Source organism: Trachurus trachurus (assembly GCF_905171665.1).
Source record: "Trachurus trachurus genome assembly, chromosome: 5".
Taxonomy (NCBI): domain Eukaryota; kingdom Metazoa; phylum Chordata; class Actinopteri; order Carangiformes; family Carangidae; genus Trachurus; species Trachurus trachurus.
The window spans coordinates 20,503,989-20,648,167 of record NC_139896.1 but is presented as its reverse complement, the minus strand read 5'-3'; the positions used below and the strand labels follow the sequence as shown (position 1 = coordinate 20,648,167).

The 144,179-nt window shown below is 41.6% G+C and overlaps 7 protein-coding genes and 1 long non-coding RNA gene across 10 annotated transcripts in view; 6 read left to right on the top strand and 2 right to left on the bottom strand.

Annotated features, from left to right (window-relative positions):
- Positions 1–24,070, bottom strand: part of angpt4 (angiopoietin 4) — a gene marked incomplete at both ends in the record, with an annotated part of 39,255 nt that extends 15,185 nt beyond the window's left edge. The window contains one exon of the mRNA XM_083971577.1: positions 23,663–24,070. Coding sequence (XP_083827703.1) covers positions 23,663–24,070 — 408 coding nt within the window. The remainder of the gene's footprint in view (positions 1–23,662) is intronic.
- Positions 24,071–76,584: 52,514 nt separating this feature from the next.
- Positions 76,585–77,170, top strand: LOC310985908. The gene is made up of 3 exons (XR_014595383.1): positions 76,585–76,629; positions 76,729–76,812; positions 77,126–77,170. It is a non-coding gene; the product is annotated as an uncharacterized lncRNA (long non-coding RNA).
- A 5,259-nt stretch (positions 77,171–82,429) lies between these two features.
- LOC310985901 (uncharacterized protein) lies at positions 82,430–96,437 on the top strand. 3 transcript variants are annotated; one of them, XM_083971574.1, is made up of 9 exons: positions 82,430–82,728; positions 89,052–89,318; positions 92,463–92,768; positions 92,874–93,188; positions 93,538–93,621; positions 93,830–93,883; positions 93,992–94,069; positions 94,398–94,450; positions 94,895–96,437. In XM_083971574.1, exons 1-9 carry the CDS (start codon positions 82,608–82,610, stop codon positions 95,207–95,209), a joined length of 1,593 nt encoding a protein of 530 aa, XP_083827700.1. In that variant the 5' UTR covers positions 82,430–82,607; the 3' UTR covers positions 95,210–96,437. The 3 variants fall into 3 exon arrangements, with proteins under 3 accessions (XP_083827700.1, XP_083827701.1, XP_083827702.1); XM_083971575.1 differs by lacking the exon at positions 89,052–89,318 and having other exon boundaries at positions 92,682–92,768; XM_083971576.1 differs by lacking the exons at positions 82,430–82,728; positions 92,463–92,768 and having other exon boundaries at positions 89,268–89,318.
- Positions 96,438–98,849: 2,412 nt separating this feature from the next.
- cand2 (cullin-associated and neddylation-dissociated 2 (putative)) lies at positions 98,850–111,383 on the bottom strand. Its single transcript, XM_083971565.1, has 24 exons — positions 111,164–111,383; positions 110,546–110,689; positions 110,276–110,430; positions 109,647–109,770; positions 109,248–109,305; positions 108,718–108,916; positions 108,533–108,638; positions 108,309–108,448; positions 106,817–107,124; positions 106,593–106,734; positions 106,125–106,243; positions 105,884–106,033; positions 105,526–105,747; positions 105,210–105,416; positions 104,074–104,261; positions 103,828–103,993; positions 103,614–103,754; positions 102,956–103,095; positions 102,538–102,713; positions 102,231–102,326; positions 101,668–101,837; positions 101,426–101,590; positions 101,128–101,235; positions 98,850–99,664 (listed from the first exon to the last, which is right to left on the bottom strand). The coding sequence occupies exons 1-24, from the start codon at positions 111,229–111,231 to the stop codon at positions 99,434–99,436; spliced, it is 3,723 nt and encodes a 1,240-aa protein (XP_083827691.1). The 5' UTR covers positions 111,232–111,383; the 3' UTR covers positions 98,850–99,433.
- A 513-nt stretch (positions 111,384–111,896) lies between these two features.
- On the top strand, positions 111,897–116,558 carry sec13 (SEC13 homolog, nuclear pore and COPII coat complex component). The gene is made up of 9 exons (XM_083971580.1): positions 111,897–112,031; positions 112,233–112,277; positions 113,197–113,312; positions 113,436–113,587; positions 113,750–113,883; positions 114,057–114,190; positions 114,426–114,546; positions 115,479–115,625; positions 115,765–116,558. The coding sequence occupies exons 1-9, from the start codon at positions 112,029–112,031 to the stop codon at positions 115,873–115,875; spliced, it is 963 nt and encodes a 320-aa protein (XP_083827706.1). The 5' UTR covers positions 111,897–112,028; the 3' UTR covers positions 115,876–116,558.
- A 9,740-nt stretch (positions 116,559–126,298) lies between these two features.
- On the top strand, positions 126,299–129,712 carry LOC310985681 (deoxyribonuclease-1-like; the record flags this gene model as incomplete). Its single annotated transcript, XM_083971299.1, has 8 exons — positions 126,299–126,379; positions 127,534–127,628; positions 127,773–127,859; positions 128,092–128,195; positions 128,421–128,533; positions 128,988–129,142; positions 129,439–129,535; positions 129,645–129,712. 8 exons carry the CDS (start codon positions 126,299–126,301, stop codon positions 129,690–129,692), a joined length of 780 nt encoding a protein of 259 aa, XP_083827425.1. The 3' UTR covers positions 129,693–129,712.
- A 1,057-nt stretch (positions 129,713–130,769) lies between these two features.
- LOC310985680 (deoxyribonuclease-1-like) lies at positions 130,770–134,847 on the top strand (the record flags this gene model as incomplete). The annotated part of the gene is made up of 11 exons (XM_083971298.1): positions 130,770–130,811; positions 131,753–131,838; positions 131,949–132,043; positions 132,198–132,275; positions 132,405–132,517; positions 132,597–132,709; positions 133,255–133,409; positions 133,740–133,836; positions 134,139–134,274; positions 134,376–134,624; positions 134,822–134,847. The coding sequence occupies exons 2-11, from the start codon at positions 131,758–131,760 to the stop codon at positions 134,845–134,847; spliced, it is 1,143 nt and encodes a 380-aa protein (XP_083827424.1). The 5' UTR covers positions 130,770–130,811; positions 131,753–131,757.
- Positions 134,848–136,108: 1,261 nt separating this feature from the next.
- Positions 136,109–143,144, top strand: LOC310985904 (intermediate filament protein ON3; the record flags this gene model as incomplete). The annotated part of the gene is made up of 10 exons (XM_083971579.1): positions 136,109–136,420; positions 139,042–139,250; positions 139,364–139,424; positions 140,148–140,243; positions 140,571–140,735; positions 141,503–141,628; positions 141,742–141,885; positions 141,970–142,046; positions 142,127–142,173; positions 143,038–143,144. 10 exons carry the CDS (start codon positions 136,109–136,111, stop codon positions 143,142–143,144), a joined length of 1,344 nt encoding a protein of 447 aa, XP_083827705.1.
- Between the last annotated feature and the right edge of the window lie 1,035 nt (positions 143,145–144,179).

Here is a 144,179-nt window from a genome sequence, read left to right as displayed (position 1 = left end):
TGTGTGTCAGTACATGCATCTATAACGTGTGTGTGTGTGTTTATGTGTATGTGTGACGGGTCCCTATTACGCCCCCGCAAACGAGCCACGACAAATATCTCAATCATCTCACCACAATCAGGACCAGATGGGCTGAATCAACAGTGTGTGTGTGTGTGTGTGTGTGTGTGTGAGTGAACTTGTGTATGCACATTAAAGCATACAATGAAAAGCAGGACTTACATTGTTGTTTTTGTGCTGCACAGTGTGGGTATCTGTGTGTGTGTGTGTGTGTGTGAGTGTTCCTATTTATCAAACTCGTCAGAATCTCCCTGAGATACATTAATTAAATGACTTCATCTGACTCTCAGCCAAAAGTCACATGACCGGTCCGATCACATGATCAATCAGAGCAGTCATGGCAGGTTGATAAAGTCTGTGAATAAGTGAAGTATTTCTATATTTTTGTGTTTCCAGCTGTGGGAATGATTAAAAAAAAAAAAAACTTTTATCCATTTCATTCTCGTGTTTTATAATACAATTTGAAAATCTTAAACTTGAGATGATGAAGTTGAATTAATGGTCAATTATTTAGTCATGTGTCACATGTTTTTATCCAAAGTGAGTTACAAGTGCATCAGTGGTTTCAGAGCCAAGGGAACTTCAGTTTACGTAAATACTAAAAGTAAGAGTTCGACATCTGTTTAATAATTTCATATATTGCAATGATGCCGTTTCTCTCAGCCTGATCCCACTGGACTCCATTGAGGGTTAAAGTTGTAAAGGTAATGTGGTTTCTCTTTCTTTTTGAAGAACAAAACAAAAAACAGACAAACTGATCCAGGGACAAAAACCCAGAGGAGTAAGAAATGAGGTTTTAGTGCTGCTACAGTTCTGGGCTATAAACTGTCCTGCTGAGTGACGTCTGTTTCAGCGAACATGTGTGAAAACGACCCACAGCAGGTTCATGGTCCTCTGTTTTAAAAGGTTTGGTCGGACTAGAACATAATATAATATAATGGAGCTTGGTAAACCGCTGGCTCCTCCTGATCCCTCCTCCCACAAGGACTCATTAAACCTCACAGACACTGACAGATTAATCCATAACATCACCTGGATCCTAATCTATTGACTGTGACAACAAATAAAGCTGGTGTTTCATATTAATGGCCACTGTTGTCATAACGCTGTTTGAACAGATGGTGCTGGAAGGACGCCACTTGATGACGGAGTCACGATCTGGATGATGGACAGCGGCAGAAATTAGTTTGGTAAAACATGAAGAACTAGAGTTACCGCCACGTGGTTGGATAACTCCACGGACCAATTACGTTGCAGGAAACATGGTCACAGTCTCTCCCTGTGTGCCTGAGCTACAGCGTAAAAATTATTAATTCCTGAGTCCAGCCCAAAACACACACAGTCACCTTCGACCTCCAAATACTTATCTCATAAAGATGTTTCAGCTTTTTCAGTGTTGAAGTGAACTTGTGACTCCAAACATCAACCTGTGAGGCTGAAACATGAAGCTGCAGCTCCTCTCCTGACCACTAGAGTGAGTCTGCAACAGTGAGTCAGTCCCCATAGATTTGCATGTTTACAGCCTGGTACAAACAGTTTTGGTCTCTACAACTAATTTCCTCCTTCATGACGACCGTTGAACTCACCACTAAAGTTATTGTTTTTTTGTTTCCAGTTCTTACTATTAAATGTTTTGTCTTTATGTAGCTAAAGCACACTGAGTTGCCCTTTTGTTATGAAATGCGTTGGCCTATATAAATAAAGATGCCTATCTTTGCGTTGCCTCTTTGACTAACAGGTGGGTGAACATGCGTTTGCCACAAACCAGCATGAACCAAAGTCTCGGCTCCACACAGGCTCCTCCTCTTTGTCAGATTAACTCAGAGTTAGAGGTGGATTCGGACGCTGCCAAGATGGTGATGGTGGATCAGCTCACTCTGAGCTTTAGAAACCTGTGGGTGGAGTCACAGAGGTGACGTCCAATCTTTATTTACAACGTGTGAGTGACACACTGATAATAATATATCCCATAGTTCATTGCACAGGAACAAGAACTGTTACAGTAATAATTTTTTTTTTTTTTTATAATTCTTTTTTATTTCTTTCTACAGTAATAATTTGTACATCATACTTTTAATTAATCAACTGTCAGACTTAATAACATTCAAATTGGTCCTGTTAAACAACCAACATCAATCTCTGGCAAACAGCACATTTGTACGTCTGTGTTTCAAAATAGTGTTAACTGTAAACTACAATGTCATGGGTTTGAGTCCAGCACTCCCATTACTCCTTATTTTCTTCATGGACTATTCAAAATTAAATAAAAAAAAAAACATCTCCCCGACAGCTCTTAAGGAGAACACATTCATATGTGTGATATTGATCAGAGTTTTGGTTTTGACTACCTGCTGTCCCCAAAGAACTGGACGGACGGAGCAGAGCGGAGAGAGAGTCTGAGTTCACTCGTTTTAGGGCTGATAAAAAGGGAATGTTTGAGCCCCTTTAGAGCCTGTGGTGCTTGGCCCGAGGCCAGCGTGTGTGTGTGTGTGTGTGTGTGTGTGTGTGTGTGTGTGTGTGTGTGTGTGTGTGTGTGTGTGTGTGTGTGTGTGTGTGTGTGTGTGTGTGTGTGTGTGTGTGTGTCAGAGAGAAGAATGAGAAAGAACAAGAAGAGATTTTCCAAGAAGCCCTGCGTGGTTGTGGTCAGCCTGGCACTTGGCCACAAGTCACTGGGAACCTCTCCCTCTCTTCCTCCCCTTCTTCCTCTACATCACCCGCTCTACCGCTCACACCTCCTCACTTTCATCTGTTATTCATCTGATATCTCACCCACCATCTTCCTTCACACATCCACCAACCTTCATCTCCATCCGTCTTTCTTCAGATTTCTCCCCTTTCCGTTCCCCTCCAAACTCTCTCCACCTCTCAACAATGTTTTGGCCTCCCTCCCTTTTCTCTCCTCTCCACCTCCTCTCCCTTCTCCTTCATCTTTTCAGTCCGTCCTCCCTTTGCCCTCCACTTGTCAACGTCCATGGCAACTGAAATCTCCCACAGTGCCACCTCACAGCTGCAGAGTGATAAACGACTCTTTAAACAGGGGATTAGAAAACAAAATGAACCACCAGTCACTCTCAGCCTGACACACACACACACACACACACACACACACACACACACACACACACACACACACACACACACACACACACACACACACACACACACACACACACACACACACACACACTGAGGAGGAGTATTTGATCCCCATCCAGCTGATAGCAGCCTGTCTGCTTGGCTAACATATCTGGTGGCCTTTAGGACAGGAGATACAGTAAATCTCACTTGCAGTCCGTCTCTCTGTTTCCTCCTCTGGATCATCTGTCATGTGTCTATTCATCATGTTGAGGTAACAACATGACATTATGAGGTGAATTCAGATTCCAGTGTCCTGTTCCACCGTCAGCTCTGTGATTGGTTCTCTGTAAGCCTCAGTTTTTTACTGTGCACGTCTGATTGATTGATGCCACAGAGGAAAAACCCAAACAGCCAGAAAAGAGCCCTTGTTTTCCCAGTAGCTAACGATAGCTGCACCCAGGAAGGGAAATGGCCTCCAGTGGATCAACAGGAGCGAAGAATAAAGAATCTCGTTGCCATAAGAGGCAAAGAGGGAGAGAGACAGAGACCAAGGAGGGCGCAAGGTCAAACTGGGACAGATATTCAGCCCTGGACTTTTCCTCTGGGACAAGATTCATAGATGTTTTTCCTGAAATGGTATTTGAACCAGTAGTTCAAAACTAATATTAATCAATTAAGACCAGACCAGATGTGATCGTTTTTAAAACGCGTGACTGATAAAACGTGTTGTGATTCTCTGAAATTCACACTAACAGGACTGGACATTTATTCTCTGTGACACTAGCACCCTGAGTAAAAGGAGAGATACTGAAGAGGGTTCAGTCACCTGGAGTAAAAACAGAAAACAATAACGACTTAGAAGATTAAGATTTCAACCTGCGAACATGCCAATCAGCTAGTCGAGACTCAGGGTTAGAGACATGTCAGAGGAGGAGGAGGAGCCAGTGTTACAACTAGCCACAGGTAAAGAATCACCTGAGGAAACACTGTAATAAGATCAGTAACAGATTTGATTCTTGGCCTCCGGATCTGACGCTGTACGTCAGGTTTTAGGAGACTGTTCTCAAATGATGCTTGGGTTTTAGAGGCGACCTGAGATTTTAAATGGGATGAAGAAATGTACTCTGAAATGAAAATTGTCAAAACACATAGCTGAAGGTCAGAGTGACCTCTTTAGTGTCCTTTTAAGAGTGATGGTTTTATCATATGTGAAACACCCACTGTGCCAGACGACCTACACAGACCTGAGAAAACACAAGAATCAGGTGGGAGCCAAACACGAGATGAGTTCTCGTTCACATGTTCTCTGTGTGCTGTGGTGTTTCAAACTAAATCTTTCTTATCTTGTCAATGTCTGTGCTCATATTCACGTGTGGTCCAGATCCAGGATCCACAGAGCTGTGTGTGTGTGTTACTGTAAATGTAAACTGAAGGCTGTAAACCTCCATCAAACTGTCCAGGAAACGTTTTTAAAGAAAAGCAGCAGCTGCCAAACTGTGTCTGAATCTGCTGCTTTTACAGTAAATGCTTAGATTCAGGTCTGGACATATGTTGATCCACTTTGGATGTAAAGCAGAAACCATGTACCCACGATGCACAGCGTGAAGAGGGTCTCTGCAGGATAGATCAAGTGAGGCTGTGACGAGTCTGAAGCTGCCTCTGTAGGAGCTGAACTGTGAGTTTGTGTCCGCTCTGGATTTTTATCAGCGGCAAAGAAAATCTGAGCAGAGTCACTGAAGGATATAGGGATGGGAATCGAGTGGATCAGTTCTTTGGGACTGTTTGCGCGCCTGTTTAATGATCCTGCTTATCGGTTCAGCTTTCTTTGCAAATGCGCATACTTCTGAACCAAACAACTCACACTCACTCACTGCCTCGTTTGGCTCAGAACAAAGCAAACACAGCATCGAGGCAGAAGCGCTCTACAGTGTAGGGGTAGATTGAGTGATGGGACTGCACAGCCTGTCCCACCCACGGCACACAGGCACCTGTACCATCGACACACATCTGCATCTGGACACGTGTGCTGCTGCTCTCACGTTAAAGGGATAGTTCACCCAAAATTCAAATTTCACCCATTTTTGAAGCCCCAACATGAGAAATTGTTCCGAAAAAAATTAAATAAGTCTATATTTTAAGCTTGTTTGTAGCGGAAGCTCCCAGTGTCTCAGTTCACTGCTCTTCCTGTGTCAGATTTGCACTGACCGGGGGAACAATTTCTCATGTTGGGGCTTCAATACAAGAGGGACATTGCAGACGAGCAGTATGGAGGTATTTGGATGTTTTTTGGTGTGTCTTTTTGGACGAAGAAAAGTGAGCACCATTCACGACCATTATATGGACAAATACTGCTGCACGGAGGACTCTGAAAATTCTCACAACTCTTAGTCGACATGAGGGTGAGTAGATAATGAGTGAAATTTGAATTTTGGGTGAACTATCCCTTTAAGAGTCGATGTGGCTGTTTACTGGATTGTTATTTTTGCTAGACTTAAGTTTATCACCTCCAGGTCGTTTACAGTTGTTCTACCTGCCTACACACCCACAGACACCAGCGATTGTACCGGGCTGGACAGAAGCAGAGAGATTTATTAGGTTATAATTTAATAATCATTATAAACAAGGATTAGTATATGGTGTTTAGTGTTTATATCCAACATGTCACTGTTTACAAATTCAACATCTAGTTTGTCCTTAGAAAATAAAGTTTGTGAAGTGTCTGCGCGGAGCGGGCCTGCTGACAGATGTGCAGTAGTTTGGGTGAAGTCAGGTGCTGCCAAGATGGCGACAGTGGAGCAGCTCATTCTATATGCATATTTTTGGGGGGGTTTTTCACCTTTAATGGATAGGAGAGTTTCTGAGCTTCAGAAACCTGTGGGTGGAGTCACAAAGGTGATGTCCATCTTTATGAACAGCCTATAATCATAATATGCAAATGTTTGGAATCACAAAAGATTAAAAATCCTGCAGCCAATGTAATGAAACTATGGGATGTAACTGTCAATACAACTTTCAGATGAAAAATCCTATATTTGATGTGATAAGGGAGGTTTGAGTTCAAGCTTTCCAAGACCACTGACCAATCAGCGCAGAGTAAACTGAGGTTGAGTGTCGATTGCGCTGCTCGAAGAGATCCAGACAGCTAAATAATCATGCGTCCCTGTGAAACTATTATCACTGCTGTGATCCCACACACTCGTTTACTCTGAGGCATCTTGTTTACGGCTTGTTTCCCCCTCAGATGTTGGTGGTCTGCTGGTCAGAGACCACTCTGTTTTCACTGTGTCTCTCCGAGTGCTCACCTGCTCAGAGGAAACACAGATACCATCAAACAACAAATGAGTGCTGAGATGTGGGCGCTTCACTTCATTAAATCGGCAGGAAGGAAGTTTTTCTTTGGGGAAATTGCACCTGTCAGATTGAAGCTGACCTGGAGCGAATGACTCACCTCAGACTTTCATCTTCGTTCCAACCATTTCAGACTTAAATCATGAATTTAAACTTTCCTGAGCAGAACAGCTGGACTCATTGTTTTCCTTTGGCATAAAGCAGCATTAGAAACTGGCCAAGTCAGTTTACATGAGTAGTGTTTGCAGGTTAGTTTATTGAATAACAAAGGAGGGAATCACTAGAGGCCTCATGTTATGATATTATCACGATACTTTGGTCATGATACAATATTACTGGGATTTTAAACATTTTGTAATATCCTGAGTTTTGCAATAACATACTGTGGTTCAGTTTGGTTTATTCCCTTTTTGCAACTGCAAGTTATTGAAAACATCTGTTTATTTTATTTTAAGTTCTCAGTTTATTCATCTCACATGAAACATTTTTTATTCTTCTTAAAAAACTACTCTAGTCCTAAACACTTCAATTTGTGTTTTCAATGTACATAATAAAAGATCAATACTTGTCATCCCTGTATTGATTTATTATTGCCAAACAAAAGATCACAGTACTATGCTCAATTGATTATTTCCACCACCCCAACTGAAAACTGTTTTCAGCTGAATCAGGTCTTCAGCTCTCACTCACACATGGAGCCGGAGGAGAAACTGACAATTTTGCTTGTGCAGTTCCTTTATATATGATGACGCCAGTACAATTTTTGAAAAATATTTTGAATCAGTGAAAACCTTGGGTAACCTTCACAAAACTTTTGTTCACTAAATAAACAGTCCTTATGAAAACTGGAACAATGAGATCTGATTTGATGAAATCCCGAATAAGAGGGATAATGTTTCTTCACAATAACAAACCCTGGAGGCTCATTTATGTTCTGACTGTTAGTCACACTAACACGAGTGACTGAAGTTTTGAAACCTTTAGTTTCAACTGAGTCTGAGTGGCCTCAATAAAGAGCAGGAGGCCGAGGATAAAAAATACCATAACTGTCCTTTAATCTCTTTTCATTACTTCATAAAAAACAAGCATGTACTGTCTTTAGTTTTTATTTACATGCAATTTAGTTTTTTATTTACAGAAATCCTTGTGGTTTGGGTGAGTTGTGCCTTTAAGGCTTCACTCGAGGCTCCAGGTTCAACATCCACTTGATACTGACACTTACTGTCATGACTCAACCTCCCTGAGCCGCTCAGAGAGAAACACAGGCACCAAACCTCTCGGCCGTGTTTGTTTCCCCTCAACAGAAACACAAAGTGCCACGAGCAGATCAATAAACTGAGCATCCTGCAATACGCACAGAAACTCAGCGTACACAACATCACTCAGCAGTCTCTGCCCAGACGAGCTGTAAACACTTCCTCTCACTTGTTTGTTCATGTGGAGCAACTCGGACTGAAACACCCCCCCTCACACACAACCCCCACCCCCCACAACACGCTTCAATATTCTGTGTCCCTAACTCGTAATTACACAGAGATGCAGGGTTAAGGCCACATTTGATTGCGCCAGCAGATTCCAGCCGATTAATTACGTGTTATCTTAAAGTTAAGACTGGGCCTGAAGTGGATTTTCTGTTTTCTTTGCAATTCAGATGGTGCTGGCTTCCCCCAAACTGGGCCTGAGTGCTTTGACCCGGCTGCTCAGAGGGAAAGAGCAGCACTGGGCCAAGAGGAGAGATTCCTCTCTCAGGCTCACATAAACAAACACACAGAGCTGAAGCACTGAAAATACTCAACAGTAACAAGTAATGTAAAGTCTGAGTATCAGAGCTCATCCAAAAATACTGACATCGATACAACAACTTCATAAAGCCCCTCACAAACCTTCCATCTAAATGTTTTCACATATTTTCTCACAGAAGTGAAGATACGGATCGACTGTAAAACAGAGTGAAATTTAATTTTAAAAATATTTTTAAAGAATAAAACGTTTTCAGGAAAATGTGCCATTTCTTAGAAACAGAATTAGGAAAAATGTTGAATTAAATTAAAAACTGCTTTCAGCAGAGAAATAACTATCAGTTTCTCAGCAGCACTTCTATGCGGTCTGTTGAGTTTCACTACTCTGCTGCTCTTTACACGCATGATGAGTTCATGAGTGATGAGTTCATGAGTTTGTGAAAATTCACTATCAGTGGAGAGCTGATGTTAAAAATTGAATTTTCCTCAGCTAGCCTCAGCTAAAACAGACTCAGGTGTGTCTGACTTGGATGGCGTTGATATTGAGGTGAATCTGTTAAAGCCATGTGTGTTTCAATGTTGTTAAGTGACAAATACTGTAACTAAATAAATATCAGCCGAGACCAGATTTTCAATGAGCTGGATAAAGCGACGTCTCTGTTTCCTTTTGGTTCCATGTGAGACGTGTGAATCAGCTGTGTGATTCATCCTCCGGCCTGAATCCCGCTCACGCTGCTTATTTTTGATGCTGTAAAGGTCTCGGTGTGTTAAACTGTAAAAACAAACATGGGTGAGCTGACGATGTGCAGACTCAGATCCTGGTACAGTGAACTGACCGAACAGATGGTGTCAGGATCTTTCTAACTGTGGCTTCAGGTAATACCTGTAGCTGTGGTCCAAACAAGCAGCAGATAACCCAGTGGCGGCTGCAATGTGTTGCATGGTGATACATGTGTGACTGTTCCTGGATGTCTCTGCTGGATTCCTGCTAAATTTAGTCAGCTGGAGCAGGACAACTGCAGACGTTGCTGTGTAGGAGGACGTTTGGCTTGTCTGACTTGAATTTCCTTCTCAACACGAGCCAAAGTGACGATTTGGCTCGTTGGACCTCGATAGTGAAAGTGTCCAACACGTTTAATGAGAGCCGAGTCCAGCCAGATAAGTTCAGGAACAAGAGTCCAACCTGACCCTGCCAACACATGTGAAGGGAGAGAGCTGAAGAGGAGATGAAAACACTCAGCCTGTCCAGAGAGGGAAGAGCTGCAGAGTCTCACAGCTCTGATTGATCACTTCAGGTCCTAACGCTGATCAACAGTTACAAACTGGAACCTGGACTGAGAATTAAAGACAGACACGTAATGCTGATACAACGCGTGTTCACACCTTCTGTGTGAACACCGGGGCACACCTTCTGTGTGAACAGAGAGGTGACCTCGTCATTGTCTGACCTACCGAGACACATAAGTGACTAGGTGCTGCTCTGCAGACGTGTTCAAACCTTTTGTGTCATACAACAAAGATTGAAGCTGTTGACAACACCAGCAAGTAAATATCTGTTATGCTAATAACGTTACGTAGCTCTGTAGCAGTAGAAAAACTCCTTCAAATACTGAATATGTTCAATATCAGACCGACAATCTGTGATTTTGAACAGAAGCGATAGAACAGTCTGTGATAAATGTCTCTTTGAAACCTAAACCTTTGGGATTTGCTTTCATATAAATATACTGTTCAATGTAAACCAGTGTTGGTCGACTGAATCACATGTAGCAGTGAAACGCTGCACTGAAACAACATGGACATGGTGGGGTGGGGTGGGGGCACATCAAAGTAGAGGATGGTAAAGTGTCTGTATGGAGTTTGGAGTAAACACACGCCCATGTAAAGTGTCTGTGATTAAACTGATTAGAGTCACACGTGTTAGTAAAGACACGTCTGTTCCTGGAAGAATTACACACGTACAGTAAATAGTGTTTGATCCGCTAAAGAAACAACCAGCACCTGATACTCAGTAGTTTGACCATCCACCTAACAAACCTCATGCGTCTCACACTCGGTGCTGAAACCTCGGCTCCAACATATTTACGTGTTGCTGTTCACCTTCTGCACAACGTCAACCTAACACAACATTTTCTTTGGATCAGAGCATTGAGGACATTTTGAAAGCGGCGAATGTTTATCACAGGACCCCCAGAGGAAACCAAAGTAATGGCAAAATAATGGTTTCCAATCCCGCCCCAGTGTGTGTGCGTGGTTCTGTGTTTATGGGTGTGTAGCAGGCTGTGCATGTATTATGTCAAAGTGTTGCTGTGTGTGTTCAGTCATCTCAACTGGACATGTGTTCACACTGCAGGCAGCAGGTTTCAACCAGACTCAAGCATGGACCAGACCGCCTGATTATCAAATGCACTGGTGGCATGGAGTCCTCTCTGTTGTATTGTATTGTATTGTATTCTATTTGTACTGAGTTTAGCAGCAGTCCTAAGATAAAGTGTGTCCAAGCAAATCTCTGTCAGTACAATTAATAGTAAATAAATACTGATGTTGTGAGAGTTTGTATTAAGTTAAATCCAACCTTTATTCCCACATTGTACAGCCTACCCATGACACAATACATAAGTTTAGTGATGGGGCCATTCAACAATATTTTGTATTCTTCTGTTAAATATATCGTGAAATTCTAATGACGAAATTTGCTTTGACACACTTTAGCAAAATCAATATTCATACTGCCATATAGCTATAGACGCTCCTGAGTGTAAAAGTGCATTCACACCAACAAGTGTGATCATCACAACAGTAGTTTTTGATCTGAGACAACACTACAACATGATGTTGTGACTGCAATGACTGAAGAATCCACTTTGAAAACCAAATATCTTTGTTATTCCACTCAATCTTTCTGGTCAAAAACCTGGTGCGTACCCACAATGCAACTCTACCCCTATCAGTTGAGTCAGCCACGGGGCTGTATTGACTCTGTGGCAGCTGGTGAATCCTGGAGCCTGTTGCCAGTGTGTGTGTTATTAAGCTGCACACCATTACGTGATCACAGACACACAGACACCAGGTCTAAACCTAATTAAACACCTGGGAGATCTGTGGCTTCAACTCACACCTGTGACACCTACGCACTGATGTTTACTACATCTGTTCCCCTCCTGACACTGTGGTCCTTTTACTGTGTGGTTTCTGTAAGTAGGCCAGGATGATATTCAGTATCCCACTATATCACTTTGAATATTAAGTGTAAATCAACCCCAGGCTGCATTAGGTACCATTTCAGATAAAAAAAAAACATAGATGGGTAAAAACATGCCAGACTAGGATAATAAATCGTAATGACAGATTAGAAAAATGAAACAAGTTCATATGTACATTATCAACAATCAGTATTATTGACAGTAATAGAGTGCCCCAAAATAAAAATTTTGCTAAGGGCCCCATGGAGGCTTTGGCCGGCCCTCGATCTGACTCTAACTTCCTGTCCTTACAAAGTTTACTGAGAAAATAGTATCTTCACTAACTTTTACTCTTTATCCACAAGCCACCACTTCTGTTCTAATCTTTCAGGTCGTCTCTTTGGGGAATCAATAAAATTAGTTTTATCTTTTTTTTACATCATTATCTGCTATTTTCATAATTGGAGCTAATGAAAGTGGAATAAAATCACAGCTCGCTGCTCCTGGCATTGTCACACGGCACGTAGCTCTAAGTGGGCTGAATTAATGGCGGTAGCCTAAGCACTCGATGACAGGTTGAATAATCATTACAAACACAGACGGCACGTACTGTATTACTCCAAGAACACAAACACTGCGCACAGACGTCAGTGATGAAATATCAGTATCCATCTTGGGAGTTGGCAAGCGGCGTGTGTTTGTGTACGTACATGTGTGTATGTGTCGTTGATGGGCTTTTGTTTGTATACTATTACGAGTGGTGATTGATTTTCCCTGGTTTACGCACGTATTTGGCCAGAGGCAAATAAAAGCACTGTCGCCCTTCGTCCCACTCTTAACCATGATTAAATATCATAATCTCCATGTTTGACTTGGCCACCTGTCTTGGCAGCAGGGAGAGGTTTCGTCAAACATTTTCTTTATCCAGTTTAAAATGAAAATGATCAATTAAACGCTGACATCAGATCAGCCCAAAAGACTCAGAGATAAACGCTGAGGGGTTACAGCACGTCCACCTGAAGAAGCACAGACTTTTATAATATTCTGATGATGATCTTTGATCAATCTTTATTTGAAAAAGTGAAATAAACAATTAGGAATAAATAATAATAAATATAAAACCTTCAGTGAGTGTTTTGTACAGAGAAGTCTAAAGCATCATATCAGTTGTCTGGTGAAAGACGGTTTTAAGAGCCAATGGACTGTGCATTTGTTGTGTATGTATGTGTGTCTTTGCGAGTGAGTGAGTAAGAGAGAGAGAGAGAGAGAGAGAGACTGACAACACCAGAAACCCTATGTTATTTTGTTTCCCGCCATCCTTACATTCATAAGCTGAGAGTCTCTGTGTCAAACACAGCCCAAAATAAACTGAGTGTCTGAGCTGCTTCAACACAGAGGAAACGTTCTGTCTGTTCACGTCTGCTTTCTGCTTTTCCAGATGAGACTTAATCTCACAGCAAAGAATGAGCTTAATTAACCGCTAATCTGAGATCTGATGCACAAACACACTGTCCCTCCCTTTCTCTTTCAAACACACACACACACACACACTGATTCTTCATCAAGACTTCTCCTCATGTACACAAACACACACACACACAGTGCTCTGTCTCACAGGGCAGCAATGGGAAAGTTGCTGACTGTGGGTTTGTTTCTGCTCCAGCTGTTGAGCTGACAGCAGCATTTCTCTGGGAAAAACTAACTGACGAATGAACACAGTAAATACGGAGTTCCAAAGGGAACCACCACAGCTGATTAGAAAGGGACGCTGAGTGTGTGTGTGTGCGTTTTACTGGCCTAAATTCACAACGCAATGCAACACACTGGCGTTTGTTAGAGCACATACTGTGAATCCATCATGAGAGAGAGAGAGAGGCTGTATGAAAGTGTGCTTCACTTTGTTTTCGTACATGCATGTACAGTAATCATGGTCGTTCAATGCGCAATAGATCAGCTGATTAGAAGAAAAGTGTGTGTTTGTGTAACGTATCTCAGTATCTGGGTTTATTTAAACACTGTTACAGTAAAAAGTCTGAAAGATTTTAGGAAAATCAGTGCGACAAAAAGCAGCTGCAGAAATAACACCAACAATTATCTGAAATTATGTTATGGATTTCATCATGAGCAAGCCCACACACACATACACACACACACATTCACACACATACATGTGCACACACATGATGCACACAAACTGACTTTGTTCAGGAGAAATATGGTAAAATTTAACTTAACAAACATAAATTATAATACTTCTGGTCTGAGTTGGTCTCTGAGCCAACAAACCCCCTGTATCATCTTTTTCAACTGTGTGTGTGTCACAGTTGACATGTTAAACAGAGATTATGAGACTGTGGTCCATGTGATGTTCTGCAGGGCCCCCCTTCTTCCTCTGACAGTAACCCCACCCCCTTAATGGCCATAAATATGCAGACGACTGAACGTGACTGTGATCGCTGAACGTCCTCAGGTACCAAAGCTTCTCCTGGTTTCAGTTTCATCACCAGATGTTGAACCTGCTGCAGGGATTTGCTCCCACTCAGCCACAGGAGCATTAGTGAAGTCCAGCGCTGATGATGTTTGATAAGGTCTGGCTCGCGGTCGGCGTTCCAGTTCATCCCTGAGGTGCTGACTGGGGCTGAGGTCAGGGGCTCTGTACGCACCAAAATGGGGAAATCATTTCTTCTCGGGACCTGGCTCTGCGCACGGGGCACTGTCATGTTGAAAACTGTTGACACGAAGTTGGAAGAGCCCTGATGTCTGAGACCCGAGCATGTGGTGTATAGGTGTAACGGAGTTCAGTTTGCACCTGAACACACCGCTGCTGAGAAGTAGGTGATTCAAGTTGTCGGTTGATAAAGGACAAGTGTCACAAGTGTTTATGAAAGGAATAATATTTTAAGATAAGAAAAAACTTACGGAGTCTATTATGAAAAACTACATCTTCATACTGTATTAGATCCAGTCACTTCCTGTTTATCCACGGTCAGGGAAAATATGAAATATTCCTGTCAAATCTTTTGCGTAACTGCTGTGTGAAATCTTGAGTAAATGGCAGAAAAAAGTGCTTTGAGAGGTCACACTGACCTTTGACCTCCAGAATCTAATCAGTTCGTTCTCGAGTCCAAGCGAATGTTTGTGCTGCCAAATGTGAAGAGGTTCTGTTGAGGCGAAAATGAGACATCATGTTCACGAGAACGAGACAAATTGAAAGAAACAAGCCAATCAGCTCTGGCTTTCAGCAAAGTGCAGCAACAAAATGATAAATAATGCCCAGTTTCATTTCTCATTCATCCCCCTTGACTCACACCTCGCTCCGTGCAACAGGGGATCAAGGGTGCAGAGGTAGATTTAAACCGTAACATGTCCTCAGCATAAAAAAAAAGTTCAACTGCTTCTCCGCTGCTGGACCTCAGTTCATTTTGGATCAACTGCTGCATCAGACATGAAAATATGTAAAAAATGTTGGACTGTTGTCAAATCAGCAACAACAATGTAACACTAGTGAAAGTAACAAACAGCATACTAGATTTTTTTTTAAAAACTTAACTTTGAAGAATGGGTTCGTAATATATAGACACAAGATTAATGTGATATAAAATGATTGTTGTAATTTGATTTGGTGAAATATATCAATTTATGTGTCTCCTTGGTTGTTTGTGCAACCATTACACCAGTGTATTATGGGAAACACACAAAGTTGCAGCTTCATTTCTTCACGCCACTGGCTGTCTCTTCTCTGTCCCTGTCTTGTATTTCCTCTCACCTCCCTTTCCTCCTTTTATCTGAGTTGACTCGACCTCTCAGCCTCTTTGTTCCTCTATGATTTATGAGTTAACGGGCGACTTGTCTGATGTGTTGAACTGTGTCTTCCTCCGTTTCATCCTTTCATCTTCCTCCCTCTGTCCCTCACGGTGACTGACCTCCTCACACTGAGACACATTTTAATATTAATAGCTCAAACACTTTCTCCTCCGACTCCTCTATCTCCACCATCATCATCATCCTTATAGTAAACGCTGTTTTATCCCTCTCTGTAAATTACCACATGAATGTTGTGCCTTATTGTAAAAAGACGTTTCCAAATGTCTGAAAAATACATCTTCATTGAAAACCTCCGACCAGGAAATTCACTGATGTTTGAACACTTACATTTTGTTTACTGTTAACAGATTATTTTCTTTTTCAAATCCTGATCGTCAAGATGTTTCAAATGAAAAAAAGGTACAAAGGTAGACTGGGTTCAGCTTTTTTCTGGTTTCTTCAACGTAGAGATCCACCTTCAGAAGAGGCAAACCAGGCACATGATTAGTGGGCCCCTGGTGGCCCCTAACACTGTGCAGTCACTGCTGTTGCATCAAAACTTCCGCTCCGTAAATCTGTTTTAACATCAGGTGTTTGGTTTGAAGAAGATTGTTAAAGGTGTGAAGTTGCAGGAAACAGATTTTTCATCTGTTATGTGAAAATCAGTTTCTCTGCTGTTTTACTGAACTCTGGATTTTGTCTCTTTCTTTCTGTCCCTCTGTGTCTCCGTCAGCTCGTCTGAAGTGTGTCTCCAGCAGTCAGTCTGATTCAGGGTGTTGATAAAAAGTTCAGTAATCAGCTGCAGAGATACAGGAGGTCGACCTGGCTCCCACTAAAAAGAAAGTCCAGTAAAGCCGCAGTGTTTCCTCTTTATGGGGCAGTTTAAGTGTCCAGTAACCGGCCTGAAAAAGAGCCACATGTGGGCAGAGAGCAGCTGCAGAGATGAGAGACGCTGCTGCCCGAGATAACACGACAGGAGGCAAACGCACACACATACAATGTGAAATCATTTGCTAAGTTGCATGTCCGTAGCTCTATTTCCTATTAATGACTTCAGTTTCCTGAAAAAGAGCTAATTAGTTTATTTACTTTAGTATGAATCATCATGATATGCCCATTTTAGTGAATGATGCCTGTCTTAGTCACATTCAGAGAAATATACAGCACCCCCCCCCCCCCCCCCACACACACACACACACACACACACTCTCCCACTCATGACCACAGCCACTTCCCCTGCGACTGCACTTCCTGCATAAGTGTGTTTTTGATTTCCACTGTTCTAGCTTTCACATAATTTCATAGATGTTGTTTGATTATGTTGTGAAATGATTTTCTTTTTTTTCTCTATAATGCAATAAAATCAAACCTTAAAAGTCACTTTTGAGGTTTGCAGTGTGACCTTGTGACATCACAGCAGCAGATTCAGCCTCTGCAGATTCAGCAGCAGCACTTGCCTGTGAGACTCTGCTCTTTACATTATCAGATCATAAACCACGGCTGCTTAGCCTGCACACGCCAGTCAAACCTTTTTATGATCCTGTTTAAAACACCGCAACATACTCCCACCTCTCCACTCCAGCTCCTCATGAAACACAATAAAAAAGCCAAACATTCCCACCACTGGATCCAGTCCTCAGTCATCAGTCCCACCAGACTCCAGAGGGAATAAACTCAGAGAGAATCCCAGAAACTAAAACATATAAACTGCTCATGTCGACAAGCTCTAACATGAACATCAGAAGAAATGATTCAAAAATGCACAAGTAGAGATGACTGAGGTTTTATATCCCTCAAATTTATATGGTGACATGGCTGGAAAAGTGCTTAGTCATGAATGTGTGAAGAAAACAGACAAAGACCAGCAAATATATCAGTGACTATTAACCTTACTGCAGATATGTTGGTGCGTGCGTGTGTGTCGGCCAATAAGTTGCGAATAAACATGGAACAAAACTCCCAAATGAGGTTTGAGCTCTTTCAGATACTTCCAAGAAAAAAAAAACCCTCCAGTAAACTCCACTCTTCTGCCTCTTGTAAAATATTTCAGCTTCCTCCTCTGACCTCCAGGCCTTTTTCTGGTGGAGGTTCCTGAGGAATCATTCTGAAGCTTTTTGTTGCAGCTTATTGTTATGTGGTGCAAAACTTTTACAACATCTTTGGCCTTTTTTTTCAGCCGTCACTGTCGTCATGTTGCCGTGATAACAGCCTCTCACCTGTCCCTTCACAGCTGAGTTATCATGAACTAAAAATAAGAGAAGGGGATTAAAGCTACCCATGAAACCTCTGATAATCCAGCAGCAGGCCTTTTACTTTCACTGATGCATTCGACTCTGTCGTAAACTTCGCCTCTCTGTCCATTTTTCACCCAGCAGTTCACCTTTAATGATGCTTTCAAAGGCGGCATGCTGCAGCACACAGTCTGCAGCATGTTTAGACTGAAGCAGGCTGAGCAGCAGATAATGGCCGTCATTAGGCTGTTATTAGTGCTGTCAGTGGGCTCAGCTCACAGCTGTTTGATGTGTGGCTGTGGAGGATGATGGAGCACAGAGCGGCCCGACAGACCAGTTGTTCCTCCACGCTGAGGACGAGGTTTAACACTCCTCACTACAGTTTGTTATTCATCGACACACATCTGGGAATCTCTCACAAGCTTCTTGTCTTTTGCTCCTAAGACTTCCTGCACCTTCATCCCTCATCATCACCAGTGTCTTAGCTCCTCTGACACACCTTACTCCTGCAGATCCACTTCCTTTCCAGGTCTAAATCAGTTCCCTCTGTTCACAATCAATTCCATTAGACTCTTATTAGTTTCATTGGTCTAATTGTTAGATTTTCATTGGCTCCATTTGATTTTAATCTTGGGGTTTTTCCTCTGCTTCATTTTTTTAATTCCCATGCATCTCTTTAAATCTTTTCGTGTATTTTTCTCTTAGAGAGAAAAAAAACCTGCAACATGCAAGTTTTTGTGTTTTTTATTCTGCTCTATGTCTGAAAACACAGCAGTTAAGTTATAATGAAACAGTCACCAGCTACAGAGATTTTTGTGCCATGAACATGCTCATAAACATTAATGAGGCACATACAAACTCTTGAATTTATATTTCCTCAATATGAAAATTTATATTTCCAATAAAATGCAGGACGTTCTGTTCTCGGCTGATTTGTGACATGTGAGTTTTATTTCACGCTCCAGGACAAATCTAAAGCTGCTCAGCTTGAATTAAAGCGCGAGTCCTGTGTTGTCTCTCTCTCGCTCTCTCTCTTTAAAATCCACTTTTCTTCATCTTATCCTTTCAGGATTTTCTGAGTTGCCTATGTTTTTCTTTCTCTTTGTCTCTCTGCAGAGGGTAATAGTTGAAACAACCTCTGACCACATCAAAGCGCCGTATCGTTGCAGCAGGGGTCGATAGCCGCAGATGATGTGATCCGACCACAGTAGCTTTCCTGTCTCTCTCTGTCTCAGTCTCTAAGGCACAGGTCCATTTGAAGTCAGTCATTTGGCAGAAAGCTAAACAAGCCCCCTGTTAACGACCTCACTTACTGCTGTTTACAGACCCACTCTCTCAGAAACCACCAAACCGCTGCGGAGACCGCTCTGCCCCAGGAAACCAGAGCCCGACTGAGGCAGAGGTGAAACTTTCTCCTGTGTCACTGGCAGAGAAACAGACTGTGTAGTAATGTGCATATGGATATGATTGTACTGATATTGCAGCTGCAGAACGGCCACAAACATCAGCTCTTAAAAACCCCAACAGATAAAAACTCACTGTTGTACAGTCTGAGAGTCTGGACTTAATAAATAAAGAATAAAGTAGTTGATAAACTAAATTCAATATCACGGGAGAAATAATTATACAAGTTTTGTGCACAGATCCTGGGCCGTGAGGTCGATAAGACAAAGTTTCTTTTCCTAGGACTCTCCAGATGTAGATACACAATCATAATGCTGATAACAATGCTCAACAATTTTGTGCTGCATTTAATCTTCATTAAAAAAAATACTGTGATTTAAATTATGTTTCGATAAATTGTGCAAGAGGTTATTATACGTCATCTAAGCAGCATTTTGTCTTAAGGGGAGATTGCACACTGCAGTGACTCACCGACTCAGTGACGATGGTCCAGCTGGACTGAGACAAGCTGGTTTGCTGCACAGTTAATAACAGTGTTATCAAAATTGCACTTTCTGCCAAGTGCAACATACAAATCGCAGGAGCTGCAATTTTTTTCATGAAGGCAAAATGTGTCACAACATGGTTGTGCATTGTCAGCAACATCAGTGTTGTGTTGCTACAGAGACGCCCTGGACAACAAATTATATTCTCAAACATCACATCATCAGTTTAATATTTTCCAAATCACAATATTTTCCCATAATAGTTGCAAATAATATATTTTTTGCTTATTGTGCAGCCGTATTGTTTTATTTCAATAGAAGAAAAGAAGTGATTAGATGCAATGTTCACAACGTTTGTATGTATGTCTTAATCCTTGAAGTTAATTTCCATTCATTGTTTGGAGATGATATATTGTTATTACAACAGTTTGGATGGTGGCGTTCACCTGACGGGTCGGGTCAGTGTTCTGGTGCTGACGGACAGCGCCCGGGTCAGATCGCAGCTGCTTGGTTCACACTGTGGCTCAGTCCAAACACAGAGAGGTGAAGTTGAAGCTCCATCATCCCGACCAAAGTGAAGGACCCCGGCTTCAGCGTCTGATTTGTGACTTCCTGAGCTCTCAGAGAAAACATTTGCCACCATGTGACCAGATGAGAAACGCAAATATTGAGAAGAATTTGAACAAATAGAGTGAATCTACTGTGTGTGAGTCAAAGGGCTGAGGAGCGGGAGGCGTTACAGTAGCCTGACCTCGGACAGGAGACAGCTGTGGCTCCTCATCTCTCTGTAGTTACAACACTCATGTTGTGCTGTGCACAGCCTCCGCTCAAGTTACATCTAGATATCTCTGTTTATACATGTAGTATTGGTTTTCAACAAATTATAAATGAAACTTCATTGGTTCGCCTATCTACAGGATATGAATCTGCAACTTTTTGATAATCAAATGAATGTTTTTCTTTTGTTTTTTCATTTTTTGATTTCTGGCTGTTGTTCATAAGTGTAACATGTAGAGATGCTTGTTGGAAGTAATCAGCAGATTATTGTTGGATATGATTTTTTATATTGTTTGTGATGTGATTTATTGTTTATCTATTGTACTGTTGTTTTGATGCTACAGCTGTGGCTTTTACCTGCTTTAATGAAAGACAACAGCTTTGATTAGTCTGTGGTTTATGCCAGACTAACAAATACAATGTTACCCACACAGATTGGTTTATTGGGGATTTAATCCACTTTAACACAGAAAACACCTTAAAATGCTTTGCTGTGCCTGGGAGGGGGAGGTGAAAGAGGAGGAGGGAGGTGACATACTGAGATACTGAGACAAGAAAAAAAGGAGACACCGTTATCTTTTATCTGAATTAAATTAAAGCTCTGATGAGACGACGCTGACGTGGACGTAGTCTGAGGTTTTGGTGTCAGACAGATTAGATATTAATGGCTAACCCTGGGGGTGAAAGGTTAAAGGTCAGCTCCTCTCCTGCTGGGATGCTGCAGACTGCAGTGTGGGTGGTAACACATCAGCACACACACCTTTTGCCTTTCCACACTTTGGAGATTTTTTTTTGTCGCATGAACATTCAGTTGTGCTGTTTGTGGCCTTTGAATTACATGAACAAATTAATACGTTTCTCCTTTTTTTATTTTGATATTATCTGTTCCCACATGGAGCTGCAAGGAAAGCTTGTTCAATAAATCACTGAGATCATAAAATAAAACTGTCGCTACCATCTACTGTGTGATGTCATGGTGTTTTAATGTTTTTATGATGAAGAAAGAGTTTTCATTTTGAATTAACTTCTTTCTTCCTTGCTGCATCATCACCTCCCAAAGTGAAACTTTCACCGTGGCCTTTTTCAACACCACAGTAGCTAATATGTTCACTTAACTAATGGATCTTCAGGGTTTAGCACATATTAAACAGCCCAGTGAAATTATTTTGTCAGAGTCAAAGTTTGAGGTCGTCCAGTTACAGAACTTAATTTAATATAATTTACACACAACTTCCTGAAGCCAAGGCGGATTTACACCATGTTTAGAGAGCTGAATGAATGGGCTGTGAAGTCAGCATTCCTCCTGTAAGAGTTATGATTCATACGAGCTCCCACTTCTCAAACAGAAGCAATATTCTCACTCTTCTGTAACGTTTACATGATGCTAATGATGACGAATGGTGTCTCCCCCCCCCGACACACTCTCACTGACTCCTTTCAAAAATGTTTTCTTTCACTAATGTGATTTCATGGATCATCATCACCTGCTGCACAGAGACCACTTCAGTCTGCACATCAGCAGGAGCCTGAAGGTCCAACTACCAGGAGACGACAGAGGAAGTGCGCTGTGTGGACCAGAGACTACTGTGGTCCAACAACACTGACCACTGCTGTGGCATAGTGTGTTTGCTACATCATGGTATGAGAGACGACCCCACCCCCACCCCCACCCCCCGCTTCACAGGACCCCGACTGATGCCCGCAGCAAATCAACATGTTATTGTTTCTGAACAAAAACCAGGAGACAAACTGTCCTGAGATTGATTTTGAGGTCTGAAAAATGCAACTACAAGTTTACATTTAACTTGTCGACGGATTTTGATCATTACCTGACTGAGAGCAGAGGAGGAGTAGGAGGAGGAGGAGGAGGAGGATGTATGGTTGTTGTTTTGTTAGACTTTCTAATGTATAAGCAGTTGATTTACTATTTATCTTAAGTTATAAAATATTTACCAACACAGGAGATCGAGGCTGATGCCTGTTCTGCACATGTTTTTAAATAAACCCGTTCTTCCCTTTACATCTTGGGAGTATGATTTGTTGTCCAGGGTGTCTCTGTGGCAACACAACACAACACAGCACAGCACTTGGCTATATTGCAATTTCAATTACATTTTGAAAGATTGTGCCATCTTAAGTCAAACTTGTCCGTCCTAAATCACACATTTTAATCGTGGCAGTTAACGGTTAATGGTCTGTTTATAAGCTTTGGCTGTTGGTTGGAGAAAAAAATTCAAAGCAGCATCCCTACTGTGAATCTTCTTTCACAATGTGAGTCCAGTATGACTAAACCTTAAATCACAGTACTAATAACAGGATCACAGCCACAGAGCTGCCTCTCTGCTCATTAGCTCAACTCATGAAATGTTGGTGTTTTGTCTTCACAGCTTTCATGATCTGCAGAGGATGAATCCAACTGACTTTGGTGATTTGATTCCTATTGTCATGGGGAGAAGAGAGATTATATTACTCCTATTAGGAATGATGTATCGCTCCATCCGTTAGAAAATGACACTCCTGGCCGTCATCAGACATCAGTTTCAGTTTAAATTTGCTTAAAACTCATGAATGATACTGCACTCCTATACAACTTGTTCAACTGATGACTTTATGCAGCAAGAATTTTCTGGAGGACATGGATCAACAGGGTTTTTCAGCCGTGTGTGTTCTGCAGTGTTAAGTCGGAGCTGCAGCGAAACAGATGGAAGAATTATAGTTTGTTAGGAGGAAACACTCACTGCTTTTCTCCTGATTGAAACCAGCTGCCACTCATCCAGTCAGAGCTCAACACTTTGATCTCCCACACATCAACAAGCGCACACACAAAAGCACACGCACACACACACATCACCTTTAAAGACGCAGACTTGCATTCATTTCCTGGAAACCCACTCTAACCATAACCACTACTTGCAGAACCTTAACCTTTACCCATAACATCAACAACTGACCCATGAACCAGTGTTTTCCCAGTTGAGGACACGGCTTTTGCCTCCAGTTGGACGAACTATTTCTGATTATCTGGTCTCTACACTGACATTTGTCCCCAAAAGAAGCACAAACGCACACATACGTACTGTGCAGACATCTGAAGCTGCAGCTAATGGAGTCTGTGTTGAAAGAATCCTGAGTCACGGCTCTCATCTGTGTCCTGGGCAGAGCATCCATCTACAGCATGTTGCAACACACACATGTAAGTCATATCAATACTCCAACACACTCTCTCCAGTTCAGCCATTAATCAGTGCCTGTCCCCCCCCACACACACACTTCCTCCACATCTAACTGCTGCAGCCTGAGGCTTGTTCTGCTGGTGTCGTATGAAACGCACAAGTAGAAAAGTCGACACTGTCTGTACTGAATTTTACCATGTTGGTCTGAAAACAGGTTCTTGGCACCAAAACATTCACAAGTGCTTCCCTTTACCCTCAACGCAGACACAAAAAGCTGGTTGGGCAGAGAGTGTGCGTTGTTTTTCCTTTGACTAGTGTCGACCTGCTCCTATGATCTACGGTCTCCGTAGACAGGAAATAAGAAGCGTGTTGGTGTCTTACCTTCTGCAGCCACTGCGTGTTGTTCTCCATCGTGTTCTCCAGGCGCTGCAGCTTCAGAGTCGACCAGTCGCTGTCCGTTGGCGGCGAGTCTCTTTGCACGACACTCGTCCGGCCGCGGGAGCCACCGTACTGTTCGGTCTGCGGCTGCGATCCTCCGGCCTGGCATGCGTCCAGCTCAGGGAGGATGAAGGTGTAGCTGCACTGGCCATGTTGGATGCGGTGGTACCTCTTTTTCTTCTCTGCACCACCTCCTCCTCCTCCTCCTCCTCCTCCTCCTCCTCCTCTCCTCTGGCTTCTTCCAGCTCCTCCTCGTTCCGTGGTTGTGACACCGGCTGACTCAGCGACAGCCGACAGGGTCCAGAGCAGCAGGAGGATGAGTGACCACCGGCTGAGGTTTCTTCCCTGCATGACGCTTCTTTTATATCAAAGTGTTTTCTCTCAAGTGTGAAGAGGGTCAAGAGAAGCTCGCTCACGCTTTGACCCCAATTCTCTTATGAAAACATGTGTGTGCGCAGGCTGCGTGCACAAGCCTTTGCAACTTCCACTCAGTCCATCAGGTCTGATGCTGCACTGTCTCTTTGGCTTCTTCTCTTCAATTTCAGGAGATCACACACACACAGGCAGACAACAACACCTGAGGTGCTCAATGCTTTGGATCCATCTTCTTTCTTCTTTCTTCTCCTTCTCACCTCTGTGGGTCTACGTTTGGTTTTCTGTGGTCGTGGTCGTCTTACTGATGATGGTTCATCAGGTTGGATCTATTGGCTTGACCCTGGAGGTCTTTTATGGTTTTCTTGAAACTCAGTCCTGTCCTCAGTGAACCAGGTGCAGGTCCAGACCCCCTCGGGAGAACAGGGATGGAGGGAAAGCTGAGAAGAAGAGATTTAAAAGAGATGTTAAAAGGCCAAGCTGGGACATGAGATTTAAAGCATGTAAAATGAAAGATGGCTCTCAATCCTCAAATGTCCTGGAATAAAAAAACAGAGAAGAGAGGAAAAATAGAATATTTTTTTTCTTCCCATCCTCTCCTGGTGGCTCTAGTTTCAGAAGTGGCCGTAGAGAAATACTTCTGCCCCCTTCTTATCTGGGGCTGGCTGAGAAAAGGAGGAATGAGTGAGGGAGGGAAGAGGGGGAGGAGGAGAGATGGAGAAGAAGAGGGAGGAGTGGAGGGACAGGAGACCTGAGGGAGGTCTATTAGCGTACCCTCTCTATTTGTGGGCTAGGAGAAGGAAAAGAAAGGCAGCAGCGAGGAAGGAAGGAAGGAAGGAATGAGAAGCAGCCAGAGAAAGTAGAAAGGGCTTGATTAAGAGTGAAAAGATAGATGAGGGGGAGGCAAAAAAGATAAGAGAAAAAAGACAAACGGCAAGAGAGGGTAGAAAAAGAAAGTTAAATGTTGACAGACGGATAAAAGACAAAGAAACGGGCAGACAGAAGAAGAAAGAGAGGACTAAATTGGGGTTTGGTAGCAGCTGTAATCTTCCTGGCTGACTGAAGTAAATCCCAGAGCCTTGTATGGTCATTCATACTGACTCAGCAACTGGAAGCTGGACATTTTACTTTGTCCTCTAAACACAACCATGCCCTGGGGCATCGTGGGAGATCAGGGGGCCGAGGTCGACCACAGAGTCCCCGTGCATTTGGTTTAAACAGCGTCAGACTCTGTGTGTCGCAGGGGGTACCTCTCTTCTCTGCCTCACATCTGCACTCGACATGGAAATACATACAGAGATTAGTTCCAGACAGATGGCCTGGTCCCAGGCTTATGAAACACGAGCTCTACATGTGGTGGGACAATGTGAGATGTCAATTATTAAGTTTATTTGCATAGTGATAAACTGTTCTGCAGAAGCTAATTAGTATAAATACAGATGAAATACTTTTACAGAGAGATAAGAGAGACACACTTTAGATTTTAAAGTGACATCTCAACTTAAAACTGAGAGATTGTGTTACCGCACCATCCTCCGCTGATCAAAGAGGACACCAATCATCATCTTACCACCGCCCACATATTTACACAGACATAATAGAGTAGGGTTTTCAGCACAGCCTGACCTCGGTCTACTGTTACTGCTCTGCTGCAGTGATACATCTTAGTTCTGGCGGAGCTGGGCTGCTCGCTTCATGTTGGGCCAATTGGTCCTTTGGGGGAAAGCAGAGGGGTTACACAGTGAATGGCTTCTGCCCCCAACCAGAGATCATTCTCATGGGAACAGGAGTGGACGGAGAGGCCGGTGCACAGAGCTGCGACAGTTAGAGCTGCTCTTCCTCTCCCTGCATCAGTTTCTATTTCTGCACTGAAACTCTCCCTCCGTGGCTTTAATTACGTCCTCACTGCGTGCGTTAGACATGACGTCCAAACCAGCAACGGTCCTGACGGTGACACACAAACTGCTGACTGTGTAAGAAACTACAAGAACAGCTAATAAAAAAACATTAATTACATATAAAATGAGTGAAGACTAATCAAATCCATTAGGGAGAAATAAATCGGAGCTACAAATTGATGATAATGAGATCCAACCCTGTTTCTGTATGACTGAACAGCAGATGAGTTTAATGAGGAAATGTTGTTAATTTATTGCAAATCCAGCATCATTAAACTGTTGTTCTGTTCAACTCACAAACATGAGGAACCAATCCAGTCGACGTGTGGGGGCGGGGAGCAGGGCTGAACAAACCTGAAACCTTGTCAGCAGAGAGAATTGAGGGAGTTAGCATTAGCACACCCACTGACACTGTGGCAGCCACCGCAAACTAAACAACAAACACCATAAACAAATAAAATATGATAACTTTTCTAAACGATGACAACTGTGCTGTCTGTTGTAAAAGATGCTGACTGGGTCAAACGTGTGGCTGAGTGTCTCTGATCTGATCTTGATGCTCTCTGCTCTCTTGCCTGGAGCACCTGAAGGCTGCAGGTGGTGGGCGGGGCTAAAGGCCTGATCCTTTTTTCCACACTTTTTATGCAGGAGAATATGTGAAACTAAATATGAGCCATGAAGGAGGATTTTGTCCGTTTTAAATACATCTGGAGGAAGTTGATCAGAATGATTAAACTCAGGTCGCTGAATTAGTTGATCATTAGTTGATGAAACTCAGATGATGAACTTTAACATGTACCTCCATGTTGGTTCTACCCATGGTGGGAAGGAGACATGGTTTCACATCAACCACAAAGTCTGTCTCTACGAGTTTCCAGAAAACAGACAAAACTTGTGTCTTTTCTAATTTTGTAGAGTTTTGATGAAGCTATTGAAATGCTTCTGTTGCAGTGGAAGTGTCGTTCCACCAGTTTCCACTGTGGCCGCCTCTGATGCTGGGGAGGATTTGCATGATGTGCTGTGAGATATTTCTATCCTGTTCAGCTCTGTGTGCTGGTTGTATCTGTGCTGTTGTCTATTCAGGCCGATATCAGGGATAACAGAGGGCACATGAGTTGTGCACCAGCCCTTTCACCTTCCCTCTGTGGGAACGGATAGATGGATGAGGATGTGTTTTTGTTTTGTTTTTTATTGCAGGATTTGATTTCAGCAACGTCTTTTTTTTTTGTCTCTTTCTAAATTTGTCTTTTGTGTCCAGGATCAGGCTTCTGCTCCTTTACTGTTGAACACTTTTACCACATCAGGGGTGGTACAGTAGTTGGTCATTTGGTGACAGTTTTCTCACTGTTTAAGTGTCTTAATGTCTGAGATAGAAATGGAGATTTAATTTCTGTTTGGTCGTTGCTTATATTCCATGATGACTTCTCACATATTCACAGTGTTTCAATATCATCTAACGCATCATTTACTCGCTTTCAGATAAGCAATTAAAATATTTTATTCCAACTGTAAAAATGTCCATAGTTTTATTAATTACAAATAAATCAATTAAATTAAATTCAAAATGAATTTTGAATGTACTCCAGTGATAACTTGTTTCAGATCAACAGTACTGCAAATAACCTCGGTTTGTCAACATAGACAGGACTTTGTAGCTTAAAGCAGAAGTAAGCGGAATATTTGTGTTAATATAAGTCTTAAGTAGTTCTATCTTCCAATGGCAATCACTTATATACAGTAGAGTGTTTGGTCCGAAACACTGGTTTGTCAGTCACTCTGCTCTGCTGTAAGCCGAGGAGAAAACTTTTGTTATATCCTACAACCTTTATCCAATGAGGAGAGAGAATGGCATAAAGGGGCGGTCCTCTCTGTGTGTGCAGCCAAGGGATGCGCGTGAATGTGGTGACGTAGGGACGAGGGCGGGGACTGCTAACTCCATCGGCTGACAAGAAGTTAGCCAAAACGACCGGATTGCTTACTTCTGCTTTAACTTGCCTTCAGATGATTTTTTTCATTATGCAGAAACTGTTTAGTTTAAAGGAGGCATATTATGCCCCTTTTCCACAAATTAAAATAGTTCCCAGGTGTCTTAAAGACATGTCTGTGACATGCTTCGGTCAAAATATCCCAAGGATCAAACATCACAGCACATTTTTCATCCGCTCAAAACAGCCCTGTTCAGAACAGCTGGTTTCCATTTAAATGCAAATGAACCACTGCTTGCACCGCCCCGCCCCTTCTACCAGTTCACAGGTAGGGGTATACGCAAATAAATTGAAAACTAATTGTATCATTGTCAGACAACTCAGGGAACAGCTCGGAAAATGACATGGATTTCAACTGAGGGAGCCTGTAAATTACAGACTTTTTTTTGTCAATTATCACATTTTGGGGATCACAAGGCAAGCCTAACACCCAAGAGTCTTCAAAAAGTGATACTGTATTTCCATAATATGTCCCCTTTAAAACTGAGTCCATTCATTTCTGACATCTACAGTATGTGTTGGGTCAATATAAAAGAATGGACATTAATCATGTGTTAAAGAAAATGTAGCATTAAAAAGAACTTGCATTAATGTGTTATTGCGTTACCTTTAACAGCCCTTAAATACATTTATCATATATAAAAAGGTACTTTGGAATATAGTCAATTTCATGTGGAAAGTCACAAAAAAAGATTTGGATAATGTGGCACAAAGACAGGTGGTGACAGATGTGGGCTGAAAAAAAAACGGAAACAGAGATTTAGAGTGAAAGACGGATTCAGACAGACAGAGAGGAAAGTTCACAGAGAGATTTCCTGTCTTGAGGTTTCAGATGACAAAAAAAACCATCTTGGCTCTAATAAAGTTCAACTTTGGCTAAAATCTGCAGAATCAATCACTGCCCTGAAAAGGCGTTCAGCTACTGTACAGCTCAACCTAAAGCTGAGAGGAAGCTGACACAACAAAACTTTAAGCTTCAGGGAACTTGTTTAAATCACTTTTTTTTCTATACCTGTAGACTGTGATTGTGATTTATTGTGAAAAGCGTGTAAAGGTGCAGAAAACATCAGAGCAGGTAAATCCCACTGCTCTGTTCTGTCCAGACATGAGGTCATTAGTTGTTTTTTTGTGGGGGGGGTTTGGGTTCCACATAAAACTGAGATGACCTGTGACGACATGGCTGGAGCCAGCACAACCACCTGTGTCATTTCCGCTCAGTTTCAGCTCAGCGGATGAAGCGGTACACGGCTCTGAAGGCGAAGCCGTGCAGCATGAGAAGCTCCAGGCTTTAGGACCTCAGTGTTATTTCTGTCCGACCAGCAGAGCTCAGTGTTTGTCTGTGATGTGTTTATCTTAAAGATTTTAAGTGCTTTTTGCTCGGCTGTTATTATGGTCGCTTCATCATATTTGTTGAGCTTTTCTGACTTTGAGAAAAAGATTAGAAAAGATTAAATATGTTATTTATTATTTCACATGAAACATCTCAAAGATGAACTGCGCAGCACTTTAATGGGCTGAGGGCCCTGAACTGTCAACTGGAGATTTTATGGCTCAGAGCGAAGCCGTCTATCTGGAAGTGTCGTGACATTATGCCGGTTTTGATCTTTTTTTAAGCCGCGCTGATTCCTGAAAATACTTCCAGGATATTCTGTTGCTAAGTAACATTGGGCGAAACTGACAAATATTATTAAACACAAATAAACCAAAGCTGCACACTGGCAGAAGTTTATTTGTGTAGTGTCATTCTGCACTCAGATTTTTCTCCATTTGAAAAAAAGTGATGCTAAAAAAACAAAACAAAAAAATCTTCACGTCAGCAAACCATCAGTTTTGCCTGACGACCTTCGAGCAAGGCAATGAATGTATTTCAACTGTGACCTCTGACCTCACTGAGGAGGTCGACAAGAGGAGATCGCATTTATCAAAGAATCAAACACAAAGGAGTTGTTTATGTAGAATTACAGATGTCCATTCATGCTTCATGTCCTCACTGACCCAGAACAACGCTGCTTGACTTCACTTTCACTACGTCAAACAGACGTACTACATCATCTACTCACCCCCATATAATGAGTAGTGGTGATGGTGGAAGCTCTGCCTGAACCTCTGAGGTTCACTGACTCTGTGGAGTCATTTTAAAAAGCACTTAAAGACTTAAACACACTCTTTGATAAACTGTATATTTAATGGGTACTGTGCCGTATCCCTGTGTAGTGTGTTCCTATCATACAGTACATCAACTGATCTGAATAGTTCTTCACTGTACAGCCTTCTACTGTTTCTCTGCATTTCCACCTATTTCCTGATAATTATCATGATAAAATGAGCTCTGCTTCACTGAGACAACATCATTTATCAGAGATGTGCATGAGGTTTCCATCTCACAGGCGGTGTATAGTTGACCACCATCTCTCAGTCACCATCAGGTATCTGTGCTGTGGAGATGCCCAGGGCCTCAAAGCTGGTCGGCTACGTAGCTATTAGTTTACAAGACACCAGGGTCGATGAGATAAAGTCGAAGCCTCCCTAAGTTCTTCTTAGATGACGCACGCTAATAAGTAAATTGTCTATAGTGGGGCATAAAGCCTGTTTTCATTTCATTTCATCACTGATTTCAGCCTGTGTCAGCCTGTTTGTTAGCTCAGGATTTCAAATGAATTATTAGTTGTTATCTCAGGAGAAATTAGTTTAATTTTATTGAGCTCTTGAGAAAAATATCCAGTTGTTGCAGGAAAACGTAGGAAATAAAATGTATGACCACTAAGGGCTCCCGTATTTTTGAATAAGTCTGCATTGTTTTCTTTTTTTTTTATCTGCAATAATTTTTCTTTTTGTGTACTAGCAGATATTTTATAGATGCTGAATGGTGAGTGGCACAGTAAGTGCCCCTTTTAATGATCTGAATCTGTTGCTCAACAATCAGGCTCTTCACCCTCAGCGCAGCCCTGTGTCCTGGAAATGATTTTTCAAATTGCAAGAGCAAATATGTTTCGCATAAATATAATTCAGACCAGATCATGCTTTCTATTAGTGGTATTAGTTCATTTATGTATTTGGCAAGTTGCAAATGTGTTGATATGCTCAACATGTCAGTGAAATGTTCACACAACAAAACATCAGAACAACATCCTCCTGTAGTGACTCACTGAGGCTCTGTTCAATCTCACAGGTCCAGGTTCAGGTCTGAGACACCTTCGCACCTTTGAGGAAATGCAGTCCCTACCCTGACTGACCGGGTCAGGGTAGGGGTAGTTGTCAGACCAACTAAGCTGTAAAACAGGTTGTGTGATTAGAAATACAGCTGTTAATCATCTCATGTACTGATGATTATTTCTCCTTCCAGTGCTGCTCAACATGTGTTCTGACTATGGTGTAAAATCTGATTTCAATTATAAATGCTAAAAAGAGCTAGAGTAAAGACCTGCAGATCAAAAGGAGACATTATTGTATTTTATCTGTCAGAGCAGATGCTACTTGTTTGTTTTAAGATGACACATCATCACAGGTGAAATGTCTGATGATGATGACATGTATAGACAACGCCGTATGTTATATACACAAGCGAATATGTTGGCTAGGAATTTTTTTCTGGTGTTGTAAAAGTGAACTATTCAAAGCCTATTGTACCCCTCTCTATACTGCCCCCTTGTGGGTTAAGTTTAAAAAGTCAAGCATCCATAAACTTGACGTTGCCTATCATGATTGTCTGCATATTTTGCTTGGAAAGTGGTGCAGTGATTTGTTTTGTCATGTACAAGTTAATTCCTTTCATGCTCTTTTGAAGAAACTGATGTACAACTTTATCTGTTGACTGAACGGTTCACATAATGCTGTCGTCAGAGATTCCAGTCAGCTGTGGAAACACTGGTATGATTGTCTTTTTTCAAATTTGGGGGGGTTTGTCTGTTTCTTTTAAATGGACCTGGAGTCTAAATAATAAATAAAGTTTACTACAGTATACACAGTTAAAAACTGGAACTGGATGTTTCATTGCTGAAATGCATCCTGGGGATCTCCAGGAATGCTCTGAACACTATAAAGTGATAATATCTAAAAGCTCAAGAGTAGTAAATGGTATTTTTTCCATTAAGCACTGGGGGCCCCACGACTGAAAGGTCAGAATGTGAAATAAATAGGTTAGGGTTTTTCTGTGCGTCGTGAACAGATAATAATGTTTTATTTAATGAAAATGTCTCAGAGTTTATACACAGCGGCGTGTAAACGAGTGGAGACAGAGATGCTTTCAGGGAGGGAGTTAAAACACATCATTACTTTAAAAAGGGGAATTCACTGTAGGTATATCTTCGGACACACTTCAGCTTTTTACAGATTTGAAACTCTCAACATAAATGGAGGACGATTTCCCACCATTAGTGATGAACATGTTTATACTGGTTTATCTGCTTCATTCTAACTGTATCACAAAAGTAATTCAGAGGCCGATAAGAGCAGCTATGAAGATTAACAAGGTCACTCAGTGAAGTAATGATCCGGGAACAAATGGATAGATTCACTCTCAGGCCTCAAACCTTCTGTCTGTTGTTGTGACTTTAAGGAATGATGAGAGTCAAACTTCAGGGGGATGATTACCACATTATTCTCCCGTCACAGAGCACCTGGACGTGCTGTGTATGTGGGTGGGACCAGTGAGCGTTTGACAGTAACAGAGTGGAATTCGCAGGAGGTCGCTCTGAGCCGGCGTTTACCGACAGGCTTTTAAATCCCAGAGTAAACACACTGCAGCTCCCCTCACTGCAGGGTAACATTAACCCTCATCCATCAACCCTCACACTGCAGCGCCCACACTGTCCGACACATCAGGAGCTGAACCGCTGTGGTTCACATGCTTCACACCATTATGCACTTTTCTCTATCTATACAGTAGTGTAGACCTGTCACAGTGACATGTTGTCTGCTTTCCAAATGATTTAAAACAAACTCATCTTAAAATGGAAGAAAACTTGAATGTTGTGGTTCTTCAACAATGTCTTTTTATGTAATGTAATGTAATGTAATGTAATGACTTCATAAATTTAAAAATTCTGAAATTCTGAAAAAAAGTACAAATGAGATTTAAAAGCTGAACACATCCAAAAATGAAAGAGAAATTGAGCTGGACACTGCAGGTAGTTTTGAAATTTCTGTTGATTCATCTTAGTTCATGGGGAAATGTCTGTAAAAAAATGGAATATTTCAAGAAATGTGAAAATATATGAAAAACTGAACACATGAGATGTTATTGAGCTGAACAGGTAATTAATTCAAGAGAAGAGAGATGAAGAACATACTGTATAAAAGACATTTTGCTTTCATGGCAATCCCACTTTTATAGCCTAAATAAAATTACATGAAGGCCCATATTTGATGTGACTTGTCCACTCTGGACGTTTGTCTTTTCATAAGTGATCCCTGGGTTGCCAAGGGATCATAGTGTGAGCATGTCAGTGAAGCGGTATGCAAATCCCTTTGCTTCATCTCCTGCTAAAGAATAAAACCTTCCATTAAAGCTGCCACGTTACAGTTGGCGAAGTCAAAACTAAGTGATGGAAGCAGAGGAGAGTAATGATGGAGGACAGCTGCTGATTGTGGCCTTCTACAACCTCCTCCACCTCTGTCCTGTGTGTGACCAACTTCATGTTTGACTTTCAGAAGACTGGCAGGTGATGATAGGATTTATAACAAACTTAAATATCTCTGATGATGTCATTAAAACATGATGCTCATGTTGTACAGGGTGGCTGCTCTGCTGAACTGACACTGACTGGGCAGGGAAATGAATAATACGACTACTTGAACCAATGAATCAGCATCCAGACATTGTGGAAATGTTGTAGAAACATAATGAAAACAATGAATCACCCAATTTTTTATTTGTTTTCAGAAAACCGCAGGATTAAATGTTCCTGTGTTTGTTGAAAATATCTTCCTACTTATTCAGCCAAAACCATTGGGAAAAAAATGTTTGGATTTGAAAAATCCTACATTGTTACAAAGCTGAAACAGAGCTGTTTTCTTTATTACTGAAAGGACAACAACTTGGTATTAGATCGACATCTGTCTCCAGTTCATGTTGATGTATTTACACCTGGACTCTGGAGGATAACTGTGTATACCAAACAAAGAAATCCACAAAACAAGAGACAAACAATAACGACAAATGGTGTCGTCTGTAGTTCATCACCCTCATTCAGCTTTTACTCAGTCGCCCTTGTAAATGTTCTTCTCACCATCAGATCATATAACTAATAAATCAGAATAAATCAGAGCCAGAGTCTTTATAAACACCAATCATCTCTGCGAGCCTGTGAGTGTTTGAGCACTTGGATTTAAAATCTCTATCTTATCTTTTGTCCGTCCAGATTTACAAACACACTCATAAACCATTAACTTACACTCAGCCATTGTTCCATGTTTCATTTGGAGCAGATGACAAGCGTTATCAGGCTCCAACCCCCCCAGCACCGGCCAAAACACATTAGCTCTTTTCGAAATCAGGCTGGTGCTCCTCCCAGTCCACAAGGACTGTCCAGAAAAATGATCTTTGTTATTAGTTGTGAGAGATCGCCTTAAATTGGTGTGTGTGGAGAATTTTATAGTCCTTAAACTGCAGGATGCTCTTTTAATGGCTCTTTTTGTAACTGTCATTATCATACAACCTCAGACTTGTGTCACACATTCACACGCTCTGGGAAACCACTGTCTCATTTGTTGTCACATCCTTCATGTCTGTCTTGATGCAAGACACTTCCTCAAACTTCTAGTTTCCTCATTCTGACTTCAGTTCATCTTATACCAACCCCACTACCAGGGATATATTTACTGCTGTGCAGCTAAAATAAGTAGTTAGGTTTTGGTGAGAAGAACAGATCACTGTATAACTATTGGGAAAGGAAGCACTGAAGATGCTCCTGCAGCAGGAATCCAGTCATATTCACGCAGGTGGATGTTGTGGACATTAACCTGTTACCCTGCTGATGACCTGGTGTCTGTTTTCCCACCACCACCACATCCTCCTCTTCACGTTTTAGGATAATCCTAGTCCCTGCTCGGGTTCTTCAAGAACGCCATCAAACACCAGCGCCGTTTCAACCAGATCTCACTGAATTTCACAATTTGCTACAAGTGGTCTATTCCTTTGAGCACCGTCAAGGTCCATCCACACCAAGAAGAACAATAACTAGACAAGAGCAATAGTGATGGTATTATTGCTGGGATCACTTTCAGAGTGATTTGATGGACCATACGTACAAACAGTTTGAGTCGATACACTCAGCAGCACCAATACGGTCTCACCACTTAGACCTCTGTCCAATGAGGTGAGGTCAACATCATTCTCCCACCTCAGAAACAAAATTACAGCACGGCCATTTACAAATTAAAGATATGCTAAAACACTGTGGCTCATTTCAGTGAGGGCTAGGATCAAGCTACAACTGTCTGAAACACTGATTATCTACCACCAGTTTATTGACATATTGACGGCTGTAAACATATCTCATCACTGCAGCCTTGAAGAAATAGCACATGTTCACATGACTGCAGCCCTTAGATGATCCATTTGATTTTTATTTCATACATTGCATAAATTATGTCATTTTTTAATGAAATATTATCCGCGTAATGTGAAATATTCCAATGAGTTATTTTTTCACTGGAAAATCCTGTAAAGTGTTGTGACATTTGAACCAGTTGAAGTGAGGATGCACTTTAATATGAACAGTACTATACAAGCAAGTTAATTGTTACTATTACTATTATTATCATCATTATTATTACTATGCTTCTATTTCCAACACGTTCCTGTTTACTTTGCCAAGAAACAAGGTATAATGAGAAAGAAATGATGATGAAAAAAAAGAGGAACTTTCTGGGTCACATAGGATGTTAAAACAGGAAACAACACCTATAAGACCTAACAGCTGTGAAGACAAACCACTGAGAGGAAACTGAAACAACTAAGTGTACATTAATAAACTCACCGAAGACCGGAGCATCCACACCAACATCATGAGGAGCCTCCTTCTACTGGTCCTCGCCCTGATGACAGGTAAAAACATTACAGCTCCACTTTACTCAGGTCATGGTTTGACAAAATACAGTCTGAGTTAAATATTTACGTTAACGCTTTTACGTAACTACAGCCAGCAATGAGTGGGATTGTTTTTACTGTAAAGCTCAGTGGATCCAGCAAAAGGCAAAATTCACAAACAAATATATTGTTCTGCATTTCCTGGCTGGATCATACTGTACCAGCTATCAATCAGATAGATCTAGACTGTGCAAGAAATTGCACACTGTTTCAGTGCAAAAGAAAAAAAAATCTTCCTCCCGACTGTGCCTCGGGGGTTATTAAAGCAGAAGTGAGTGATCCGGTCGTTTTCGCTAATGCTGCGTTCCAGGCAGGCTTTTGAAATCGTAAATTACAGCTTCAAGTCACAACTTACGACTTTGTAGCGTTCCAGGCAACCCACTCGTGTTTTTCCGACCTGTTTTACCGGTGAAAGTCACTATAACGGCCACTCGTAACTTCCGACCGGTGAACTCGTACCAGATCGAACTGGTACCACTTCACGGTCGGAAAAATACGAGTTTCCTTGAACGCACCATAACAGTCCTCGTCGCTACGTCACCACATTCACGGCGTTCCTTGGCTGCACACACAGCCCTGCATGCCGTTCTCTCTCCTCATTGGATAAAAACTGTAGGATACGATAAATGTTTTCTCTTCGGCTCAGAGCAGAGCAGAGGGACTGAGAGACCCGTGTTTCAGTCCAAACACTCTATGTAAGTGATTGCTGTCGGAAGATATAACTATTTAAGACTTATATTAACACAAATATATCACTCACTTCTGCTTTAATTATTATCCCAAATACATTCTATGTCCCCGGGAGGACGGACGGTCTTGATCTCCAGTCTGAGTGCCGTAAATTGTTTCGTCCGTGGACCGAATGATGATTAGAAAGAATGATTATAAATATCTTATCTTCACACCGATGGCCTCATTTGCTGTTGTAGGTCATTCCGAGACATCAGCAGAAACAAGATACTTTTGCATACCCAGTTGTAAGTTCTTTGTAGGGGCTTTAATTATAAAGTGATAATTGTAATGGAGGCGATGGAGAAATTAGAGCAGGTCTGTAGACTGCAGCTCTGTAAATGGACTTATATGACCTTAAAGCACTCTACACTGTATGTCACATTCACCCATTCACACACATTCATACACTCAATGCACGCATTGGCGGGTAAGTGTTGGTTTAGTGTCTTGCCCAGGGACACTTTAACATGCAGCCTGGAGGAGCCGGGAATCGAACCACTGACCTTCTGGTTGGTGGACGACCCTCTCTACTGCCACAGCTGCCCACATACAGTATGGTTACTGTATATGTGGTAAAACCAGATATCTAAATCAATCTAGGTTTTCTAACGTAATGTAATCGTAACGTAACGTAATGTAATGTAATCAGTCACTCAGCAACATATGAGAGGACTGGTTCCTCATAGTCACCACATGTAATGCAGAACTACAGTAAAACTTCCTTGAATACTGAGGGCACTGGGTTTAGAGAAATCTGACTTAGGCAATACCTGTGTTGACATCTCTGCTGAGTAAGAAAAAACATGGCTGACTATGACTCAAAGGTTTAGGAGCAGTGGCTCTCTTGTACCAGTAAAAATCAATTCATCTGAACACTTCTGTGATCCACTGATTAATACAGAAAGCCTGTTCCTATTTTGTTGACAGAGCTTATTCAGCTCTGATGTAAACCTTTCTCTGTCGTCCACAGGCTGTGAGGCCACATCTGAAGCAACAGGGGACGGCTTCACCTGCAAAAACCAGGACAAGACAAATGAACTATGTCAGATCGTCAATTTAATCGGCTTAGGACGTACCAAGGTTTTGCGACCAAAGACTTCAACTGAGTTTTGTATGTGTTGTTTTGTTTTGCTGTTTTTTTTAACATTCAAGAAATACCATACATCAGCATAAGATACATTCAGATATAGCAGTTATTCATGTCTTTCACATATACACAAGCCTGTCATTTTTTTTAAAGCAATTTCATGCATTTATTAGACAGGACAAGAAGGTAGGGAGAGAGACTGTGGTAATGTCTAAAAATATCATCATAGTTGGAGACCAAACCAACGATCTCTGCTTCCAACATGGGATGTGCTCTAACCACTCAACCAGCGCCCCATGTCTTTATCTTTCTATCTATATTTTATCTCATTTAAATTAAAGATAGTAATGCTAAGGACTTTGGGGAGCTGGAATTGGAAGTTCATAAGAAATGCTTTACTTTTTAAATAACTGTCTTGCATGTCCTTTTTTGCAACAGTTTATTACTGTTGCAAAAAGTTTTCAGTGGTACACCTAAGATTAGTGTCACCAGTTACCAATCAAATGTGAATAATCATGGTCTTTCCCTCTGTACCCGAGTCACGGTGACCTTAACATTTGACCTTCGACCCCTAAAATCGGATCAGTTCCAAGTGAATGAATTCCCAAGGTGTTATTAATCACCCTCACTTGAATGGGACTGACAACCTGAAAACAACAATGTGTGTTTGCTGTTATGATGTAATCAAGACCTTTCATCTATATCCTCATTCTTCTTGTTTAAACTGCTGTCTGACACCGTTTAATCAAACTGCGTACCGTTCAGCTAAAACCACCATCGCCTGCAATGTCCCAGACACTGGCAGTGTCAAGTTCAGAGACAAGTTTCTCTATAAAGAGGAAGGCAACATCCCAAAGGACATTTCATCAACAGGGTCACATGGGAGGTTCAGATTTACAGACACCAGGAGTGGCTTCAACGTGAGAATCAGTAATGTGTCTTCAGAGGACGCCGGTGTCTACTGGTGTGGACTGAGGCCAAAAGACGGAGCTCGCCACATTGTGCTCAGACAAATAAACCTGGACGTTCAGGGTGAGTAATTAACATCTGCAGTCTCTGATGTTGACTGAAAAAGACTGTTCATATACTTTTTTTAAACTTAAATCTGTGTTTTTTACAGAGATCACTTACTTCACAAGATCCAAAACAGTTGGAGAAACCTTCTCATACTGGTGTGATTATAAAACTCATACTGTTCCTATTAAGAAGTTCATTTGTAAAGGAGAAGATCCTTCTGTATGTCAACGTGTAGTGAGCACTGCACAGAAGAACAATGGGAGGTTTTCCTTGCTTGAGGACAAAACCAAAACGAGACTTACTGTAACAGTGAGAGATCTAACAGCAGACGACGCTGGGACATACTGGTGTGGAGCAGAAAGGTCTGACCGACAGCGCAGTGATCTATTCTTCCACAGATTGATTGTGACTGTAGGTGAGTCGTGTCATTTCATAGTGTGCGACGAACCTGGTTCAGATGGCAGCGGATTGTTTATATAGGCTACTGATCTGTATCTGTACATAATTTTATTGATTTAAAAGTTAGACCAACATTTAATTAGACTGTGTATTTTTGTCTCAAAAACAACGAACCATAGATAGAAATAGAAACATTTGTGCCGAATAGGATGCATTTGCTTACTTTTTAAGGAGCATGTTACATAGTTTACATGGTTACATAGGTTTTGATGAGATCACATCATTACATGTAAACCTTGAATGCATTTTAATTAATGTGTGGCGCCAACCACCGCTACTGCTGTCGACAGTCACGGTGAGAGATCGTAAACCTTCTGCAGTATTTCCTCTACACAGATGCTCTGGGTGATAGTGACATGTCGTCTTTCATATCTTGCAGAAGGAGTTTTCGAAATCACTCCTGTGATCATCTATGTGACTGTGCTGCTGCTGTTAGTGCTCTTTTGGATCTACATCTACAATCGTAAGAGAATTTTCTGTTTTCAGGATATAACCCATGTACACACATACACGCGCAAAACCTAATTCATCTATCAATTGACTAGACATGACTCTCGTATCAGTTGATCTTTTTTACTCATTTCTAGAGGAAACAGTGGTAGTCAAATTCAATTCAATAAAACCAAGCCTGAAAAATACAAAATAATCAACAAGTGCAATTCTGTCAGTGGTGGTGGCTGTAAATGAGATGGACAGAGAGGCCACTATGTATTGAAATTGCGATTTCCTCATTCAAAAACAACAAGAAATGAAGAGCCGCAGCCTGTCAGAGAGGTTTGTGTATTAACGTACTGTGTGTCTTTGATGATCTGGAAAAACTGAGTAACGCACAGAGAACTCATAACTGGATGATGTGTGACATTTAGTAGTGCTGAGTACAGTTTAATTCTTACTGTTAAACTTGGATATGAACTGTATTTTTTCCTCAGTCCTGAAAGGATTACGTGTATGAAGAGATACAGGAGCTCCGTCAAAAGCCAGACACAACACACAGGAAATGCAATTAACTCAACTTTCCCACAAACCCCTCTGCCTCGCTGCATTACTGCACCATCAACTTTCACAAGGCTGGTGGTGAGACACCCAAACCCAGCTCCTCTGGCTGTGAATAATCTACTGTCAAGATCACCCAAAGTCCAAAGACTGTCATTCAACCATCCCCATCCACAGACGATGCTCTCTACTCAACAGTCAACAAGCCACAGCAGCAGCAGACAAAGATCATCCCTGGCAGGAACATCTGAACTCTCCAACAGCTATGGACAAGATTTCAGGTCATTCATTCTTTTTATAGAGACATCCGTCCTGACCCAGGAAACCCAGATATTATACAGATATGATGACACTGGATTTGAAGGGATTTAAGTTTTTTGTGTCATTTATGTATACAAAACAAGACTGTCCCTGCTCAGCAGACATTTCTGTCCTCATCCTGTTGCATGCTTTAACAAATTTCCAAATATTGTGTTATTTATTTTATTTTTTATTCTGTGTTGTAGATAAGTATCTTCCTTCTTAAATAATGGGCAGATGTGGTTGTGGTGTTTTTACATTCTTTTGGGGTGTGAAATAAATTTTGCATTAAAATTAAGAAAGCACTGTTAAGAGAGAACAATTGGACAGAGTGAGGATACAAGGGGGGCGCTGTGGAGCATGGATAGGGAGTAGACGCGTCCTGACCAGCTCCTGCACATTTTGTTAAAATAACTTGGCAAACTACTCTTTTGCTCTCCTACACGGCCCAATTTCTGTCAATAAGATCCGCAAGATGACAGGGAAAGGCAGTTCTCGCCAGGAACGGGCCGAGAGAGGCCGCCAGACGCGGAATACGACTGATGCTATTGCTAACACTTTTGCTAACCCGCGAGCACATGATGACGACGACGACGACTCGTTGGACGATGAGCCTTCCCTCTCCTCCGTGGTCAGGCTGATCGAATCCTTCCGGAGCGAATCCCGCAACTCCATTGGTAATCTTCAGTCCACAATTGATTCATACGCCTCTCGTCTCACAGATGTTGAATCTTCACTTCAAGATATTGACGGCAGGGTCGCCGAGCTCGAGGCGAAATGTGAGGCGCTGAGCAAAAGCAACACGGTGCTTGTGTCCAAAACTGAAGACTTGGAGTCCAGAAGCAGACGCTCCAATTTGAGGGTTTTGGGAATCCCCGAAAACACCGAGGGGCCTCAGGCAACTTCATTCATGTCAAACTTTTTTGCTGAGCTGCTGGGCATTGACAACTCCGGAGCCTTCCCATTGCTAGATATAGCCCACCGCTCGCTGGCTCCCAAGCCCCAACCAGGAGCTCCCTCGCGCCCGATGATTGTTAAAGTCCATCACTTTCAGGTTAAACAACGGGTCCTCCGTCTTGCGAGGGAGAGAGCTCCGCTGATGTTCCGCGGACATCAGGTGCGCATCTTCCCGGATTTCACCGTGGACGTCGCTAAGCAGAGAGCTGCATTCACCAGCATCAAGCAGAAGCTCCGAGCTGCCGAGGTCAGATATGGCCTCCTGTTTCCCGCACGGCTGCAGCTCACGTTCAACAATGAGAAGCACATATTCAACACCCCAGAGGCCGCCGAAAAATACTACGAGGAAAAGATTGCTCCAGCCCGGCCACCGCGGACGGATCCTGCATCTCCTGCCCCGAATGGTTAAAGTTTTCTTCGGGTCTCATCTCTACACTCATGGTTTATGCACCCGGTCGACCAGGCAGAAATCCATGGACTTATCGTTTGGGACTGAGTTCTTAACGCCACAGTGTCCTATTTCAGGGTGAGTCACAGACTATGTGAATTGAACTGTTTGATAATGGCTTGATCTGGCTCCACAAACTATTTACTATGCCATATGATGTTCGGGACTGTGGCGGCTGTTACAAAACAGCCTACTTTTCTTTTTCTCTCTCCCTCCTTTTTTTTTTTTTTTCTTTCATTAAGCCTGACTCGACAATTTAAACTGCTTGAAACCTGTTTTCCCAAGATGTTTGAGGTACCACCAAGGTGGCTGGTCGGGATATTGTTTCTCTAATCTGTTAATATTATTATTACAGTTTAATTTCATGTGTGAAATTTCTCCTCTGATGGTAGTTTTGCTAATGCATATATACACCTGGAGTACTGGTCTAGTGCACAGTTTAGATGCACAGTGGTTTAGGATTCTGGTGCTTCGTTTGGGGAAGTACTGGGGGGGCGGGGCGGGTTTTATTACTATTTTTATATGGTTTTTATCTCCCACACATGTGTTTTTTTTCCCTTGTCTTTTTGTTTCTTGATATCTCAGGCATGCTTTCAGCTATTCAAAACTTGCTCGATTATGGTTGATAGCTCAACAATTAAACTTTGCTCATGGAACATACACGGGATGCAAAGCCCTGTTAAACAGAAGAAAGTTCTTAACTTTTTAAAGAGGGAAAAGGTACAAATAGCTTTCATCCAAGAGACCCACCTGAGTAATGAGGAACACCAGAGATTAAAGAGAGATTGGGTTGGTCAGATATTTTATTCCTCCTTTACATCTAGGAGCAGAGGGGTTGCAATTCTGATCCATAAAGCCTTGCCTCTTACTGAAGTGAAGGTCAAGAGTGATAAACTTGGACGTTATGTAATGATCTCGGGGTCTCTATATGGTGACACTGTTTCTTATTTAAATGTCTATGCTCCACCAATATGTCCTCCTGACTTCTACACCAAAGCATTTTCCCTGTTTTCTGATTGGATTGTTGCATCCTCTGTAATTGCGGGTGATTTTAATTGCTGTCTCAACCCCCGCCTAGATAAATCCCATATTGGGTCGAGATCTAATGTTAGTTCTAGTCAGTCACTTCTAGGTTGCTGTAAAGATTTAAATCTCATTGACACCTGGAGGGCACTCCACCCTACAGACAAACAATATTCATTCTATTCTAAGGTACACAAATCCTCCTCGAGGATTGATTATTTTTTCACTCCCAGCCATGCCCTCTCAAAAGTGCTCTCATGCTCAATGGGTAATATTGTTATTTCAGATCACGCCCCATTGTTTCTGGTTATGTCTAGTAAAGAGCAGCGTCCACCACCTCAGTGGCGTTTTAAAAACTTCCTGCTTAAAAACCCTGATTTTATCAAATACTTTACTGAGCAGTTCAAGCTCTTTTTGGCTGAGAACGATACCCCCGATGTCTCTCCTAATGTGCTTTGGGAGACTTCTAAAGCTGTGTCTAGGGGCATTACAATATCTTTTTCTGCCCATCTCAAGCGCAATAAGGAGGCAGAACGGCAGAATTTGGAACAACAATTAGAGAAGCTCCAGAGAGAATTTGATATCAACCCTTCCAGTGACTTGAGATCTCAAATTGATACCACAACAGCAGCTCTGGATACACTTATGTCAGCAGAGGCTCAGAAATCCCTGTTTTTTTCTAAACACAGAATGTATGAGTTTGGGAATAAGTCCGGTAAATACTTGGCAAACTTAGTTAAGACCAGATCTAACTCACAAGCTATTCCTGCAATAAAAGATGAGACGGGTAAAATAGTCCATTATGGTAAGGATATTAATAGTTGCTTTCAAGGGTTTTATGAATCTTTATATAAATCTGAAACTGAGCCTCAGTCTGAGGCCCTGATGCAAAATTTTCTGTCAGCCATCACTCTACCTCAGGCCTCTCAGACCCAGAAAGATCTGTTAAACAGCCCCATCTCACGAGAAGAAGTCATTGCTGCTATTAATGAACTACAAAATAACAAAGCCCCGGGCCCTGATGGCCTGACTCCTGAGTTTTTTAAATCTTTTCAGAACCTGCTAGTCGACCCTCTGCTTAAAATGTTATCCCATTCGTTTAATTCTGGCCACCTTCCAAATACAATGATGGATACCAACATTTCGCTGATCCTGAAGAAGGGCAGATCATCAGAGGATTGCTCCTCATACAGACCAATTGCTTTGCTTGATGTTGATAGAAAACTTATCGCAAAAATTTTAGCTAGAAGATTAGAGCATGTCCTTCCAGACCTTATTTCGATGGACCAGACCGGTTTTATTCAAGGACGTAATTCCTGCAATAACATCAGGAGACTGCTGAATATTATTCAATTTGGCACAAATTTGAAATCTAAAGCTGTTGTAGTCTCTCTCGATGCCGAGAAGGCTTTCGACAGAGTCGAATGGTCATATTTACTGAATGTCCTCTCTAAATTTAATTTAGGAGATAGCTTCATTAAATGGATTTCTCTCTTATATGATTCCCCTCGTGCTTCCGTCATTTCAAATGGTTGGAAATCTCCCACGTTTTCAGTTGCGCGTGGCACACGCCAGGGCTGCCCAATCTCTCCTCTTCTGTTTGCGCTCGCGATTGAGCCCTTGGCAGAGGCGATTAGGAGCGATCCTCAGGTGGCTGGCATTAACATAGGTCCCCAGAAACACACCATCTCCCTTTATGCAGATGACGTACTGCTCTTTCTAAGTAACCCTGAGATTTCTATTGTCAGAATTGTTGAAATTATTGGAACCTTCGGCCAGTTTTCGGGCTACAAGATTAATTATTCAAAGTCAGAGGCTATGCCCCTAACCCTCCACACCCCCTGGTCCTCCTCTAGTGCAGCACCTTTTCGATGGTCACCTTCTGGGTTCACTTATCTTGGTATTCATATAACTCCCTCCCTCTCTGGTCTTTATAAAGCCAATTTTGTACCTTTAATCCGTAAAATTAAAGAGGATCTGGCACGCTGGACCAGTCTCCCATTATCTCTTATAGGCAGGGTAAACCTTTTTAAGATGAACATACTTCCTCGTCTGCTTTACGTGTTCCAAATGGTCCCAGTTCTTCTGACTAGAAAGTCACTCTCTATCCTGAATAGTTCTTTATCTTCCTTTTTGTGGAGGAACAAACGTGCCAGATTGAAATTACAAAAGCTACAACTTCGCCTAGGAGAAGGAGGGTTATCCTTGCCGAATATTAAATATTATCAACTAGCTTGCCTCGGCCGCTATCTCTGGGAATGGTTTAGAAATGATCCCCGATCCACTTGGCTTAGCATTGAGGCTGCCCCTCTTGATCCAATTCCTCTTCGTAATATTTTATATGTTTCTAAAAAATGGGTGTCGAACAAAGTAAGGGGGAATTACCTCCTCCAAAATACACTAAAGGTTTGGAGAATTTTCAATAAAATAGGGTCTCAGGAGGATTGTCTCTCTCTTTCCACCCCCATTCATTTTAACCCAGAGTTTCCTCCTGGCCTTGAAGACAATGCATTTCATTTATGGTCTGAAAAGGGTATTTGTACTATAGGAGACTTGGTAGCTGATGGCACGGTCAAATCCTTTAACCAGCTAATCGAACAATATGACCTTCCCTCCAGACATTTATTTAGATACCTGCAGGTCCGTAGTTTTATCTCCTCAAAAACAAGGTTATGTCCTGGTGGGTTCTCTCGCTCTTCTATAGAAGAGATACTACAAGACCCTGAGCCCCGAAAACTGATAACCAGGTTATATGGTGCTCTGTTTCCCCCAGCTGAGAGCACGGGTCATCTTAAATTGCTCTGGGAGGCTGATCTGGGGGTATCAATCTCAGATGATGAGTGGGGTGATGTGTGGTTGAGCTCTCTCGGCTGTTTGTCCACTAACAAAGTTAAGGAATTTCAATTCAAAATCACCCACAGGCTCCAGATTACACCAGTGCTAAGGAACAAATTTAATCCCACACTCTCCAAATACTGTAATAAATGCAAGATCTCAGAGGGATCATACTACCATTGCATCTTTGACTGCCCTTTTATTAAACATTTCTGGAGAAAGGTCTGTAAAGAAATTTCTGACATATTTGGTAAAGACCTGGACCTAACCCCACTGTCTTGTATCCTTGGTTTACATCCTGCACTGAACCTTAATTCTTGTATGCTGAGACTGCTTGATGTTCTTCTGTTTGGTGCCAGACGATGTATCCTACTTCAGTGGATCTCTGACAAACCTCCTAAGCTTTCACAGTGGCTGCAGAGTATAAGGGAACTTATTCCCCTGGAAGCAATGACCTACTGGCTTAAGGACAAACCTCTGTTATTTTACAAAACTTGGAATCCATTTTTAGACTATATCGGTATGGAGAGTGCACAGACTCTACAGAAGGGCCTTTATGGACTTATCTGGTCGGACATCCCTAGAGGAAGCCACACTTAAGTTGTGAAATCAACCAAACACCATAGTAATGCTGTAATACCTGAATATCTGCTTACGTATCCCTTTAACTCATGAACAAATTTGACCTTTAATGTTGTTGTATGATTTTGCTTTGTTTTGGTTCTCCCCCCTTTTTTTTTTTCTTTCCCCCCTTTTTTTATTTTTATTTTATTTATTTATTTATTTTTTCAAGTTTTCTCTCTTACATGTCTGTACTTTACATTTATCTCATGTGAATATATTTTTACAGGGTCTCCTGTTTTTTTATTTTTTGTAATTATTATCATTATTATTTATTTATTCTTTCTTTCACAGTGTGGGTTTTTGTTGTTGTTGTGGTTGTTTGTTTGTCTGTTCACCACGTTCTGTGTAGTATAAGGCACTTTTATGCTTTTGTACAAAGCCTTTCCTGTATAAATTGAAAAAGTAATAAAGATATGTATAAACTACAAAAAAAAAAAAAAAAAAAAAAAAAAAAAAAGAGAGAACAATTGCTAGTCCTACAGTAAGTCCATTAGATCCAACAGTCCATCAGAAAAGCAGCAAGCTTGAACCAAACTCTAGAGATGTTTAGAGTTGTTTTCACTCCAATGTGAGTGTAATAGACTAATAATGGATAAGGCTTCAAATCTACCGAGGACTAAAAGTGCAAAAATTAAATAAATAAATACACCATGAAATAATTACTTAAATGTGCCATTAATAATAAATACATGTGTTATTAAATGTAATCAAATATCAATTCATTTTATGTTAAAAACATAATTATTTCAGTATCTCATTTTATGGTCATTGTGTTGCAGTGCATCTTAAATTTATTTATAATGGATTGATGCAGAACTAGTGAATATTCTGATACACTGGGTGGCACGTTTATGTAAGGCTGCGCAATAAAACAATCTCAAATTGGAACAGAAAATTGTCTATTATTTCCTTGATGTCACAGGCAGACATAAACGGTCATGGACCGTGACCTCTCTCAGTGTGGCTGGCCCCCAAAGGTAGCTTCTTCCTCGCCTCAGGTCTTGATGCCCGGCCATGTCTCTTTGACAGAGTGTGTGTGGGTTTGAGTGTGTGTGTATTTGTGTATCTCTGTGTGTATATATGTGGGGGTGGGAGGGTTTGGTTTTCTTGGTTTTCTTAGTAGTTTTTAGCCTCTGTGAAGTGCCATATAAATAAAGCTTGATTTGATTTGATTTGATGACAAAATAAATTAATAAAGCATGACATAAATAAAATGTCAGTAGCAATTATTCAGTTCAGGGACGATTCTAGGGTCAGAGCTTTAGGGGTGCTGAGCCCCACCACCACCACCCATGCTTTTTTTCACACAAAAACAAAAATATGTCTATTGTAAAATAATATTGGATAATCATTCTGACATTTGTGAGAGAAGATAGAGTTCATTAGACTGTCCCTATAGGATCTCACCTGAATCTGGCTTTTTTCTTTTTTTTTTTCATAACACAAACATGAGGTACAAACATTCAGTCACATTGAATAATACACATAATATAAGTGCTCGCCACAGGGTGATAAACTTTTGTTCACAATCTACAACAATTTTAGCTGTCACACTCTGCGTCGGCTCTGTAACCCATTTAGCCCAGTAATCTTTCCCCTTTTCCTTCTGTAATCTCAAAGTGAAAGTTATACATTCCATACTGTATATGTAATTTATTATATTTTTCCATAGGTTCGGGGTGGGAGGTTCTCTAAGAAGCCAGCATCTGGTTATTGCTTTTTTACTTGCTGCCATGAGGATCTTTAATAAATATCTGTCCCTGTTATACAGATCCCTTGATACAGTATATTCCCCAAATAAAATGAAACACAAGTGAAGTCAATATCAAATCTCAGAATCCTCTTTGTTGTAGCTTGTACTTGGGTCCAAAAAGGTTACAAGGCGGGGCAGGTCCAAAAAATATGAGTATGGTCTGCCATTAGTTGTCCGCATTGTCTCCAACATTGTGTCTGATGGCCTGTTCGTTTTGATTTTATTTTGGGGGTTATGAAAAACCTTACCAAGTTCTTCCAGCAAAAGCTTCTCCAACACTGTGAGTTTGTGGTCGACATCTGGGTGTGTATTATGGCAGTCCATTCCTCTGGGGAGATTGTAATTTCCAACTCTATTTCCCATTTTTGTTTTATATAATCTGTTGAGTGGGTCTTAATCAATTAAATACTTGAGTACAGATTCCCAATAATTCATCGGGATGAGTTATAAGCTCTCATGAACATTTGTGTAACCCCAGATTGTTCTTCTTCTAATAATAATAATAAATTTTATTTAGAAAGCGCCTTTCACGCCACTCAAGGACACTTTACAGCAGTTAAAATCATCAAGCACTTCTGTACCCTGTCCTTTCACCTCACTTTGATAATAGTGTTGTATTTGTGTGTGTCTATACAAATCCTGTCTTCCTAGACCATATTTTCCAGATATAGACTGAAAGTCCATTAATTTCCCATCCTTCACTAATGAGGAGTATGATGTAATTCCATACCTTATCCATTGTCTATATTTTGAATCTAGGGATGCTGTCTTAAAATCTGGGTCGTATGCTGGCTACCTCAGTATTTTTATTTCTTTTTGGATCTGAAATTTCGTCACAAAGTCTAGCCACACATTCAGTGAAAAACAAACCCATTGATTCTGGAGATCAGGTAAGTCCTTAATAACAGAAGGGCAGCCCAACAAAAATTGTACAGGTCTACTTGATATTGATAATTCAAGTCTTTCCAGTTGGCTTCATACTCGGGTTTACACCAAAGAATCAAAGGTCTTAATTGTGCTAGCCTACATAAAAATCCCTCAAGCATGGTAGGGCCACCCCCCCCTCCTCCCGCAGCAGCTGCAATGTATTGTATCTAATTTGTGTTTTTTCCCCTCCCATATAGATCTTGAAATTTGCTTATCCCATACTTTAAACTGTGAGTCGGGAATTTTAACTGGTAGTGATTGAAATAAATATAGTAAACAAGGTAAGATATTCATTTTGGTGGTCATTATTCGGCTGCCGAAGTCAAGAGGAAGTGAGCCCCACCTGTCAAAATCGTCACCTACCTTTTTGTTAACCACTGTCATTGTAGAGGTGAGTTGTATCCTTTGTCAGTTTCATTCCCAAATATTTTATACTTGTAGAGTTCCATTTAAAATTGTACCTGTTTGCAGGATCCTGCGGGGGGTTAAAATTAAAGACCAGAGCTTGGGTTTTCTCTATATTAAGGGTATAACCTGAAAGTGTGCCATACATTGTTAAGAGATCCATAAGTAATGGTACACTTGACGCTGGTGTTTTCAGAGCTACCAGGACATCGTCCACGTACATACAAATTTTGTGTACCTCCTATTGTGATGCCTTCAAGGGCCTTATTAGTTGGGCTAATGGTTCTATAAACAAATTAAAGAGTGGGGGCGGTGCATGGCGCAGTGGTTAAGGCGGCCGTCCCATGTAGAGGCTGCAGTCCTCAACGCAGCCAGGCACCCCCGGTTCGAATTCTGTGTCGGGCAGACCTTTCCTGCATGTCATTCCCCCTCTCTCTGCCTCCCCCTTTCCTGTCTATCTCACTATGTGCTATCAAATAAAGGCAAACAAGCCAAAAAATATACTTAAAATACTTTTTTTTTTTTTATTAAAATTAAAGAGTGCTGGGCTAGCAGGACAGCCCTGGCGACATCCTCGTAAGTGTATAGTCTTGGACAAATGACCATTAATCTTAAAGGCATAGTTCACCCAAAATTCAAATTTCACTCATTATCTACTCACCCTCATGTCGACTAAGGGCTGGGAGAAGTTTCAGAGTCCTTCGTGCCTTCTCTGAGTTACAGAGGGGCTCCGTGCAGCACTGCATGTCCATATGACGGTTGCGAACGGAGCTCACTTTTCTTCGTCCAAAAACATCCAAATACCTCCATAGTGCTCGTCTGTAATGTCCCTCTTGTATTGAAGCCCCAACATGAAATTAATTATGAATTAAATAAGTATATGTTTTAAGCTTGTTTGTAGCGGAAGCTCCCAACACTGCTCTTCCTGGTCCGTCCAAATCTCGGGCGATTTGCATTGACACCCAGTTCACGGCTCCGCAAATCGTGCAACACTGGGAGCTTCCGCTACAAACAAGCTTAAAACATATACTTCCTTAATTTTTTTCGGAACAATTTCTCATGTTGGGGCTTCAAATACAAGAGGGACATTACAGACGAGCACTATGGAGGTAGGCTATTTGGATATTTTTTGGTGTATCTTTTTGGACGAAGAAAAGTGAGCTCCGTTCGCAACCGTCATATGGACATGCATTGCTGCGCCGAGCCCTGCTGTAACTCTGACTCTGAAACTTCTCCCAGCCCTTAGTCGACATGAGGGTGAGTATAATGAGTGAAATTTGAATTTTGGGTGAACTATCCCTTTACTTCTAGCTGTTGGTAATGTATATAATGTTTTAATAAACTGTATACATTTTTTACAGAAACCAAATTTTTTCATTACCTGGTAGGTACTCCCACCCCACCGAGTCAAACACTTTTTCAGCGTCAAGACTCACCAGGATGGCACTAATCCTTTAGTGTTTTATTTGTTCTATTATATGAAGGCACTTTCTAATGTTATCCTGGGTCCGTCTGTTACTTATAAAGCCGGTTTGGTCTTCATTTATTATTAATGGTAGCACTTTCTCCATCCTTTTAGTCAATATGGAAGCGTATAATTTGTAATCTTGATTTAGCACGCTAATTGGCCTGTATCCACCGCATTTTTTTCTGTCTTTGCCTTCTTTTGGGATTAAAGATATAATGGCTTCCCTCCAAGATGGAGGCAGAACTCCCTCTTTTAGGATATAATTAAAACACTCACAAAGTAGAGGAGTTAAAAGACTTGTACTGTACCACTCACCAGGAAACCCATCGGTACCTGGTGATTTTCCTGCTTTCAGACCAGAGATTGCTTTATCAACTTGCTCAGTAGTTATTTCTTTTGTGAGATCATCATTAAGTAGTTTTCCAATAGAAGGAAGATCTAGCTGATTTAAGAACTGTTCCACAATATGTGCCTCTGCTCTATCTGGCTGTGTGTACAGGGATTCATAATATGTCTCAAACGTTTTTTGAATGCAATGAATGAATAGTGTTTTCAGCTTGTTGTTTGCGTAGTCTCCAAGCTAACAGTTTTGTTGCTTTTGAACCCGTCTCATATTTTTGCCTCACGAACCGGAACTTTTTCTCTAACTCTTCACTGTGAATTTTATCTATGAGGACAGCTTTTGCAGCGTCCCACAGTGTCACAGCATTCACCTGCCCATTGTTATTATTTTCCAAGTATGTTTGTAATTCTCCTTTAATAGTTGTTTTAAATCCTGGGTCATTTAGCAAACTTGTGTTTAATACGACCACTGTGTAGGAAGCTGAGACCGCACAAGGGTTAATCTCCATAGCATATTTTTGCATTTGCTATCCACGTGTAATTTTAAGTAGCCTACAAGCTAGAATGGTCTGACAGATCTCTTGTGCCCATCCTACATTCCTTTACTCTATGTTTTTCAGAGTTGTACATGAAAAAGTAATCTATTCTGTGTATTCAAACAAGAGCAGTGACGGCTGGTATCAATGGGCTAGTGGGGCTAAGCCCTCCTTGCATTACAAAACAAAAGATGAGAAAAAATATACAAAAGATTGTTATAAGTCTTAGTGATCTCGGGCTGATTAAAATGAGCCCATTTAGAGATATTCTGTGTTTTTCTTGAAACTATTTGATGCTGTTGCCACTTCAGATTTCACTGAGTCCGCTCTCATTCATTTTCCGACTGTGGATGATTGACAGGTGCCATGTCCCGCCTAGAGCACTGGAAAAGAGAGTAACGACACCACCATTGACTCCCGTGGTAAGGGTTTTGCGCCCCGGGTGGCAGATCATGGGTATTGCAAAAGCGCCCAGAAAACTCATTCACTCCCATGTATGTGTGTTGCCCACTTGCATGTAAATTGATGAAAACGGTGATGTTTTTGTTTTTAGGTGTCTTGGTCATATCAAATTATACTTATAATTTGTTTATTACAAAATGTAGATTGAAACATTAATGTAGACAACTTTTTTTTTTTTTTTTTACTCGCCTATGTGTTAATATTTATCTGTAAAGGATCCTCAATGATGCTATTAACGTGGGTGATCTATAAATGTCCTTAAATTATTGAAAATACCACACTTGCTCATTCACCAACAATGCAGAGATGTCAGTTCTTGGGCGCTTTTGCAATACCCATATGCCGCCATCAGGAGGCGCTTCCATTGAACCAATGCGTGTCGTTCTAGGCGCTCTAGGTGCACCAAGCCGCGTCGACGTCAAACGACTCGGCAAGCGACGTGGGTTAAAATCGGCTTTAATCGGCTTGGCTCTGATCGGCTTGCAGTGGGAACTGCAAATCGGAATGGGGTTTATAGGGGGATTGACAGTAAAGGCTAGTGTTATAGTGAAAAATCAATCAATTTAATTAATAATTTAAGTTAGAGTTAAATGAAATTCCAGCACTGTCTCCATATTCAGACCATCTGCAATTCTGTTTGTCTTGTGTGTGCCTTTCCTAACCTTTGCCAAGACCCACTGTTGCAAAATTACAAAACATTCTGTAAGATATATAATAATGTAAGATAATAATGAAGATAAAAATGTTTAAAGCAGGACCTTCTAGAAATACCTGCTCATTTTCTAATCAATTCATAGTCAAAGCAATATTGGGGGATGCTTAAGGTAATGCTCTGGAGCAGGTGTGAATGTTCAGGGGTTTAGGGTGTGTTGTTGCTCAGGAGAGAGTCTGGTCCAGCTAGCCTTCCAACATAACCTCCCCTCCCCCGGTCCCCCTTCAAAGTTCAACAGCCAGCTGCATTGCAGGCTCTGTGCGATTTGTGTGACAATAGGTGACCAAATAGCCCATTAGTGCAAACAAAAGATTGAGCAATGATAATGCTAATTCCCTGGTCGAAGGCATGCACTGAATACCTGCAACTGCAAACATCTTTCAAAAGGCTTTCATCACTCCCTTAGTTTTTCCTCTTTAAATGTAGATTCACAGTAAATAAATTGTGATCAAAAATGTGACAGTACAGTAGGTATTATTAACTAGAGTAATTTATTTCCAGATAAAACAGTGGCCAGCGCATCTCCAGTAGCTAGGTCTGTTATAATTTCACTTCTTAAATCAAACATGTATGTACTCGTGGTTCTATGAATTATGTGAGTTTCTACTCACCGCCAGAGGGCGCCTCTGGCGATATGTACTGTATTCTGTGAGAGAAGCGCCATCTCCTGGTCATGTCCTGTAATTCACTGAATGGGTGGAGTTCCAGTAAAAACTAGTCACACCCAGGAAAAGGAGGGGGTCACTCCAGCCAGAGTTTCCTTGGTTTCCTACCATCAGCTGCCACTGAATGTAAAAACATGGCGACACGACATGGCAGCCAGCACCAAGCTTGCCCGCTTGATATGATATGAACGGCAAATTCAGAGCTTACCGGAACACTTCAGTTTGTTGATGGGGGTAATTACTGATTAATGAAAAACATACTTTTGAACTAAATAATCGATTTTCGTGAATAGATAACAGAAGTAGTTACGTGGAAATTTTCATTTTTTGGTTCAAAGCATCATCCAGGTCAGCACTTTACTTTGATATTGATTAACTCTACTATTTCAACATGAGGTAGTCTACTCTGTACTGATAATAAGTCACTGATCACATTTTCTCCCACAGTACAAAGCACAGAGTAGTTGGTGACACAACATTACTTCCACATCCATCAGATCAGACACACATTATTATTATGTGTAATAATGTATTTGTCAAAGTCACATTTTCTCTTTTGTCTTTACCAGGGTTTCAGGCCTCAAAAGAAAAAAATGAGATGAAGGAGCTCAGAGCAACAATGAGGTATGTGACATTATATGTAGCCTATTTTTGTAAACGGTGTGTGTGTGTGTGTGTGCGCGTGTGCGTGTGTGTGCGCCATTTATTATTGTTTTGCTATTTGTGCTGATTTATACTGACTAGGAATACGTTTTGAGTAGGCTTTGAATTTTGAGCGACCTGTGTTACGGTTAGGTCTCAGGCGGCTTCCGTAGAGAAAGCAGGAAGTGAAGTGTTGTTTTGTTTGAACGTGTTGAATAAATGAGAGTAATGGCGGAGCTCTCCACTCTCATGAGTGGTTAAAAGAAAAAAGAAAAAGAACGAAGAAAACAACGTAAGATAGCTGCTACAGCTGCTTTTGTAACTGTCATTATCAGGGTTGGGAGGGTTACTTTAAAAATGTATTCCAGTACAATTACAAGTTACCTGTTAGAAAATGTAATTAGTAACTTACTCTAATTACCACAAAATTAAAGTAATGTAACGGATTACATTTAGTTACTTTTGGATAACTTTAATACCAAACATGCAAATTCAGTCACGCAGCCATCACGCATCAATCCACGCAGAGGAAACAGGAAATGAAACGCACCGAGCATCCGCTAAATTTCAAAATAAAACACAATGGATAAACTCTCGATTGTAAATCATCACTTTATCAACATTAGTGACAGCCGCGGCACAAACCACGAGTTAATCCACACTCAAACCGAAGCAACAATAATGTTAACTGTACTCAACAAGCTAGTATTACAAGGTTTACAACAGATGTGACAGACAACCTGGGCTGTGTGTGTGTGTGTGTGTGTGTGTGTGTGTGTGTGTGTGCGCGCGCGTGTGTGTGTGTGTGTGTGTGTGTGTGTAAAGAAGAGAGGGAGAGAGAGAGAAATAACCTGTTAGCTGTTAGCTACCGTAGCTCAGGCGTCGGTCTCCCGTCAGGTAAAAGCTGCTGTTTATTCCTCAAATGAAGCTCGTGAAGTTGTTTAGCCTCTCCGGTAGAGTTATCCATCACTGCTGTTGAATTAGCCGCTAAACTACTGGACGCTAAAACCGAGGGGGCGTCTGTGTTTATAATTCACGAAAGCAACGTGAACGTACGTGCCGCTCACACACTAGTAGAGTTACGTTAAAGGTGTACAGAAATGGCCGTTTGTCCTGTTTGTCGCGCCGAGTTGTCACGAGCTGCAACACGAGTTTACCCGAGTGAGGAAAACGAATTTGATTGGTCGTTATCGAGCGGGCGGGATATTCAAAGCTTGGGGCGAGCCCGAGCTCCGTGTGTGTGTGTTGTCTCAGACGTTTGAATGACGGATGACGGATCCAATATCAGTGGCTGGTGAATCGTGTACAGGCTGACGTATAATCCGTGCGCCTGCATTATCCAATGCGAAAAAAAAAATACACACTTTCATCCCGGATTTACTCAAAAATAGAATTTTGCAAAAAGTTTGGCCTACAACGTCTGAAAGATGAGTTATCACATTAATTTTATGACCCAAAGTGGGCTCAAATTCAATTTTCTTTTCTGTACACCTTTAAGAGGCAGCGTAGCCTCAGCCACACACACACACCGTACGGGCAGAAGAGGCAGAGCAGCTCTGTCTGTGTGCCTCACCTCTGAAACTACAACGAGGCGGCGAGTGGCTTCTACGGCCGCTCTATAGCCTGTGGTTGATTTTTAAAATGTGAAGTAATCAGCTAAGTAATCTCCGTTTTTATCAAATGTACCGGTAATCTGATTACGGGTTTTTTTTCTGTACTTGTAACGGACTACAGTTACCCTTTTTTTGTATCCTGATTACGTAACGCCGTTACATGTAGTCCGTTACTCCCCAAGCCTGGTCATTATCATACAATCTCAGACTTGTGTCACACATTCACACGCTCTGGGAAACCACTGTCTCACTTGTTGTCACATACTTGTGACATGTCTGTCTTGATGCAAGACATTTCCTAAAACTTCTAGGTTCCTCATTCTGACTCCAGTTCATCTTATGCCAACCCCCCAGTCTGCGCTGATGAGCCTCAGATTACCATGGATATATTTACTGCTGTGCAGCTAAAATAAGTAGTTTTGGTGAGAAGAACAGATCACTGTATAATAGAAAAGGAAGCACTGAAGATGCTCCTGCAGCAGGAATCCAGTCATATTCACGCAGGTGGATGTTGTGGACATTAACCTGTTACTCTGCTGACGACCTGGTGTCTGTTTTCCCACCACCACCACATCCTCCTCTTCACGTTTTAGGATAATCCTAGTCCCTACTCGGGTTCTTCAAGAACGCCATCAAACACCAGAGCCGTTTCAACCAGATCTCACTGAATTTCACAATTTGCTACAAGTGGTCTATTCCTTTGAGCACCGTCAAGGTCCATCCACACCAAGAAGAACAATAACTAGACAAGAGCAATAGTGATGGTATTATTGCTGGGATCACTTTCAGAGTGATTTGATGGACCATACGTACAAACAGTTTGAGTCGATACACTCAGCACCAATATGGTCTCACCACTTAGACCTCTGTCCAATGAGGTGAGGTCAACATCATTCTCCCACCTCAGAAACAAAATTACAGCACGGCCATTTACAAATTAAAGATATGCTAAAACACTGTGGCTCATTTCAGTGAGGGCTAGGATCAAGCTACAACTGTCTGAAACACTGATTATCTACCACCAGTTTATTGACATATTGACGGCTGTAAACATATCTCATCACTGCCTTAAAGAAATAGCACATGTTCACATGACTGCAGCCCTTAGATGATCCATTAGATTTTTATTTTATACATTGCATAAATTATGTCATTTTTTAATGAAATATTATCCGCGTAATGTGAAATATTCAAATGAGTTATTTTTTCATTGGAAAATCCTGTAAAGTGTTGTGACATTTGGAGCAGTTAGATTTTTTTTATATGAACACAGTACTATACAAGCAAAGTTAATTGTTACTCATTATTATTATATGCTTCTATTTCCGACATATTGTGTGACTGCCTTTCCAGTTTACTTTGCCGAGAAGCAAGGTATAATGAGAAAGAAATGATGATGAAAAAAAAATGAGGAAGGGCTGGTAGTAGGTGGTGGAAACTTTCTGGGTGACATAGGATGTTAAAACAGGAAACAACACCTATAAGACCAAACAGCTGTGATGACAAACCACTGAGAGGAAACTGAAACAACTAAGTGTACATTAATAATCTCACCGAAGACCGGAGCATCCACACCAACATCATGAGGAGCCTCCTTCTACTGGTCCTCGCCCTGATGACAGGTAAAAACATTAAGCTCCAGTTTACTCAGGACATGTTTTGACAAAATACAGTCTGAGTTAAATGTTTATGTTAACGCTTTTAACTACAGCCATAATAAATAGACGTAGTTTGTCTGGTTTGTTTGTTTTGATGGTTAAAACTTTGATGTATGTTCAAATTCCGACTTTTAAATTAAATCTTCTAACAAAATCATTTAATTAAAAACCAAAACACTGGGATTTCTGCAGCATTTAAAGCCCCTACAAAGAACTTTCAGTTTGTGTTGACTTTGGTGACCCCTGCGGACAAAAGCGGTAGCATTTTGCCAGAATGAATACTGGATTTCTCATGAGCTCTCGCGCGCACTGTCGTAAAGACACTTACAGTATACAGTATGGCTGATGCATCAGGGCTCCAGACTAACTTTTGTGTGAGCAAATATTCAGCAGTGAATATTTTGCACCAAAACCATTCCCACCGACGGCGATATGAATATGTTACAATTATGAACCAAAGTGTCGCCTCCAGGGTTGTGCCTTAAATCCGTTTAACACAACTACTCGTCAATTATCCCTCACGTATTTAACACCTGCTGTGCCACTGTCGTCTAGTTACCAACTTTACTTTATCCAACACAGCAGCTCACAGTCTGATCACCGTTTGATCACCGTCTGATCACTGTCCTGACAGCCGAGCTGTTTGGCGATCACATCGTCCTTCTTTTCATTGTCTTTGTAAAGTTTGTGACCCTTGTCAAACAAGACAAGTTGGTGAGGATCGACTGTATATGAAAAGAGATGGTGAGAAGGTGGTGAGAGCATGCATGTAAGCTATTATATGAACTTATAATAGATCCATGGGTGAGAGACACAGGTTGTTTGCATTGTTGTCATGTGACGTGGGGTTGTGAGTGACGTTCCTCCTTTTCACGCTACATGATTGGTTGATGCATTTATTTGTTGGGCGAAAGCTCTGAAAAATCGACCTAATAAAAAATGACGTCGCATTTTCGCCGTGTAACATTTGCAGTTGGTGTGAAAGGACTCGTGATGAAAACCAAGGTTTGAAAAGATATTGACGCGCAAATTATTCACACAAAAAATATGTCCCCGGTGTGAAAGGGTCTTAGGCAAATTACTTCGGAAAAGTATTTACAATACTTTACAACAGCCTCTAGCAGGACAGTGGTGCAGACTGCTGGGGTGAGAGGAGCGGAGAGACTCGGTTGGCTGGAGCATAAACCAGCCGTCTCGCTTTCACCCACTGGGTGTTTGCAACTCGTGGCTGATGAGGAGAACCAGGGGTTGTTTGGCTGGCATGGTCTTCAGGTCTTCAGACCGAGCTGCCCCTTCTGCCTTGGCTGTCTCTGGTGTGGAGGAGCTTCACACTCCATTGCTTGCAGCTGTGGCACGACATAGTAGTCTGCAGGAGTCTCCTGCTGCAAGAAGTTGCACACCGTTTCAGTGCAAAAGGAAAAAAAATCTTCCGCCCAACTGTGCACCATGGGTTAATTAATTATCATCCCAAATACATGTTATGTCCCCGGGAGGACGGGACCGTCTTGAGCCCTTCCGCACGTGCCATCTCCGGTCTGAGTGCCGTAAATTGTTTCGTCCGTGGACCAAATGATGATTAGAAAGAATGATTACAAAAAGCTTACCTTCACACCGATGGCCTCATTTGCTGTTGTAGGTCATTCTGAGACATCAGCAGAAACAAGATACTTTTGCATACCCAGTTGTAAGTTCTTTGTAGGGGCTTTAATTATAAAGGGATAACTGTAATGGAGGCGATGGAGAAATTAGAGCAGGTCTGTAGACTGCAGCTCTGTAAATGGACTTGCATGCACTTATATGCGCTTTTCTAGTCACTCGAACCACTCAAAGCACTCTACACTGTCACATTCCCCCATTCACACACATTCATACACTCAATGCACACATCGGGAGGCAACTGTTGGTTTAGTGTCTTACTGAAGGACACTTTAACATGCAGCCTGGAGGAGCTGGGAATTGAACCACTGACCTTCTGGTTGGTGGACGACCCTCTCTACTGCCACAGCTGCCCACATAGGCTAACTGTATACAGTAGTTATATGTGTGTCCGCTCCGGTGGTAAAACCAGATATCTAAATCAATCTAGGTTTTCTAACGTAATGTAATCATAACGTAACGTAACGTAATGTAATCAGTCACTCAGCAAAAGAGAGGACTGGTTCCTCATAGTCATCACATGTAATGCAGAACTACAGTAAAACTTCCTTGAATACTGAGGGCACTGGGTTTAGAGAAATCTGACTTAGGCAATCCCTGTGTTGACATCTCTGCTGAGTAAGAAAACACAAAAAAACATGGCTGACTATGACTCAAGGGTTTAGGAGCAGAGGCTCTCCTGTATCAGTAAAAATAGATTCATCTGAACACTTCTGTGATCCACTGATTAATACAGAAAGCCTGTTCCTATTTTGTTGACAGAGCTTATTCAGCTCTGATGTAAACCTTTCTCTGTCGTCAACAGGTTGTGAGGCCACATCTGAAGCAATATGGGATGGCTTCACCTGCAAAAACCAGGACAAGACAAATGAACTATGTCAGATCGTCAATTTAATCGGCTTGGGACGTACCAAGGTTTTGCGACCAGCGACTTCAACTGAGTTTTGTATGTGTTGTTTTGTTTTGCTGTTTTTTTAAATAACCGTCTTGCATGTCCTTTTTTGCAACAGTTTATTACTGTTGCAAAAAATCCTATACCATCACTGACGTTTTCAGTTACACAGTGTACTGTACACCTAAGATTAGTGTCACCAGTTATCCAATCAAATGTGAATAATCATGGTCATAATCTCTCTCTCTGTACCTGAGTCACAGTGACCTTAATGTTTGACCCCTAAAATCGGATCAGTTCCAAATGAATGAATTCCCAAGGTGTTATTAATCACCCTCACTTGAATGGGACTGACAACCTGAAAACAACAATGTGTTATGATGTAATCAAGACCTTTCATCTATATCCTCATTCTTCTTGTTTGATTTGCAGCAAAATGCTGTCTGACATCGTTTAATCAAACTGCGTACCCTTCAGCTAAAACCACCATCGCCTGCGATGTCCCAGACACTGGCAGTGTCAAGTCCAGAGACAAGTTTCTCTATAAAGAGGAAGGCAACATCCCAAAGGACATTTCATCAACAGGGTCAAATGGGAGGTTCAGATTTACAGACACCAGGAGTGGCTTCAACGTGAGAATCAGTAATGTGTCTTCAGAGGACGCTGGTGTCTACTGGTGTGGACTGAGGCCAAAAGACGGAGCTCGCCACATTGTGATCAGACAAATAAACCTGGACGTTCAGAGTGAGTAATTAACATCTGCAGTCTCTGATGTTTGTTCTTACTAACAGACTGAAAAAGACTGTTCATATACTTTTCTAAAACTTAAATCTGTGTTTTTACAGAGATCACTTACTTCACAAGATCCAAAACAGTTGGAGAAACCTTCTCATACTGGTGTGATTATAAAAATCGTACTGTTCCTATTAAGAAGTTCATTTGTAAAGGAGAAGATCCTTCTGTATGTCAACGTGTAGTGAGCACTGCACAGAAGAACAATGGGAGGTTTTCCTTGCTTGAGGACAAAACCAAAACGAGACTTAATGTAACAGTGAGAGATCTAACAGCAGACGACGCTGGGACATACTGGTGTGGAGCAGAAAGGTCTGACCGACAGCGCAGTGATCTATTCTTCCACAGATTGATTGTGACTGTAGGTGAGTTGTAGTGAGTTGTAAGTCTAAACAACCAATTCTCAACACAGGTTTCCTATTTTTTGCTGAATATATGGTTGTATATACTTATACTTATTTATTTTACTAATGAGAACAGCAACAACATCATACAAGTTTGCATGGCTGCATGAGTATTTTATCTTTTTATGATCTTTCTTGTAGGCCCTAAAATTCATTTCCCAAACGCTCACTGCTGTCAAACAGCCTAAGCTCCTCAATATGTTTGAAACCTTCCTCTGAGACTCCGCTCCACGATGACATGACTGTATCACATCATTTTTGCACATTTGCTAGCTGCATATTTGTCTCCTGTCCTATCTTCAGTCGATTCACCTACATCTACACAGTACACTCTGCATCCATCAAGATGCTCTATCTGTTCTCAAACAACTGTATCTGCTGAGGTCAAGGTGTCAAAGTCGTCTGGTTTCTAGAAACTACTGCAGAAGAAGCAGCAGAAGAAGTTTTACATTTCTGAGAAACACTTTTGTGAAAATAACCTTCATATTCCATATCACAGATGGTCCTGGATGAGTGTTGTCTGCTTTTAAGTGGCTCGTAATTTTTTTGTTGTGTGGTTTTGTCTTGCAGATGGCTCTTCATCCATCAGGGTTATCATTGCAGTCACAAGCTGTGGAGCTGTGCTGGTTCTCATTATTGTTCTTATATTCTACAAAAGTAAGACTTTGTCTGCAGAGCATTAATCACACACATTCAGCCACAACAGTTCACAAACCTTTTTTCGGGGGTGACTATTTGTCCAGCTTTTAGAGCCATGGTCATAATAAATGAAACATTATATTTTATAGGCTATATCACAATATCATAATATATTATGTATAATAATGTATTTGTCAATGTCTTTGTTCTTTTCTTTTTTAGTTGTTCTTGTCCTTTCACGTTTTCTCTTTTGTCTCTACCAGGGTTTCAGACCTCAAAAGAAAAAAAGAAAAACACAAGAGATGAAGGAGCTCAGAGCAACAATGAGGTATGTGACATTATGTGTATCTTTGTAAATGGTGTGTGTGTGTGTGTGTGTGTGTGTGTGTGTGTGTGTGTGTGTGTGTGTGTGTGTGTGTGTGTGTGTGTGTGTGTGTGTGTGTGTGTGTGTGTGTGTGTGTGTGTGTGTGTGTGTGTGTGTAAGAGTTGCCTGTGTGAGGTGTGAGGTCAACGTGCTCTTTAAGATTTCTTTCTCTGTTTTCATTCTAATAGGATCTTGACTATGCAGAGATACAGGAGTCCCCCCAGAGGCCAGACCCAGAAACAGCACCAACGACAGTTTATGTCACTGCCAACTTTGCCACAAACATCTCTGCCAGTATGCAGCACTCCAAAACTCAAAACATCTCAGCTGAAGTTAGTGATAACACATATTATAATGTGTGGGGCCGTGACCACTGTCCCATGTATTCGACTCTCAGTCACCCACGCAGATTTCCAGAGGACTCTCTGTATTCCACTGTGACCAACCCACAGCAGCACTGAGGAAAACCTCTTTTTTGTTGCTTTATCATTGTATTGATCCCTTTTTCTTGTGCACTTTTTTCCTCATGTGAAGTGTTTGTTTTTTCATCTTTGAAATTCTGAATGATAACATTTTTACTTATTTACTCTAACCCTGAATTTCCTGTCTATCTCTACTGCTCCTGTCAAATAAAGACCTAAAACGGCAAACTTAAAAAGAGGGGCATTATTTACTTTTATGAGTCAGTCAGTGCTGCAAATGAATTGAGATGAATTGTATCTTAAATAGTTCACAAAAAAACAAAATCACTTTGGTTTGTGTAGCTTATTGATAAAAATAGACAACCCCAGTGACGGTGAAAGGAAGAAAGAGGAAGATGATAAGACGGGGAAGTAACCTCAAATAAGTTGCTCACACAACAGAGATTGATCGACAGAGGAGCTGTGAAGACCTTGAGTAAAACTGATTCACTGAGGATTTCAGCATCAACATAAACATAATGAAGAGTTTTCTTCTACTCATCATCTCACTGATGGCAGGTAAAGACAACGCTACCACCAATAATTTATATTAGAGATCCGATACATCATGGCAGTAGAAAGCTAACACAACACGAAGGTTAAAAGAAAAAATGACACTGACAATAATAAAAAACACAAACTTCCTGCACTTCCTGCTTCCTTAATGTTGCTCTAAATTAAATAGGTGCTTATTACTGTAGACATTTCTGGATTTTGTCATCGTGCCCTGTTTTCACACTTCACTCAGCCACGACTTGTTCGGACCACGTCATAATAATTCTAACTGACCATCAAAGATCGTCTAAAATGTGTCTCTCTAATAAGGGTTGCTTTTAGCAGTATTTCTGAAATACAGCCGGTCAAAAGGTATTCAAAATATACTTTACAGGAGTCTAGACAGGAAGCTGGAGCTCAGACTAAAAAACTAAAAAACCTTTGCTATAAGGGAAAAATCTGTCTGTCTTATTTGCATTTCTTTAAAACAACAAACTAACAAGCATTCATATAACTGATGTTTTATGACTCTTGTAGATATGTTCATTAGTTGTGGCTTAGGTGAGTTATTCCTAATTGCCAGTTGGGTGTTGGTTTGATTATGAATAACATAGAGATAATACGGAAATGAGAGATTGTTTCAGTGTCGATGATGTGAACTTTTCTCTCTGCTCTACAGGCTGTGAGGCCCTGTCTGCAGTGAAAGGATGCATAGATGGATGGGCTGAATTCACATGCAACTATACTAAAACAGAAAAGGATCCAATCATAACAAGCCCAAATGGGGAAAAAAGAGGGAAGGGAAGCAGTGGCAGACATTATTCGTACTATGATGAAAACAACCACCTCATGTTACTCATTCATGACCTTGAACTGAAGGATGCCGGGGATTATACCTGTAAATATAACAGCAGAGAACTTGTTTTGAAACTGGAATTACAATCAGGTAAGAGACCTCACAGTCAAACGCATTACCAGTCCAATTAAAATGAAATCAATTTCTTTTGTCCACTTCATCGTACGCATCTGCTGTGAAAACATTAAAAAGCAAATTACCCAATTAATATTTTCTGGTGACACACTGTTGTTGCACTGAGTCAGTGGAACCATCAAGTATTTTTCTACACAGATGGTGACCCTCTCTGCATACATAGAGATCAGTGTTGTATCATGCACATGTCCTGCAGTTCAGGTTGTTGACAGAGGAGCCACCACAGAAACACTAACCGAGATGCACAAAATGACTGAAATAACAAAATATGTTATAGTCATAAAAAAAGCAAAAATAAATACATGAAAAAGAATCATGTTAATGCCTTCAGTATTCGCACACTAACTAATTGCTGTCATGTCATTTATGCAGCAACCTAGGCTGCATTTTTACCATTTCAGAGTTTAGACCTGTGGTTCCCAACCTGTGGACCACGGAGGCATTTTAAGTGAGCTGACATCATTTGCAAAATAGTACACTTTTAATAGGGGACACATCACAAGTAATGTTACAATAGATGAATTTGACAAGTATCATTTCCCGTTTGTTTTATCTGCAGCCAAACACTGTCTGCAACCGTTTCAACAGACTGCATACACATCAACTAAAACCACCATCACATGTGATGCCGCAGAGGACAACAGGTCCATTATCAACTTTCTCTGTAAAATGAAAGGCAACCGCTGTGAGGACATTTCATCAACAGGGTCAAAAGGGAGGTTCAGATTCACAGAAACCAGTCGTCACTTCAATGTGACTATCAGTGATGTGTCCTTAGTGGACGCTGGTGACTACTGGTGTGGACTGAGATCAGAAAACAGAGCTCTCCGAAGTGCGCTCAGACAAACTAAACTGGAGGTTCAACGTGAGTAATTAACACCTGCAGCCTTTGATGTTTGTTCATATTAAGACTAAGAGATATTTTATATATTATATTTTTGATTAAAACATACTGTATGTCTGTCTACAGAGATCCGTTTCTTCACAAGATCCTGGACAGTTGGACTAAACCACACATACTGGTGTGGTTATAAAAATCACACAGCTGACAAATTCATTTGTAAGGGAGAAGATCCATCTCCATGTGTACGTGTAGCGAGCACTGCACAGAACAAAAGTAACAATGGGAAGTTTTTCTTGAGTGATGACAAAGAGAAGAAGAATATTACCATAACGGTGACAGGTGTAACAATGGAAGACGCTGGGATATACTGGTGTGGAGCAGAAACCTCTGACCCAGAGCGCAGCAGTGATGTATTCTTCCACAGATTCAGCCTGACTGTAGGTGAGTCGTGTCATTTTATAGTGTGGATGATGAACCTGGTTCAGATGGCAGCGGATTGTTTATATACTGATCTGTATCTGTACATAATTTTATTGATTTAAAAGTTAGACAACATTTAATGAGACTGTGTATTTTTGTCTCGAAAACAACTAACCATAGATAGAAATAGAAACATTTGTGCCAAATAGGATGGAGGAGGTTACAGAGTTTACATGGTTACATAGATTTTGATGAGATCACATTATTACATGTAAACCTTAAATGCATTTTAATTAATGTGTTTTCTTTAAGTTGGACCACCATCAACAGAGGCACCAACCACCTCCCCTGTTCCATCATCACAGGCAACGACTGAATCTGCTGTCGACAGTCACGGTGAGAGATCGTAAACCTTCTGCAGTGATGGGTGTATTTCCGTTCGACTCCTCTACACAGATGCTCTGGGTGATAGTGACGTGTCGTATTTTATATCTTGCAGGAAGAGTTTTAATAATCACTCCTGTGATCATCTATGTGGCTGTGCTTCTGCTGTCAGTGCTGATTTTGATCTACTTCTACAAACGTAAGAGTGTTTTTAAGAGAATTTTATGTTTTCAGGATAAAGCCCATGCACACACATACATACTGCATGCAAAAAACCTAATTCATCTACTTCCCTGTCCATAAAATCCACAGCAGACACAGGCAATGATGTCAGCACTGACTCGACATGACTCTCAAATCAGTTGATCTTTTTTGCTCATTTCTAGAGGAAACTGTGGTAGTCAAATTCAATTCAATAAAAACAAACCTGAAAAAATACAAAATAATCAAGTGCAATTCTGTCAGTAGTGGTGGCTGTAAATGATGGACAGAGAGACCACTATGTAATGAAATTGGGATTTCCTCATTCAAAAACAACAAGAAATGGAGAGCCGCAGCCTGTCAGAGAGGTTTGTGTATTAACGTACTGCGTGTCTTTGATGATCTGGAAAAACTGAGTAACGCACAGAGAACTCATACCTGGATGATGTGTGACATTTAGAGTTAAATTTAGAGATCTCAAACAAGCATGACATTTGGTAAGGCATATACACCGCTGAGGCCAACAACCCTACATGTCTGTCTCGTGCTTATTAGTGATTTAAAAAAAAAAAAAAAAGAAGAAAATCCACCCCTATGTAATGGGGGGGGGGTCTCTTTTATCTGAGTCCCTATCCCCCCACCAAGTGTGGTGTGAATCAAATCATCAGTCTACTGCTTTTTACTAAAAAATGTACAGACAGGTAAATACGTAATGAGGTAGATCACGTAATGAATATTATGTTGTACTGTGAAAAGCCTACAGTTCTGAGTACAGTTTGTATAATTAATTCTTACTGTTAAACTTGGATATTATGAACTGTATTTCCCCCTCTTTCCTGAAAGGATCACGTGTATGAAGAGATACAGGAGCTCCGACAGAAGCCAGACACAGGAAATGCAATTAACTCAATTTATGTCACTGCCAACTTTCCCACAAACCCCTCTGCCTCGCTGCATTACTGCACCATCAACTTTCACAAGGCTGGTGGTGAGACACCCAAACCCAGCTCCTCTGGCTGTGAATACTCTACTGTCAAGATCACCCAAAGTCCAAAGACTGTCATTCAACCATCCCCATCCACAGACGATGCTCTCTACTCAACAGTCAACAAGCCACAGCAGCAGCAGACAAAGATCATCCCTGGCAGGAACATCTGAACTCTCCAACAGCTAGGACAAGATTTCAGGTCATTCATTCTTTTTATAGAGACATCCGTCCTGACCCAGGAAACCCAGATATTATACAGATATGATGATATGAAGACACTGGATTTGAAGGGATTCAAGTTTTTTGGTGTCATTTATGTATACAATACAAGACTGTCCCTGCTCAGCAGACATTTCTGTCTTACACAGCACAATATAAGCCTCATCCTGTTGCATGCTTTAAAGGAGCATTATCGCAAATACAGCAGTAATAGCATTAAATAAGCTGAAATATGCAAAAGATGGGTCGGGGGGAGCCATAACTAAATTTACAAAAAAAATCGCCAACAGTATAGTGTCCGTGGGGCAAATGCAGAATTTGTCTTTGTTATGATCCAAGCCGGCCCGGCGCTTGCTGCGTTCAATTGCACTCGGAACTCGCAAATCCGACCTCCGAACCGGAAAAATGCAACAGTAAATTGTAATGTAGCAGTGTCAGGCTGCTCACAGTCACTGAATCGCTCCGTAGAACACTTTGTCTCCACGTCCCGTGTCTTTCTTCAGCTGTCCTCTCAGCGTTATTAAGGAGGAGGAAGTTGCAGTTGCTGTTGTTGTCGTTGTTGTGGTTGTGCGCGACGTAGAGCTGCCGCTTCCACTAGCGAGTTTTCTTTTTCCCGCGATTGCACGTTCATTCAGCCTGGTGAGGGAGGAGGAGGGGGGAGGAGGGAGGAGGGGGGAGGAGGGGGGGGCGGGGGGGGACTGAACGAGGCTGCTCTCTCTCTCTCTCTGACAGCTGCCCACTTGTTTATATCTGATAAACTCCGCCTGGCTCCATCTAGTGGCCGAATTAAGAATTTGGATTTGCGATAATGCTCCTTTAACAAATTTCCAAATATTGCGTTTATTTATTATTATTTTTTTTTTCTGTGTTGTAGATAAGTATCTTCCTTCTTAAATAACAGGGAGATGTGGTTGTGGTGTCTTTACATTCTTTTGGGTTTATGAAATAGATTTTGCATGAAAATTAAGAAAGCACTGTTAAGAGACAACAATTGACCCTTCGCGTAAGCCCCGCCCCCTTGGTTACTGTTGCTACGGTGGGCAAGCTTTCACTCCCAGCCATGCTCCTGGCAGTATTTGGTATCAGTCCGCTCGTATCTGAACATCTCTATATTGCTGCTGCTGCCGCCGCCACCGCCATAGTAGCAGCAGCAGCAACAACATCCTTCTCTACAAACAAATGTTTTTTGTCCTAGTCTCAAAATGTGTCCACAAAAGCAAGCGTAATGACTCAACTGCGGAAAGCTTGCCAGGCCTATAGTTACGGTTGCTAACGTAGGATTGGACAATAGCCGTTTGTGGGAGGAGTTGGCGAAGGGTCAATTGCCCGTCTAATAATAAGTCCATTAGATCCATCAGTCCATCAGAAAAGCAGCAAGCTTGTACCATCTCCACAGAGATGTTCAGAGCTGTTTTCACTCCAATGTGAGTGAAATAGACAAATACTGAATAAGGCTTCAACTCAAGGTTCACTCACCCACCAGTGCACCAACTGACACATTTTATTCTGCTGATCATGAATGACTAGATTTGCAAAGGACATAAATAATATACTGTGTTTTGTTCACTTCAGCCTGCAACATTAAGAGGGCAGGGATAACGGTGGATAACTCACAGTGGAAATTTTCTCTACACCATTTTTTCAAACCACAGGAACCAACAACTCTTTTATAGCACTTCCTCATTTTGCCTTGCACCCGTATCTGTGGTTTCTCACTTGATGCCTCTGCTGGGGTAAGACCAGGTTATTCAATTCTGGTTATTGAGTGCATATGCAAGCTTACTTATGATTCGTTTTTGTACATTCAGTCGTATGTGGGCCTCCATGCAAACGGAAATGAAGATGTTGATGATAATGTCTGTACACGTCTGCCTCACCACAAAAAAAAAACATCACTTTGTTCAGAACTGTGCAAAAAAAAAAAACAGAATAAAATGCCCACACTTTTATTGCTACGACTGCGTGAGTATTATAAATACAACTAACTTTGACTTGTGTGTGTGTGTGTGTGTGTGTGTGTGTGTGTGTGTGTGTGTGTGTGTGTGTGTGTGTGTGTGTGTGTGTGTGTGTGTGTGTGTGTGTGTGTGTGTGTGTCTCCACCTCTATTCTGCTGGCACAATACCAAAGACATTTTCATTCAAGTCAATAAGCTCAAGATTAAGGGACACTTACTGTATAAAAAAACCAGCTGGGATGGCTCCTCCATGGACAACAGCAGGCATCTCTCTCCACTGACTGCCCTCACAAAGACTTTGAACATGAAGAAGGAAACCTGCATACCATAATGTATACAGTAACTGCAATTAATTACCATTTCAACAAACAACAACAATTAACAGGCGTAATTTTTCAAGCATTAAAGTGTGGCAGAGGTATCACCATTAAACCTGAAATGACGTGAGAGTTTTTAACTGCAAACTGCAGATGAAGGAGCTCAGAGCAACAATGAGGTATGTGACATTATGTGTATCTTTGTAAATGGTGTGTGTGTGTGTGTGTGTGTGTGTGTGTGTGTGTGTGTGTGTGTGTGTGTGTGTGTGTGTGTGTGTGTGTGTGTGTGTGTGTGTGTGTGTGTGTGTGTGTGTGTGTATTTGTTCTTATGTTCCAGTGGGGAAATAACTGAGGTGTCAAAAGGTGGAGACCGCTTTCTGATGCTTGGTTTTAGTGTTCATCTTAGAATTCAGTCTAGGTTAGGGTTAGGTATTTTGTTATGATAGTGAAGCTTAGTGAAATGTGTTGTATCGGGGAGAGGCCTCAGTGTAAGAGTTGCCTGTGTGAGGTGTGAGGTCAACGTGCTCTTTAAGTTTTCTTTCTCTGTTTTCATTCTGATAGGATCTTGGCTATGCAGAGATACAGGAGTCCCCCCAGAGGCCAGACCCAGAAACAGCACCAACGACAGTTTATGTCACTGCCAACTTTTCCACAAACATCTCTGCCAGTATGCAGCACTCCAAAACTCAAAACATCTCAGCTGAAGTTAGTGATAACACATATTATAATGTGTGGGGCCGTGACCACTGTCCCATGTATTCGACTCTCAGTCACCCACGCAGATTTCCAGAGGACTCTCTGTATTCCACTGTGACCAACCCACAGCAGCACTGAGGAAAACCTCTTTTTTTGTTGCTTTATCATTGTATTGATCCCTTTTCTTTTTTTAACTTCACTTTTTTCCTCATGTGAAGTGTTTGTTTTTTTCATCTGTGAAATTCTGAATGATAACATTTTTACTTATTTACTCTAACCCTGAATTTCCTGTCCTGCTCCTATCAAATAAAGACCTAAAACGACAAACTTAACAGGAAATTGCAACGAGTGGCATTATTTACTTTTATGAGTTAATCAGTGCTGCAAATTAATTGAGATGAATTGCATCTTACATAGTTTCAAAATCACTTTATTTTTATCAATAAGCTACACAAACCAGACAACCCCAGTGACAGTGAAAGGAAGAAAGAGGAAGTTGATAAGACGGGGAAGTAACCTCAAATAAGTTGCTCACACAACAGAGATCGATCGACAAAGGAGCTGTGAAGACCTTGAGTAAAACTGTTTCACTGAAGATTTCAGCATCAACATAAACATAATGAAGAGTTTTCTTCTACTCATCATCTCACTGATGGCAGGTAAAGACATTGCTACCAACAGTAGCCTTATTGATATTAGAGATCTAGAGAACTGCAGCTACCGACAGACTGCGCTCCTAAATATGTTGGTGTAACTGCATGAATGCAATGTTTCACTTTAGTTATTTTTATTATCTTCTTTTATTTTATGCAGTGTGTTTTACATGTGTAGGTGATTGATGACTAATTTTACTGCCAACAGGTTTTGCCACTGCACCTAAGAAATTCACCGCATTGCATCCTGTGGTGCATTGGTATCATTTACTGATCTATAGTAGCAGTCCTTTTTTTATTTGATTAATATTTTATTTTTTATTAAGTGATGCCAATACAAGACAAGTGGAGAACAACAAAAACACACAAAGACAAAACAAAACAATAACAACAGCAACTTATTGAAGGGTTAGACAGGACAAAAAAAATACGAGGACAAGTGGTGGTGCAAACAGTGCTGTACATACATGGATACGTATTGATGTAATGGTGGAGGGTAGTAAACATGTGTGCGCGTCCATGAGAGTGTGTATGTGTTGAGCTGTGTGTGTGGAAGTCAATATTTTGGAACTGGAGCAAGTGCTCAAGACAGAGCATAAGCAAAGAGAGATAGATAGATGTGAGATGGGGAAGAAAAGAAAGTTAAAGTGCTGCTCTAAGATGAGGGAAAGAGAAAAGAGAGAGAGGGGGGGCAGCTTACACCTTCCTGTACCCCTCGTCACTCGTCACCTATGCCCCACTACTCATATCCAACCCAACATATTTGCCCTGCAAAGTTACAGGGGCTCTCCCTCTTCAGCCGCTTCAAGACCCTGGGGAGGAGGCCGACCGCTGGGGGCAACCTACTCTTTAGCATAGAACCACTCCCAGACCCATTTGGAGGGGGTCTGTTCAAGAGGCTAATTGTTCAATTTTTGTGTTAATTCATTTTTTAATTAATACATTTTCAATAATTGTTTACTTTCCTCTCTTTCTCTTCTATACCAATCCCTTTGCTCTATCCCCTTTATTTAATAATTTTACGTTTTGGGGGCAGCTGTTGGAGACAGTGGGTTAGAGGCGATGGGGGGGGAAGCAGGCAAGGGCAAGGGAGGGCCACACAGAAAAGTAGATACAGATAAGGCAGAGTGGACAGACTAGCGAGAGCAGGAGTTAGAGGGCACTGGTAATGTACTGTGGTTATGGCGTGTATGCTGTGGTTGAGGAAGTGAAGGGTATGGCTGTTTATGTACAGAGTATTCTGTTTGTCAGAGTTACAAATAGTGGTAATGCTGCTGCAGTATGTACAGTAGCGGTCCTACTGCAGAACAATGCTGTATAGAGGCTAGCCAGGCAACAAAGTATAAAAGGCTAAGTATAACTCAAAAAGTTATCAAAAAAAAATTCAACAGGGTTAAAGTTAAAATGAATAGTTAAAAACTAAAAAGTTTAAAGATTTACACTCAGTACGTTTACATGCAGAGCTTAATCGAGCTATGCTCAAAATTCGATTTTGGCGTCAAGTCGGACTTCTGTCCTTGTCTCAATATACATGCAACTGAGAAAACCGAATTACTGACGGGGTCCGCCCCCTCATGCGGCGTCACCCGTTGCTTCAGCGAGTTAATACGCCCCCCTGTCCTGTTGACTTTTCTGTCACCTCGTAAAAAACTGGATATAAACAACTTAGTAAGCTTAATAATAAATTCTCAACTGCAGTTCCCGACCAGACGCGTCAGTCTGGGCCGGATTCACACTGAGAATAGGATATGGGCTTCCTTTTTCCTCTCTCTCTCTCTTTTAAAAAAAAAATAAAACACTCTTGCTGGTCGCGCTGTGTGAAATGCATTGACTTGGCGCTGATGTTGGGTTTTTTTCTTTACTTTGCCGGGTTTGGGCGGCTTCTCTGCTCCACTTTGTGCCGTCTCTACTGTTGTGGAGCATGCGCACATGCATTGTCCAGTTATACTCCGACTAAGGTGTTTACATGACGGAGAAAATAGAATTCCAATCGCATTATCTGGGTGTCTTAATCGGAGTTCTCAACTCCGATTTCAGTCGGACTAAGGTGTTTACATGCACTTCAGTTGTCCAGTTATAGTCGGATTAAGGCAATAATTCGGTTTTTTCAAGTGTCATGTAAACGTACTGACTGACAGGTTATCAGACTAAAATTAACAGGGTTAAAACAAAAACCAACAAATTAAAAGACTAAAATGTACAGGTTAAAAGTACTATCGTCTTAAAAACTAAAACTAACAGGGTTGAAGCTTAAACTGCGCACTTTATTTTCTACACAGTTACACATACAGTATCACACATGTTTTACTTTGCACTAAAAGCAACACTGCCAACTCTGTTGTATATACTTTTGTACATTCCATTTTATTTTATTTTCTATTTTGCTATTTTATTATGTATAGTTTGTTCTTTATATTCTTATTCTTTAACTATATGTTGTTATCGTCACTGTGTGTCTGTGTAATGCTGCTACTGCACTGTAATTTCCCAGCTTGGGATCAAAGTATATCTATCTATCTATCTATCTATCTATCTATCTATCTATCTATCTATCTATCTATCTATCTATCTATCTATCTATCTATCTATCTATCTATAAACAACTAAAACTAAAACTCCTTATCAAAAATCCCACTATAAAGGTAACTCCCCAGCTTGTTGGAGAAATTGTGGAAATACAAATGCAAATCATTATCATATTTTTTGGGACTGACGGGTTATTAAAACTTATTGGAAGGACATTCATAAGGCAATACAAGACATTTTTCCCCTGGAAAGTAAAGTCTTTTTTTTTGGACTAAGGCTTGAAGGATGGCCAAAGAGAGACAAATATTTGTTTAGTATTTTGTTAGTGGCAGACAAAAAGGCCCTCACGAGAAAACGGCTTTCACAGGAGAGCCCATTGTGACCATGTAATTTCTACAGGATGGAGAAATTAACTGGGGGATGAATTACAAGGACTTGTTTGTTTCATATTGGAAGAAATGGATGGACTGTACAGTATAACTGCAGGCCAGACCTTGACTTGTTTAACTCTAGATAATAGCTGTATGTGTAGCAATAACCATATCTCACTCCCTACGTGTTCATGTTTTTGTTATGTTATTTTTTTATTACTAGAAAAAGGACATTCATGCTGATACTCTGCTAATAATTGAAATGGATGTACATGTCATATTTGTTGCAGAAGAAAATAAATAAAAAAACTAAAAATAAAAATCAGTTGTTTCATATACAATTACACACGTTAGAGCTGTGCTAATATTGACTATTGATACAAACTGAATTCTTATTGAATGTGCTGCTTGGTCTTAAAAGTGAAAATGACACTGACAACAATAAAAACCACAAACTTCCTGCACTTCTTGCTTCTTTAATGTTGCTCTAAATTAAAAAGGTGCTTATTACTGTAGACATTTCTGGATTTTGTCATCGTGCCCTGTTTTCACACTTCACTCAGCCACAACTTGTTCGGACCACGTCATAATAATTCTAACTGACCATCAATGATCGTCTAAAATTTGTCTCTCTAATTAGGGTTGCTTTTAGCAGTATTTCTGAAATACAGCCGGTCAAAAGATATTCAAAATATACTTTACAGGAGTCTAGACAGGAAGCTGGAGCTCAGACTAAAAAACTAAAAAACCTTTGCTATAAGGGAAAAATCAGTCTGTCTTATTTGCATTTCTTTAAAACAACAAACTAACAAGCATTCATATAGCTGATGTTTTATGACTCTTGTAGATATGTTCATTAGTTGTGGCTTAGGTGAGTTATTTCTGATTGCCAGTTGGGTGTTGGTTTGATTATGAATAACATAGAGATAATACGGAAATGAGAGATTGTTTCAGTGTCTCATATGATGTGGACTTTTCTCTCTGCTCTACAGGCTGTGAGGCCCAGTCTGCAGTGAAGGGATGCTTAGGTGAATGGGCTGAATTCACATGTTACACAACAACTAAAACAAAAGAAACCCCAAAAGGAAAACCTAAAAGATTTCTTTGGTACAGTGGTGAAAGAAATGGACACTTCAAGTTGTTCACTGAAGAACTGACAAAACAAAAGGATGCTGGGAAATATGTCTGTAAATATGACCATGCTGTGACACAGAAATCAGGTAAGAGACCTCACAGGCTAACACTCCAACTTAAAATCTTTTTTCTTATTTTGTCCTCTTCAGTGCATGTATCCGCTGTGAAAATATTAGAAATTACATGAGAGAATGTTATATTTTTTTTGCATTGATTCTGGTTTTTCTTCTGGTATTTTAAGTGACTTGACAAATCATTTTGCAAAACAGTACAATTTGAATCGATTTTCATAGAGGACATATCACAAATCATGTTACAATAAATTAATACAGCATTTCCCCTTTCTGTTTTATTTGCAGACAAATGCTGTCTGAAACCATTTAATCAAACTAAGTCGCCATCAGCTAAAACCAGCATCGCCTGTTATGTCCAAAATTATGGCAAGTCCACAGTCAAGTCTCTCTGTAAGGAAAGCAACTTCTCTGAGGACATTTCATTAACAGGGTCAAAAATGAGGTTTATATTCACAGTCACCAGCGGTGGCTTCAATGTGACCATGAGTGATGTGTCCTTAGAGGACACTGGTGACTACTGGTGTGAACTGAGATCAGAAAACGGAGCTCACCGAAGTGCAAAAATAAACTTTAAACTGGAGGTTCAAAGTGAGTAATTAACACCTGTATCCTGTGATGTTTGATCATATATTAGACTAGAGACATTTTTTCAAGAGTTTTTGATTAAAACTTATGTCTGTCTACAGAGATCAGTTTCTTCACAAGATCCTGGACAGTTGGACAAAACCTCACATACTGGTGTGGTTATAAAAGTCACACAGCTGACAAATTCATTTGTAAGGGAGAAGATCCATCTACATGTAAACGTGTAGCGAGCACTGCACAGAACAGTAACACTGGGAAGTTTGTCTTGAGTGATGAAGAAAAGAAGAATAAGATTAACATAACAGTGACAGATGTAACAAGAGAAGACGCTGGGATATACTGGTGTGGAGCTGAAACCTCAGAGCACAGTGTATTCTTCCACAGATTCAACCTGACTGTAGGTGAGTCGTGTCATTTCATAGTGTGGGTGATGAACCTGGTTCAGATGGCAGCAGCTAAGTGACACCTGGCAAATAAACACAGAGCATTTCCTACTGTCAGATTGTTTTAAATACTGATCTGTATTGGTACCGTACATATTTTTATTGATTTAAAAGTTAGACAACATTTAATGAGACTGTGTATGTTTGTCTATTAAACAACGAACCATAGATAAATAGAAACATTTGTGCCAAATAGGATGTTTTTGCTTCCTTTGTAAGGAGGAGGTTACAGAGTTTACATGGTTAGATAGATTTTGATGAGATCACATTACTACATGTAAACATGCACTTTTGCATTTTAATTAATGTGTTTTCTTTAAGATGGACCACCATCAACAGAGGCGCCAACCACCTCCCCTGTTCCATCATCACAGGCAGCGACTGAATCTGCTGCCGACAGTCACGGTGAGAGATCGTAAACCTTCTGCAGTGATGGGTGTATTTCCGACTCCTCTACACAGATGCTCTGGGTGATAGTGACATGTCGTATTTTATATCTTGCAGGACGAGTTTTCGTAATCACTACTGTGATCATCTGTGTAGCTGTGCTGCTGCTGTTAGTGCTGATTTTGATCTACACCTACAAACGTAAGAGAGTTATTATCAGTTTTCAGGACGAATACATGCACAAAACCTAATTCAACCACAGCAGACACACGCAATGCTGTCAGCACTGACTAAACACGACTCTCATATCTGGCGGTTAATCATGTTTACTCATTTCTAGAGGAAACAGTGGTAGTCAAATTCAACTCAATAAAACCAAACCTGAAAAATACAAAATAATCAACAAGTGCAATTATGTCAGTGGTGGTGGCTGCAAATGTGATGGACAGAGAGGCCACTATGTATGTAATGAAATTAATCCACTCGATGTCTATCTGCATGTTTATTTTTACAGGATTGTCTCGTTCAAAAACGACAAGAAATGGAGAGCCGCAGCCTGTCAGAGAGGTTAGTGTATTAACGTACTGCGTGTCTTTGATCATCTAGAAAAACTGAGTAACGCACAGACAATTCATACCTGGATGATGTGTGACATTTGGAGTGACATTTTGAGATCTCAAACGAGCATGGCACTCGGTAAGGCATATACGCCACGCCACTGAGGCCAAATAAGCCCACTTTTTTTTTTTTAATCCAGGAGGGGGTCTCTCTTAGCCCAGTCCCTATCCCCCCCACCAAGTGGTGTGAATCAGTCTACTGCTTTTTACCCAAAAAAATGCAGAGTAATGAATATTATGTTATACTGTGAAAAGTCTACAGTGCTGAGTACAGTTTGTATAATTACTTTTTACTGTTAAACTTGGATATGAACTGTATTTTTTCCTCTTTCCTGAAAGGATTACGTGTATGAAGAGATACAGGAGCTCCGTCAGAAGCCAGACACAGGAAATGCAATGAACTCAATTTATGTCACTGCCAACTTTCCCACAAACCCCTCTGCCTCGCTGCATTACTCTACCATCAACTTTCACAAGGCTGGTGGTGAGACACCCAAACCCAGCTCCTCTGGCTGTGAATACTCTACTGTCAAGTTCACCCAAAGTCCAAAGACTGTCATTCAACCATCCCCATCCACAGACGATGCTCTTTACTCAACAGTCAACAAGCCACAGCAGCAGCAGACAAAGATCATCCCTGGCAGGAACATCTGAACTCTCCAACAGCTATGGAAAATATTTCAGGTCATTCATTCTTTTTATAGAGACATCCATCCTGACCCAAGAAACCCAGATATTATACAGATATGATGATATGAAGACACTGGATTTGAAGGGATTCAAGTTTTTTGGTGTCATTTATGTATACAATACAAGACTGTCCCTGCTCAGCAGACATTTCTGTCTTACACAGCACAGTACAAGCCTCATCCTGTTGCATGCTTTAACAAATTTCCAAATATTGCATTAGGGCTGCCACGAGTAGCATATTATACTATCCGAATGTTCGGGGTTGCTATTCGAGTAGTACTCAAGTATTCGTTTACTGACGTGGGGGAGGGGGTGGGGGTTTGGCGGGGCGCAGCGCAGTGCCATGTAGAGGGAGAGCGGAGCGGAGCACGGAGCGGCATGTGGGAGGAGAGCGGAGCAGCCGAAGAGAGCCATGTAAATCGGACAGTAAAGTAACACGTAACACGCTTTTTTCATAATAACACACTTTTTATTTTAATAAAACAGCTGAAACAGTTGTCCATGTGTGATATTTTTCCTCACAGATCCGTCCTCAAATCACTCGCAATTAAAAGAGCAAAACCAAAAAAAAAGAAAGAAGGAATGCCACGGAATTAAATTGTCCCGTCAATAGGCTAAAAGAGTGAAAACCTTCTTCTTTCATATTGTCATGAACCTCAAAGATGTGATAAGACAAACACTGTCACAAGCAGTCATGGACAGTAAAAAAGTACATGATCAAACACTACATGATTTACAATTATCTTTATTTCATAGACTTGTCATAGGGGTTGCCACGCTCTGCATGACCCTGTGTTTGTTTTTGCAATACTGGTGAAACCAGTGCCCACATACCTAAAGCTCAGGTACTTTTCAACTTCCCCCAGCCAGCGTTCATTCAGCACCGCCTCAGGAAGTGCATCGTGCGCCACTGATCCCTTCTCCATCCACTCCTTGTCCCTGTCATCAGACGATGGGCCATGGTGACAGGCCTCGAGGGCCCACTCGTGTTCATCTGTGACATGGTGGAGTAAGCCAGTCCACACGTCCTATGACAAGAGTAACCCATCAGTACAGTATTATTCCTATAATATAACTTTTTTCTGGCTCTTCAAGTGTATCATCAGAAATAACACTTGACGTAGTACTTACAAAGAAGTTGTCATAGTTTTCGGCCATTTTGGCACAAAACCAAAAGTGGCTGCACACATCCTTGCTCCAACGGAGTAAAATGGAGCCCCCCTTCTTCTGGCTTGCCTGAATACAGTGAAAAATTAAATCCAGTCACACAAAATTATTAGTGTAAACATGATTGCTTTGTGGCACATTGACAATGACTTCAATTGAAATACATTTCATATTACCTGGTAGATCTTTTTTCCTTTTCTTTCCTTGGTTATATGAATAATGAACAAACAGTAGCACTCCTGCCCAAGTAAACACATACATTAAAAACTAAAGCGGCCAAATATGAAACTCAAAAGCTATGTATTAACTAAAAAGAACAGCTATCTGGGTATGAGCATCGGTACATATTTCGCTCAGATTTTCCATGTCCTGACGAAGTTCGTCGAAAGTCTGGATGAACGCTTCCTTCTCCATAATGACACTGTTCCACGCAGTTTCTCTTCTGTCGACTGTCACCATAGAGATGATCTTTTTGGAGTGCAGTACTGCGCACAGAATCCGGGGCTGTCCATCCGAACCTTCTCCTTTAAAAACAAATTAAAAATAACATTTTTAAAAATTGCAACACACTTTTTATGCTCACTCTAGTTGTTATGAGACCGAATAATATTGGTTGTGAAAAAATCTTGGTGTAAAAAGTATAACTTACCCCCGGGTAGTCTGACTTCCGACCACCGACGTTTGCGTTTGTTGTCAGACTTTCGTTTAGACTCCCTTTTTGACAAATCCGTCTTCCTCTTCTTAGATTGTTTTGCACTGAAAGCGGATGTCTTTCCTGTCTGGTCATCCGCCATTGCTACAGACTGGGTTTCCACCGAAGAGACGTGAATGCGCATCTGCTTTAGTAGAACAGCCAATCACAGGGCTCGCTCTCTCAGCTGCTCTGTGATTCGTAAAATTCTTCCGTCACGGGATTCTTTGCAGGCTGAAAACAGAGCCTAGAGGAGACGCAGAGGTCTGCTCTTATGCTCAGGGTTATTATGGAAGTTTTTGCCCAATATTGCCAAGAATTAGCTGCCAACTGTAGCTTTAATTAAATAGTGAAATAATTATGTTTTTTTTGTTTGTTTGTTTGTTTGTTTGTTTGTTTGTTTGTTTGTTTGTTTGTTTGTTTACATAAAATGAATTGGTATTTATTTGACACATTTAGAAACACATTTAAGTATTTAATTCCAATTTTAGTTGATTAATAAGACATTTAAGTAATTATTAAATCATGTATTTATTTATTTAATTTTGGCACTTTTATTCCTCCTAAGTGCTGCAAATTAATTGAGATTAATAAATATAAAGGATTTATTTACTTAAATTGTTTCAAAATTACTTTTCCTTGTGTAGTTTGTTTATAAAAATAGAAAAACCCACTGATGGTGAAAGGAGGAAAGAGGAAGTTGATAAGATGGGGAAGTAACAATTGCTCACACAACAGAGATCGATCAACACAGGTAGGCTACTGTACAGAGGAGCTGTGAAGACCTTGAGTAAAACTGTCTCCCTGAGGATTTCAGCACCAACATAAACATAATGAAGAGTTTTCTTCTACTCATCTTCTCACTGATGGCAGGTAAAGACATCGCTACTAACAGTAGCCTTATCGATACTAGAGATCTGATAAGTAACTGCAGAAACCTACAGACTGCACTCCTGAAAATGTTGGTGAAACTAATGCAATGTTTCACTTTTGTTATTTTTATCTTCTTTTATTTTCTTCATGATGTTGTCTCTGCACTTTGTTGTAAACTCCTGCACTTTGTGTAGGTGTTTGATGACTAATTTTTACTGCAAACAGGTTTTGCCACTTGCGCAAATAATAACCTAAGAAATTCACCGTATTGCATCTTGTGGTGAATTGGTATCTATTTAGTATCATTAGTAGCAGTCCCACTGCAGAACAACACTATAGAGGCTAGCCAGGCGACAAAGTATAAGAGGCCAAGTAACTCAAAAAGTCAAAAAGTAATTTCAACAGTTAAAAACAAATACTAACAGATTAATAAAACTAAAGTATAAAACTAAAACGGTTAAAGCAGAAGTAAGCAATATTTTTGTGTTAATATAAGTCTTAAATAGTTATATCTTCCGACAGCAATCACTTACTGTGCGTTCAGACCGAAAGCGTCGAGAGCGTCGCGGTGGCCGGAAGTCATTCATTTTCAATGAGAACCAGCGTCGAGGAGCGTTGAAGAGCGTCAAAGGCGTTGGCGTCGCGTTTTGGCGGCGAGAGCGTCAGGAGAAAGTTGAAATCTCCTGAACTTTATGCTAATGAGCGATGATGCGGAGCAGCGGCAACCAATCAGAGTGTAGATGTCCCCCACTCAACCAACCACAACCGACGTCAACTTCTTTGACGCGCGTCAAAAACGCCAGGGTGTTCAGACCACCAGCGTCGCGGAAAAGCGTCAAGAGCGTCAAGAGCGTCTTTTGAAGCTTTTGGTCTGAACGCCCCATTAGAGTGTTTGGACCGAAACACGGGTCTCTCAGTCACTCTGCTCTGCTCTGAGCCGAGGAGAAAACTTTTCTCGTATCCTACAAGTTTTATCCAATGAGGAGAGAGAACGGCATGCAGGGCTGTAGTGGTGGGAGATTTTTTTTTTTTCAAAAATCGATTTTTTTTTTTTTTTTTTTTTTTTTTTTACTTTTTTTTTTAAATATTGTGCAATGTGCATTTGATAGCCTTTTTACATACAGAGAGTACAGGTTTTGAAAAGGGTTTAAAGACCGGGTAAACCAAGAATAAATATGTGTTTTAAGTTTATAATACCACAGGATATATTATTAACCACTCTGTAAAATTTGGAGGACTAAAAAAGTCGTTAAGTATATAAAATTCTGCATCAAAGTTGTCAATAAATGAGCAGTTTTCTCTGGACGGTGGGGTGTCGCGATATGGTCGTGCTGCAGGCAAAGAAACTACGCCCCATGGCAGTAGAGCTGGACTTCACTGACCGTCGCTGATACACAACCTACACATGTACACGTCGTCATGAAATAAAGATGGGAAAGTGACCTCAAACACACTCCACCACACACCCCAGTCCTCAGCACTGACACAGCTGATAAACCTTCAGGAAATATTTCTTACCTTCACTCTTGGTGTGTAAAACAGTCCCAGCAGCAGCAGCAGCCATCCAGCTGCAACAGGTTATAATCCACCATGCTGCTCTGTTTACATCTCGTTACCGGGCGGCCACCGTCTTTCATCCATTTGCATTGTGTGAAAAAAATAAATAAAGTTTTTAGCTAACGTTAGCTTAGCTTTAGCTTCAAGTGTCCTGACAGGAGAAGCAGTAGCAGAGACAGTGAATCATCTCTGGACCTGGTACCGAGTCCAGACCCGGTCCAGACCGCTCGGCGCCCGTGACACCGCGTCCGAGCTGAGCAGCAGCCGTGTCCCGGTGGGAGGAGACCGGGGGAAACAACACGGTGGAGCCGGGATCAGAAACAGACCGGGGTAAACAACACAGTGGAGCCTGGAGGCTACGGCTGCTACCGCGGCTAAAAACTTATTTTCTCTTTCACACAATGCAAACGGAGGAAACGGGCAGACCGCGAGTAACGATCAAAACGATCGGTGGATTATTAACGTGGTGCTGGATGACTGATGCTGCTGCTGCTGCTGGCTGTTTTAGACACCAGAGTGAAGGTACGAAATGGGTTGATCAGCTGTGTGTCCGCTCGGACGTGTGGTGGACTGAGACCACGGAGGAGTGATTGATGTCTGGTCTCCCGTGTGTGTGGATGAGAGGAGGCTGTTGGTCGGACAGTGTGTTAATGAGGGAGACCCTGGTCAAAAGACGGTGGTGTTGCTGCTGCTGCTGCTCTGTGTGTGTGTGTGTGTGTGTGTGTGTGTGTGTGTGTGTGTGTGTGTGTGTGTGTGTGTGTGTGTGTGTGTGTGTGTGTGTGTGTGTGTGTGTGTGTGTGTGTGTGTGTGTAACGTTGTGAGGGGTGACCGGGGGAGTCAGCCTCTCTCCCCGCGGTGACGGCTGTTTATCACGGTGTGAATACGTTAACGTTAGCGCTGTAAACTCGTATGAAGGAACAACACAGTAGTGGTCTCCCCTGTGTGAGAACATGAACTACCGCAGATCATTTCTAATATTGAGGAGAAGTGCCACTCTCGTCCTACTTCCGGGTTTTCGGTACACGTCTCTGTCCATGTGGGGGCGCTCGCAGGCGAGTGCAGAATGAATGGGAGTCAATGGGGATACACCCCTAAAAATCCACTTTTCTCTGGAAATAATTTTTTGTCAAGTAATTTGAATATTATTATCAAAAGGGGGAAGCAATAAAATGCACTTGGCTGAATATTGGATTTTTTAAGTTCACTTTTCTGTTCTAAAAAGCTGTTAAAAAAACATGATGACGTACAGACAAGAGGTGCTGCTTTACGGTAATTTCTGAGTCACCTCAGAGCACGATGACAGCCCGTCCAGCCCGTCTACGGAACCGCGGACCGTAACCATGTTATATAATAACATAATTAAAAATAATTTAAAAAAAACATTTAATGCAGACGATCGGTTCATTGTAAAACATGTATTTATTTATGTAAATTTGGTGAACGTAGGCTACAGAGCCCCCAGGCAGCACTGCTCTCTGTCCAGTACACACATGAAGCTTCACTTTTCATTCAAACAATAAACTAATGCTACTACAATTGTTAGATTTCATCAATGAGACCAACATTTATCTCCTAAAAAGAATTTAACCAGCCGGTGGTAAACCTCTAAAAACCTACGGGTAAGTTAATTAGCGACCGTTTTCTCAGCTGGGATCGACGACAGAGGTAGGCCGAACGAGCACGTCAGCAGACCGGCTGCTGCCGCTGTGATGTCCCGGTCATTGCTCCACAGGTGGAGCTTCACTTCTCCGAAAACATCGGAGCAGACTTCTAAACAGCCGTCATTTGGATAAACTGACTGCATATTGGGGGACTAAACGGTTACTTTCTCGCTTGAAAAAATATTAAAAAGTTAATAAAGTGCATAATAACAGCGTTACAGAAGGAAATAAAACAGCTTTTCGCCCGTTTTACAGCTATTGTGTCATCAGGTGGGATCTCTGGTCGTAAATAGTCGCAAGTCTGTCACTGACCAATCAGCATTCATTAGCAGAATGCTAGCGTTTTATGGGCAACAACAGCCCAACCTGTAGGAAATCGAAAGGACAAAACTTCTCAACAATTTCACTTTTAACCTATAATCCATATTGATCTTGCAGAAAATACAACAATATTTGCGATTTTTTGACTATTACCAGGTGAAAGGGACAAATTTTGCCTTCTAGCTCCATAGGGCCCCATTCATTCTGCACTCGCCCGCGAGCACTCCTAGTGGAATTCTGGTGGAACTGCAACCAAGTTCGATACAATGGGGCTAATGGAGAGTGGCAAGGCTCGTCAATAGACTGGCTTTGACTACCGTACATTTAGTTAGCTGGCTGTTTCACGTGTTTCAGCTAGACTGAAGAGCAAGTGGGACTGAAAACCTCTGAAGTCAGTTGGCTGAATGTATTTATATGTAGAGCGGAGCAGGGGGCGGGTTTATGTAAGTACGGCCGCTTTACTAAAGCGGCCTTCGACTTAAGCCCGCCCATTCAAAACCTGCACACAGAACAGTCTCTGAGGCCTAGCTCCTCAAGGAAATGATGAATGGGAAAAATACTTTTTACATGTTTTGAGGGACACATTTAAGGCCTAATTAATATGATAAGAAGAAAATTACTGAATTTGGTTTACCCGGTCTTTAAGTTCACTTTATAATGGAGTATGTTAATTTATAGGCTCCTACAGTATTTGTGTGCAGATAAATGTTAAAAATGCAGACAAAAAATCCGGAGAATCTGCAATATCGTAGAATCGCAATTTAAATCGAAATCGCCATCCAAAAAATCGTAGAAGAATCAAATCGGGAGAAAAGCATATCGTCCCAGCCCTAAAGGGCTGTGTGTGCAGCCAAGGGATGCGCCTGAATGTGGTGACGTAGGGACGAGGACCAATAGATCCATGACGAGAGCGGGGGCTGCTAACTCCATCGGCTGACAAGAAGTTATGGTGCGTTCAAGGCAACTCGTAACTCGTGTTTTTCCGACCTGTGAAGTCGTACCAGTTCGATCTGGTACGAGTTTACAGGTCGGAGGTTACAAGTGGCCGTTATAGTGCACTTTCACAGGTAAAACAGGTCTGAAACACGAGTGGGTTGCCTGGAACGCTACAAAGTCGTAAGTCGTGACTTGAAGCTGTAATTTACGGTTTCAAAAGCCTGCCTGGAACGCAGCATTAGCCAAAACGACCGGATCGCTTACTTCTGCTTTAAAACTAAAATGAACAGTTAAAAACTGAAAAGGTTAAAAGACTAACAGTGACAGGTTATCAGATGTAAATTAACATGGTAAAAGCAGGGTTAAAACTAAAACTAACAAGAGACTAAAATTTACAGATTAAAACTGAAACTATCTCTGTCTAAAACTAAAACTAACAGGGTTGAAAATTAAATCAAATTAAATGAAGAGGGTAACAAAACTACAACTAACAGCTTAAAAACCAAAATAAACAGGTTAAAACTAACAGTTAAAAACAGTCAATTTTTTTCATATACAATTAGGAGAGAGCGGGGCATGTCTAAGACGGGGTTAGTTGTAAGTGGTTATACAGGGTCCCTCTCAAAATGCTTCTGGACAGTAACTCACACAACTAATAGATAGTCACCTGCCAGTTTTCATCAATATTGGATGCAATTCAACAAAGTTAAATGACAAAGTTCCTTTGTCATTCTTGTCTTTCGATTACTGAGCTGCTTGTGTAACTCACCAAATTCAACTATGTACGATCTTATTAATTGTCTTGTTGTCTAAAACAAAACGTTGATTTAAATCACGTTACCAACTCCCAGAAAATGTTCGCTAGGCTTTTATAAAATGTCACACAGTGGGGTTAGTTGTAACGCAGTGTTGCAAACCTGTTGTTCATCTGATTATGAATAATACGGAAATGAGAGATTGTTTCAGTGTCTCATACGATTAGTCCAGTCATTTTATGAGAAAAGGTTAAACAAATTGCAACAGAAGCAAACTCATCTGATTTTGTATCCTCAACATGTCCTGAATGAGGGAAAAAAAAACCTGAAGAATCCCATTAGGGGAAAGTTTCGAAAAACACCCAAACATATCCCATTTATACGCATATAAAAAATTTTTTTCACGTGTATAGGGTAACATTTTTAACCTTTAGATATGAAAATTACTGAGTTGATTACTTATATTAAGACAAACAAAAAATGTATTACAAGTTTTTTGAAATTCTTTGTTAACATGAGCAACTTTGCATAAATTTGCATAAATTTGCATAAACTCCACAGTTTTGACGGCACATGTATATATGAAGTTGCTGTGGTGGTACCGGCATGAAAATTGGAATGAGTTGACTCCATCGGTCAACCAACAAGTTGACCACTTTAAATTTCAAGATGACTGCAATTTTTCAAGACAGCCACATCCCTAGAGCAGGTATGACATGCTCCGTCTCTATTAATGCTCATGGGTAGCCTAAATTGGTTCCATTCCTTAAGTTTTTTAACTTTAATATCATATTACAGTTAAAAAATGTCTTGTTCAATCTTGTTAGACAAGACATTTTCACCTGCTCTACTCAATGTTTAGATCAGGTTGTAGGAGCCATTTTAGCTTTTATTTTGGTGTTCTTCTGTGTGGTAGGTTTATTGTGATAACCTCCGGTGACACCGGAAGTATCGTCACGGACTTCCGGGTCACGGGGGGATTTAAACCGAGGACAATCAGTGCCAGGTGTTGCTGGTCAAGGCAAACAGTTTTTGACCGTGTCGATGTGCCATTTGTGTCCAATCTGCTACATGGAAGAGGTATTTGTCGTTAATAAATGTTGTGTATTTTACCACTGGAACCTCGTTTTGGGCAGTCATTGTTTGGCCGCACTCGCACGCGTCCGAAAAGCGAAGACCAGCCACCGTGACCTTCTTCCGATCATTGGGGCGAGAAGAAGGCCACTACATTAAGTCAAAAACTTGCCATCTTTTTTGTCGGACTTTGTGTGGCTTCATGCCGAGCGGAGTGGGCTTGAGGAGCCACGCCACGCCAGCACTGTGCTCGCTGCCGTCACCGGGGCCATTGGGGCTGTTGCCACAGCGGAGCGGTCCGAACTGCTGCACTCGCCAAAGCCATAGGGGCTGCGGTGGGGCGAGGGGAGCGGCTGCCGAGCTGTGGGTCGCTGACGGCGCGGAGCGGTTGGTGTGGAGGAGCTGCGGAGCGGAGCTGCGGGTTACACCGGTGCGGATCGGAGCCATAGGGGCTGCGGGTCGTCATCGGGGTGGAGCGGCTGAGCTACGCGGCGGAAACAGCCACGGCATGGAGCAGGTGGGGCTGCAGGTCGACAGCGGAGCAGCGGCGGCGGAGGGGAGCGGTTGGAGCTGCCGGCCGGTACCGTGGCTATAGGGGCCACGGGTCATCGTCAGCGGAGCTGCCTGTCATCACCATGGCTATTGGGGCTGCGGGATTGTCAGTGGAGCCGCCGGCCGTCACCGGAGCCATTGGGGCTGCCGGTCACCACCACACTACTGACTGAAATGTATTGACTGATTTATTGTTGTGGCTCCTATGTTTATGTGTGTATTTGAAATTGTTCTGTCTCCTGCAGAAGCAATTTAGGGGGCGGTATGTAGGAGCCATTTTAGCTTTTATTTTGGTGTTCTTCTGTGTGGTAGGTTTATTGTGATAACCTCCGGTGACACCGGAAGTATCGTCACGGACTTCCGGGTCACGGGGGGATTTAAACCGAGGACAATCAGTGCCAGGTGTTGCTGGTCAAGGCAAACAGTTTTTGACCGTGTCGATGTGCCATTTGTGTCCAATCTGCTACATGGAAGAGGTATTTGTCGTTAATAAATGTTGTGTATTTTACCACTGGAACCTCGTTTTGGGCAGTCATTGTTTGGCCGCACTCGCACGCGTCCGAAAAGCGAAGACCAGCCACCGTGACCTTCTTCCGATCATTGGGGCGAGAAGAAGGCCACTACACAGGTGTTGTATGTATGCAAATTAGCCATACGTAATTGGATTATGCACTGTTGGCTCATGTCATACCTGCTCTACTAAGGATGTGGCTGTCTTGAAAAATTGCAGTCATCTTGAAATTTAAAGTGGTCAACTTGTCGGTTGACCAATGGAGTCAACTCATTCCAATTTTCATGCCGGTACCACCACAGCAACTTCATATACATGTGCCGTCAAAACGGTGGGATTTATGCAAATGTATGCAAATGTGTGCAAATTTGCTCATGTTAACAAAGAATTTCAAAAAACTTGTAATACAATTTTTTGTTTGTCTTAAAGGGACAACGAGGAGTTTCTAATCGGTTATAAAACCGATTAGAATAATGTCATTATTAGTGGTGGCGGAGATGCTGGTCGAGCCGACCAGCGTTTCTTTACTTTCAGTTTCGCAACGAGTCATGAGAACGTAGCTGAATCGCCGTTTATGGTCGGAACTATGGTGGTATGTGAACCTCTTTGAACCTCTGACTTTAATTATTGATGAATGAAAACATGAGTCCGTCTTGCGCCGGTCAAAAGAATTTTACGGTGCGCGCGGAGGCTCATAAATGTAGTGTGAAAACGCTTCGCTTTTCCAAAACTCCTCGTTGTCCCTTTAATGTAAGTAATCAACTCATCTTTCATGGAGATATCTAAAGGTTAAAAATTTTGCCCTATACTGTACACGTGAAAAAAAAATTTATATGCGTATAAATGGGATATGTTTGGGTGTTTTTCGAAACTTTCCCCTAAGGGGATTCTTCAGGGCTTTTTTTTCCCTCACTCAGGACATGCTGAGGATACAAAATCAGTTGAGTTTGCTTCTGTTGCAATTTGTTTAACGTTGACCCCTTTTTTGGCCTAAAATTACTGGACTAGATGTGAACTTTTCTCTCTGCTCTACAGGCGTTGAGGCCCTGTCTGCAGTGAAAGGATGCATAGCTGGATGGGCTGAATTCACATGCAACTATACTAAAACAGAAAAGGATCCAATCATAACAAGCCCAAATGGGGAAAAAAGAGGGAAGGGAAGCAGTGGCAGACATTATTCGTACTATGATGAAAACAACCACCTCATGTTACTCATTCATGACCTTAAACTGAAGGATGCCGGGGAATATACCTGTAAATCAAACAGCAGAGAACTTGTTGTGAAACTGGAATTACAATCAGGTAAGAGACCTCACAGTGAAACGTATTACCAGTCCAATTAAAATAAAATCTATTTTTTTTTGCCCACTACATCGTACGCATCTGCTGTGAAAACATTAAAAAACAAATAACCTAATTATTTTTTTCTGGTTACACACTGTTGTTGCATTGAGTCTGTGGAACCATCAAGTATTTTTCTACACAGACGGTGACCTTCTCTGCATACAGAGACAGTAGTCGAGTTGTAAAAAAAATTCAGGGGGGATTTTTTTTCCCCCATAAAAAAGGGGGGGGGGGGGGGGGGGGGGGGTAGTGTAATTAATGTAAATTATATTATATAATTTATTATTATAAAATATATATATATATATATATATATATAAATTCTTCAAATAAATTCTTCAAATAAATTGTATTTTAAGGAACACAACTGCATTGGGGACACTGCACATTCCATTTCAAACCAAGAAAATTGGAAAAAGTAATTTAATTTCATAATATTTTACAGAAAGTCAAGAAATATAATGTTCAAAAAAATAGCAGTGTTGACATATTTTTTTACACGCTTGCTGGTGTGTTTGGGGTCATTGTCTTGTTTGGGGTCATTTCCTCTTCAGTATACGGCAACATGACTACTTCCAGTATTCTGGTGTACTCAAACTGATCCATGACCAACACCATAGTATGAGAAACATCCCCATATCATGATGCTTGCACCACCATGCTTATGGTGAAGCATGGTGGTGTACTGTGTACTGTGGCTCGAATTCAGTGTTTGCAGGACGTCTGACAAACTGTCTGTGGCCCTTAGACCCAAAAAGAACAATCTTACTCTCATCAGTCCACAAAATATTACGCCATTTCTTTTTAGGCCAGTCAATGTGTTATTTGGCAAATTGTAATTGTATTTTTTTTAACAATGGGACTTTGCGGGGGCTTCTTGGTGGTAGCTTGGCTTCACATAGACGTTGTCTGATTGTTACAGTACTCACAGGCAATCTTAGATCTTCTTTGATACTCCTGGAGCTGATCATTGGCTGAGCCTTTGCCATTTTGGTTATTCTCCGATCCCTTTGAATAGTTGTTTTTCTTTTTCTTCCTCGCTTTTCTGGTTTTGGCTGCCATTTTAAAGCGTTTGATATCATTTTAGCTGAACAACCTATCATTTTCTGCACTTCTTTATAGGTTTTCCCCTCTTTTATTAATTTCTTAATCAAAGAATGCTCTTCTTCTTAACAGTGTCTTGAACAACCCATTTTACTCTGTTTTTCAAGGACAAATGCACAGCCAGCATATGCAGCATCAGTTGCCTTGATCCTTGAATAAGGGCCACCTGTTTAACACCTATTTTTATTCACATAATCAATGACCTCAATAATTGAACCTGGCACTGCTATTTTCTTGAACACGCCCCTATCAGTAAATGATTCAGTTTCACAGAATCAGCAGCATGCACGTCATGCCTGTTGGGTCTGTTGGTTTTCTATACCTATATTTATAAAACGGAAAGGTGAAATCCGGCAATCTGATTGGCTGTTAACCGTGGTATATTGAGCATATACCACGGCTACTATTCTAAAGCCTTATCACAGCTAAGCTATCACTCCGCCTCAGGCACGTATGACTGGTATGAATGGAAGTTGTTGTCATGTATCCATGACAACGGACTGTTGCAGTCCGTAGCAAGAGACAGCTGATGTTTTTACGATGTTAAAAAACGGACTAAAGTAGTTGAATTGACATGTTTAAGGTGAAGTTTCACCTCTGCGGAGGGTTAACAACGGTAGAGGGGACTGAGCAGTGACTTTCACCTGAAAAAATGCGGAGGAAAAGACGAGCTGCAGAGCTAACTTGGAGCTAACGTCTGGAGAGGTGGGACTATTTTTTCACAGTGAGGCTATTTTATTGAATAATATGTATTTCTGGTTGAATAAAACTACATGAAATTGATTGCGTATCCCTCTTTTATATTGCCTTTATTCGTAACCGTTTTATAAAAGCAATATATCACTCCAGTCCGTGGTATATGCTCATTATACCACTCTAAGGGGGTTGTCGTCCCTCCGCTTCGCGTCGGGCCGAACAACGCCCCTTAGCCGTGGTATAATGAGCATATACCACGGCCTGTCGTGATATATTGCTTAAATATACCTTTACCTTTCTATACCTTTACTAAACCTCAATGGAAGAGCTTGTCACAAAGTAGCGATGACAGTTCGACGGAACCACCCGTTGGTTCGACCTCCTATTGGTCCGACTTGTGGTTGATTTTGTCGGAGTAACGGGAGGTCGGACCAATGGGCAGTTCCCGAAAATATGACTCGGTCTGGCCTGGCTGGACCTCGGGCCTCTGAACCGCTCGGAACGCCAGAGTTCAGATTGTCACGTTGGTTACCTGGATGTTAACCAATAAAACACGGAGGAGGATTCTTGCTTCTACAACACTTCTCTCTGATTGGTCGTGGCGTTGTGCCTGTGTTGCATTCACTGTGACCGGGAAATTACAAAACTACCTTCTCAGTTATGTGCGCTTCTGTTTAACTCCGTCTGAGAAAACCTCCTGGACCTGGGCTATATAAGAAATGTGCGGGGCTAGAGCCGGGGAATGCCCAGGCCAGGTGACAGCCTTAATACAATTTATGTCCAACATTTAATGTAAAAAGGGGATGGAGAGGGGGGATGGCATTTTTACAGGGGGGATGATTTTGATCGTTTTTATTTCAGGGGGGATGCCACCCCCACCCCCCCTCAACTCGACTACTGCATAGAGATCAGTGTTGTATCATGCACATGTCCTGCAGTTCAGGTTGTTGACAGAGGAGCCACCACAGAAACACTAACTGAGATGCACAAAATGACTGAAATAACAAAATATGTTATAGTCATAAAAAAAGCAGAATAAATACATGAAAAACAACCGTGTTAATGTCTTCAGTATTCACATACTTGCTAATCGCTGTCATTTATGCAACAACCTAGGCTGCATTTTTACCATTTCAGAGTTTAGACCTGTGGTTCCCAACCTGTGGACCACGGAGGCATTTTAAGTGAGCTGACATTTGCAAAATAGCACGCTTTGAATCAATTTTCAGACAGGACACATCACAAGTAATGTTACAACATGAATTTGACAAGTATCATTTCCCATATCTGTTTTATCTGCAGCCAAACACTGTCTGCAACCGTTTCAACAGACTGCATACACATCAACTAAAACCACTATCACATGTGATGCCGCAGAGGACAACAGGTCCATTATCAACTTTCTCTGTAAAATGAAAGGCAACCGCTGTGAGGACATTTCATCAACAGGGTCAAAAGGGAGGTTCAGATTCACAGAAACCAGTCGTCACTTCAATGTGACTATCAGTGATGTGTCCTTAGTGGACGCTGGTGACTACTGGTGTGGACTGAGATCAGAAAACAGAGTTCTCCGAAGTGCGTTCAGACAAACTAAACTGGAGGTTCAACGTGAGTAATTAACACCTGCAGCCTTTGATGTTTGTTCATATTAAGACTAAGAGATATTTTATATATTATATTTTTGATTAAAACATACTGTATGTCTGTCTACAGATATCCGTTTCTTCACAAGATCCTGGACAGTTGGACTAAACCACACATACTGGTGTGGTTATAAAAATCACACAGCTGACAAATTCATTTGTAAGGGAGAAGATCCATCTCCATGTGTACGTGTAGCGAGCACTGCACAGAACAAAAGTAACAATGGGAAGTTTTTCTTGAGTGATGACAAAGAGAAGAAGAATATTACCATAACGGTGACAGATGTAACAATGGAAGACGCTGGGATATACTGGTGTGGAGCACAAACCTCTGACCCAGAGCGCAGCAGTGATGTATTCTTCCACAGATTCACTATGACTGTAGGTGAGTCGTGTCATGTGATGAACCTGGTTTAGATGGCAGAGGCTAAGTGACGATGGCAAATAAACACAGAGCTTTTCCTACTGTCAGATTGTCTGGTACATGTTCACTTAAATTTATGTTTTAAATACTACTTTATACATTTAAAAAGGTTATTTAGACAACATTTAATGAGACTGTGTATTTTTGATTCCAAAACAAAGAACCATAGATAGAAGTAGAAACACTTGTGCCAAATAGGATGTATTTGCTTTCCTTTCTAATGATTGATGATTGATTTTGATGTGATCACATTAGCCTATTACATGTAAACCTTGAAGGCATTTAGCCTAATTAATGTGTTTTCTTTAAGTTGGACCACCATCAACAGAGGCGCCAACCACCTCCCCTGTTCCATCATCACAGGCAGCGACTGAATCTGCTGCCGACAGTCACGGTGAGAGATCGTAAACCTTCTGCAATGATGGGTGTATTTCCGTTAAAAAAGCCATAGATAGAAATAGAAACATTTGTGCCAAATAGGATGCATTTGCTTCCTTTTTAAGGAGGATGTTACAGAGTTTACATGGTTACATAGATTTTGATGAGATCACATTATTACATGTAAACCTTGAATGCATTTTAATTAATGTGTTTTCTTTAAGGCGGACCACCATCAACAGAGGCGCCAACCACCGCTACTGCTGCCAACAGTCACGGTGAGAGATCGTAAACCTTCTGCAGTGGAGTGATGGGTGTATTTCTGTTAGACTCCTCTACACAGATGCTCTGGGTGATAGTGACGTGTCATCTTTCATATCTTGCAGGAGGAGTTTTAATAGTCACTACTGTGATCATTTGTGTGACTGTGCTGCTGCTGTCAGTGCTGATTTTGATCTACAAACGTAAGACAGTTACTTTCTGTTTTCAGGATATAGCTAACCCATGCACACACGCATCCATAAAACCTCATTCATCTACAGTACTTCCCTGTCCATAAAATCCACAGCAGACACACCGATGATGTGAGCACTGACTAGACATGACTCTCATACTCATTACTCAAACAGTGGTAGTCAAATTCAGTTCAGTAAAAACAAACCTGAAAAATACAAAATAATCGACGAGTGCAATTCTGTCAGTGGTGGTGGCTGTAAATGAGATGGACAGAGAGGCCACTATGTATGTAATGAAATTAATCCACTCGATGTCTATCTGCATACATTTCTACAGGATTTTCACGTTCAAATGCAACAGGAAATGGAGAGCAGCAGCCTGTCAGAGAGGTTAGTGTATTCACGTACTGCATGTCTTTGATCATCTGGTAAAACTAACACAGACAATTTATATCTGGATGATGTGTGACATTTAGAGTGAAATTTAGAGATCTCAAACAAGCATGACACTCGGTAAGGCAACAACCCTACATGTCTGTCTAGTTCTTATTAGTGATCCAGGATCCCCCTCTATCCACACCTGAATGTAATGGGGGGTTTCTCTTAGCCAAGTCCCTCTCTATCCCCCCACCAAGTGTGGTGTGAATCAGATCAGTCTACTGCTTTTTACTAAAAAAAAATGTACAGACACACGGGTAAATATGTAACGAGGTAGATCACATAATGAATATTATGTTATACTGTGAAAAGTCTACAGTGCTGAGTACAGTTTGTATAATTAATTCTTACTGTTAAACTTGGATATGAACTGTATTTTTTCCTCTTTCCTGAAAGGATTACGTGTATGAAGAGATACAGGAGCTCCGTCAGAAGCCTGACACAGGAAATGCAATTAACTCAATTTATGCCACTGCCAACTTTCCCACAAACCCCTCTGCCTCGCTGTATTACTCTACCATCAACTTTCAAAAGGCTGGTGGTGAGACACCCAAACCCAGCTCCTCTGGCTGTGAATACTCTACTGTCAAGATCACCCAAAGTCCAAAGACTGTCATTCAACCATCCCCATCCACGGACAATGCTCTCTACTCAACAGTCAACAAGCCACAGCAGCAGCAGACAAAGATCATCCCTGGCAGGAACATCTGAACTCTCCAACAGCTAGGGCAAGATTTCAGGTCATTCATTCTTTTTATAGAGACATCCGTCCTGACCCAGGAAACCCAGATATTATATAGATATGATGGACCCTCTTGGGTTCAATCCCAATGATTAGGATTTGAAGAGATTTGCTGTAGTATATACAATTCAGTCAAAGAAACTGTCCCTGCTTAGCATAGCCTGGACTGGGGTGTAAATGTGGGTTTGAGTTAAAGAATGTATCAGAAGGCTGGAGGAGAAACGGACGATGAGAAAAAGGGCTCACACCATGTCATGATCAACTTTAATTGACAACTGACAGGCCGTGGTACATTATACCACAGCTAAGGGGCGTTGTTCGGCCCAACGCAAAGCAGAGGAACGAAATCCCCCTGTGTGGTAGCCTCGCCTAGCATCCACTGCTAGTAGCCGCTTCCACGCTCACCGCCATAACTCTCATCCTGACAACACTGCTGCTGCTGCCGCCGTCAGGGGCAGGAGGCTGCACAGTTGAGCCGAGACGAGGGCCCCAGTCTGAATGTTGTGTTAACAAACTGAACAAACCTACAGTGCTTTAAGCTAGGAGATTGTTGTTATTTCTCAGATGCAGAATATGTTGTTAACAGGCGCAGCTGTGATATACGCTCATTATACCACAGTTAAGAACCAATCAGATGGCTTGAATTCATCTTTCCTTTTTTATTATTGGCATATAATATGGCATGTGTGTTGTCATGCTTGACTGTGTCTTTTATCACAATTAGTGTTAGGTAGGGGTGCAACAATGCGATATGACGATATTAGATCGTGAAGTGATCTGAGGTGTAGACGATCTGCCAAAGTGCAGAGATCAGATCGTCTGGGGCACATCCTATGATGATGCACCGACGCACCAGACCGTATTACGTCGTCAACCTTGAACGACCAATTACATTAAATCCTGTTACTACTACTGTGTTGAATAAAACAAACAGTAATGTCTGTAATGTGTAATTGATATTTTACTTTCATGTTTATTGAAAGCTACCTTTTATGTTGCAAGATTGCACTTTATCAGAGTGTTGTTTATCTTTTAGTATGTTTACGTTGTTTGCAAATGTTGGAAAAACTGCAACTATTTAGATTAAAATCTGTTCAGAAAGGTTATTTGGCCTAAACTGTGTGCTTTTCTTTTTTCGATTTAAGATCGTGATAAAATCGAAATTGTGACTTTATTTTCAAAAAATCGTGATATGATATTTTTGCCATATCGCCCACCCCTAGTGTTAGGCAAGGCAACTTTATTTGTATAGCCCGTTTTTATAAACAGTTTGTCTCAAAGGGCTTCACATAGCATCATAACAACATCCTCTGCCCTTAGACCCTCACAGTGAATCTGTGTTAGAAATCTGGATCAACACAGAGACATTTCTCTCTCACCACAGTACACAGCACAGTACAAGCCTCAACATCCTGTTGCATGCTTTAACAAATTTCCATAATACTGCGTGTTATTCTGTGTTGTAGATAAGTATCTTCCTTCTCAAATAACAGGCAGATGTGGTTGTGGTGTCTTTACATTCTTTCGGGTTTGTGAAATAGATCTTGCATGAAAATTAAAGCATAAGTAAGCGATCCCGTCGTTTTGGCTAACTTTCTGTCAGCCGATGGAGTTAGCAGTCCCCGCCCTCGTCCCTACGTCACCACATTCACGCGCATCCCTTGGCTGCACACACAGAGAGGACCGCCCCTTTATGCCGTTCTCTCTCCTCATTGGATAAAGGTTGTAGGATACAAGGAAAGTTTTCTCCCCGGCTTACAGCAGAGCAGAGTGACTGACAGACCCGTGTTTCAGACCAAACACTCTATATAAGTGATTGCTGTCGGAAGATATAACTATTTAAGACTTATATTAACACAAACATTCCGCTTACTTCTGCTTTAAGAAAGCACTGTTAAGAGACAACAATTGCCCGTCTAATAATAAGTCCATTAGATCCATCAGTCCATCAGAAAAGCAGCAAGCTTGTACCAAACTCCACAGAGATGTTCAGAGCTGTTTTCACTCCAATGTGAGTGAAATAGACGAATACTGAATAAGGCTTCAACTCAAGGTTCACTCACCCACCAGTGCACCAACTGACACATTTTATTCTGCTGATCATGAATGACTAGATTTGCAAAGGACATAAATAATACACTGTGTTTTGTTCACTTCAGCCTGCAACATTAAGAGGGCAGGGATAACGGTGTAGGATTTTCTCGCGGTGGAAATTTTCTCTACACCGTTTTTTTCAAACCACAGGAACCAACAACTCTTTTATAGCACTTCCTCATCTTGCCTTGCACCTGTATCTGCGGTTTCTCACTTGACGACTCTGCTGGGGTAAGACCAGGACTTTCTGGTTAATGAGTGCATATGCAAGCTTACTTATGATTAGTTTTCAGTCGTATTGCATGGGTGGGCCTCCCGGAAATGAAGATGTTGATGATAACGTCTGTACACGTTGTACACAAACTTTGTTCAGAGGTGTGAATAAAATGCCCACACTTTTATTGCAACCAACTTTAACGTGTGTGTGTGTGTGTGTGTGTGTGTGTGTGTGTGTGTGTGTGTGTGTGTGTGTGTGTGTGTGTGTGTGTGTGTGTGTGTGTGTGTGTCTCCACCTCTATTCTGCTGGCACAATATCAAAGACATTTTCATTCAAGTCAATAAGCTCAAGATTAAGGGACACTTACTGTATAAAAACCAGCTGGGATGGCTCTTAAGCTCCTCCATGGACAACAGCAGGCATCTCTCTCCACTGACTGCCCTCGCAAAGACTTTGAACATGAAGAAAGAAACCTGCATACCATAATGTATAACTGCAATTAATTACCATTTCAACAAACAACAACAATTAACAGGCGTAATTTTTCAAGCATTAAAATAAAACGTGTGGCAGAGGTATCACCATTAAACCTGAAATGACGTGAGAGTTTTTAACTGGTAGGCTAAGTGGTAAGCTAACAACTAGCAAAAATAATAATAATAACATGGCCAGACCACAAAAATATCAGTTTCACGAACTATTGAAAACTGTCCATTATATTCCGCAGATTTGTTTTATTCATTTATTTATTTTTTGCATGATATCGTGTTTTGGTTATATTTGTATTGTTCAGACAACAGAAACTGATGTTAACATGAAGCTAACATCGAGGCTAATCTAGCACAGGAAAAACAAAACAAACACTCACCAGCGAAATGATTTGTCTTCCATCGCCTCATTCACTGCAGCACCAGCAGACAAGACAACTGCAGTAACGCGGCCCTTTCATAAATAATTTCTATTAATTAATCAGCTCTTACTCTTTTTCTTTTATCCAAGTATCACCCACATAAACTACTCAGATTCACTCTTTGCCCTGACGTCACTTCTCCCACGAGGTGGCCCAGGCGCGTTGCACCCAGGCGCGTTGCACCCTGGCCTCAGGTGTGTGTGTCACCATAATTGACCATAATTAATTAGTATCACTGGTCAGATACAATATAACTGTTTCCTGCTGCCTGTGAACTTCCAATCAACATTTAGTGTCTGTGTTTAAAAAAAAAAAAGAAGAATTTTCTATTTGTGCAATGATTAAATTATGATTTGCAAGGGAAAACATACGTATCTGTCAATTTTTAGTAATTTATGAAAACTTTCAATAAATGAAAGTCAATTGAATATTAAAAAATATATGATTATGCTCAAATGTGTTAAATTAAATTAAAATTTAAGATCAAAGTTAAATGCAAAAGTGGAAATTTTCATTGGTTCAAAACATCATCCAGATCAGCACTTTATTTTGATATTGATTAACTCTACTATTTCAACATGAGGTGTAGTCTGTACTGATAATAAGTGGTTCAAAGTCACTGATCACATTTTCTCCCACAGTACAAAGCACAGAAGTTGGTGACACAACATTACTTTTACATCCATCAGATCAGACACACATTGCAGCTCGGTGGTCAGAGTGATGCCTCCAGTTTATTTCATGTGAACTAAATTAAACCAAGGTCTTACAGCAAAATGGAGCAAAACTGCAAAACCTACCACAAATGTATTTTTACCAGAGGAAATTCAGACTAAAAAGCCCAGAGTCAGTTGGAAAATAAATTGTTTTGAAAATAAAAGTAGTGATGACATAACACAGTTTTTTCCACTGCATCTTAAACCATGTCTATAAAAAACATCATAATAAAACATCTCCTCCACCATTCAGTGTCTAGCTCATATCCATGCTCTCTGTGGAGCCTACATTCGCCCCCTCCCCTCCCTGGATGCTCTGGTAAATGGACGCCATGTCAGCATTGGTTCTGATCTGGTTGGCAAAGTCAGCCATGCTGGGGCTCCGCTCCACCTCGGGCACGGCCAGCAGGGCGGCGACGGCACGCATGGCTGAACGCCGCAACTCCTCCTGCTTCTCGAATTCCTGCTTCACAGAACCGGCCTTCACCTGCAGGAGGATGGAGAGGAGGACATGTCATCACACAGTTAGTCACACGGCACTCCTCAGAAACAAGTGTGGCGTGTCTTATGATACCAAATAACACACATTTGCCTGTAATTTACAGTGGCATAAAGCAAGTAATTAAAGAAGAATAAAAATAAAATAAAAAACAAGCTGTAAGACAAAGGGGGTAAGTCACAAGTTTATGAGAAAATAAATTCAAGTTATATCTGACATTATTGAGTCACAAAATTGTGAGACAAAAGTCACAAAGTTGTGTTTTAAAGGGATAGTTCACCCTAGAATGATATTTCGCTCATTATCTACTCACCCTCATGTTGACTAAGGGCTGGAAGAATTTTCAGAGTCCACCGTCCCTTCTCTGAGTTACGCGTGATTTGCGCCGGCGTCAGTGCGGTTACTGCGAATCACGCGAGATTTGGACGGACCAGGAAGAGGAGCTTCGAGAAGCTTCCGCTACAAACAAGCTTAAAATATAGACTTATTTAATTTTTTTCGGGACAATTACGCAATTTGGGGCTTCAGCACAAGACGGACATTACATACGAGCATCATGGAGGTATTTGGATGTTTTTTTGTGTGTGTTTTTTTACGAAGAGCTCTGGTGTGCCTTTGCAACCGTTGCATTGAAATGCACTGCTACGCCAAGACCCCCTGTAACTCAGAGAAGGGACGGTGGACTCTGAAAATTCTTCCAGCCCTTAGTCAACATGAGGGTGAGTAGATAATGAGCGAAATATCATTCTAGGGTGAACTATCCCTTTAATATATTAATGAAGGAAACACATCTCTACACTTTAAAGTAGAGCCTGATAAGATCTTTACAAATGGAAGTGTTTTACTTTTGTTCACTGCTTCTTGACTTAGGAGCTGCAGTGTTTGAAAATAAGATGAATAGTGTCAGCGTCACATGATTCAGATATTATTGCTTATATGTACTTTCACCAGGCATTAGCCTTTAGCTGGGTTCTGTCACTTTTATTGTGTCCTCAGAAAGACGTCAGAAAGACTTTGCAGCACGTGTTGTGATGAAGTCGTTTTCTGAATTTGTAGCACGTTTGTGTCTTTACATGTGTTCTCTTTAGATGTGTTGAGTCCTCAGGGTGACTGTACTAATAGAAAGAAAACACAAATCTGGTTTCTCTATCTAATAAAATGTGAACTTGAAAACCCTGAGTTTTAAACTCAGAAATATATGTCACAAATTATATATAAGCCAGTTCATATGATAAATATTTCCTTGAAAAGTTCTCACAGCATCTATCCAGTCAGTCTTAGTTAGAGGTTCGGCCTGTGACCGTTTATGTGTTGCTGGCAACTAATAATAACAATATCTTTATATCTTTACTAGGAGTTTATCTTGGCCAATAACTGAGGTGTAACGTTGCCCAAATAAACTGCAGTAACTGGAGTGTGTGTTTGTGTGTGTGTTGTGTGAGTTATAATACCTTTGTGGTACATGTAGCTTTCAGTGGTTCCACCAATCTGTCTAGTCTTTGGAGAACAGCAGCAGGACACAGAGAAGCAAGTCTGGCCAACATCAGGAAGGTCAGCATCTACAGCAACAATAAATACACACACACTTTTCACACTGATATAACTTTCCACTAAATTCAGTGTATGAAAAATAAGGATTTGTGTTGACGATGTTGAGTTATTGAAATGCATCTTGTATTGTGTCTATGAAGGCAGCAGACTTGTTCCTGGTTTAAATCCCAGGTTGGTGCGAACATGTTCTGTACCCACCCTGATGTCGTAGTGGTCTTTGAGTCCTTCCTCCACATGATCCAGGAACTGAAGGACATCCAGTCCCTCCAGGCAGCTGTCCAGCAGGGTGTACATGCACTCGAACGCTGCTTTACGCACATCCAACCCGTCGTCCACCGTGTGTTTGAACGGACCCATCTCCACCTGTAGCACGCAAAGGTTCAGATACCATTATAATACCATCCACCATTAATAACAATCATCCCGTCCAGCCAACCCACCTCTCTGATGAGGTCCTTCCTGATCTGGGTCTCCTTGTAGAGGTGAGGCAGTACCTTTCCCAGGAGACCACGAATCAGAGATGGTTTGTTATGAGCTGCAGAGTTAAACATCACCAGAGCAACTCGCCGCACATTAATGTCATTGTCCTGCAGGGTCTTTAGGAAGTCCCCTGTTGAAATGAGACAGTGTCACAGTTATTCATAAAGAGGCCCTGCCTGGAATCTAAATCTGTCATTTGCATAGGTACATCTATGTACTCAAAAATCACAAAAAGACTCTTAGGCTCTCTCATTTCTGCAACCTTGAAAACAAACTAGTTGATGCATTTCAGCATCAACTCTTCACCATGTTTTAACAGGCTGATGAAGGTGCTGAAATGCATCATTGTTTGTTTTTCAGGTGTTATATGACCATGCAGTGACAATAACCGCTTTTTAAGGGTTTTAGAGGAGGGTACCCTTGGAGTTTTTTTGTGATTTTGTGATAAAACATGTCCCTGATTCAGCAAAGGATTATGTCTCCATCCTCACAGGTAAAGTGAAACAGAAGTGTGTTTTGTTACCTATACAGTCTTTTAGGAGTGAGTCTATGGGAGCAGGTTGGTCAACGATAGTAAACTTGAAAGCGGTCACCACTGTGCTGCGAGCCAGAGGAGAACCTGTGAGGGAGTAAATGCATTTACCTTAAACACAACCATAGTGAAGGAACGGGTATTACATCATCATTAACTCTGGTGCAGCTTTTGCAATGATTTTGCTCGACACCCCTCCACAGTTAGTTTGCTACATGGCTGGAAGAAATCTCATTAGAAACATAAAGCCCATATACATGACAAGACACACACACACACACACACACACACTTCGTACCAGCCTTTAGCTGCTGCTTCAGTCGGGGTAAAAGCTGAGCCGGGTTCACTAAGGTGAGTTTGCCCAGACACTCAGCCACCAGGTTCCTGGTCCCCTCCTCCTGACACTCACAGTTCTGAAACAGCAGAGTCCAGATAGACTCCACATGGGGCGAGAGACTAGAGGCTGAACTGGCACTGGAGAGAGAGAGATAGAGAGAGAGAGTGAGCAAAAAACAGAAAGAGAGAGGGAAAGAACAGTCAAAAAGTTTTACCTTGTCAATAAAAAGCTGTTATTTTCACACATTTAACCAAAATTATAATCCAATTGGTCCAAATAAACTAATAAATATATCATAAATAATCAAATGTGTCATCCATGATGATCCAGATGTTGGTCAGGAAATCCTGACACAACACGCACACACCCACACACACACCTGATGACTTCTTTGAGGGAGTGCAGGAGCAGGTACTGTCTCCGTGGCTGGGAGGAGATCTCCTTCAACAGGAATGGCAGGTAGTCGTTCAGGCTGCCCACGGCCATGCTGCCTAACGCACAAGAGGCCGCCGTCTTCACCTGAAACGAGGTTGAGAGAAGCACTGAACTGGAGTGCTCCGGCCAAGTCCGTCACTTTTTTGTGTCCCCAGAAAAATACAGCCGTTGCGTTGTGGAGTTTTTGCAGCATATGTGTTGTCACATTGATGAAGATGTTGTGGTGGAAATTTTAATATCCACAACAATGTTTTGTGAATTTGTAACACATTTGTGTCTTTGCATGTCTTTTCTAAAGCTGCAGCGAATTGAGCTCTCGGGGCCACCGTAGTTTTGTGAGTTCACTGTGACTTGGACCTTTGACCAAAAAAATCTAATCAGTTCATCTTTGAGTCCTACTACTAATACTTTGTGCCAGATTTGAGGAAGTTCCCTTGAGGTATATTACTGAAACATTGCATCCATGACAAGAGGACATTAACAAAACTTGACCACAGTGTGGCTGCTGCTCTGACTGTTACTGCCGCCTGGGAACCATAATTTGATTATGGATGAAGGTGAGGACGTAAACATCAGTGTGTGAGGACCAGTGTGTATCTCACCTCCTCGCTGGTGGAGGAGAAGGCCTCCAGGATGACCCCCTGCACCTCCTTACTTCCTCCCAGACTACCATTCCTCCCGACCTCCCCGAGACACAGCAGAGCAAGGACACGGGCCGACTCCAGAGAGCCGGGGTTCTTCACCTGAGGAGGGAGGAGACAGTGTGAGCAGGACTCGCCACACAGAGCTCGAGAAGCTTCGCCGACACTAACTCACCTCCTGTATGAGGCTGGACACCGTCCCAACTGTCTCCTTGGGACAGGCGGAGGACAGGGCAGCCACACAACGGGCCACGGACAGGTAGGACTGCCTGTGGATGACGCCGCTGTCTGCAGAGGACGCACGGCTGTGAAACGGCTCAGTGAGAGACTTCAGCATCTGACTGGAGACAAAAACATCACAAACATTGATGATCATTGTTGTACCTGCACCCATCCGTAAACACTCGGTCGTCTGTCCTACCTGTAGCCCAGGTTGGTGGACTTGGACAGCACCAGCGCCTGTATGAAGTCCAGGATGGCGGTGAGAGCTCCGCCCTGCAGCAGGGGAGAGTGGACGAGCCTGAAGACGCCCGGCAGCACAGAGGAGCTGATCTTAGCCAGAGAGGAGGGGCAGGCTTTGGCCATGCAGGTGAGCAGGGTGACGGACACCTGAACAGAGGAGCAGCACAGGTGAACCACAGCTTGTCCTTTATAATAACAAGTACTTTATGTTAAGTGATGAAAATTTCAGTCCAACATGTTTTTTTTCCATTTCACAAAAAAAAAAAAAACAGAATTTTAAAGGGGAAACTTCGCAAGTCTGGTCGCTTTTCCACTGTTTTGCTAACCCTCCTCCCGGCCATGTGCATTTGTTTTCAACGAAGCCGGCGAGAAAGCAATCCATGAAGCAGTGGATAACATTATATATCATACACGTGTTACGATGTGCATATTTGTGTACTCTTATCTGTCATAAGCAAGAAATTACGGGTTATAGGGCACGTTTGTGTTGTGGTGCCGCCATAACGAGAGCTGGGACACCGGGCCGGAGGCTCTGATCTTACAAGGTTGGTTTTCAGCCAAGAGACGCTATGTGGAAGGCAGAGAGCCTCTATTCTCCCTGGAACAAGTTAGAAGTCTACTAGTCTCTAGAAGAAGAAGCTGTTTAATTAGTTAGTTAAATAGTTCCTCTTTAAGGGGGACTTGATACTTGTGGAAAAAATGAGAACCGTAGGTCAGCATGTCAACATAATATAATTTTGGTATAAAATGAAAGGTAAACTGGAGCCTACAGAGGGATGAGAGCAGCCGTGTTGACCTGCAGCTATTTTTATTTTATTTTATTATTTCCTTTGTTAATTAGTGTCTTATGAAAGAGAAGCAGATTATATCAGGTTATTCTTCTTTCTGCTCTTTTTTATTCAAAAAGAGAGTTTGTATCTGAATTTTAGCTGTTTTTTTTGGGGTGGGTTAATAAAATAAACTTAAATAAATGAAGTAAATGAAGTGTCTTCATGTCTGATTTGTTTCTGTTTTTGTATAAATGTTTTCATCTGTGTCTCTCTGTGACGCTCAGAGTCGACCACCTTCACCTTCACTCTGGGCTTTCTCTCCTACCTGGGACACGTGCATGTCGCTCTCATCCACCAGAGCAGGAAGTTCACTCAGCGCGGGCTCCAGAGCTGCAGGTTTGATGCTGGCAGCGTGATGCGTCACCAGTGCATTGAGACAGGCCAGTGTGCCAAGCTTCAGAGCCCGCTGGTTCTTCCTCAGAAAAGATCCCAGTACGGACAGACCCTCAGGCAGGATGGAGGACAGCTCGACCTGAGGACGGAGAAGAAGAAGAGGAAGTAGACGACAGCAAGTTAGAATCATTTATCAATCTCCATTATTTTATGCTCACCGCAAATTGGCAAAATAAAACAGACTGAACCTTGATCGGAGAAGCAGCGATGAGGGTGATGGTTCGCACCGCTGTCAGCCTCGTGATCTCATTCTTCAACCTCTCCAGGAAGATGGCCAACACAGCCTGCAGCTCTGCCCCCAGGTGGTCACCAAGGTGACACACCATGTGACCCATACAGGAAATAGCCCTCTCTTTCACTTCCTGGTCGATGTCTGTTGCTTTGAGCCTCTTCATGGTGACAGAAAACACCTGACGGAAACATGAGGAGCAGGTTAGCTTGTTACCTCGTCAGTCCCACACAGACTCTAAAAGCCACAGTTCACAAGAATCAACGTCAAATTAAAACACCACAGATCAGAGGGGACACAGCCTTGAGTCCACCCACCTCTTTGACAAATGGTTTGGGGTCGAACCCTGCGGCTTTCTGCCCGTGAGGCCTCATCACTCGGACCAGCTGCTGAGTGACCAGCAGAGCCTCAGATGTGATCTTGTAGAAGGTATCGTCCACGCAGGCCACGACCGGGGGCAGCAGCACCTGCACACAGAGTCACGATACAGACACTGAGTGACTGAGACTGTGCAGGTTTCAGTTGTTCACATACGTCAAACACACAGAGTCAAAGAACCTGCATGTGAGGCTGAAAGGCCTGAGGAGGGTGGGAGAGGAGGAGGACGTGGAGGAAGGAGAGAGCATCGATCCTCATGGTGGAGGAGGTAGACTTGTCTGTCAGGGAGAAGACTATACCTGGAGGGAGGGGGGAGGGTGATGGAGGCAGGAGGGAGGAGAAGGGAGGAAGGTGGAGGAAGGATGGAGGGAGGAGGTAAGATGGAAAAAAGGGAGGAAGATAAGGAAGGAGGACAGAGGGAGGGATGAGACGAAAAAAAAGATAAAGAAAGTGAGCAAGTGGGAGGATGACAGCGAGTTGGAGAAACAGAAACTGTAACAGTCGAAGGAAAAATAAAAGAAATGAAAAAGGAATAAATGTGTGTGTGTGTGTGTGTGTGTGTGTGTGTGTGTGTGTGCGTGTGTGCGTGTGTGTGTGTGTGTGTGTGTGTGTGTGTGTGTGTGGGTCTGTGTGTGTCTGTGTGTGTACCTGGTATCAGGGCAGGGATGTGCTGCTCCAGGCCTCCAGCCACAGTGTGACTGAGCTCCGTCAGCACCGTGAAGCCGCCCTGACGAGACTTGATGCTCTTCTCCTTCAGCTGCCGGTGCAGAGCCTTCACTATGAGGGGCACCTACACACACACACACACACACACACAGTGATCTTCATCTTCATCCTCTTCTCTCATTGCAACTGAGTGACTCTCTATTTACCTGTTTCTTCAACATGGCGACCGCGGGGTCCTCTTCACGGCCCGACCATGGCTCCGACCCGGCCGCTGCGGGGCCATGGTGACCCGTGGGCCGTGTTTGTCTGAGGAGGGTGGAGAAGGCGGAGAAAACGTCCGCCCTCACGTTCTCCTCGCGCTCCTTGAAGCGGGCGAGCAGGGCAGGACAGACAGAGGAGTAGAAGGAGAGGAGGAGGTCGCGGCGTGTGTGGATCAATGCCTCCAGACATTTGATGGAAGAGCGTCGCACCTTCCAGCTCATGTCGTCATCATCACTGTACTCATCATCTGACTCTGTGGGGGAGAGGGGGGGGTCTTCTCACTTCTCACTCATCTGTGATATTTGGCTGTGTCCCAAAATCACTCAGTACTCAGCAGTGGACTATACAGTGACTACGCCATTTTCAGTGCTGTCTGAATGTTAAGTGAGTATATGGACTCATGGTATGAAAAGAAAAAAAGATGGTCACTAAGCAAGTAATATATACCATAATGCATTGCGGTCATGCATCGCATGATTTGCAATGTTTTATGCAACGTAAAAGCGTAATTAAAGCAGAAGTAAGCGGAATGTTTGTGTTAATATAAGTCTTAAATAGTTATATCTTCCGACGGCAATCACTTATATAGAATGTTTGGTCTGAAACACGGGTCTGTCAGTCACTCTGCTCTGCTGTAAGCCGAGGAGAAAACTTTCCTTGTATCCTACAACCTTTATCCAATGAGGAGAGAGAACGGCATAAAGGGGCGGTCCTCTCTGTGTGTGCAGCCAAGGGATGCGCGTGAATGTGGTGACGTAGGGACGAGGGCGGGGACTGCCAACCCCATCGGCTGACAAGAAGTTAGCCAAAACGACGGGATCGCTTACTTCTGCTTTAACTGCGTGGCAGAGCATTGTCCGAAAGGGTTTTTTGATTTCACTAGTGAGCTCACTACGTAGTCCTTCTATATAGAATTCACTATAGCAAGTAGGGAGGGGTGAATGAGTGAGTGATTTCGGACATTTCTGCAGTCGGTTCAAATCCTCCTTTTACTGCATGTCATTCCCCCTCTCTCTGCCTCCCCATTTCCTGTCTCTCTCAACTATACTATCCAATCAAGGCAAAAAAACCCAAAAAATATACACTTAAAAAACAAAGACACAAATGTGCCAAAAATCTAAAATCGATCCTGCCTTTAGAAGTTTTGAAGACGGCTACCTGGTTGGTTTATTATGACATCAACGATTCACATAATGTTGCTAAAATGTACCAGGAGCTTAGCATTAGTCCTTTAGCCGTGTCCATTACTGTCACTGCGAACGTCCCAACCCTCCCTGTGGGGCCCCTGCTGATGTAGCATTGCTGTGACGCATTTAGGGGACATCCGTAAATTGTAGGATCCGTATGTAGGGGAGTTTTCAATGGCCTCCAGAGTCCAGGATCAGCACTGAACCACAAACTGAGAAACATACTGTACACACACACAGACACACACACCTTCATCCAGCCCATCCTCAACGTCCATGCTGTCTTCCTCTTCCTCGTCTTCATCATAGTTGTAGTTGGGGTCAAAGGTCATGAACTTAAGACAAAGTTTAGTCACAGTAGCAACGTGGGGCGACATCTCCTTTGGACACCTGTCAATCAAAGGACCAGTGAAAGGAATGGAAAGAGGGAGAAAGTGTGTTTGTATGTGTGTGTTTGTTTGTGTGTGTGTGTACCTGCGTATAAAGGCTTCGAAGGCCTGGAAACAGTACTCTCTCAGCTCATCATCGTCCACACTGGTAAACTTCACAACCATGGGGATTAGCTTCTCTAGATGATCACCTGCACACACACACAGGCTGATTTAATTTTAAGGACCAGGATGTAACATGCACTTTCTCTTTTTTGCTCCATCGCTCACCCACTCGATGGCCACCCTGCCGGCTGATGGTTGCCAGGCACTGGATGTAGGTCCTTGTCACTGAGGTGGGCGGACCCTTGGCCAGCTCTGTCAACAGATGCTCTGTGAGCTGGGAGAAGAGGGCGGGGCTACAGCAGGGCACCAGGTGACCCAGAGCCAAGATGGAGCGCTTCCTGACAGCCATCCTGGGACTAGTTAACTGGTGGAGCACGGGTGGGGAACGAACAAATGAATGGAAGAATGAATAAATTAAGAATGAATGGATGGACAGATAGAGGGATGAACGACAAAATAAAATCTGATAAAATGAAACAGAGCTGAAACAACAGAATGAGAGCGACTGTGGATTAGAGGACCATCCATAATAAAGTTTAACTGATTCAGACACATTTATTTGATCATAATTGACACATTAAAGCTAGTCTCATTACATATGTGTGTATGAAAACACTGACATCTTCCAAAAAACCAGGAGGACATTGAACACATCGTGTGCACAGGAGACACTGCTCACCTCGGCTCAGTCTTACCTGAGGCAGGAGGCTGGAGAGCAGAGAGCTGTGGAAACTGACCAGTGCTCCACTCAGTCTGAGGAGGAATCACATGACGCACCATCATCATCATCATCATCATCATCATCATCATCATCATCATCATCATCATCATCATCATCATCATCATCATCATCGAAATATCACCATCATCATCTCAAACATCAATCACCACCAACACCTCCTACTTCATCAGCAGCAGCACTTCCATCCTCATGACATCTGCCCCTGCTCCACTGTTTGTTGTTGGTGTTTGTGTTGACAGATGTGTGATGTGTTTAGTGGTTGTTTTTGAGTCAGTTTAGGAGTTTATCTCTCAAGTGAACCGAGACACAATGTTAAAAAAGAAAATGAGTGTCAGATGTTTTTTGTTTTTACCTTCCCAACATGTCAGACAGGATGTCTAGAGCCTCCAGCTGGACAGACACGTCCTCCTGTTTCCCCATGGCACCGATCAGCTGGGACGTGATCTTCTTACAAACACTGGCTGTCAGAGCCAGACCTGGCAACCCACGACACATAGACACAACACAGAGCAGTTACACACACAAACACACTGGTGGTTAATCATGATTTTATTCCACAACTCCACACATGGTGGGGTCAAGCTTTTGGTGCCTTAAAGTGCAGTCAGGAATATTGAGGAGTAATTCAGTGCACATGAATAATGATTAATAAAAACTTACAGTGACAAAACTGAAGTTGTGCAAGGGTTCATAGTGCAAGTGTAACTTTTTATTTCTCTAACCCTTCTTTTTCTTTGACTTGAGGCACATTTCAATTATATTTCCCTACAATTTACCTATAGCCTATTAATTTCATTTATTTATTTACGTAATTACCGGTATCTAAATATGAATATATACCCATACACAACTTGGCAAGTGGCTTACCGTAATCAAAACATCAGTTACCTTTCAAAATGAAATGTTAAAAAACATGATCGTCACTGAGATCAGGAGTACAAAAAGATAGGCGTGTGTCTCTCAGGTATGTGTGTGTCTCACCTGATGAAGACAGTGGTAGCTCAGCGATCACTGTCTTCAGTCCCATGCTAGAAATGTCCCTCAGCTGCTCTTTATCTGACACCATGTTGGAGCACAGAGTGTCCACCATCGTCTCCACCTGAGGCTCCTTCACTTTACTCACCAGAGGCGCCAGGCTGGAAATCAAACACACCTACAGTTAGATACATCAGTGACGTCTTATCATTGTGTGCGCACGTGTGTGTGTGTGTGTGTGTGTGTGTGTGTGTGTGTGTGTGTGTGTGTGTGTACCATTTGACAGCCAGGTTCTGGACCTCTCCGTTCTTGTCCTCCAGCAGTTTGAGCAGCATGGTCACCACCTTCCTTTCACTGTCCTCATCCAGTTTAATGCTGTCCTTCTGCAGCTCCAGCATCAGGTCATTGGTTGCCATGAACCTGGACACAAATGCACACACACACCAGTAAAAAACAACAACACATTGCTGCTAGCTATACGAACTCTCATCAAAGATATTCTATTAGTAATAGTTTCTAAACCGTCTTTGCTCTTATCTTAGTCTTTGGCCAGGTGTGTGTGTACAGAAACTTCTTCCAGCTCATGTGTCACATTGATGAAGTTGTTCTCTGAATTAGTATTAGGCCTATTTCTTTGTTTATGTGGGGGGAAAACTATAGAGTAAAGTGTGTAACATAAGATAAGACAAGAAAAGGAATGGTATTCACACTTAAAATAAAAAACTGTGTAAATATTGAAAATAAATGTAGCATAGAAGTGTAGTAAATGACACAAACGCAATAACAACAGTTCAGTCCGTGGATGAGTCAGGATTCAAAAGTGTCATCTCACTGTCACACACACACACACACACACACACACACACACACACACACACAGCGCTCCTCTCTCACCTGAAGTCCTTGTCAGTGGACGTCATTTTCTCCAGCAGGTTGGAGATGTGGTAGGAGACACTCGACATGCTGGCTCTCTGACAGCTGCTGTCACTTTCCTCTACGATAAGAAACAAACCACTGAAACTGTAGCAACAGGTTTTTACCCCGACAACATGGCGAGGCCGCAGGGGACAGAGGGAGGGAGCACGGGATCTGTACCCGGTGAGGAACTTGATACTGGGCGAGTTCAGACAAAAATAGACGTGAGGGGGGAAAGTGGTTCAGGACGACAGAGCCACCGTGTGGACACGGAGAAAAACTTCACTCACCGGGGCTGCTCATCTAAACCGGAAGTGGACATTCAGCTGGAGGAAGTCACAACCTTTCAAAGATGCTGCTGGAGGTTTATTAATTAAACATACATGATTTTTTTTTCTTTTTTTCTTTTAACCGCTGATTGGCCATCTTGCCTGCAGACGGGTACTTTTGTTGGAAAACTTGTTTTTTTTTTGGTTCTGTTTTGTTTTGTTTCCTATGCAGTTACTGATAACAGCAGCAAAGCACAAGTGCAGTTATTAATACACAAACAACAATCAAACAGGAAGAGTTTTCAAGGGGGAGTTTTCAAATAAAGATATCAAATAATGGTTTTAGCAGCTTTTTTGTTTTTAGAGTCAGTTCAGTTTGCTGGGAACCCTGGTTGCGATGCGGAACCGTCTGTCGCTAGGTGACGTGTTGTTTCCGGCGGGAGGATTTAGCGGTGGGACCGAGTTCTGCACTTGTTGCCACGTCGGAGCGGGCGGAGAGCTGAACCGGGTCAATTCATCTACAGATAAGCAGAGAGAATACATCTCAGGACTTCGTTTCTGGTTTATCCGCAGACATGGTGAGTCCGGTGCTGTTTGGTTTGATGTTGCCGGTGTCACCGTTTACGTGCGTGTTGTTAAACGTCAACCGCCGGCTGCTGACGTGACCCCGGCAGCTAGCTGGTTAGCAGACATGCTAACAGCAAAGAGCTCATCATTGAGACTTACATCTTTGTTTTCCGTGTCATTTGAATCCTGATGGCCTTGTTTGTGAATTTCAGGTCTCTGTGATCAACACGGTGGACACCTCGCACGAGGACATGATCGTAAGTTGTTTTTCTAGTGATTGAAGCTAACGTTAGCATTAGCTAAATAGACTGGGCTGTTTCACCACAAATCTATTTTCACTCCTTACATGACATGTTTGTCAACATTTGTCATTTACACTATATCAATAGTCCATTCATCATTTAGATGGCTTTCTATGGTATAAAGATGGACGTAACTTTATCAATGAGAAGATTTGATGATCGTTTTGTTCATGTCATTGTAAATGGTTAAAAATGGCATATCTGCAGTCACACAGATTTTACGACATTTTATATAGCGAACTGTGAATGGTACATTCAAGACCAAACAATATTGTCATCATATCATGTGTAGCCTTCATCTGATGAGTTGATATTTCTGTCTGTTGTTTGACTTGACTTTGATCCAGTGTTGATGTGATTCTCAAGTTCTGATTAAACAATTAGTCCATAATGCCGAAATTGTGGCTTAGACCTGTTCAGCGGTTTGCTCTGTTTTTAGCTGCCAAAAACGTCACAGCCTTGATTCAGTTGTATTTTTTTTATGATTGTTGGTAGAAATACAGGAGCACTGAAAATGAAGATGGGGAGATTATTGAAATTGCTATAAGTGATGTTTTTAGAAAACAATGGCAGGACAATTGTGAAAGGATCTGAAGTTTCCATGTGACTTTAAGCTCATTGGTTATCTGTTCAAAAACAACTTTCCCACTCTCTGCTCACAGTGTCATTCCCAGCAGCAGTAGACAGATGTTCTTGTAGAAACAGTTGTAAAGAACTGTTGTTCTGCTCAGCAATAAAAATCAGATAGACTCGGTCAGAGAGCAGCAACAGTTTGATAAGTAAAATATGCCTGATGTCAGTTTTTACAGCCCATTTCCTCTTACGTTCAAGCATCGGTTGTTGCAGCTGTATGATTTTTCTCTGTGTATTTCAGCACGATGCTCAGATGGATTATTACGGGACTCGATTGGCCACCTGTTCCTCCGATCGTACAGTGAAGATCTTTGATGTCAGAAACGGAGGTCAGATCCTGGTCGCAGATCTCAGAGGGTAAGAAACGAAAATGTCATCCCTAAACAGATCAGATTTGGTCAGTCATGATGCTGTGGTTGTTCCAGATGTCTTTAGCGACACTGGTTTCACATGTAAACTCACTTCTCTGTTCTTTCGTAGCCATGAAGGACCAGTGTGGCAGGTCGCCTGGGCTCATCCAATGTTCGGCAACATCCTGGCTTCCTGTTCCTACGACCGTAAAGTCATCATCTGGAAGGAGGAGAACGGCTCCTGGGACAAGATGTATGAGTACACGGGACACGAGTCATCGGGTCAGTATGTCACATGCGGGTCCCCGGGCTCTGCTCCTACAGTGTGTGATCGTCCCACCGGCTTAGTTTAACCTCAGTTTCTCCTCCTGGTTCTGTTCACACCATTATGACGTTTCATCCTCTGTCTCTGGTTCTTAACTCTGCTGCTGTGTGTCTCCACAGTGAACTCTGTCTGCTGGGGTCCTTACGACTTTGGTCTGATCATGGCCTGTGGCAGCTCAGACGGCGCCATTTCCCTCCTCACGTTTACCGGTGATCAGCAGTGGGACGTCAAGAAGATCAGCAACGCACACACTGTGAGTCTGACGCCGTTCTTAGCAACGCAGCCTAAAATGTTCTGTGCTGCGGTTTTCAGTCTTGTCGTTCAACCTCTTCGCTCTGTTACTAAGTGCGGTGTGTAGTGTATCATGTTCTGCTCAGATCAGTGTATGAACCTGCTGTGATCTCCCTCCTCCTCCTCCTGCTGCAGATCGGCTGTAACGCGGTGAGTTGGGCTCCTGCCGTGGTGCCGGGCAGCCTGATCGATCAGCCGTCAGGACAGAAGCCAAACTACGTCAAACGCTTTGTCTCCGGAGGCTGCGACAACCTGGTCAAACTCTGGAAGTAAGTCACTAGAGTTTCTACTAAACCTTCTCTGGTGCACGGGGTTCTCTGTTGTGTTCACGGACAGAGAACATGTGGGACACAGGAAAAATCATTTAGTTTGTTACGGGGAGTAGTAGCACCGTGAATGTGATGGATGTGAACACTGAAGAAGATGTGACAAACACAAATAACACAAAGGTGTTCACTCAGCATGAAGAAATTTTCATTGTCACTGCCTGTCCCTAACCAACAGAGAGGAGGACGGTCAGTGGAAGGAGGATCAGAAGCTGGAGGCTCACAGCGACTGGGTGAGAGACGTCGGCTGGGCCCCGTCCATCGGTCTCCCCACCAGCACCATCGCCAGCTGCTCCCAGGTCAGACTCTGTCACAGTGTAGACATGAGTGTTCAGTTCTTCCATTTTCATGCTTCAGTCGAACCATGTGTCAGTTTTTCCCAGCAAGAGAATTTCATCAACTCCTATTACCAGGGTCTCTACGCAAGTATGGAAAAGTATGGAATTTGATTTTATACATTTCCAGGTCTGGAAATTTATGCAAAATGGAAACTATTTTATGGAAATGTATTTATCTTAATACTTATCTTGGTTTGGTCTTATCTGAAGTTATTTACGTTTATTATTTTGTACCTAGCTACTGTACAATCTCCTGGAAATTTTTTGGTTACGGTACATAATGGCAATCCCATTCAGAATATTGAAAACAAATAATTAATTGCATGATTTTTCTATTTACTTAAATATCACAAATTATTTGAATTGTTTTACTGAGAAGTCTGGAAGTTAAGGTCTGGAAAAAGTATGGAATTTGGAAATTTCAAATGTGTAGGAACCCTGAATTACACACTGGTCTGCTGCTCTTTTACTTATCTATTAACTGTTTATTAATCAAATATATTTGGCTTCTAATTAATGAGGCCAATTTAGACAGAGATCCTGCTTTTAAGAAAACTTCTTGTTAAACTGCCTTTGCCAAATGAACTTGCCGTCAAACTTCTTATCAGTAGCTAGTAAGTAAATGAACCAAATAAGTCAAGTGTGATTTTACTGCCCTGCGCCACCAGGTGGAGCCAGAGATCAAACATCCAGTTCAGTTTATCACAGCCTCATTTACAGACACACAGGAGATCTCTCTTCATGAAAGTAACACATTATATTAAAATAAACCGAGAAACACTTTTCTTCACAGAAATGAGTTATGAGTAAAGTCAAACTCTGTCTCCATGGTAACGCACCTCCAAAGCTGATCTGAACACATATTCACCGTTTCCTTTTGCTCCTCCCTCCAGGACGGACGCGTTTTCATCTGGACCTGTGACGACCCGGCCGGTAACACCTGGACGGCCAAGCTGCTCCACAAGTTCAACGACGTGGTGTGGCACGTCAGCTGGTCCATCACCGGGAACATCCTGGCTGTTTCTGGGGGAGACAACAAGGTAGAGTGACGCAGTTCAGACCTTCACCTCCGGCCTCAGAGACATTAGAACAAAAAATAAATGTCTTGTGAATAAGAAAAATGAGAGAACGACAATGAGCGCTCTCTAGGACAAACATGATGTGTGTCTGTTGTTGCAGGTGACGCTGTGGAAGGAGTCGATGGACGGTCAGTGGGCCTGTATCAGCGACGTCAGCAAGGGCCAGGGCGCCGTCTCCACCATCACAGACACACAGCAGACGGAGCAGTGACACACACACACACTTACATAACACACACCTGTGACCCCACCAGGACAACCCCAGCGTTAATCAACATGTCGGACATTTGAATGGACACAGAAACGTTGTCCTGCGCTTTTGACCTTGGTTTGTAATTAGCTGATGATATTTTCCCCCCCGACACGTTTCTCAGACGCACTCCACTGTTTCATTTACCTACTACTCACATCAGTGGTATTTAAAAAAATCTCCCATGATGCTCTGCTCCTGAAACATTCCACCTCCAACAAGGGAGAACAGAACTTCAGGCTGATATCCCAGCATCCTCAGCTGCAGCCGTGGCTTCACTTCCTGTATTTTATATGCTGGTCGATCCAAACCTGTGAACCAGCTCCAGACGGAGCACGACGGCTTCACGCTGCAGCTTCTTCTTCATCATCTGAATTATATTTGGTCCAACATCAGCTTCAGATCTTAAATAAATAAATAAATAAATAAATAAATAGATAACATGGTTAATGTAGTGAACTGCTGACATGACGGGTTCTTAAAAGTCAGCAGGCGTTTGTGAACCTGCCTTAAACACTGCTACGGCAACCAGAACCGATGAATGTGTTGCCATATCAACCATGAACAGGGCGCAACTATAAACAGTGTTTTGTTTTTTTTCCTCCAGTTGTAAAATCAGAAACCATGGATGTTTTTTTTCATATTTGATGTAATTAAATAAGTTTAATGTACAAACAGCTTCCTGTGTTTTAATTTTGAGTATTCATCTAATTAACACAACTGCTGCTTTTATCAAGGCGCCTGAAAACTTTGAGCTGATCTCACCTCATTAGGTTTCGATTTAGAGAGAAATTTAATTTTGAAAAGCACTTGTTTATTGTTGGGGCATTTGTACGGCAGCCCTGAAGGATCAACTCTTAGCAGCTTAAAAAAAACACAAGTTACCAAAAGAAGGAGGTGTGGTTGGAAGACAGAAATCATTGTCAGAGATTTAGCTTCACTTGAGTGGGCGATTAAAAATATCAGGAAACTGAAAGAGAAGCGGGCAGAGGAAAGAGGCGTGGCTTCATTTTGAATTGAAGGAAAGACTGAGATTTTTTTTCTGTGTGTTTGTGTGTGTGTGTCCATGCTTACTACTGGACAGTTATAACCAGCCTGTAATTTCCCGCCTTTTCTTCAGTATGACTCATTTTCAGTCCCCAGTGAATTTTCATCTGTTTTGTTTAATTCGATCACATGATTGTTAATCACTAACACACTGTAATAAATTGTTTATCATTAACACAGTGTGTTTATAGTTTATAGAGATTATAGACAACTGAAGTTGTTTCCTCAAGATCTAAAGAATCTATTTCAAACTTTCTTCTTGTCACTTTCTGCTACTTCTTCTTTTCTCTTTCTCCTTCTTCTCCTCATTTTCTGTCTTTCTTTCTCTTTCTCCTTCCTCTTGTTCTTCCTCTTGCACTCTTTCTTCTCCTTGTTCTTCCCCATTTGTTTCCCTTTCTCCTCTCTCTTCTTCTGTACCACAAGTATGAGCAGCAGCAGTTTTTTGTTATGCAGTAGAATAATTTAAATTTTTTGTTACTGAGGTGGCACCATGGCGTCACTTTGGTTTGTTTGACCAGACTCTGGATTCCCTGAACAATGTCTAAAAATCTGTTTTTACTTCATTGCACTGTTCTGTCTTCATCTGTCTCTTGGTCCTGAAATCTTTAATCCAGAATCCAATGCCAGAACAGTCAGGAAATGGTTAATTGCTTATGCCGGACCTGATTTTTTGGCGGCTTTTTGTGGCGCCACTCCTTCTGTGATTTGAGTGTGCCGCCTTTTTTTGTCTGCCAGTATCTCTTCCTGTGTTACGTTTGAGGAGCTCAGTCTCAGTTTCTGAAGCTCTGGCAGTGCTACTCTCTGCTGTTAGACAACCTCAGCTCATCAGGTGAGTCTGTGCTTCATGAGTTTGTTTTCTACCTGTAGCAACTGTCAGATTAATGAAAACAGCAGGTTCAGATTTATGTTTTGATCAGTTAAGTTTCCTCTTCAGCCTGTGCTTCACTTACTTTCTCCTCTCTATAGTTTTATAGATCAGTTTATATATTATTGTGTTTTTTATTCAGGAGTTCAAGTGCAGATGTGTTCACACTTCACTAGAAGTGGGTCAGCTTGTTTCTTTTTATATGAGGAAACCAAAAGTGTTTGTTGTGGGTGAATTTCTGCAGCTGTTTGAAGCATGAATGAAGGTTTAAATAGGTGAAGTGATTGTGTTGGATTTCTGTGGGCGATGAAAGAAAACAAAGTGAACTTTATCGTCACCTGAACCAAAACAATGAACCAGACAGAACAGAAAGGTGAACAGTCCAAATTTAGGGGATGGTGCAGGAGAATTAATAATGAAATTTGTATTTTGATGCCTGTTTGTCAGTGTGTTTGTCAATAATTCAGCAAACGAATGAAATAAAAACATTTAAAAAAAGTAAGCAACAGAGGAAGTGAATCAGGGTTTGGCTGCTTAGTCATCATCATAAACAATGTCTCCTGTCCAGTGAGAAGTGAGCTCACCACTCATAGAGGAAGAGGAACATTGAAATAATATGAATACAAAGACCTTCTGCTGCAGATAAAACTGTCCCTTTCTCAGCTGTTGTCTGTTTACTTCTATCCCACATTTCCCCACTCATGATTCTTCCTTTAAGCCTTGTTAGTCAGTTCATTATAAATAATGAACTGACTAACGAGGTTCACAAAGTGAATATGAACCCATTACTGTAAATTTACAGTAATGGGTTCATATTCACTTTGTGACAGATTTTCATTTTAAAAACTTTGATCTATGACAAATACCTGCAACACCTATATGTTTCCATTAGCATACGTTGGTATGTTAAGATCGCAAGCTACAGCAGTGATCTTGGGCAGCATCACTTTAGACACCCCTAAACATAAACAAACAAACATAATGTTTCTGTTCATAATGTCACAGAGCTGCTAAGAGGCTGCAAAATGTTTTTTTGTTTTCAAAGGCAAAATGAAAATTGCTGCCTTCAATGTCAAGAATCTGGGAATGACAAAAGTCACAGATGACGTTGTGCGGAGACGTCTTATCAAGGTGAGTTCACTCTGGCCTTCCCATCTCATCCAAATATGGTCAGCTGTCCGTCAACTGCCCTCAGTCCCCCATACCTTGAGAGATTAACAAATACAACATTAGTGTAAATATGTGAGTTTTATAACAATCGTCTTGAAGGAGGAGATTAGCTGGACATTTTTGTAATATAGTCTATTGAATTGAATTAACTAGTAGGGGTCCACATATTCAACCCATGAAAACTACCACTAAGCTACCAGTCTGCAAGGGTTATCATGCCAAACTGAACTAGAGATGTCAAGCAAGTCAAAAAAAACAAACTAGAAATTGCCCACCCGTTCGATTGCCGTAGACCAGTTTTGGGGTCTTGGCTCATGGACTAATGTGGGAGTCTATGTGGACTGATTCACTGTAGGAGACTCACTCTAGTGGTCAGTAGAGGAACTGCAGTCTCTGCTTCTGCACTACTGAGGCTCTGACATCATTCCTTTACTTATCTTTATCCACAGCTGTGGATAAAATTAATAAAACTCAATTCCACACTAGAACTTTTCTTTCCTGTCTTTTTTTCTACAACTGTGGTGTGTGTTTTTATGTATTTACTTTGCACACTGTTTTGTTGCATTGGTTCATGTGTTGCTGTGCTATTTGCAGATTGTGTCTCGGTACAGTGTGGTGGTGCTGCTGGAGGTGGTGGACTCCAACGGCCAGGCCATTAACTTGTTCCTAGAGGAACTCAACAAATACGAGTGAGTTCTCTAAACATGGACACAGTGATTGCGTGGCACGGATCTGTGAGATTAATCAACAAAGACTACCAGACATCTAAGTTGGATGAATTGATTGTTAATATTTTGCAAATATACAACACTGTTTTTGACAGAGACAATCGACGTGACCCGTTCACAATGGTGAGCAGCAAACCACTGGGGCGCAGCACCCGCAAGGAGAAATTTGTCTATCTCTTCAGGTAGGAAAGTCTTTTGTCTTTCTCCAGGGCAGAAACACACCTGTCCAGGCAAGTGCTCCACCTGCAGGGTGAAGTCACGTGTAGTTTTTCAGACTGCATGATAGATATAGGACCCTTTGGGTCAAGTTCATGTGAGCTCCACCCCCTGGTCAGGAGCCAGTAAATAGCCCAGATAATACAGTATCACTATTTGTGTCGTGATTTGTGATACATGTGGATGATACTTACACACTGCATCTGTGTCTCAGAGAGAGCGACGTGAGACTGATGGACACCTACCAGTACAAAGAGACGGGTGAAGATGATGAAGATGACGAAGATGATGAAGATGACGAAGACGACGAAGACGACGAATATGATGAAGATGATGAATATGATGAACATGATGAAGATGATGAAGACGACGAAGATGACGAAGATGACGAAGATGATGAAGATGATGAAGATGATGAAGATGATGAAGACATTCTTGCCAGAGACCCCTTCATTGTGCAGTTCAAGTGTTCTAATACTGGTACATACTGTCTACTGTGTGTGTGTGTGTGTGTGTGTGTGTGTGTGTGTGTGTGTGTGTGTGTGTGTGTGTGTGTGTGTGTGTGTGTGTGTGTGTGTGTGTGTGTGTGTGTGAGACAAAGAGAGAGAGAGAGAGAGAGAGAGAGAGAGAGAGAGAGAGAGAACAAACGTGAGTGTGTCTTGTTAACCTCACTGTGTGTCTGTTTGCTGTAGCTTTGACAAAGCTGGTGCTGATCCCAGTCCACAGTAAACCAGAGGATGCAGAGATAGAGCTGAACGCTCTGCAGAAGGTGGTCGAAGCTGTGAGGATAAGATACAGGACTACGGTGAGTTGGATAAAATAAAATAAAAAGAAGTTTGAAGTATAAAGATGTAGGAAAAATAATAATAATTATCAGCCCATATAAATATGTATCAAAGAAGAATTGAAATGGTGTTGCTTGTTGCTGATGAAATTGTATGATTCCACAGAACATCATGATTTTGGGAGACCTCAATGCAGATGGACGTTATCTCCCACGAAGCAGGAGGAAAAACAGTCCCATGTTGCGTCCTCCCTACTATTGGCTGATAAAAGATGGTGTTGACACCACAACAAGTAAAAACAATGACCACACCTATGACAGGTACCTCTACACCCTGCTCTTTGGTTGTGTTGTAGGTAAAATAATTAAAATAAGTGTTGGAAAAATTACAATATCAACGTCTCTGTTTAAAAAGCTATGTGAGCAGTTAGCAGGTAAATATAATTATCTATCTATCTATCTATCTATCTATCTATCTATCTATCTATCTATCTATCTATCTATCTATCTATCTATCTATCTATCTATCTATCTATCTATCTATCTATCTATCTACAGGATCATTGTGTTTGGAAAGCACATGCAGGACTCTGTTGTACCAGACTCAGCGCAGGCTTTCAACTTCCAAAGAGCCTACCGTCTGTCTGACGCCACTGTGAGACCTTTGACCTTTTACATTATGTACATATTTTGATCAGTTACAGAGATCATTCCCTCCTATTTTTTTATAGTTTCCAAGAACATTACTGTAATGAGCTGTGTTTTTTAGGCTAAAGCCACCAGTGACCACTACCCTGTGGAGGTGGAGCTGAAGAGCCGCCAGAAACACAAACCTCCACAGCAGCAGAAAGCGGTTGTGTCACGACAAAGGAAGTTGACGTCCCCAGGACAAACTCAGAGGCGAGGTGTGTGATCAATCTGACATCCTGACCACAGCTCAGTTACAATGATCTCAAACTGATTAATTTCTAATTTATTTAATTGGATTGTGACATGAACACTACAGGACCACAGAAGACCATGGCTGCGTGCTCAGGACATCAGAAGAAGAAGACCACATCCACAGGACCTCAGAAGACCATGGCTGCGTGCTCAGGACATCAGAAGAACGCCACTGGTGTAAAAAGGAAGAGAGGTCGGTCACCAGTCGCTGTAGCCAAGAGACGACGGTTGAATGAATCAGACTCAACGGGCCCTATTTTGCTGGCGCAACTCATGGGGCCCTATTTTGCTGGCGCAACTCATGGGGGCGCAGCGAGGCGAGCCCTGACGCAGCTGGCGCAGTGGCATTTTCCTCCAGTGCAACAAGGTGCGCAGCGGATTCGGTAAATTGGTAGACTGCTGTGCGCTGAGATGGGAGTGGTCGCGCAGCAGGGGGAGGTGTCGACAGATTCGCCGTGGCGCAGTGACAATTTGTTGCAGATAGACCGCGCGGAGAGTGCGCCGAAAGCTCGCCAGCTCCAACCTGGTCTAATCTCAGCGCAAGGCGCAGCGCAGCCAGCGGACTGGTATTTTGACTGCCCAGCGCGCAGTGCGCCCACGTCACCAAGACCTCACAGGCAGGTTTCCACAGTTCCAGGCACATTTAAATGCAATTAATAATAATAATAATAATCACAATAACCCATGTTTATTGTATCTGAATCAGCACATACACGTATATCTATATAGATTGTCCCGTCACACTGATGACAGATCAAAGGCTTGCGTAATGGAAACTCAGCCTGACTGAATTAACACAGATGAAACCAGGGAGGGACTGCATGGAACAAAAAAAGCAGCCGTGGATGTCCCAAGAGCAGGTGTTGACACTACACACTGTGCTGTTGCGATGATCAGCTATTTATTTATTTATTTACTTATTGATTTATTAGAGGGCAGTGCCGCATCATCACGCGACCATAACAAATAAAACTGAAAACAAATAAACTATCATCTCTCACAGCAAACCACAATCAGCCTCGGCATCAGATAGTGAGCAGATATTCACATCTCCCATCTCAGGTCAATTCTAAAGAAAAAAGAAAAAGAGAGACGCTCCGTGATGCCTCCTTCACGCACAGCTGTTTGTTTATGTTGTGATCTGTGCACACGGGTTTAAATATAGGTTACTAAATATGAGTGTCTTTATTAATGGAAAAGGGGTGTGTGTGTGTTTTGTTTTGTTTTTTACTGGGCAAATGCTCTCAATATGTCAGAGCAAACCTGGATAACATCATAACCTCCTCCCTCCCAGACTACTTTTGCATCATCAGCCCGTGAGGTCTGTTCGCGCGACCGGACACTGCCAGCTTGGACCGGACCAGAACATCAGTTTCCTCCCGTCTCACTTGCTGTGAGAGATGATAGTTTATTTGTTTTCGGTTTTATTTGTTATGGTCGCGTGACGATGCGGCTCAATAAATCAATAAGTAAATAAATAAATATAGCAGATGCAACGGCACAGTGTGTAGTGTCACACAGCAGTAATCCATCCTCATCTTTCATCTGTGCAGCCTTTGATCTGTCATCAGTGTGATGGGACAATCGATATAGATGTACTGAATGTGTATGCTGTAATCTGTATGTGCTGATTCAAATAGGGGTTATTGTGATTATTAATTCCATCTAAATGTGCCTGGAACTGTGGAAACCTGCCTGTGAGGTCTTGCCTCCCTCTTCCACAGTGAAATCAAACGCAGGCCTGATCCGCTGCGCCTGCGCCAGTTTACCAAAGTAGAGCCCAACATCATCAGCTAAAAATAAAAAACGATAAACGTTAAAATAACTTGACCTGACCTGAAATGCACTGATTGCGTTGCAGCCTGATTATACTTGAATCAACTATCAAATGTGTTATAAATTTAAACTTCATTGACACTGTCAGCCAGGACAGGGCCTGTTGACATCCAGATAAAGATCCAGATGATGATGGTGCAGCAACAGACTCAAATAAAAGCATACATTTTACATCAGCTTTAAAAAGGAACATCAGTAGTAGTAGTAGTAGTAGTATAGCTACTGTATATGTATGTAATTTTATGATGTATCAATGTACAATCAATGTTTAGCAGATTTATTTTAAAGATTGTTGGAAAAGAAAAAGTTTTCTTCTTTCTTTGGTTTCACACTCATGTACTGAACTCATACTGAACTCTTACTTTAATTGGTCATGCAGAAATGCAAAATATTTGCACATTATTGATTCCAGGTGATTACAGACTCTACTCCTCATCGTGCAGCTCTGAAGTAGAATAGAAGAAGACAATTTACATGTAGAGCACATGAAGAAGTAGCTCAATGTGCTTCACAAAAGTAATACATAATACAGTAGGACACAAATACAATATAATTTAACAAACAAATAAGCAACAGTTTAATAACAACAAAACAAACCAGTGCTCAGCCTGAAATGAAAATCGACTGTGAGGAGAAATGTTTTGAGTTAGCTTTTGAGTCAGCATTTCTAACGGTACCGGTATATAACTGTTTGCAAAAAAAAAAACCAAGCAAGTTAAACTACGTCCATTAAATCTAAACAGTGATGGTACATCAGAGTTTAGTGCTAATTTTTGCAGCACCTGAAAAGCAGTAGCTGCATATTTAAACTGACATTTGTTTAATGTCAGTGTTTGTCTAACGTGGCACTAAGTAGATGGTTGAAGTAGTTGGTTGATTAGTGGAGGCAGATTTGGTCGATCTCCAAAGTTCAGATCATTTCAGATTAGAGGCTTTGGATCAGGAGTTTTATTGAGTGGGCGATTCAAAATATCAGGAAACCGAAAGAGAAGCGGGCAGAGGAAAGAGGCGTGGCTTCATTTTGAATTGAAGGAAAGACAGATTTTTTTTCCTGTGTGTGTGTGTGTCCTTGCTTACTACTGGACAGTTATAACCAGCCTGTAATTTCCCGCCTTTTCTCCAGTATGACTCATTTTCAGTCCCCAGTGAATTTTCATATTGTTTATCACTAACACACTGTAATAAATTGTTTATCATTAACACAGTGTGTTTATAATTTATAGAGATTATAGACAACTGAAGTTGTTTCCTCAAGATCTAAAGATCTTTCTCTTTCTCCTTCTTCTCCTCCTTTTCTGTCTTTCCTTCTCTTTCTGCTTCCTCTTGCACACTTTCTTCTCCTTGTTCTTCCCAATTAGTTTCCCTTTCTCCTCTCTCTTCTTCTGTACAGCAAGTATGAGCAGCAGCAATTCTTGTTATGCAGTAGAATAATTTAAAAAAATGTTGTTACTGAGGTGGCACCATGGCGCCACTTTGGTTTGTTTTACCAGACTCTGGATTCCCTGAACAACATGTCTAAAAATCAGTTTTTACTTCATTGCACTGTTCTGTCTTCATCTGTGTCTGGGTCCTGAAATCTTTAATCCAGAATCCAATGCCAGAACTGTCAGGAAATGGTCAATTGCTTTTGCCGGACCTGATTTTTTGGCGGCTTTTTGTGGCGCCACTCCTTCTGTGATTTGAGTGTGCCGCCTGTTTTTTGGCTGCCAGTATCTCTTCCTGTGTTACGTTTGAGGAGCTCAGTCTCAGTTTCTGAAGCTCTGATCATCTCTGCTGTTAGACAACCTCAGCTCATCTGGTGAGTCTGTGCTTCATGAGTTTGTTTTCTACCTGTAGCAACTGTCAGACTAATGAATACAGCAGGTTCAGATTTATGTTTTGATCAGTTAAGTTTCCTCTTCAGCCTGTGCTTCACTTACTTTCTCCTCTCTATAGTTTTATAGATCAGTTTATATATTATTGTGTTTTTTATTCAGGAGTTCAAGTGCAGATGTGTTCACACTTCACTAGAAGTGGGTCAGCTTGTTTCTTTTTATATGAGGAAACCAAATGTTTTTGTTGTGGGTGAATTTCTGCAGCTGTTTGAAACATGAATGAATGTTTAAATAGGTGAAGTGATTGGATTCCTGTGGAAGATGAAAGAAAACAAAGTGAACTTTATCGTCAGAAAGGTGAACAGTCCAAATTTAGGGGATGGTGCAGGAGAATTGATAATTAAATTTGTATTTTGATGTTTGTCTGTATTTTTGGCAAAATAATAGAATAAAATAAAATAAAAAAGTAAGATATTGCAACAGAGGACGTGACTCAGGGTTTGGCTGCTTAGTCATCATCATAAAGAATATCTCCTGTCCAGTGGAGAAATGAGCTCACCACTCATTAGAGGCAGGGGAATTAATTACTAATAAACATTAAAATAATATGAATACAAAGACTTTCTGCTGCAGATAAAACTGTCCCTTTCTCAGCTGTTGTCTGTTTATCTCTATCCCACATTTCCCCACTCATGACTCTTCCTTTAAGCCTCGTTAGTTCATTATTTAATGGGTTCATATTCACTTTGTGACAGATTTTCATTTTAAAAACTTTGATCTATGACAAATACCTGCAAAACCTATATGTTCCCATTAGCATACGTTGGTATGTTAACATCGCAAGCTACAGCAGTGATCTTGGGCAGCATCATTTTTAGACATCCCTTAACATAAACAAACAAACATAAATGTTTCTGTTTATAATGTCACAGAGCTGCTAAGAGGCTGCAAAATGTTTTTTTGTTTTGTTTTCAAAGGCAAAATGAATATTGCTGCCTTCAATGTCAAGAATCTGGGAATTAAAAAAGTCAAAAATGACGTTGTGCGGACACGTCTTATCAAGGTGAGTTCACTCTGGCCTTCCCATCTCATCCAAATATGGTCAGCTGTCAGTCAACTGCCCTCAGTCCTCCATACCTTGAGAGATTAACAAAGTGTAAATATGTGAGTTTTATAACAATCGTCTTGAAGGAGGAGATTAGCTGTAGAGACCAAAACTGTTTTTGTACCAGACTGTAAACATGTTTATTTCTGCTGTAAAGTTGGACATTTTAATATAGTCTACTATTGAATTGAATTAACTAGGGGTCCACATATTCAACACATGAAAACTACCACTAAGCCACCAGTCTGCAAGGGTTATCATGCCAAACTGAACTAGAGATGTCAAGCAAGTCAAAAAAAAACAAACTAGAAATTGGCCACCCGTTTGATTGCCGTAGACCAGTTTTGGGGTCTTGGCTCATGGACTAATGTGGGAATCTATGTGGACTGATTCACTGTAGGAGACTCACTCTAGTGGTCGGTAGAGGAACTGCAGTCTCTGCTTCTGCACTGCTGAGGCTCTGTTCAGTTCAGTTCAGTTCAAGTTTATTTATATAGCACGTTTAAAAACAACAATTGTTGACCAAAGTGCTGTACAGGTCATATCAGACACATTTTATCAAACACATTCAGACTCAGATCCATACGCATGCACAAATAAACAGTTCCACATAGCTGAGTTTGCCATATTAACCCACACTGAAGGCCAGCGAGAAAAAGTAGGTCTTGAGCAAAGACTTGAATTGCACAAGATCTTCAGCAGATTTTATGTGTCTAGGAAGCTTGTTCCAGAGCCCGGGTGCTGCCACCACAAAAGCTCTGTCACCTCTAGTTTTGCATCTTGTTCTAGGGACCCCCAGGAGAAGCGTATTTGTTGATCTTGTTTCTCTGGGTGCAACTTGAAAACTTAAAAGGTCACATAAATAGGGTGGGGCTAAGCCATTTAAGATCTTTAAAAACAAACAATAAAATCTTAAAATCAATCCTAAATTTAACATCATTCCTTGGTGATCTTTATCCACAGCTCTGGTTGATAAAGTTAATAAAACTCAATTCCACACTAGAACTTTTCTTTCCTGTCTTTTTTTCTACAACTGTGGTGTGTGTTTTTATGTATTAACTTTGTCACACTGTTTTGTTGCATTGGTTCATGTGTTGCTGTGCTACTTGCAGATTGTGTCTCGGTACAGTGTGGTGGTGCTGCTGGAGGTGGTGGACTCCAACGGCCGGGCCATGAAGTTCTTCCTAGAAGAACTCAACAAATTCGAGTGAGTTCTCTAAACATGGACACAGTGATTGCGTGGCACGGATCTGTGAGATTACAGTAATCAACAAAGACTACCAGACATCTAAGTTGGATGAATTGATTGTTATTGTAATATTTTGTAAATGTACAACACTGTTTTTGACAGAGACAATCGACGTGACCCGTTCACAATGGTGAGCAGCAAACCACTGGGGCGCAGCACTCACAAGGAGAAATTTGTCTATCTCTTCAGGTAGGAAAGTCTTTTGTCTTTCTCCAGGGCAGAAGCACCTACTCTGCAGGGTGAAGTCACGTGTAGTTTTTCAGACTGCCTGATAGATATAGGACCCTTTGGTTCAAGTTCATGTGAGCTCCACCCCCTGGTCTCCAGGTGCCAGTAAATAGCCCAGATACTGTACATCACTATTTGTGTCGTGATTTGTGATACATGTGGATGATACTTACACACTGCATCTGTGTCTCAGAGAGAGCAACGTGAGCGTGATGGACACCTACCAGTACAAAGAGACGGGTGAAGACATTCTTGCCAGAGACCCCTTCATTGTGCAGTTCAAGTGTTTTAGTACTGGTACATACTCTCTACTATATACTGTGTGTGTGTGTGTGTGTGTGTGTGTGTGTGTGTGTGTGTGTGTGTGTGTGTGTGTGTGTGTGTGTGTGTGTGTGTGTGTGTGTGTGTGTGTGTGTGTGTGTGTGTGTGTGTGTGTGTGTGTTTGTGTGAGACAAAGAGAGAGAGAGAGAACAAACGTGAGTGTGTCTTGTTAACCTCATTGTGTGTCTGTGTTTGCTGTAGCTTTGACAAAGCTGGTGCTGATCCCAGTCCACAGTAAACCAGAGGATGCAGAGATTGAGCTGAACGCTCTGAAGAAGGTGGTCCAAGCTGTGAGGATAAGATACAGGACTACGGTGAGTTGGATAAAATGAAATAAAAATATGTTTGAAGTATATAAAGATGTAGGAAAAATAATAATAATAATAATAATAATAATAATAATAATAATAATTATTATTATTATTATTATTATTATTATTATTATTATTATTATTATTATTATTATTATTATTATTATTATTATTATTATTATGTGAAGAGTTTGATTTAGGATGCCTTTAAAGGGCATTGTTTCGTTCACTGGGTAGAGCAGGCGCCCCATATGCAGAGGCTAGTTCTCATTGCAGTGGTCCCCGGCTTGATTCCACTGGTGGTCCTTTGCTCCATGTCATTCCCCTTCTCTCTGTCCCCCATTTCCTGTCTCTCTGCAGCTGTCCCAAAAGCCCATATAAATACCTAAAAGAAGAATTGAAATAGTGTTGCCTGTTGCTGATGATGTTTGTGATGATAAATTGTATTATTCTGCAGAACATCATGATTTTAGGAGACCTCAATGCAGATGGACGTTATCTCTCACAAAGCAGGAGGGAAAACAGTCCCATGTTGGATGCTCCCTTCTATTGGCTGATAGACGATGACGTTGACACCACAACAAGTAACAACAATGACCACACATATGACAGGTACCTCTACGCCCTGCTCTTTGGTTGTGGGTAAAATAATTCTTTGACAGTGTTGAAAAATTACAGTGACAATATCAGCGTCTCTGTTTAAAAAGCTATATGTGAGCAGTTACCAGGTAAATATAATTATCTATCTATCTATCTATCTATCTATCTATCTATCTATCTATCTATCTATCTATCTATCTATCTATCTATCTATCTATCTATCTATCTATCTATCTATCTATCTATCTATCTATCTATCTATCTATCTATCTATCTATCTATCTATCTATCTATCTATCTATCTACAGGATCATTGTGTTTGGAAAGCACATGTATGACTCTGTTGTGCCAGACTCAGCGCAGGCTTTCAACTTCCAAAGAGCCTACCGTCTGTCTGACGCCTCTGTGAGACCTTTGACCTTTTACATTAAATATTTTTGATCAGTTACAGAACTCATTCCTTCCAATTTTGTAAAGTTTCCAAAAACATTACGTAATGAGCTGTGTTTTTCAGGCTCAAGCCATCAGTGACCACTACCCTGTGGAGGTGGAGCTCCAATAGAGGGCGGGCTAACATCTGACTGAAGTCGACTGGGCGTCTTACAGTAATGTTATCTCTGAAACACACTCTGCAGCTGGTGGTGACTGCCTCGATCACCTAAAACAGTATGTAACTGGAATAAAGAGCGTAACCGAACTTTGTGTTGTTGTTGCCTGATATTTTATTCTAGAGGGTTACAGCTTCTTGTTACAGTAAAATATTATAGATAGGCCTATGAATCTTGATTGAGTGTAAGAACGTGAAGCTGAAGAAATATTGGAGATGGATTTATTTATTCATTTAGTTAGATCACCATTAGCCACTGTGCTATAACAATGGCTACTCCACCTGGGGTCCCATTCAAAACAACAGACACATCAATACTCATTCATACTATCACTATAATTATAATGATACTCTATCCTACTATACTGATTATACAGTACACCACCCTTATGATGCATAATTACTAACATGAAATGGAAACATACGATCGCTCTACAATTTAATTTCTTAATAAATGACAACATTTTCCAGAGTTCAATCCAATACATCACAAAGAATTTGATAAATGAGAATGAGGGATCAATTACGTAATGTCAGATAGAAGTTAACATTGTTATAATAATAATAAGTGCTAGATAACATAATGATGAATATAAAATAAACAAAAAATATCTGATCAATGATTTGATGTTGCAGAAAACATCCACCTGTAGTGACCCAGCATCAAACAAAAATATTTACCATTGGTTATGGAGACAGAGCCAGGCCAGCTGTTTCCCTTGACAACACTATTCTCCTTGTGCATGATATTGCTAATCCTCTCATTTCAATTTGAAAAGAGAATATAGGCTATGAATATTTTCTAAATCAATTTCTTCAGAAAGGAGTACATTTTAATTTCAATGATAAAGGTTTTTTCTTTGTAGCACAGACTGTGGTTTTAGTGATGAAGGCCGATGACACGCACAGGAAGCTGATACCAGATAAAGACTGTTGGGCGGGTTATGTAGTTTGCTTGCATGTGTGTGTGTGTGTCTGCAGACAGACATTTCCTGGTTGTGGTCTTGTCAGACAGTTGTTCTGAGTTCAGGACTCATTAACAGCTGCTGCCTCTCGCGGCGTCCGGACCAACTGGTGAGTTTTTCTACTATTTGCATGAAGGAAATAAGGTATAGACCTAAACGCTCCTCAGCAAAGCTCCTACTGATTATAGTAATATAAGTCAAGTGTGTGTCTGTGTGTGTATGTGCACTATTTCACACTTTGTGAAACCTGGTATATTTTCAGTTTCAGTGTTAAGGTGGTAAAATGGAACCAGACGCTCACAACTAAACTTGATGTAATCGCGTTGCTTGAAATCAATCATCCCTTTGTGACTCAGCTCAGTCACTCTTGTGTTTCAGAAATATTGAAAACTGCCTTGTGTTTCTACGTTACGTCTCGTCACCTGAGAGTGTGAGGAAGCAGGGAGCTGATATTCCACATCACATAATGTTACTTCCTCTCATTATGACAGTAGAAGGACACTGAGAGAGCCCAGACCTCCAACAACAACATTACTGTAAACTACATCAACAGACCTCAGAGAATAAAAAGAGTCAGATTTACAGTGAATGGCCAAAATCGGTGTAAATCGGTTCAGGATTTCTTTTTCAAATTTTCATTCGAGAAACATATAACACAGCAGCATAACAGTGTTACAGTGTGTAAGTGAGGTCAAGAAAAGAGGCCGCAACATTTACTCAACAAGAGAAATAATATGGTGTTCTGTGTTGTGTCCACAGATCCAACGTTTACAATGTCCCCAAATCAGGAGTTTGTTTATGAAATAGCCTACAAAATATGTTAGATTCCCACAAAGGTTTCCATTCATTTCTGAAGAGATCAGCTCTTCCATCAATGTATCGTTTCCACAGGTGTATTTCTGGATCCTCATGTCACCACAGAGGACTTTCTGTTTACATTTCACACGGTTTGTCTATCTCAGGTTCTGCTTTTTGTTTCTTCTTCTGTCTATTTTGTGTCACACACTCAACCTCTGGTTCCCCTCTGTCAATCTGTCTTTCATAATGAAGTCAAAATGAAGGTAGCAGCCTTTAACGTCAGAAACCTGGGAATGAAAAAAGTCAACAACAAGAGGATCTGCCGCCTCCTCATCAAAGTGAGTCTGATCACCATTACACATATTATGTAAAGTGAAACAACCCTCAGGTATGTGTGTGTTCTGTGTGGCGTCTAAATGACATGTCAACTGTACATGTCAACTTCCAGATCATATCTCGCTACAGTATGATAGTGATACTGGAGGTGGTAGATAAGAGCGGAAAGGCTATGGAGAAGTTACATCATGAGCTCAACGCTACCAGGTGATGGCAGCAGTTACCCCAAATTTCCTTTCTTTCATGGGGCTACACATAACTCAAGAAATCCCACACTAATGAACTGATTGGTGGAGTTAGTTGACCCTCAGACACTATCACTCTCAGCACCTTTATTGAATGTTGCCTACAGATGTAACAGGACACGTCCCTACTCCATGGTTGCTAGCACCCAGCTAGGTCGAGACACCTACAAAGAACAGTTTGTCTGTTTCTACAGGTGAGAGCTCAGGTTCAATGGGGGGGAATCATCATCAAACCACTGATACATCACCTGTAATGACTGGGTTTAACTGCAGCTAGTGGTAAAACACGCCTGTGTGTGTTTGTTGGTGTGTGTGTGTCTCAGACCGGATGAGGCGAAACTGACGGCCTGTCACCAGTATGAGGATAATCAACCCGGAGATGAAGACGCCTTTGCCAGAGAGCCCTTCATCTTGCGTTTTCACTGTCCAGCCACACGTATGTACCATATTGTATGTCTGCTTGCATTTATGACTTGAGTGATCACCTTTCTCTTAACTGCACATTTGTGTCCCAGTTGTGAAAGACCTGATCCTGATCCCAGTCCACACTAAACCAGAGGATTCGTTGAAGGAGCTGGATGAGCTGCATGACGTGGTTGATGCCGTGCGGAAGAACTGGGGAAATGATGTAGGGCGGATAGTTTGATGAGTGTCCACCTCCTGTTGGAGTTAGTTTTATGTGCTTTTCTTCTCTTGACCTTGGAAACTCAGATGGATTTAGCAGCACAAGTGAACCAGCTGTAAACACAATATTTATAAAAGTCTATAACATTTAGTCCAGTATTCAAAGTGAACTATTTCTGTAGAGTCACTGCAAACAGTTCTTCTGCTATCTGACGGTTTGGCCTTTATCAGTTTAATATTTGAATACTAACCCGTGTGCAAACGCAGCTGTGAGTGTGATAAAAAAAAAATTTTTTTAAAACTAAAAGCAAGCAAGGTGCTTCATTTGTGTAACGTCTTCTCAACTGAATTCACTAAATGATGCAGTAAATTACAAGGAAAAATATAATTAAGTCCATTCAGTTGCTAGATGATGCACTAACTTTAGACTTATAACGTCCTTCATATCGGTTTGATTTATTTTAATTTTATAATATTTAAATGTGAGAATGAGAGGACAATATATTGATTTTTTCATGCCTGTTGTTGCTGTTGTTGTTATTTGTTTAGAACATCATGATCCTGGGAGACTTTAACGCAGATGGTCGTTATCTCTCCAAGAAGAAGTTGAGACAGATCCGCATCTTTACGGCTACCTACCATTGGCTAATAGGTGACGGAGTTGACACTACAGCGAGCAACAATAATGACAACACCTATGACAGGTGACACACATGTTAATACTGTTTTAAGGTTTGGTTGGCATGTCTGCTTTTTCTGACTGAGGATGAGAAGTTGTATCTGTCATTCAAATCTATTTATTATGTCACAATTTAAGAAAGAATTAAAAAAAAATTGCTCCTCTGTTTTGGCTAATCACTGTTTATTATACAGTAGGCTACTCGCCAGTATCTAGAATTTTCAAATTTGCTTGAATTATCTTGTGTTGTTGTGTATTTGGATGATTTTCCCATCACATTTCTTGTTGTTTGTGTCCATCAGTTTATCGTTTGTTGTTTATAATGTAATTACCTCAATGCCTTTTCTCCTGAAAGGATTGTGGTGTACGGAGACTCCATGCTGAAAGCTGTTGTCTCTGGATCAGCAAAGTCTTTCAACTTCCAGAAGAAGTTCGGACTGACAGATGATGAAGTAAGTATAAGACTAAAGAAGACCCATCTGTTAGTCGGTGTCCGTATGGTAGAGTTCAACATGTGCTCTGTGCAATGATAACAGTTACAGTTTCACCATTAAAGCTTCTGCTTAAGCTGTGGTCACAGATCTATGATAAGTGAGCTGGACATGCTAAAGCTCTCAGCTGACATACTGTATACGCTGGAGGTTTTGTTACTGCTAACATTAACCACAAGTTACCATTGCTGTTCTGCAGCAACATCACCAGGCCTCAGCTTATTCAGCAAAAATATTCAGCATGTGATTCTATTTGCTCCCAGACCCTCGGAGTCAGTGACCACTACCCTGTGGAGGTGGAGCTGAAGAGCCGCCAGAAAAACAAACCTCTACAGCAGCAGAAAACGGTTGTGTCACGACAAAGGAAGTTGACGTCCCCAGGACAAACTCAGAGGCGAGGTGTGTGATCAATCTGACATCCTGACCACAGCTCAGTTACAATGATCTCAAACTGATTAATTTCTAATTTATTTAATTGGATTGTGACATGAACACTACAGGACCACAGAAGACCAAGGCCACATCCTCAGGACCTCAGAAGACCAAGGCTGCGTGCTCAGGACCACAGAAGAAGAAGACCACGTCCTCAGGACCACAGAAGAAGAAGGCCGCCTCCACAGGACCACAGAAGAAGAAGACCACGTCCTCAGGACCACAGAAGAAGAAGACCACGTCCACAGGACCACAGAAGACCAAGGCCGCATGCTCAGGACCACAGAAGAAGACCACTGGTGTAAAAAGGAAGAGAGGTCGGTCACCAGTCACTGTAGCCAAGAGACGACGGTTGAATGAATCAGATTCAACATCATCAGCTAAAAATAAAAAACGATAAACGTTAAAATAACTTGACCTGACCTGAACTGACATGCACCGATTGCGTTGCAGCCTGATCATACTTGAATCAACTATCAAATGTGTTATAAACTTCATTGACACTGTCAACCAGGACAGGACCTGTTGACATCAAGATAAAGATCCAGATGATGATGGTGCAGCAACAGACTCAAATAAAAACATACGTTTTTTTCACCAGCTTTAAAAAGGAACATCAGTAGTATATATACTGTCTGTGTGTTATAATTTTACGATGTATCAATGTGTAATCAATGTTATAAGCAGATTTATTTTAAAGATTGTTGGAAAAGAAAAAGTTTTCTTCTTTCTTTGGTTTCAAGTCTCATGTACTGAACTCATACTGAACTCTTACTTTAATTGGTCATGCAGAAATACAAAATATTTGCACATTAATAGATTACTGATTCAAGGGACACCAGGTGATTACAGACTCTACTCCTCATGATCGTACGGCACTGCTAGAAGTAGAATAGAAGAAGACAATTTACATGTAGAGCACATTTGATGAAGAAGCTCAGTGTGCTTCACAAAAGTAATATATGTAAAAGGACACAAATACAAACAAATAAGCAACAACATCATTCGATAATGTATGTCGATACAGTTTAATAACAACTAAACAAACCAGTGCTCAGCCTGCTTTTGAGTCAGCATTTCTAACAGTATATAGCTGTTTGCAAAAAAAAAAAACATCAGATTTTTTACAGCACCTGAAAAGCATTAGCTGGGGCGGTGCGTGGCACAGTGGTGAAGACGGTCGCCCCATGTAGAGGCTACAGTCCTCAACGCAGACGTCCCCGGTTCGAATCCTGCATCGGGCAGACCTTTCCTGCATGTTGTTCCCCCTCTCTGCCTCCCCCTTTCCTGTCCATCTCACTATCGAATAAAGGCAAAAACTCCAAAAAATATACTTTAAAAGAAAAGCATTAGCTGCAGCTTTAAACTGACATGTTTAATGTCAGTGTTTGTCTAACGTGGCACTAAGTAGATGGTTGAGGTCGTTGGTTGGTTAGTGGAGGCAGATTTGATCGGTCTCCAAGGTTCAGATCATTTTAAATTAGAGGCTTTGGATCAGGAGTTTTATTGCATGGAGGATGAAGTTAAACAAGTAAAAGGATCCACAATCACCAGCGCCATTTTGTGCACAGGTGGACCCATCCACCTGAACACTGGACACCTGACACCAGCTCTCTGTGCTGCAGCCTCTCTCCTCCTCTGACTCCACCCTGGGGAGGTTTAAAAGGCCATGATACACCTGAGACACCTGAGACCCCCTCACAGTGCTCAGACTCCTCACACTACTTCACTCTGCTTCTCTGGTTCATCCATTTCCTATTACTCCTTAGTTCCCTCTGCATCCCTCCATCTCTCCTCCACCATGAGTCTGAGTCGTTCCAAGCGAATCAGCTCCAGTAACTCCGTCCGGAGCAGCGCCGGCTCCAGGAGGCTGAGCGGCTATGGTCCAGGTCAGGGGGGCTTCAGTGGCGTCTCCCTGAGCAGCAGCTCCCTGTACATGGGCTCCAATGGGCACCACCACGGACTGAGCGCCCCGCTGACCACCCTGTCCGTCAACAAGAGCCTGCTGGCCCCTCTCAACCTGGAGATTGACCCCAGTCTGTCGATGAGCCGAGCCCACGAGAAGGAGCAGATCAAGAGTCTCAACAACCGCTTCGCCAGCTTCATCGATAAGGTAACAAGAGGAGGGATTGAGCTGGATAGTAACAGAAAACGTATCAGCTTCTACCCAGGAAAAAAAGACAAAACTTTCTCAGGTTCAAGCCTCAGTAACAAGGATCAGATGCTTTTACGTGTGTTATGACAACAATAACAATATTATCACAATATCTAAATAAATAGATAATCTTATTAGTCAAATTAATCTTTAACTTTGTTTATCCTGTATTTTGTCTCTTTAAATTAGAATCTGATATCAAATATTAATTCAGAGTGAAAATAAAACCACATGAACTGATTAATAAAAGATCCACCAGACTGAACAGCTCCATTCACCAAATTGTTTTGTGCGCATCATTAATGCAATATCCATGTTTCCTCATTTATATTTTATGTTCAGCACTTGTGGACATCAGATGATTCAGCAATCTGTTTCAGCATTGATTTGATAAGGTACTAATTAAATGTTTTAACAACACATCTCTTTGTGATCCCTCCCCAAAAAGTTGAATTAAACTTTCTAAACAAGTGAGTCAAACTGGGCCTCTATTTATATCTCAGCTCTACTTGTACCATCTTAACTCACACATAAAGATGTAGCTAGTGTCTGGGTGTTAATCTGAGCGGCATGATGACGTTTATGAAATCTGCTCAACTTTATAATTTCTAAACAAACAAGACCGGTAGAGTTTAAACACCACACAGTTAAACACACAGAGGTGATTTTAATTCTGGTTAAACTTCTCTGAACTCTGCAAAGGTCTAATTAGAATACGTGAGAACACCTGTGCAGGTGGATGAACAGTGCAGTCATTTTAAACCTGTTTTTGTAAGATGCATCAGGACAGTATCAGTGCGTCATTCCTTGCACTGTGTATTATTGTGTAATTATAAGAAATCAATCTAAAGGTGAGAATCTGTACTCTATTTCTTTTCTAATGTGGATAAAACAGAGTGGCCGACCACAGAGCGTCCAGTGTGTCAGTAAACAGGCTGAGCACAGTTCCCACAGAGCAGTGAGCAGCTCTCTGATGATGTTGGACATTGATACCCTACTTAGGGAACATCTCCGCTTTCTCACGGAGTAGGTAACGCACCCTCACAATGGAGGCTTTGTTGGCGTCTCACATCAGCAGAGATACACTTCAGGCGTAAAGAGACAGAGCACGGAGCTGGACCGAGGTCTATGTGTCCAAACAGACAGATTTAACCTCTTCACCTCCTCCCTCTGTGTCAGACTGACGAGTTAAACTTAACACAAAGAGCTCAAAGTTTCACTGATATAATCTGGACGTTTGGTTAAAGTGCTGTTTTTATACTGATGCCAGATCTCCTCTTTGATTCAATAAATGAAGAATCTAGTGAGCAAAATATGAACAAATAAAAAACGAATACAAACAATAATTTCCAAAGTATGACTGATGTAAGTGCTGTTTATGCACATACATAAACATAAAAGAAATGGAAGCAACTACCATGACAACAAATTATATAAAATATATTGCTATTAATGGTATTGTGAAATGAATGTAAAACAAAACAGTGTTAGCAGTGACATTCATTCATGATCGAAATCCAAACAACCCCATTTTTACTGCATGAGATTTCCCTAGATACTTTTCCAAATTGTTTATTGATCCTGGATGCTATTGCTGATTTACTACTTCAAAAATTAAAATAAATCTTCAAAAAGCAGGAAATCTGTATACCAGATCAGCTGTGACATAAAAGAGCTGCTTCCCCCCTGCAGAGAATCATTATGACACAGTTTAAATCTGCCTTAGAGTCTGTGACTAGAGACGACCACTGGGAAATAAAGCAGTATTTACAAGGACTGGAGGAAAAATCAATACAGCATTGTATCACAATAATTTGACAATATTACATTGATACATGGATGCTGCTGATTTTTTTTTCTTGTATAAATTGCAAATGAGTAGTTTTTCTGACTGCGTCTAATTTGCAGTTGCAAAAAGGGAAAACAACAACAACAACAACAACCATAATGTAGCACAATATGTTATTGCTATACTCAACAATAATATCGTATTATGATTTAAGTATCGTGATATACTAATACTGATTGTTACACTTGGATCTGGACTGTAACTCAGAGACCTGAAGCCTTTAAAAGCTGGTTCAGTGACTGTATGTGTTTTGGGGATTTAAAGTGACATTAAAACCCTGGAGTCGCTGCTGCGGGATATTTAAGCTTTCTGCCCCATTTCCGTCCCATTGAGTGTTGTAACCTGATGAATCAGGTCAGACACAGTTTGGCTGTATCAGAGGGAGATTACTGCTCTGAACAGAGCCCAGGCTTTGTGTTGGAGGGAGGGGGTATAATACGTGGTGTGTCCACCCGGCTTCAGGCAGGAAACCCGAGCTGTGCAGATACGAGCTCGGACATTTAGAGTTGACATTTAGCTCCGGTTTGTTACCTGCAGGGACGAACCTGTGTTTACCTGAGAAAGGAGATTATTGCAGGGCTGCAATTTAGGATTATGTTCATCGTGGAATATTTCTTCAAACAGTCACCAATTTGTTGGGTTGATGAAATGTTAGAAAATTATGAAAAAATATTAATAATACTAATTTCCCTGACTTTGCTCCTCATCCTGTCCCTCCTCCTTCGCTAAGGTACGTTTCCTGGAGCAGCAGAACAAGATGCTGGAGACAAAGCTGGAGCTGCTGCAGGGTCAGGGAGTGGGACGGTCCAATGTGGAGCCCCTGTTTGAGGCCTACATGGCAGGTCTCAGGCGCCAAATGGACTTGGTCAACAATGACAAGACCAAGCTGGACGGGGAGCTGAGGAACATGCAGGGCCTGGTGGAGGACTACAAACACAAGTGAGGACTGTCACCATGGCTACACAGACAGTACATGATTATTATATAATGAACCAGTTTAGATTATATTGAACCATTTGCGTTGCATTGTCCTGTCCTGTGTCCCCACACAGATATGAGGACGAGATCAACAAGAGGAACAACCTGGAGAATGACTTTGTCATCCTAAAGAAGGTTTGCACACGCAGGCACACTCATATTCATTCATACATTACAGGTGTGGTAAGATGAACCTCTGTATTGTCCTTAATCGCCCCCTCTCTGTCTCTGTCCCTCCCATGTGTTAAACCCATACACACTCACTTTACATATCAGGAAACCTTGATTAAAAAAATCTGATTACTAATCAATCAACTGACATTCCTCATGTTTACACACATACACACATGTTTTTTCAATGATCCCTTAAATATGGCTTAAATGCCTGGTCACTGTGACCTCTCCTCTGTCAGTGACCTGGAGGAATGTGAAGTTGATTTTGAAGAAGCCAATCTTCTCAGTGCAGCTGTTTATTGTTCATCCTGATGATTCATCCTGAGAGTGTTTCCTCCGAGAACAGGAAACCTCTGAACAGCCGATTAGACAGTCAGTCTTCTCCAGAAAAGGAGCAGAAAGAGGATTCATCTCGTTCTCAAGACATTACTTAACAATGGAAATAAATCAGTAAAATAAAAATAAAAATGGCTGCAGGCCAACACAGCCACTGACTTTCATCCACGTTACAATTCATTAAGATTTACCTGTCATAACAGAACAGAACTTAACACATTTCATTGTATTTCCCATCCATCCATCCACCCATCCACCCATCCATCCATCCATCCATCCATCCATCCATCCATCCATCCATCCATCCATTATCTTATCTTTAACCTGTCTGTGTTTCTGTGTGTTCAGGATGTGGACTCGGCCTACCTGGTGAAGGCAGACCTGGAGGACAAGGTGGGAGCTCTGACTGACGAAATCAACTTCCTGCGCAACATCTATGACGAGGTACAGCAGTGGGTCGACTTTGTCCTCAGCCTGAATTTTCTCACAGTAGCTGCACAGTTTTCCCTCTGGTGTGGTTCATTGTTCGGCCTCAGTGTCATGACTCACCACAGAGTCGACTTCAAAGATCAACTGTCCCTGAAATGTCTCTTTAGGGATTTCTGTCAACAGAAATCTCTGTCTATTGTTGGGGTTGTTGGAAGCTTTGACAAGTTCTCCAAAAAACAAAACCAAGAAAACAGACACCGGTTTTGAATTAAGCCGACACCTGTGTAGCTTCACAGAAAACATGTCAGGACAAGCTGATGGTCTGTTTCACTCCCTGACCAGGAGCTGCGTGAGCTGCAGGCCAGCATCAAAGACACGTCGGTGGTGGTGCAGATGGACAACAGCCGCAGCCTAAACATGGAGCAGATCGTCGCTGAGGTTAAAGCTCAGTACGAGGACATTGCAGCCCGCAGCCGAGAGGAGGCCGAGGCCTGGTACAAGAGCAAGGTGAGGACAGAGGGATGGCCAAGCAGTCCACAGCAGCAAAGAGTGTGTAAAAAAACTTAAACCAACACTAAGTAACTTTTCAACCTTCATATTTTCATAACTTTTGTGATGATACATCGACTACAAGTTGAATGACACCTCCGTCATGGCCTGAGGGGGTCTGTATCGACTTCTCTGGCACTAAGCAGCTTTGAGGAGCATGGTAGGAACCCGTATCTCACTTAAGTTTCACTTTCACTTTCGCGAGTCATGACGAGGAGGGAGCAGGCAATGCGGCACGTTCCCGTCGGATTGTGTATGTGTGTTTACTATGAAATGATCCAGTGGAAACAGAAACTTAGTATGGACGTCTTCTGTTAATTTCCATGCACCAGGGGATCAGAATGTTTACGGCGCTACGCGCTGGTGATCATGGGAGATGGAGTCTCCCTTCAGGCAAAACACTACCGCTTTGGTCCACTGGCGCCGCCAAACTCCACCAAAACTGAAAGTTCTTTAGTAGGCTACTGCTTTAATGTAAAAGCAGAAATCCTTCATAGAGGCCAAACATTCAAATGTGATTTCCACAGCAGACGAAATCCAAACCTCATAGTTTTCAACCAGAGGTTTTCAGCTATAAACAGCCTATGTCGTCTACCTGCTCAGCAGCAATCAGCAGACTCAGTCATAGAACAGCTGATGAACATGGTGGAGCATTTGGCTGGTTAAGAAGTTTCCCTCAGGAGATGGAGACCAAACACATAGATTTTTTTTCTTCTCCTCTGAAGTTTGACCAGATGTCGGTGCAGGCCAGTCAGTTCGGAGACGAGCTCCGTGTTGTGAAGGGCGAGGTGGCCGAGGTGAACCGACTGATCAGCCGCCTGCAGAGCGAGATTGAGGCCGTCAAAGCTCAGGTACAGAGACTTGGAGTTTTCAGACCAGCAAAATGTTGTTTACTTGTTGAGTCAGATCCTCACTGGATGATTTCTGGTCCCTGTCCTCCACTACTGCCTTCCTTTACCCTCAGCGAGGCAGTTTGGAGAACCAGCTTGCTGAGGCGGAGGAGCGTGGGGAGCTGGCTGTGAAAGAGGCCAAGGCCCGGACCAGAGACCTGGAGGACGCGCTGCAGAGAGCCAAACAGGACATGGCCAGACAGCTGAGGGAATACCAGGTGAGTTACGGAGGGAGACGAGTGAGCTGTGAGGAGTTGTAGCCTGAGACCAAAAGACTCCTCATGTCTTCTCTTCACCTGCAGGACCTGATGAACCTGAAACTGGCCCTGGACATTGAGATCGCCACCTACAGGAAGCTGCTGGAAGGAGAGGAGGACAGGTGAGGGAAAGAGGAAAAAACAATTAGACTGTCTGTCTGAAATACAACAAACCAACTAACGTCCATCTCTCGTCCTGCAGACTTGGACAGCAGTCCATCCTCAACATTCAGGCCGTCTCCAACTATAGTAAGTAATCTCAGCTAGATAGCACTAACTTTGAGTTATACATTAGTGTTAAACTGTTAGAGTAGTTTGCTTCGAACACAGCTGTCGAATTTGTGTTTATCTGCTTTTATTTACATGGACACAATCTCCACTTTTTAATTGAATGGTTGATTGTTATTTACAATCTCAAATCAGAGACGTCATTGTAATTTCTTTTTTTTTGAGAATTAGACCTTTCTGAGTGTAATAACATAATGACACAATGTGCCTGGGATTACCACACTTTCCTTTCCTTATCCTCATTCCTCATCCAAAACATTCAGTAGGTTCATATATTTATTGCAGTTGTCTGTTTTTTGTGAATTAAAAAGTATTTTTCTCATGTTAGATCATGTTCTGTGTCTGTCGTGTACATGAAACATTTTTACTGTTTAGTTCTCATGTCTTGTGCTTTAATGTGCATTAGTAGAAGTGACAAACAGAGAATGGTAGTATATAGATGCTTAATCTTGTGTTGGCATCCAAATTTTATTAATGCTGCATTAAACTCATTCATTCAACATTGCATTAAAGTAGCCTAGTGGTGATTCTGGTCCTGAATGACTTGGCATCAGATCAGAACCAGATTTTGGAGACGCCTGTTCCTATAATTTACAGGTTGTAAAAGGAATTACATTTAAAACTGAACTGATGATCGTTGATCGTTTAAACACTGTTTTCACTGACTCCTCTGTCTCATTCTTTTTCTCTTTATATTTTCTCTCCTCTCTTTTTGTTTTCCTGTTTGTTTTCTTTCCTTTCACCATCTTCCTGTCTTTCTTTCTTTGCTTCCATCTCTTTGCACACTAACGTTACCTCTCTTCCTCTGTCTGTCTTTCTCTCCAGGTACTAAAAGTACTAATGGCTACCACAGTAACAGCAGCTCTCCTGCTCCAAAGCTGCTGATAAAGACAACTGAGACCAGAGATAACACCAGATACAGCACACACTGATGCCCCCCAACACACACACACATGCACACACTATATGCATGCAGTACAAGACTGTATACACACACAAAGGATATTTACACAGGTCTACAGTTTAGTCAAAGAGGTATGAATATAGGGCAATTAATTACCTAAATTTATCTTAGAATAAAGTAGAAATAAAAACATCTGTTCATCTAATCATGGAACATAAAGTGGGATTAGTTTGGGAGATTGTTGTTTCTCTTATAATGTATACTCCATAACATCTCAGTGTGCTGTAGTCTGTCAGGCTGATTGTGATTAAACGCTCACACGGGACTTACAAACACTATATGACTTTCTCTGCATATGTAACCTGTGATGAATCATTAAATATAAAAATGATGTAATCTTGCCGATCATTTTGGGGATATCCTATTAGTGGTGTACTTATTTAGGATCACGAGTTTTGTATTGAGACAGATATTTTTTACACTGAATTAACACTGAAAATTAGCTTGAAGATTGATGCAGGTAAACTAGTTGTTTTTATTTGGTTTGGTTTAAGTTTCATCTACTGTAGCTTCCATAAAAATAATAAAAATGAAAAAGCAGGCTCTGTGGTCTTTTTCTTGCTAATGGCACAGATTTCAAAATGAATATCTTCAGAAAAAGCACACAAATGTGTTCATTTAATTGTGACAGTAAGAACCACACCCTAAAGGGCAAATGATTTAGGCCTTTTCTATTTTTATTATGCTTTAGATTTCATTTGGGCCAATTACCAAACATACATTTCCTGTATTTATATATTATAAAATGTTGAATTAATTACAGTATTGCAAATATAGTAATGTTGCTGGAATTAACGTAATCCTATAGCTACTGATAAAGAAACATCCTATTATTATGATTTCATTGTGTCTAGCTATAAATGTAATGAATGTAACTGGAACATCAGCAATGTGTTCAGAGTTATTCAAGTAAATGTCTAATATGTGAATTTAGAAAATCATCATATTTTGAAAGTATCTGCCGTCACTCTGGTAGCAGGGATAATATGGGCGTAGTTTTTCT

What these genes read in the sequence shown, in the direction of transcription:
- sec13 (XM_083971580.1), top strand. An exon ending in CACGGGACACGAGTCATCGG is followed by an intron (nt 113,588 to 113,749) that starts GTCAGTATGTCA and finishes GTGTCTCCACAG; the next exon opens with TGAACTCTGTCTGCTGGGGT. An exon ending in CCATCGCCAGCTGCTCCCAG is followed by an intron (nt 114,547 to 115,478) that starts GTCAGACTCTGT and finishes TCCTCCCTCCAG; the next exon opens with GACGGACGCGTTTTCATCTG.
- cand2 (XM_083971565.1), bottom strand. Translation starts at nt 111,231, where the DNA reads ATGTCGAGTGTCTCCTACCACATCTCCAACCTGCTGGAGAAAATGACG. An exon ending in TCTCCAGCCTCCTGCCTCAG is followed by an intron (nt 108,917 to 109,247) that starts GTAAGACTGAGC and finishes GTGCTCCACCAG; the next exon opens with TTAACTAGTCCCAGGATGGC. An exon ending in TTCGAAGCCTTTATACGCAG is followed by an intron (nt 108,449 to 108,532) that starts GTACACACACAC and finishes TTTGATTGACAG; the next exon opens with GTGTCCAAAGGAGATGTCGC.
- LOC310985901 (XM_083971574.1), top strand. Translation starts at nt 82,608, where the DNA reads ATGCAAACGGAGGAAACGGGCAGACCGCGAGTAACGATCAAAACGATC. An exon ending in TTTTAGACACCAGAGTGAAG is followed by an intron (nt 82,729 to 89,051) that starts GTACGAAATGGG and finishes TCTGCTCTACAG; the next exon opens with GCGTTGAGGCCCTGTCTGCA. An exon ending in AACTAAACTGGAGGTTCAAC is followed by an intron (nt 92,769 to 92,873) that starts GTGAGTAATTAA and finishes GTCTGTCTACAG; the next exon opens with ATATCCGTTTCTTCACAAGA.